At 40.9% G+C, this 142,852-nt stretch overlaps 4 protein-coding genes across 5 annotated transcripts; 2 read left to right on the top strand and 2 right to left on the bottom strand.

The window, feature by feature from the left end:
* Positions 1-5,302: 5,302 nt before the first annotated feature.
* ZDHHC20 (zinc finger DHHC-type palmitoyltransferase 20) lies at positions 5,303-76,308 on the top strand. Of its 2 annotated transcripts, none has more exons than XM_063305767.1 (13): positions 5,303-5,526; positions 18,125-18,151; positions 34,619-34,713; positions 43,722-43,842; positions 44,415-44,484; positions 52,364-52,396; positions 54,032-54,152; positions 64,816-64,948; positions 65,865-65,991; positions 67,871-67,960; positions 70,540-70,655; positions 70,858-70,935; positions 71,682-76,308. In XM_063305767.1, exons 1-12 carry the CDS (start codon positions 5,367-5,369, stop codon positions 70,893-70,895), a joined length of 1,131 nt encoding a protein of 376 aa, XP_063161837.1. In that variant the 5' UTR covers positions 5,303-5,366; the 3' UTR covers positions 70,896-70,935; positions 71,682-76,308. The 2 variants fall into 2 exon arrangements, with proteins under 2 accessions (XP_063161837.1, XP_063161838.1); XM_063305768.1 differs by having other exon boundaries at positions 71,686-76,308.
* Positions 76,309-77,072: 764 nt separating this feature from the next.
* Positions 77,073-78,326, bottom strand: MRPL57 (mitochondrial ribosomal protein L57). Its single transcript, XM_063304466.1, has 2 exons — positions 77,895-78,326; positions 77,073-77,498 (listed from the first exon to the last, which is right to left on the bottom strand). Exon 2 carries the CDS (start codon positions 77,494-77,496, stop codon positions 77,182-77,184), a length of 315 nt encoding a protein of 104 aa, XP_063160536.1. The 5' UTR covers positions 77,497-77,498; positions 77,895-78,326; the 3' UTR covers positions 77,073-77,181.
* Positions 78,327-81,770: 3,444 nt separating this feature from the next.
* SKA3 (spindle and kinetochore associated complex subunit 3) lies at positions 81,771-89,258 on the top strand. Its single transcript, XM_063305769.1, has 9 exons — positions 81,771-81,936; positions 82,313-82,377; positions 82,909-83,074; positions 84,278-84,620; positions 86,465-86,529; positions 87,059-87,234; positions 87,417-87,608; positions 87,755-87,876; positions 89,055-89,258. The coding sequence occupies exons 1-9, from the start codon at positions 81,834-81,836 to the stop codon at positions 89,068-89,070; spliced, it is 1,248 nt and encodes a 415-aa protein (XP_063161839.1). The 5' UTR covers positions 81,771-81,833; the 3' UTR covers positions 89,071-89,258.
* An 8,720-nt stretch (positions 89,259-97,978) lies between these two features.
* Positions 97,979-103,624, bottom strand: SAP18 (Sin3A associated protein 18). Its single transcript, XM_063305770.1, has 4 exons — positions 103,390-103,624; positions 101,517-101,626; positions 99,939-100,061; positions 97,979-98,468 (listed from the first exon to the last, which is right to left on the bottom strand). The coding sequence occupies exons 1-4, from the start codon at positions 103,459-103,461 to the stop codon at positions 98,312-98,314; spliced, it is 462 nt and encodes a 153-aa protein (XP_063161840.1). The 5' UTR covers positions 103,462-103,624; the 3' UTR covers positions 97,979-98,311.
* Between the last annotated feature and the right edge of the window lie 39,228 nt (positions 103,625-142,852).

Raw genomic sequence — 142,852 nt, forward strand, 5'->3', positions numbered from 1 at the left:
ATGAATAACAAGCAAGCAGCCGCCACCCTCTTTTACGTAAGACCTATTACAAAATGATGTGTACAGAAATATAATTGGATAAGACAAACTTTATTTATTTTATGTATGTATTTATAGCTCTTATATGGCCGCCCAATTCTAGAAAATGTAACTCAGGATGGCATACAAAGAAAGAAAAAAAGAAAGTCAAAACCAATGAATAAATATAAACCTAACATTAAAAAAGTAGACAATTAATGACAAACATGGATGAAATATACTATACTTCCAAAAAATGGGGGCTGTACTCATTCTGGCCCAAAAGACCCAGGGAGAAGATCCAGATCTTAACCACCTAAAGGCCTGGAGGGTGGAAGACAGACATACTGTATGTCAGAGGGAAGATTGATCCAAGCCTGAAGCCACCACTGAGAAGACATGCCTCTGAAGTCTCAAAGATGACACTATTTTCAAGGATTGGACTTGGAGTGTGCCTTCCTATTGGGGTGTATGGAACAAACAAGTCTTAAATAAATGTGTGGCTTAATTTGAAAATAAATAAGCTCCCACAAGAGGGAGCCCTATGTTTACTCTTCCTTTCCTTATTAATTCATATTTGCAAAGACTAAATAAAAAGTCCCTCCTTAGGGGGGAGATGGGCGGTGATAAAAATTTGACAAATAAATAAATAAAATTGACCACTTCTAAAATAGGAATGACAATCTGCTAAATTACTTTCACAATTCTAGCCCATAGGCATTGATCAAAGGGACATATAATATATACAGTTCAACATAATACAACATTGGTTTAAATAAACTGAAACTGAAATCCTAAATCCCTTTGCCTCTGATTCGATTGTTAAATAGGTTTATTTTTCTCTTTTCTGGCCCTTGTCTTTTTGGATCCCTGTATTGATAAACAAGTGGCACTCATCTCACATGCCAGTAAGGTAATGCTCAAGATCCTGCAAGGTAGACTTCAGCAGTTCATGGAGCGAGAATTGCCAGATGTCCAAGCTGGGTTTAGAAAAGGCAGAGGAACTAGGGACCAAATTGCCAATATCTGCTGGATAATGGAAAAAGCCAGGGAGTTTCAGAAAAACATCTATTTCTGTTTTACTGACTATTCTAAAGCCTTTGACTGTGTGGACCATAACAAACTGTGGCAAGTTCTTAGTGGTATGGGGATACCAAGTCATCTTGTCTGCCTCCTGAAGAATCTGTATAACAACCAAGTAGCAACAGTAAGAACAGACCACAGAACAACGGACTGGTTTAAGATTGGGAAAGGAGTACGGCAGGGCTGTATACTCTCACCCTACCTATTCAACTTGTACGCAGAACACATCATGCGACATGCTGGGCTTGAGGAATCCAAGGCTGGAGTTAAAATCTCTGGAAGAAACATTAACAATCTCAGATATGCAGATGATACCACTTGGATGGCTGAAAGCGAAGAGGAACTGAGGAGCCTTATGATGAAGGTGAAAGAAGAAAGTGCAAAAGCTGGCTTGCAGCTAAACCTCAAAAAAACCAAGATGATGGCAACCAGCTTGATTGATAACTGGCAAATAGAGGGAGAAAATGTAGAAGCAGTGAAAGACTTTGTATTCCTAGGTGTGAAGATTACTGCAGATGCTGACTGCAGTCAGGAAATCAGAAGATGCTTAATCCTTGGGAGAAGAGCAATGACCAATCTCAATAAAATAGTCAAGAGCAGAGACATCACACTGACAACAAAGGTCCGCATAGTTAAAGCAATGGTGTTCCCCGTAGTAACATATGGCTGCAAGAGCTGGACCATAAGGAAGGCTGAGAGAAGGAAGATCGATGCTTTGGAACTGTGGTGTTGGAGGAAAATTCTGAGAGTGCCTTGGACTGCAAGAAGATCAAACCAGTCCATCCTCCAGGAAATAAAGCCAGACTGCTCACTTGAGGGAATGATATTAAAGGCAAAACTGAAATACTTTGGCCACATAATGAGAAGACAGGACACCCTGGAGAAGATGCTGATGCTAGGGAGAGTGGAGGGCAAAAGGAAGAGGGGCTGACCAAGGGCAAGGTGGATGGATGATATTCTAGAAGGGACAGACCCGTCCCTGGGGGAGCTGGGGTTGTTGACGACCGACAGGAAGCTCTGGCCTGGGCTGGTCCATGAAATCACGAAGAGTCGGAAGCGACTAAACGAATAAACAACAAAAATTGATAAACAACCTTAACCAAAAGCAGTGAGGTTTTAGCACTCCTGTGAACATGCTTACAATGAGATTTTGCATATGTGTATGTTTTAGGATCCTTGAATGTTGCTGGTTCTTAGGTTGCTGGATCAGAAGCTGAAAAGATGCTCTGAAGTAGACATGGGCAATGATATTGTGTGTCCTTGGCTCGAGCATGTGTATTTTCTCAGGATCCTCTACCTACCAGGCAGGCCTAGAAAAAGACACAGCTTGTTGAAGGAGATGCCAACATATGCAATGTGCCCAGCCACAAAGCACAGCATGTCCCGACTTGTTCTTTCCAAGATGGAAGTGTTGACCATGATGATAGGGTCAAAACTTACTGAGAAAGTAGACTCTTGATACCGCTCTTAAAAATAGTATTTCAACGGTTCTAAACTTCCATTGATCCAGTCTGCCAAGACATCAGCCAGCTGATCAATACCAAGAAAATCTTGCTGCTGAACCATAACATTTCATAAGAGGAGCTTGTTTCATGCTTCAGTAATGGTACTGCAGGCGAGTATGCCAACAGAAAATAACAACAAATGAGTATTAATGGAAAGATGCCTGAGTTTCTAAGCTCAATAAAGAGTGACTATACTTGCATCCTTCTGAAATTCAGTTTTTACTTGCACTGAACAAATGTGTTGAGGACTTTAAAATTAATGGACCAAATTTATCCTGGCCAGATAAGCACAACAAGAAGTGAGAAATGGAGCAGGGTGCTAATCTGTAACAGTTTGGCACAGTTCTCCCGCAGAAATGCTGGTAAAATGGCTGGTAGATTCATCTGCATTAGAGGAATCCAGAGGGGAGTTGGCTGGGGAATTCTGGGAGTTGAAGTCCACACATCTTAAAGTTACTAAGGTTGAGATACTGTGCAAAAGAATGCTCTTGATACTGTATAATGGGACGCAGTTAAAAATGCAGTATTATGATTAATATTGGTTTGCCTTCCAAATAAAGTATTCAAGGCTTCGGAAGACTTTTTACTGATATAATTCAAAAGGTTAAACTGATTTATCTTAAAAAAAGATTTATCTTGGTGCCTTTTCTGAAAGCAGAGGGGTGGGGAACTGATGCAATACAAAACAGCACACACTTCATCATTTTAATGTGATACATTCAGTAATTTAAGTAATCCATTTAGTAGTTTAAACAGCCGTGGCTGCACTTGCTTGGACCACCACTTTGTCTCCAGTTCTAAGCTCTCCAAAATGGTTTGTTTTGTGTTTAAATTTTATAGGGTGCAGTTATCAGCCACAGTGAGACCCAACATTTATTTTGATACCAGGCCTAACACAGTGCAAACATAGCAGAGTTGTATGATTCATCATTCACTAATGTTGTTACTGGCTTTCCTCAGTAGATGCTTGTAGAACCATGTTCTACATCTTACAGTTGGGTTAATTATGAAGATGCAGATTAATTAATGTTTATAATACAGAGAAAGCCAGTTTGGTCTAGTGGCTAAGGCACCAGACTAGAAACAGGGAGACTGTGATTTCTAGTCCTGCCTTAGGCACAAAGCCAGCTGGGTCACCTTGGGCCAGTGAAATTCTCTGAGCCCTAGGAATGGCAAACCACTTCTGAAACCTTGCCAAGAAAACTGGAGGGACTTGTCCAGGCAGTCTCCAAGAATCAGACATGACTGAACGGATTAAAAAAAAATTCATAAAGATGAATTAAATGTTTCATGTGTTCTGAAACTGTAAGGATAACCCAATACAACCTAGCTTCTACCATAAGGCCCCTCTTCCACTTCCACATATGGCTGCTGACTGGTGTAGCAGTTGGAAAGCAGATGAGATGGCTGGACTAGGGCAGGGTGGGTGGCACTTACTCTGTACCTTCTGACCAAGCATGGCTGCAGAGCCACAAGGCAACACAGCCACAGAACCAGAGTGGGTTCCAAGCCAACCTTGTCCTGTAAGGTAGCTGCTTCACTCTCCCTAACAGTAGGGCTGGCTATGAACCCATCTGAGGAGCACCAGGCTTGAGAAAACGACTCTGAAGTGTTTAGCTGTCAGATCCACTCTGCTTTCATACAGGTAAACTGGCATAACCCTAACGCCTGCCAACTACACGAACACACCCACATAGTTTTCCTGGCAACTTCACAAGATTGTTATGGAGAACAGTAGGAGGAGGGAATGCTATTTATGCCATGTGGGGTTCATGGATGAAAGGCAGGATATAAAACAAATCAACAGGAAAGTGATGAATGGTCTCTGGGAGATTTTTTTCCGATTTCCCAAGAGAGTATAGAGCCCTAGAGGCGTCTCCCATCTGACCCAGATCTGATCCTGCTTAACTGCCAAAATGAACCGAGCCCAGCTAGGCGTTGCCACCCGCCGAGACCGCGCCCTTTTCCCACGTTCTCAAATCAAGGTAGACACCGAAGTGAACGTCTCGCGGTGTCGCAGAAATGCTCATCCCTGATTTCTTCCGGGATGTTCCTTCGAACGCCCTGCTTAGCCCAAAGCCCTACAATTCCCAAGGGAGCCACTCGGGATCAACTGTTGTTTAGCTGCCGGGATCACCCAAGTTCGACCTTCCACCCTGTCCATAACTTCTGTTCCTAACTAAACAAGATCGCCTAAGAACACCCTTTCTAGGAAGGCTCTAGAACCGTGCGCGGCGCTTTTCTCCAATCCTGCCCCATTGGCCGGGTGGAGGAAAGAAGAAAGGGACCCCGGCCACCCGGGATCCCACCCTTCGGCCAGTCCCCAAAGGGGTGGCGTCTGAGGACGTCTGAACTACCCTCCGCGACCAGCCAAGCTTCGCAGACGCGAGCGCGGCAGAGAAGCGGGAGAGGCCGCCTCTTCCTTCAGCCGCGCGGCCGCCGGCGAAGGAAGGCTGTTGGCGGCGACCGGGTGTACGTGGACGAGCGAGTTCATCCAGTCGTCGAGACCGAGGAGAGGCGGCCGAGGGGCGCCCTCCCGCACTCCTAGCAGCGGGGAGCGCGGCGTCCGCCCGCAGCTTCTCCCTCCAGCTCGCCGCGCTTCCTTCCCCAGCCTCAGGAGTCGCTGCGCCAGGCAGGCAGGCAGGCAGGCGGCGCCCAGACCCTGCCCCCTTAGCGTGCGGCGAGGAAGGGCGGGGGCCGGCGGGAGGTTTCGCCGCAGCGGCGAGCGGAGAAGCGGCGGCGAGAGCGGCTGCGGCACCGATGGCTCCTGCAGGCGGTAGCGGCGGCTCAGCGGCGGGGAAGATGGCGCCGTCGCACGTCCTCAAGTGCTGCCAGAGGGTGCTGGCGTGGGTGCCCGTGGCCTTCATCGCCCTGGTCGTGGCCTGGTCCTATTACGCCTACGTGGTGGAGCTCTGCGCGTGTGAGTAAGCCGGCGAGGTTTCGCTGCCGCCCTGCCCGGAGGCGGTGGAAGATGCCCCATAGCCGGGGACGGCGCACTTTCTCCGGGTGTCTTTAAATGGCAGGATCCGCAGGACGGGAGCGACGGTCTCCTTCCCCAGTTTACTTTGCCGGCTTGCCTGCTGCTTTGGCTTCCTCCTCCTTGCGGAAAAGTCCAGGGGTGATTCATCCTCAAAGGATTTGGGGGGACCTGTTGCCTGCCGCCTCCAATTTGGCAGGGGGCACCTCGTGCTTAGGCATTTGCGTTAAAATGAGAGAATTAGCAACCCGCCCTTGTTCTGTCAAACCCGGACAGAGTCTCCTTTGAATCCTTCATGTGGATCGGGGCTTGCCGTTTGAGGAATTGAAATGAGAAGAGGCAGGAAGGAAAAAAGGAGGAAAGAGGAGGAAGGCTTTCACTAAGTACAACAGAGTGTCTGTAAGGAAGAGCAAAATGCCTCCTATGTACACTTAACTAGAAGTACCTCTTCCTTGTCTAGTGGGGTTTATTCCGGGAAGTGTGCATAGGATTGCTGAGTGTTTGTTTTCTCTGAGTCTCGGGCATTACATCTTTTTAGGGTCTTTTTCACCCTGAGGTTTGGGTTGGGGACTGATAACTGAGGTGTGTTGTCAGTAAATGCTGCAGTTTATCTTTGGACTGTGCTAAAATCCTTGAGTGGTCACTAGTTTTTTGAAAGGGTGTACTCCATGTTTAATTTCTTGTATTCCTGGAGCAACTGTAACACCACAGTACCATTCAGAAATGAGAATGTAATGTAAAAGTCCATTCTGTAGTTGATTCTTTGTACCACTGTACAAATTAATTTTGAGTCTGCCACTCAGAGAAGATAATGTTTTGGCTAATGTAAAATGTACTTGCAAGTCCCTTTAACTAGACAAACTTTGAGCCCCAAAGGGTGGCTAGGAAGAGAAATACCTTAGTGTATCTGTAATGCTTTGCTGCATTTCTTTTGATGTTGCTCATTACAATTTAATTTAACACAGCACTGGTTCCTATTGTGTTGGTCTAGGAAGGGTCAGATAATTGATCCTTCAGTTGTAAAATGGTTTCAGGCCCATTCCAAATAAAATTTAAAATATGAAAGTAGTTTGAGTGAATATATGGTAGGTTTAATTTGTATGCCAAGGCAAATATAGGTGAGACCCCTAATTTCTACTTTTTATGAAGTAGTTAAAAGTGCCTGCTGAAGATCATAATTTTATGAAAGTTATAACACTTGCACACATATCTACTTGGGGAAAAATCCCACTGAGTTCAATAAATGCTAGTTTTAAGAAAGTGGATATGGATTGCAGACTTAGTTATCTACTTTGTCCATGTAACCAGAGCAATTCAAAAAAATGAAAGGATTCTAGTAGCTACAGTAGTGTCAGAACTTTGTTGAGTGTATTTCCCATTTTGGTCACTTTCCTTGAAGTCCTTAATCATACTTCAGTTTATCATAGCTAACCTGTAGCATGCTGTAACTCTACTCTTAACTGAAGGTGACATTGGACTATAGAATTTGTTTTTAAAAAAATCAAAGGTAGATTTTTTAAATTGATAGGTACTAAAGCTTACTGCTACCTAAGCAAAGCTGGAGCTCCTAGTGGTTTCAGTATAAATCTTGAAATAATATTATTCAAAGGCTTATCTCATTTTGAATACCATTAATGGTTTGTTTCTCTTAGCATCAGTTCTTGAGCTGTGCAAAGTTATTCTAACTTCAAATGCCGTCGCTCCACTTAGTTATCCAAAAGGGAAATTATTCTGAGCACAGAGAACAGATCTTGAATAATGCCTTTGTGACCGAGTTTCACATCCAAGCTGTACATGTGTATAATCTGTATCCTTTTGCTAAAAAACATTAGAAATAAATAAATAATGCTTTGGTACTGCAACGATACAGATGGCAGGTAGCGCTTGGGCATACAGCTTTCAACATATGTTGCTGGATCAAAATGTTGAAGCTGGAAGTAGGGGAGAATCTCCCTGTGTTCAACCTTGATGCATTGATGCTGGTGGTATTTTTGTTTGTTTGTTTTGTTTTGCAGAGTGTCTTCTTCATGCATTCAACGTGCTATGATTTTATAAACTGAACTGAGCTAGTATGCTCTGGGCTTTAAAGCATGAATATATCCATGAAGTCACCAAGACTCCGGCTTGAATGAAAGAGACTTTACCTTACATGATGATCAGCTAGATTAATTTACAATTGTAGCAATTTACATATATCAGGTAGCTTCCTAGAAAAATATAACGGGTTTTGACAAATATGTAAATTTGTACTAATATATGTGCTAATGTTTATAACACTTTCAGGAATCCCTTAGCAGAGTTCCTGAAGAATCACTTTAGGCACATTTTAAAGCACCGTCTGATTCTTAACAGAAATGCACAGAAACCAATAGCTTGGAATAACTTTCATAATCTTCTAATTACTTTCTTTTTCCTGATTTTTTTCATGCATAGAGATTCTGTATGCAACAAACTCTGAACAATTGCTATCTGGGCCACGTTCAGACCTAATGGTCTCAGACCAGATATGAGCTGACATGTTTCTCAGTTTCTCCAAACATTTTATGGCTTTTCCAAACAGTTTCCCAGGGTCATCTAGAATGGGAAAATGTAGATTAAAGTCTATGTAGAAATCAAAATATTAAAACAGGATCTGATTCTAGGTTTCATATTTAGTTGCTCAATATGATTAAATCTGACTTGTGATATATTACTTGTGCAAAACTTCGTTTTGCATCCTGAGAGCTAATCAGTTCCATAATAGGAATGATAGGTAATCCTTGCCCTCATCCAGGGGGTTTCTGGATTACATTTTGTGCTAAGAAAGACAACAGAAAGAGGGAGTGAACAGGTAAGAATAGCCCTGGATAAATGTGAATAACCAGTATTGCTCATACTTAAATTTTGTTGCAGTTAAGCAGAAGGAAGGAAAATACAGTGTAGTATAAAAGATATGAGTGGACATTAATAATATTTGAATTCAGCATTTCCATTGTGTTTACAAAAGCCTTCTCTAATCTAGTTTCTTCAAAATTTGCTAAGACAGCCCTCAAAATTCTCATGCTGGATGTCTACCTAGAAATCCTGGGAGTCATCATCTCAGCAAATTTGTAATGCCCCCGGTTATTGAAGGCTGTACCTTACATTGAGACTGTTTACTAGAGTAGTTTTAGATTTGGATTAGCTGCTTTTGGAAGGAGAATGAAAGTTACTTGGTCCACCCATTTATATTAAGGCTGAATCCTCAACATGAAAATAAACTCAGCTAACTAACTTGCATTAAGCACATCACATAACACGAACCGTTGTTGACAGGCTTCCATGCCCAGAAATTTATGGTTGATTTAAGACTGATAAAATTGAATTTTTTTTATCACCGGGCAGTCAGCCATATCTCAGGAAATTGATATACATATATTTTTCTCCCTCTCTCTCACTCTTTATTGACCAGACTTAGATAAACAGACTTGAGACAGTTAACAAAAAGGCTCTTTAACTATTACAGTGTTCATTAGTATCAGAGTACAAGCATGCTGAAATGAAAGAAAGTATAGGCTGTTCCCTTAGCTTCCCATTAAGGATGCAGGATTCTTTCCCCAGGCAGATACTCGGTTTGAGATTATTAAAATGGTAAAAACTCATTTTCATATCTTCTGAGACTTATGCATGATATTAAGCAATGTTATTGAAAAGAAAAATTCTGACCTTTAATAAAAGGGGAAACTTATCTTTATTTTGTTTTTTATTCTAATTTCCTGGCAGCCAGAAATCATTGCATGTGACATGAACCATGATGAGGTTCTCTCCAATTTATAATATGTACTTGACATTTTGATATGCTTGTGATGTATAAGAATCCAAGGCAAAGGTTGATTAATATGAATTCTTCGCAATAAGGGACAAAACAGGGACAGAGATATGTCCTTATTTTGCTGAAATTTAATAATGGCTTCTTTAGGCTGCATTCTTTTTGTAAGAAAATTACTCCTCTAGATAACTAAAGATCTACGGTACTTTTTGTGACTAATACTATATTTTGAACAGTAGCATGAATGTTATATAATATAGTAAGAATAGATACAGTATAGATTTTGCTAATGAAATAGGTAATTTTAGTAAGCAGGACATATGGGGATTGTCTATCAGCAACACCCACATCAGCCTGCCAGTCCCTTTCCTGGAATCTCCCTTTCACATCCCCTCTGAGTTTTAAAGTAGATGGGCTATTTGCCTCCCCATGAAAGAATTCCATTTAGCCTTCCCTCTCTCACACACACACACACACCACCACCACCACCACCACCACCACCTTTCCTTGAATAGGGAGAGGCCTCCCCTCCCCTGGAATTTGAAGAGGGAAGCACAGGAAATTTTGCTTGCTCAGGAATAATCTTTTATGTAATTGGCTCCAGTTTTCCTCTCTTTTTTTCCCCAGGGTTACCAGATCCAAGCAGTTTTGGGGTATTCAAGTGATTACAAACCAAACTCTCAAGTAATAAAAAAGAAGGATTTTATTTTAATACAAGCAACAAAGTAAGGATTTGAAAGAAGAGTTTAATCGCAACAAGTCACATGAGAATGAGATCTTCATTTTAATATTAGTGCTCAATAATTTGTAAGCAGTCTGAGCAAATAGAGAATTGGAGCAAATATAAAACGGAGCAAGCAGCACTTAAAATAACCCCCAGTCCCTTGACATGACTGCCTAACTAGACCTTGGGGTTGAATGTTCTGGCCCAGTAGTGCTAAGTCTGTTTTCCTCTGGTTCCTGTTTTTTACAAGCCTCCAGTCAACACTCATTCAGAACAAACTGACTCCTAACCTTTTCTTCCCCTAAATACCAACCTTCTGCTGTCCGTTAGAAAGATAGTCAGTGTGTTTAGAGAGTCTTTAAGGGACCTATGCCAGCCAGCACCCAATCCTTCTTAAACGACCCCTTAATCGACTACGTTAATAGTGTCAGTACCGTCATACAAACATGAGAAATTCTGATCTTTTAGAGTCTTTCCCCAGTTTAGCATAAGCATAGCACGTGCATGCCCTGGAACCCCTTTTTAATGCTGTGCCAACATGATTTGATTTGTTTGTTTATTTGTTTATTGGAACTATCCCCACCATAATCAGAGAGACTGTAAGTAATTCAGAATGCATCCTGCATAATACAGGTAAAATAAAAATAAAACGAGAGACCAAACCTTTCACATTACCTTTATCTTATCCTCATCTGGTACCTGAGGTAGCTTGAAGTTATCCTTAGATGTTCTGGTATAAAGTTAATGATTTCCCTTCAAGCACACAATGAGCCGTGGCAGGTTATTGTGATACAGTCTGACATTCATCAACCATTTGGTCACTAGCCCAGTCATATGACACCTGGTGGTTGGGATCAGCCCAGCATCTGTTGGCTGCTTTAAGCCCTCCAGTCCCTGTCCCCAGAGCCATTCTACTTTGGGCAGCTGAAGAATCATCTGTGAAAATATGTGTCCTCCCCAGTCCCAGCCCACATTAAAGAGAGTGGTGGATGGATTCCTGCCAAGTGGTCATGTTTGATGGGAGCCATACAAAACTGGAGAAACCCAGCAATCCCTTTTCCTAACATGTCCTGCACATGGTATATTAGGATGGGACCATTTGATGACAGCATAGCTGTGGCAGGATAGGGATTGGCAGTGGGGACAAGAAATGCTGTGCCAATTTAGGTTTCTGCTTTAACTTAGCTATGGGGGAAGGTCCTTAGACTTCTGGAGTAATAATGTTAGCTTGCAAGAACTTTGTCCCCAGATGAAGAGATCAGGCTACACCACCAATTAAATTAACTGGGTAAATAATTTCCTGGCAAGGGTAATTAAGATCACAGTCAAATATCCTTGTACTTTTTACTGAGTCCCATCCCAAATATTTATCATTTTATTACTGCAAAAGCACACTGTTAATGGAGCATTCTCAAGATTGGAAAGAGAACATATCAGTTCTGTTTATTGTAGACAAAATTATAATCAAAGTAGTGTATGAAAGAGGAAATCATAGTCTCTAGGGAATGGCAGCAAAGATTAGTGCAGAAGAAGGTTCATGATTGAGCACCTAAGAGGGTACAAAGGGAGCTGCTTGATTTTCTCTGAGAAGCAAATCAGGAAAGCTTACAGTGCCAGGGGAAGCATCACTGTAGATAGACTCTTGAATCAGCAGAGCTTCCTCTGGGCACGGCAGCTTCCCGGATGAAATGTGCTGGTTCATTTGGCTATGTCAAGAGCAGCAGATTCAGTATCTTGTGCAGTGTATGTACGGTAGCCGCCAAGAGAGCACCTTTATCTGCTAAAGAGACTCATGTTCTGCTAATGACCTCAGTTCAGGCTCATGCAATCCTAATTGTGCTAAGCCTGCCAGTAGGAAGATTAAAGATTGATCATTGTTTTAGCTGTTCATGCATGGTGAAATTCCATTTTTAGCACACGTGGGATACAGTTGATGGAAGTTAATGGCTTCTTGATGAATGTGGCTAGTGGTCAGTTAAAAGATATACAGTATTCAGGGAACTCTGAAACCCAGATACGGATTGCTTAGGTAAAGTAAAGGTTTCCCTTGACGTAAAGTCCAGTCGAATCCGACTCTAGGGGGCGGTGCTCATCTCCGTTTCTAAGCCTTGGAGCCGGCGTTGTCATAGACACTTCCGGGTCATGTGGCCAGCATGACGACTCGGAACGCCGTTACCTTCCCGCCGAAGCGGTACCTATTGATCTACTCACATTTGCATGTTTTCGAACTGCTAGGTGAGCAGGAGCTGGGATTAACAACGGGAGCTCATCCCGCCGCGCGGTTTCGAACCGCCGACCTTCCGATCGACAGCTCAGCGGTTTAACCCGCAGCGCCACCGCGTCCCTTAGAAGCCACATTATATTCCCCAAGAACCAAGAAAGGATTAGTATACTCAGTACAGTCCCTTATAGAATAGGGAACACTGGATTTACTTGAGATCTGGTATTAAGTCTAATATTCCCTTTACAGTATGATTTGGTAGTTATTCTTCTATTCTTTCTTTAGCAATATTTTGTAAGTTGTATATTTTCTTATAACACTGTGGTAGGGATGTGCACAAAAGAGAACAGTTGTTTGGTTTTGAACCCAAAACAAACCCTTTGTGTTCTGGAAGTTTTGACAAGTCATTCTGATCAGCTGTGATTCAGCAGAAACAAAACCTAGAATATTTCTGTTATTCTGGGTTTGGGCTAGAAAACTTACAGGAGCTCTGGAGGGATTTTACAGAACAAGTAGGACAAGATTGGGGCATATTGCCCCATCTCTCCCTTCCTCCCCTCCACTGCTCCCAGTTGTCATATATGGTCCTCCCAACTTCCCAATGGCTCCCCTCCCCTCCCCTCAGTGTCCTGGGCTTTTTCCCATTTTCTTTTTCACACACACCCAGACAAGCACACTCGAAACATTTCTTCTTGGAACAACTGCATTTCTGTCCATATCCAGAATTAAAGAAACCCGGTTTGCTATATATCCTGATCAGCAGTGTTTTGAAATGGAAAGCTTGTTTCTCCAAATGTTTCTAAAATATTATCTAGTATGGTGCTCAGATTGCATGTGGGAAAAGCTGTGGGAAGCTGTGTGGTCCTCCTTGTCTCAGCATAGTACTAGAAATTATTCCTGCATAGTTTGTAAACAAGCTCCAATTAGCAATTGTCTGCTCAAACAAGCTCATTCAAATTGGAATTGTAAGACAAGATAAAATTAGGTACAGACAAAAGAAACATAGTTTCCTTCTATGATGACATGGGGGGAATATATATTTACACACACACAAGTACACATATGCATATACACACATACATACAGGAAAAACAGAAGAATCTTAATATAATGAAAGAGGTGTGAAATTGACAGATTTCTCTGCAGTTTGGAATGCTTTTAATTATTCCTAGAAATAATCAGTGAGCCAGCCAATAGCTTGAATTCCCAAAATAAATTGTTATGCCTGTCAGAAATTATTAGTACTAACATAATCATCCGTGGAGTACAGATGATTCAGGGTAGGTAAAAAAGATGCCAAGGTTTTCACAACAGCATTGTTGTCTTCAATCCATGTTGGACTTGAAGGATCATAAAAGACTGGGCTCAATCTGCAGGAAAGTCTCCTTTGTAAATCCCACTGAAACTTATTAAACACTGTGTTATGGGCATTATTTCAAGAGTGAAGAGCCAAACAAAATGTTCTAGGCAAGGTGTAATAAACGTTTGGTTTTCCAGGTACTGCCAACTCCCAGGATCCATCACTATTGATTAGGTGGGTTGGAGCTGGTGGGAGATACATTTCAACCATATCTGGAGAGGGACCATTTCACCACCCTAGGGAGAGATTTAGTCCTACCTCCATGCAGGTAGATGCCAGATGGGGATGGTAGTGAAATTTTCTTTGTTGTGCAATGTCACTTGGCAGCTTTGCATCTCAAATAGTGTACATAGTATTTTGCGTTATAATTACTTAGTTACCTATTGGACCTGCTGCTACTGCAAAGATAAATGCCAATCATCTTAACTGCATTGCTGTTTTGAGAGCAAGTTAAAGCTCCGAATATGATTCTTCTCAGTCATTTGGTCTTGGGGGTGAGGTGGAGGATTGGGGATTAAAAGGAAAGTCCATGGTGAACTGTCGCTCCTGAATGTGCATTAAAGACAAATTTCTGCCATTCATATCTGTCATTTAAAGTCGCTTGCATTGCTCTTGTAAAATATGTCATTTGCATACTTTGGTATGGAAATGACAGAAATTGATGGAAATAACGTACGCGTACATTGAATTGTCCAGGTTCCTTCAGATACATCTGACTTAGTCCGTTATTTTGGAGAGATGTCTGACCACAGATGCTGTCAGTTGCACTCAAACTGGTAAATCAGAATACTGTTAAATCATGGCTTACTGTATTTAGGATCCCTGTTCCAGCAGATGACAGCATCTAGCTAATACTGTTTTTGGCTTAGAAATGTGTTTGTTTATTAAATGTATATCCTGCTGCAATCTAACAGACGCTTGGTGGCTTACAGCCAGGAAAAACAAACAAACAATAGTACAGACACAAAATACTAAAAAACTCAGTTAAGTAGCATCTGGCCCCAACACATACACACACACACACACACACCCTGGAAGAGTTCTAACTTCAGCTTCCTCCAGGAGAATCATATCAGAACTAATTGTGAGACCTTCAGGGTAGACCAGGTCAGGAAACAGACATCAAAAGAAATACTAGAACTCTACTTTATTGATGTTGGCTATGATAACAGAGTCTTGAAAGTCTGAGAGCGTTTCTCCTTCCTTCCCTCTTACATCAAAGAGAGTCAAGACAGGGCAGATTTGAATTTCGTTCATATGCCTTCTTGTTTTCCCAGGCTAAGTTTGTATTTTCCCAACTGTTGTTGTATATTTTCTTCAAAGCCATCTCTGTACTCCTTTACACTACTTGAACCTTCAGTGAGAGGCCGTATCATGGAAAAATAGCACTTGTGGGCTTGAGCCTCCCTGACCTCCCAAAAATGGGGAACAAGCAGCTGCTTTTCCTGGCATAATTGATTTGGTCAGTCCAGTTCTAGTGGAGAGATCAGGTCCTGCAAGTATCTTGTAGACAAACCATAAAGGGCTTTATAGGTGACAGTCATCATTTTAAATTGCACTCAGAAAATAAGGGGGAGACCATGCAGAGGCCCACATGACAAGCATAATAATGATCCCACTGACAATGGCCAGTGAACACCCAGGGTGTTGCATTATGTGAAGCTTCGTGATGTTCTTTAAATGCAGTCCCAGCACGTTGCAGAAGTCTAAATGGGTGGTGATGAGACCATGAGTCACCAGGAGGTTGCCTGGTTAGTACTTAGATGTGAGACCTTCGGATGATATGAGGACTGTATAGTAGATGGGGAAATGGGGGAAAAAACCCTAGGAAGAAAACAATGACAAGTCATTTCCATACCGTTGCAGGGAAACTACTCGAAGGTCTATGGAGTCATCAGTAATTGAGCTCAGTTTGAAGTGACTTTACTTTTAATGCAGATAGTTAGACGGATAACCATAAAAGAAGCATTTATAATGAAAAGATATTACAATAAGTCTTTTCAGCACATTTGAGGCCCAGCGAAGTTCAGGATAGCAGTTGATTAAAAGAAGGGAAAGGAGCAAAAATCTGTACATCACCTCATTAGCATATACTGTAGACCCTTTCCTTCTTTTTTAGTTCTTGTTACCTTTTAACGTTTTTATGATCTGATGTATGATTCCAGTTTAATTTGATTTAATTGATTTCAGTTATTCAAGTAATAATAACTGTGTTCAGAGACCTTCTGACTTCCTTAGCTATTGTGTAGTATGTTTTCTTATCAACAGAGACTTCACTTTCACACCCACACCCACACACACACACACATTTACACATACATATTTCATTTACATGTATATAATATGTGTTTATACATACATACACAATACCCAATAGATAACTTACTTCTCAAAACATATAAACATCACAGATATATATGTGCTGGAATGTGTCTCTGAAGGGGGAGGTGATGTGATGGACTTCAGTAACGCAGCTGGTTCTCAGGAAGGAGGGAGCACATTCCAAGGAAGGGAGTGAGATAAGAGAAAACACAGTCCAGAGATGGAACATGGGAAGACTAAGAGGTTCAGAATAGCCCCGCCCTAGAGCCTTCCCAGGCTATTTCTCCTTAGGTGAGGTAGAGTAGCTTTAGTCTGGCGAGATTCTGTCTATACGGTGTGAGCAAATAAAGAACTGAAGTTTGGCTGGATTGATTCTTGGTCAATCTTGAGCTGGCCCTGACAATATATTAACTTATATTTTATTCTTGCTTTCTGGACATGCACAATTATGTTCATAAATTTCACAATACATCAGTTCTAATGTAGTATCTTCCATTGTACTTTTAAAATGCCATTGTATTCTTTGAGGCTGAACTAAGATGATATCATTGTCTGCTGATGGAAACATTATTTAAGAGCTCCTATATCCAGTGGAGCTAAGCTACACTGAACTCAGGGATATTAACTTTTGAATAGCCTTGTGTGGGATTAAACTATCAAGCAACTAATGGAATGAGATTTATTTGAACTTCTTATTGAATATGTGTGTTAATTTCAAGGCTAAATATTAAAAATCTCAGTTAATGCTTCTATTATTCTCTTTATGTACCCAAATCTAAAGATGATTCTTTCCAGCACTATTCTATCTACTTCCATTCAGATAAATTTAAATGAAAGAAAATAAATGATTACAGGTAATACTTTTTTAAAGTACCCGTATATACTCATGGATAAGCCCATATGTGGATAAGCCAACTCTCAAATTTTTAACAAAATATCATGAAAAATTAGCCACCCACAGATAAGACAATTGTGAAAATCAAAACATATGAAAATTTCAAGTGTCAGCTTATCTGCCAGTGGTACGTTTTTCATGGTATCTTGGTTAAAAAATTGAGGGTTGGCTTATCCACAAATGGGCTTATCCAGGAGTATATATGGTAAATACCAGATTAAAATCCTATTATTGTATTATTTTTAGAAATATCCTTAATGATTCACTCAGGGATTCCCCACACAGCAAAAGAATAAAAGATACAGATGTCATTTTTCCCTAATAAAGTTTGGGTGCTTAATTTAACTCTGAACTTTTTTGGGAAAGACAGTGGGATGTCTGAAATCCATTTAAAATGTTAGGTTCTTCCGAATCTGAAAACCATAGTCTGTCTGGTGCAGGGGTTAAAGTGCATGCTGGGTCCAGGGAGTTGCAGCTTCAAGTCCATTCTCAGGCATGAAAATTTACTGGATGATTTTGGGCTGTCATTTTTCTCAGCCTAAGCTACCTCTCAGGGTTGTTGTATGGAAAAATTGGAGCAGGCAGTGCAGCTTACGCCACCTTGAACTCTTGCTGATAAGGTGGGATAGAAATCTTAACAATGTTTAAAATGAAATTATAACTGATTATTGCACACCAAGAAGGATGGAGTTGGGCACTGGCAGAAGCCTTGTTTTTTAAAAAAAATTTCAGTTTATTAAGCTGTGATGTGATCACTTAAATTGTGGTCCTGTGCCTGAATTTTTGTCTTGCTATTACATAATTTTCATCATCTCAGTTTCCTAATCCTCATCTTCTTGAAGGAAGCATGAAATAAATACAATTGAAGGAACTATTGATTCAGCACTATTGTTTGTCAGCAGCGTACATGCTACAGAAAGACAAATGGGGTATTGTTTGCCAGCGGCAGGCAAGCATAAAGCCGTTTCTTCATTTCCCCAGGCAAAAATGAGCACAACCTTTTAAATGTTTGATTATTACCTATGTAAATAAATAGGTTTTTTGAAGGGAAACATGGTTATTTATTGGATATATTTATTGATTTTTCTCCAAGGTTTTAGACTGGAGAATGGCAAAATGCATGTTCTCTTTAATTAATGTAATATGTTTAGATCAGGTTAATTGTGTTTTATTAATGTGTTTGATTTCTGAAAAATGGCAGGTGTATTCACTCTCATTTTGTTTTTCCCCAGTTACAATTACCTCAGCTGGAGAAAAAGGTATGATTCTTTCTTTGTAAAACATTTTATTTCAATCCATATGTAATCATAGTTGAGTTTTAAATCTTGCAAGATTATGTAGATTGCTTGAGTTTTCCAAAAAAAAAAATGTAATTGCAGCTTCAGGCCTTTCAGTGGTATCGCTGTGATGGCAGCCTTCAACTGCTGAAAAAGTGGGATCTTGGCAACAGAAAGACTGCTGACACTTGTCTAAAATCTAAAATCACTCAGTTTTCTGAAGCAACAGAAGCAGCATGAGTACAGTATACACTTCATCAAATCAAGGATCCACAAGAATTGTTGGGCTAAATAGCAAAAATAATTTATTCTAGCCAGAAAGTATCTCTAAAATATGCAGAGTACTTTGCATTTTCCATCCAATAAATAGTAGTGTGCCTCCAACCTAAATTAAGTAGGTTAGTTAATAGCACAAATTACAGTTTTCCAAATGTCTGAATTTGTTGCATGTTTCTTTCTGTAAACTAAATATTGCCACAACTTCCTTTGCGAGCTTCAGATCACAATTGTTTATATTAAAATACAGACTTCAAGGACGAGGAGACAATCTTACTCTTTCCCTCCAAAAATTCCACTCCAGAATGTTCTTTCCTGGCAATGCCTCTCCTTCTTAAAGAGCCTCTAAAGAGTGAAACAATGGGAGTTGGATTCTTTGTTTTCTCCTTTCAGTGGAAAGTGGTAAGGAAAAGCCAGTTACAGATGATGTTGAAAAATGGAGAAAGGCTGCAGAGAGAAGGAAACAGATGCTAAATTAGAGAAGAGCAGGAAATTAGACATTTCTTTCTGACATCTCTAATCATGTGAGTTTATCTGTTCAAAAAGCAAACTAGTCTGTTCTTTTAAAAAGCTACCTGCAGTGTTAGGAGCTTGTTGGCTGGAAGATTCTAGACGGAATATATTCTCAAGATCAAAGGTGATAGCTGCAACTACTAAAGTTCTTTAGCGTTGCTGCTGCCGATAACATCTGGAAAGATAGTGATGGAAGAAAAAAAAGGATGCATGAAAGAAGCAGCTCAAGCATTTAGAGCAAGAGAAACTAAAAACACCAAGCAGTAGAGAAGATGTCCACCTTAGCCCGCCAATCAGTTTTCTAATGTTCCAAGGAAGAATGAATAAAACTTTGCTGATATCATTCAGCACTACAAAACAGACATTCTCAAAAACATACTTCAGATTTTTTTCTGGCCACAGATTTAGCTGCTACAATGCAACCTTGTTCTTACCCCAAGGTTAAAGAAATTGAGTCCTTGGCTTGTTGGCAGGTAAGTTTCTCAAAGGGCACCTAGAGAAGAAATCCTTATTTAATCAGTTCTTAATGGGAGATGCATAGACTCCCCAATTGCTATGAAAGATAGTCTGAGTTGACAATCACAGAATCTGGAATAAAACTTAGAAAAGAGGATCTCTTACTCCCATAGTCTGTCATGGGAAAAGCATAAAAAATTGTAAATCCTAATTTCTTGAATAGTCTACATATATTATAGAACTCAAATACAGCAAATTAAGCTTTCCAATTAGTAGTCTAACAGGAGTATAAACCATATTAATGTACAACTTCAATAATGATATTTCATAATTATTCAAAATGGCCATTATGTCATTGGCATATAAAAATAATTTATATTCACTATCAAGTGCCACCACATGCTTAATATCTTGAGACTAATGAAAGAAGCTAAAGTTTCAAGAACTAAATTAAGGATTAAAGGAGACAACGGGCTTCCTTGGGGTGCCATGATATTGCTTGGCGGATCAAGAAAAAATCCATTTGTAATGACTCTAGCCACAGGGTGGAGATACCAATTAGTAATCCAGTGAACAAAAGATGATGGAAATCCATATCTTTTTATTACACACTTCCAAAATTCAGTCTGAACTGTATTAAAAGTCAGTGTTTTCAGTGTTCAACAAGGTTAGAAAAGCCTATTCTAATTTATCTGCCATGATGCCCAAAATATCAGTTGTCAAACGGATATTATCAAATGTCTGTCTACCTTTTATAAATAGAGTGAGGTGGGTAAATTATCAACAATATATTTGTCTGTAGTCTCATGGCTAGTGTTTCAATTAATATTTTAGCATTCATTTTAGACAACAGTCTATAACTTAGGTTTCTGGTGGGGTCTTTTTCAGGCGTTTTAATATTTCTATAATATAGGCCTCATAAAACAGTGGAGGTAATATAGAAAGATTGATTGATTGATTGTGAATCTGTAACAATATAGGTGCTAATATGTCTATAAAAGTTCTGTATCATTCGACTGGAAATCCATCAGGTCGAGGGCTTTCCCCAATTTCATTGATTGAATTGTCCCTATAACTTCTTGTAATGTCAATGCTGTGTTTCAAATCTTCCTGCGAGATGTCTTCCATTTCAATATTTTCCAAGAAATTAATAATTTGTTGCTCAGTTACTGATGTCTCCAATTTATATATCTGCGTATAAAAATAATGAAACTGGTAATTGATAGATTCAAGAAACGATCATTATTGGCGTTAAATTCCAGATATAAAATTGTGTTGTTTCAACCAGTGAGACAATAACTTTACAGCTTTATCTCCTGGTTCCCAATAGTTTTGATTAAAGTATTTCAAAGAATATTCAGATTGTTCTGAAAATGGTTGCCCCAATTTAATCTTAGCTGCTATAAATACTTGATACGATTCAACTGTGCGGTTTCTAGTGTAAGACAAAAGTAAGTCTTTAATAATCTTTTTCAGCTGTATAAGATTAAAATCTCAAAGTCTCTTTTTTGCTGAGGCTGTAGCAGTAATGGATCTCTAAGTAAATGCCTTAAACTCATCCCAAAGGATTAACATATTGGTAAAGCCCCTATTTATTTCAAAAAAAGATCATGATCTGTTCCAAAATAGATGTCTTAGGAGAACTATTTAGATGCTGTCTTGAATTAGAATGATATATACAGGCCACCTTTCCTTAAGCCCTAAGAGCAGAAAAATACAGCTGTTATGTCATGCTTCCATGCACGGGGCTTCACATGACTTCCAGCCAATCCCCAGGAGGGAATTTCTCTATTTTTACACAGTGTATCCTGTGTGGTGTTTTCAGTTACAGTGACCACCAGGAGGCACCGCATGACCAATTTCATCCTTTATTGGAACTCTTCAGATGAAGGTAGCTAGATTATTTTTTAAAATTATCCTGTTCTGGTGGATCAAACTGTCAATTTTTAAATAGAACAGACTGATTGATTGTTATAATCAAGCTGGTTGCCATAATCTTGGTTTTTTTGAGGTTTGGCTGCAAGCCAGCTTTTGCACTTCCTTCTTTCACCTTCATCATAAGGCTCCTCAGTTCCTCTTTGCTTTCAGCCATCAAAGTGGTATCATCTGCATATCTGAGATTTTCATGTTTCTTCCAGCGATTTTAACTCCAGCCTTGGATTCCTCAAGCCCAGCACGTCGCATGATCTGTTCTGCGTACAAGTTGAATAGGTAGGGTGAGAGTATACAGCCCTGCCGTACTCCTTTCCCAATCTTAAACCAGTCCGTTGTTCCGTGGTCTGTTCTTACTGTTGCTACTTGGTCATTATACAGATTCTTCAGGAGGCAGACAAGATGACTTGGTATCCTCATACCGCTAAGAACTTGCCAGTTTGTTATGGTCCACACAGTCAAAGGCTTTAGAATAGTCAATAAAACAGAAATCGATGTTTTTCTGAAACTCCCTGGCTTTTTCCATTATCCATTGGATATTGGCAATTTGGTCCCTAGTTCCTCTGCCTTTTCTAAACCCAGCTTGGACATCTGGCAATTCTCGCTCCATGAATTGCTGAAGTCTACCTTGCAGGATCTTGAGCATTACCTTACTGGCATGTGAAATGAGTGCCACTGTTTGATAGTTTGAACATTCTTTAGTGTTTCCCTTTTTTGGTATGGGGATGTAAGTTGATTTTTTCCAATCTGATGGCCATTCTTGTGTTTTCCAAATTTGCTGGCATATAGCATGCATTACCTTGACAGCATCATCTTGCAAGATTTTGAACAGTTCAGCTGGGATGCTGTCATCTCCGGCTGCCTTGTTATTAGCAATGCTTCTTAAGGCCCATTCAACCTCACTCTTCAGGATGTCTGGCTCTAGCTCACTGACCACACCGTCAAAGCTATCCCCGATATTGTTATCCTTCCTATACAGGTCTTCTGTATATTCTTACCACCGTTTTTGATCTCTTCTTCTTCTGTTAGGTCCTTGCCATCTTTGTTTTTGATCATACCCATTTTGGCCTGGGATTTACCTCCAATGTTTCTAATTTTCTGGAAGAGGTCTCTTGTCCTTCCTATTCTATTGCCTCCTTCCACTTCCGCGCATTGCTTGTTTAAAAATAATCTTCAGCAAAGGATTGTTACCTTGCCATGGTGCTGGAGCTTGAGCACCTCAGTGATGCCATGAGCTAAACTGTGAAGGGCCACCCAAGACGGAAAGGTCATGACAGAGAGTTCAGACTAAATGCGATCCCTGTGGAAGGTAGTGGCAACCCACCCCAGTATTCTTGCCGTGAAAACTAAATGGATCAGTACAACCAGAGATATATCGGTATACCTTTGGAAGATGAGACCCCCAGGTCAGAAGATGGTCAAAATGCTACTGGGGAGGAACAGAGGATGAGTTCAACTAGCCCCAGATGTGATGACGCAGCTAGCTCAAAGCCGAAAGGACGGCTAGCGGCCGACGGTGCTGGTGGTGAACAGCGAATCCGATGTTCTAAGGATCAACACACCATTGGAACCTGGAATGTAAGATCTATGAGCCAGGGCAAATTGGATGTGGTTATTGGTGAGATGTCAAGATTAAAGATAGACATTTTGGGCATCAGCGAACTGAAATGGACTGGAATGGGCCACTTCACATCAGATGACCACCAGATCTACTACTGTGGACAAGAGGACCACAGAAGAAATGGAGTAGCCTTCATAAGTAATAGTCAAGTGGCTAAAGCAGTGCTTGGATACAATCCAAAAAACGATAGAATGATCTCAATTCGAATTCAGGGCAAGCCATCTAACATCACAGTGATCCAAATATACGCCCCAACCACAGATGCTGAAGAAGCTGAAGTAGAGCAGTTCTATGAGGATCTGCAGCACCTACTGGACAACATGCCTAAAAGAGATGTTATTTTCATCATGGGAGACTGGAATGCTAAGGTGGGCAGTCAAATGACACCTGGAATTACAGGTAAGCATGGCCTGGGAGAACAAAATGAAGCAGGACATAGGCTGATAGAATTTTGCCAAGACAACTCACTGCATAACAAACACTCTCTTCCAACAACCTAAGAGACGGCTTTATACATGGACTTCACCAGATGGACAACACTGAAATCAGATTGACTACATCCTTTGCAGCCAAAGGTGGCGGACATCTATACAGTCGGTAAAAACAAGACCTGGAGCTGACTGTAGTTCAGATCACGAACTTCTTCTTGCACAATTTAGGATCAGACTAAAGAGATTTGGGAAGACCCACAGATCAGCTAGATATGAGCTCACTAATATCCCTCAGGAATATGCAGTGGAGGAGAAGAATCGATTTAAGGGACTGGACTTAGTAGATAGGGTCCCGGAAGAACTATGGACAGAAGTCTGCAACGTTGTTCAAGAGGTGGCAACAAAATACATCCCAAAGAAAGAGAAAACCAAGAAGGCAAAGTGGCTGTCTGCTGAGGCGCTAGAAGTAGCCCAAGAAAGAAGGAAAGCAAAAGGCAACAGTGATAGGGGGAGATATGCCCAATTAAGTGTTCTTGGTAGGGCCATAAAAATTAATCAGAGCAATAGTGGTATCAGCTATCTTTACTACCAAGAAAATAAAGTATTCATATGCTCTTATTCCACCTCAGTTTTAGATTTTATATTAAATATAATAGCTACCCCACATACTTTATCCAGTAATAGAGGTCTGTCTAATCCACCTTCTAAGCCTCAAAAACCTGTTCATTAGGTATTGGTTTCTTAGACCATAATATTATCTAGTTGTAATTTTATGTCTTTTTACAAATTTGTCCTTTTTTAAAATAGTTCATTTACATTTCAGCTGCTTAATAGTATAAACAAATATTTTTCAAGCTCTGCTTCCCAGAGTTAACAGATATCTCATGCTGTAGTAAGCTTAATAATCAGTTTTACATAAAGAGAAAACATTTAAATAATGAATATGAATATGAACTAAAAAAATTAAACATAATAAAAAAGTGATAAAAACAAAAATATCCTTCTTAGAGAAACAAAAGGAACTGTAATTTAAACCTCTAGTTTGGCTTAGATTATTGTCCCCCCACTGTTGCCCCCTCCAACCCTGGGAAGGCAGACATAAAAAGTAAGCTTCTATAAGGTTTTTGACTCCTTTGAAAAAGAGAAAGTCAAGGTCGTTACTTATCAAATAATTCTACAGCAGATTAATTTTAAACGTATTTAACTTTCTTGTTTCTGGCCATGTATCTTCCTCAAATAAATTAATTCTGCTCTGAATTTCCTCATTCACCTCAGAGTCAGTGCTGTGAGATGGGCAGCCATATAAATCAAATAAATACATTTTAAAAAAAAAGTAGTCTTAAGACAAATCCATTGTGCACTCCTAGTTTAGACCCTTTCTCTGGTTTGTTTGACATAATGTAAAAATGGGATCCCTTTCTTATTATCTCCTTAAAAGGCAGAATTTAAAAAGTCAGGGTTTGTTTAGGGCTTCAAATTTTGGGATTTTAGGAAAATAACATATTAAGGAACCCATTTTAAATGTTTTGCAAAACAGGCTGCAAAATTCTACTGATTTTACATTTAACTTTAAACTTTCCCAGAACATACGTGTCTGCATGAAATGTATCCTCTTTTACAAATCTATATTCTGATCTACCTAAAATCCTCACTGCTTAATTTTGGATCTTACTTTCCTTCTTTTTCTGAAATCTGATGCTGTTGTTGTTCAGTGTTCAGATATTGCCAATCATTGTGAATTTTATAATAATAAAGTAACTGTTCCAGCCTACTAAATCTGTAGTAGTGCTGCAAACAGACACACTTCCCTTTTAATTTATAATTCAGTTGAATTCAGCTATTTTGAAATGGTTGAGTTTAACAATAATTGCTCAACTGATGTTAAACTTGTTTTTTTTTAATTGCATTTGAATTCAAATACTTTGTCAGGTTCTTTCTCACAAATGTTTTAATTTAATGATTAAATTTGACTGACTCTTCAGGTCATTCATTCATTCATTCTCTCAGTCTACAGTATATGGCCACCCATCTCAAATTCATGACTCTGGGCAGCTAACAATATCTTTTTTAAAAAAATGGAATATTGTTAAAAACATCATTTGTACTCTCAAAACCAATATTTCAGCATGTGTTTCTATTCTAGTAATATTTATAGTTTCGTAAAACTCTGTGCATACTCAAGGTTGCCCTAGAAAATCTACTGGGTCCATAATGTCATTGGAGCAGATGGATCCTCCTAATGCTTCTGGGATTGCGCTGACGCCTAATTCTTTATCTTCTTAAACTTTTGTCCTTTATCAGCTTGGAAAGTAGGCCAACAGTTACTCATTTGGTATGAGAACATGACAGAAACATAAAATATTCAGTACTCCACAACAGTTTCCCTCCCTTCATCACTTAGTTACAAAAGTTCTTTTCTTTCACAATTCCTGAAGGTTATTTGTGGTTGTTTAGAAATAGAAAATCTTCAGTCACTGAAGCAGCAACTTCTAAAGCCAACTGAAGAAATTGGCATTCTGTTATCTTTTTAACGTAGCTTAAATAAACCTATTTAGAAAATGAGGTTGGATTACGAACCCTAAAGTACAAAAACCAGCAAGCTGCACATGGCAGCCTGGTAAATTAGCTGGGAGTTCTTGACAAGACAAAAGATTTTGCTTCTGCTTCCCAAACTTAAATTAGATAAATTCATGGAGGACAGAGCTATCAAACGTTATTCTTGACTCAGTGTTGCTTCTGGATTGGAGGCAGCCTCCTTCTAATACTAGTTGCAGGTGAACAGTAGCAAGAAAGGGATACATCTCCATATCCTGCTTGTGAGAAGCATCTGGTTGCCACTGTGAAAAAATGCTGGACTAAGATGGGCCTTAGCTGATCCAGCAGGTCTGTTTATACAGTATGTTCTGACATTCTGTCATACGCTGCCTACCTCTGAATAACGTTCAGACACTGGGTTGCAAAGCAGGCTCTGGTTTATTTCAGGATAGGTACAACGTTATTAGAAAAAGCTGAGAGTGACAGGAGCGCGCCGGTGCGGGGTTTAAATACCCCGCGCCGGTCAGCGCCCCCTCGCTCTCGGTCACGTCACCCCCCTTTGTCCCATGCGTTGCCCTGCCATTGGTTGAGGGTTTCTAGGATCGCCCATCCTCAGGTTTTCATTCTTCTGCTGATTGCTTTCAGCTGGGCGATCCCCGTGGTATTGCTGCTGATGGCTTGGGTGGCTCCGTGATCCGTTTATCTATTGTTTGTTAGCCGTTAGTCGTTGTGGGTTGATGGCTACTTAACTTGTACCCCTTCACCTATTTCCTTGTCATTGTCATGAGTGCCATTGCGCTGATTACTTTAGCTCAACGGCACTCATGACATACTGCCCCCTTTCCGAATAGTGTTCTCCCCCGGGTTTCTGGGTTTCCCCCATGGAGCTGTCAAAACGCCATTTTTTTTTTTTTTTTTTTTTTTTTTCAAAGTTCCCGCCGGAGTAGTTGTCGCCCCTCCCTTCGCTCCTCCCTCTACCACGTGCCTTCCCAGGGTGTGTCCATGGTGCGCATGCTCGGGTTCTGACCTGGCGTGCGCATGCTCCAACCACACCCTGTTTGTTTGGCTCAGTTCGGCGAGGCGAGAGGCGTGGCTGGTCGGGTGCTGCTCAGCTCCAGGTAGGGCCCTTTTTTGCTTATTTGGAGTGCGTCGCCTTTGTTGTGTCTCCTGGGCGTTGCCCCCAGGTTGCCCTGTTGACTTGCTTGCCACTCCCCCGCGGCCAGGGGGCGGGGGGAGGGTGCTGGCGATCGTTTGTCACCACCCCGTGGGCCCGGGGCGGGGGGAGTGAGTCCCGGGGGGGGGAAGGTCCACCCAAGTCGCGGGCTTGGGGGGGGCCCCTTCCCTTGGGGCACGGGAGGCGGGGGGAGGCCTGCGGGGGGGGGGGTTGGTTTTGCTGACCTTGATTGCGGTTTGTCGGGGTATGCCCGGTGGAATGCTCTGGTCAGGTCAGGCGCTTTAACGTTGTGCGCCGCCACCCATTCCGGGTGGGGGAAGTGTTTCCACCTGACCAGATAGTGTAGGGTTCCTCGTTGCTTGCGTGAGTCGAGGATGTCCCTTATCTCGAAGTGGTGTTGCCCGTCGATCATAAGCGGTGCGGGCTGAGGCGTGCTTGGGTGCCATCGGGAGGTGGTTGCCGGTTTTAGGAGGCTGGTGTGGAACACCGGGTGGAGCCTCCGGAGGTTGTGTGGCAGGTCCAGGCGTATTGCTACCGGGTTCACTATTTGCGTGACTCGGAACGGCCCGATGTACTTAGGCCCCAGTTTTTTCGAGGGTTGGGTTGACTTTAGGAACTTGGTGGAGAGATAGGCCATGTCCCCCGCCTGGAACGTCGGTTGTTGGCGCCGGTGCTTGTCGGCCTGCTCTTTGTAAGCAGCCTGTGCCTCCTTCAGCGCCGCCGTGATTACTGGCCATGCTTCCGCGATCTTCCGTCCCCAGTCGCTGGCGTCCACCTGGGGTTCCGGGGGTTGAGGTAGCTCCGGTATGGGGACGAAGTCGCGCCCCGAGACTACTTCGAACGGGGTTTTTCCCGTGCTCGTGTGGACGGCGTTGTTGTATGCGACTTCGGCGAACGGGAGCAGTTCAGCCCAGTCGTCCTGGTGGTAGTTCGTATAGGATCGTATAAATTGCTCTAAGGTGGCATTAAGAACCTCAGTGGCTCCGTCCGTCTGCGGATGCCAAGCCGTAGACAGGGCCTGTTGGGTCCCCGTCAGCTTCAAGAAGGCCCGCCAGAATTTGGAGGTGAACTGTGTGCCCCTGTCGGTCACCACACGTGCGGGACATCCGTGTAGCCTGTACACGTGGATGAGGAAGAGTTTGGCTAGTTGTTGTGAGGATGGGACTGACGTGCAGGGGATGAAGTGGGCCTGCTTTGAGAAGTAGTCCTTCACCACCCAAATGGCCGTTTTCTTCTGGCTGGGTGGGAGGTCCACTATAAAATCCATAGAGATTTCCTCCCATGGGCGGGAGGGTTCTGCCACCCGTTGCAATAGCCCCGCGGGTTTGCCTGGTGCCCGTTTGGCCCGAGCGCACGTTGGGCAGGACGCCACGTAGGTTTTTACGTCTCGCCTGAGCGCGGGCCACCAGAATTGCCGCCGTGTTAGGTGTAGGGTCTTGAGGAACCCAAAGTGTCCCGCTTGCTTGGCGTCGTGTGACCTATGCAAGATCGCCTGGCGTTGCGAGTCCGGGACGTAGATTCTGCCTTCCCCCCATGCTAGGTCTTGCGCCATCGTTACCTTGTCGGGGTTTGCCAGGAACCAGGGGTCGGTTTTGAGGGCGGCGGCGAGGTCCGTGCGCATTCCCCCTGGTAGTTGCGGTTGCCTTCTTTCCGTCGCCGGTTGTCCCGCCGTCGGCTGCGCCGTAGCGTCGAGCTGCCTCCGTGCGCCGCTTCGGGTGGTCACGGCCATCCCCAGTTGCGAGGCGGATAGGACCGTCCCAATGGTGTCTGGGGCGGGCTCTTCGTCTTGGGGCAGCCGGGAGAGGGCGTCGGCCAGGAAGTTCTTCTTGCCCGGCATGAACTTCAACTGGAAATCAAAGCGGCTGAAGAATTGTGCCCATCGGACCTGTTTTGGGCTAAGGCGTCTAGGCGTTCGTAGGGCCTCGAGGTTCCGGTGGTCCGTCCAGACCTCGAATGGTTGGGTGGCTCCCTCGAGTAGGTGACGCCATGTTTCTAGTGCCGATTTCACCGCAAAGGCTTCTTTCTCCCAGACGTGCCATCGCCTCTCTGTCTCGGAGAACTTCCTTGACAGGTAGGCGCATGGTTTCAGGAGCCCCGTGGAGTCTTTTTGTAGGAGGATGGCTCCCAGGGAGAAGTCTGAGGCGTCGGCTTGGACCACGAACGGCCGTTCTGGGTCCGGGTGCGCGAGGATTGGCTCCGTCGTGAACAGCGCTTTCAGCTTGTCGAATGCGGTCTGGCACGCGGGAGTCCAATTCAGCACTGTGCCTGGGTTCTTGGCGCGTCTGGTGTCCCCCACCCCTTTGGTTTTGAGGAGGTCCGTTAAGGGTAGGGCTATCTCAGCGAACCCCCGGGCGAAGGACCTGTAGAAATTCGCGAATCCCAGGAAGCTCTGTAGTTGCCGTCTGTTGCGGGGCCGCTCCCAGTTTAGTACCGCTTCGACTTTTGCGGGGTCCATCTCGATGCCGTCCCCGGAGATTCGATACCCCAAATAGTCTAGGCGGTCTTTGTGAAACTCGCACTTTGTGGGCTTTGCATAGAGCTGCGCCCTTCTGAGCTTGTCGAGGACTTGCCTGACTAAGGTTACGTGTTCCTCGTATGTTTTTGTGTAAATAAGGACGTCGTCGATGTAGACCAGGACCCCTTTAAACAGATGTTCATGCAGTACCTCATTGATGAGCTGCATGAACACCCCAGGGGCCCCCGCGAGTCCGAAGGGCAGTACCTTGTACTGGAAAGCGCCTAGGGGGCAGTTGAACGCCGTCTTCCATTCGTCCCCCTCCCTGATTCGGATGCGATAGTACGCCTCGCGCAGGTCCAATTTGGAAAAGACTTTGCCCGTGGACAGGTGGGCGAGCATGTCCTTCACCAGGGGTAAGGGGTATTTGTTGGACAGGGAAGCCGCGTTTAGGCCCCGGTAGTCGGTACAGAGCCGTAGGGTCCCGTCTTTCTTCTCCCGGAATAGGACGGGGGCTCCGACCGGTGAGCATGCTGGCTCTATAAATCCCCTGTCTAGGTTTTTATCGATGAACTCCCGGAGGGTTGCCATCTCCTTCGGGGTCATCGAATAGATCTTTGGTCTAGGTAGGGGGACGTCGGGCAGTAGGTCGATTCGGCAATCCGTCTTGCGGTGGGGGGGTAGTTGGTCTGCCTCTGCTTCTCCGAAGACCTCGGAGAAGTCGGCGTATTGTTCCGGTAGGTCTGCAGTGGTAGCGGCGTTGTCTTGTGTGGTCGCCTCCGCTCGTCCTACCGTGGGGTTGCTTTTGCCAGCTGGTACTGGTGCTCGATACTCGCCGTCGCCGAATGTGAAGGTGCGGGTCGCCCAGTTGATCCGCGGGTTGTTTTTCGCGAGCCATGGCATCCCCAGGACTGCAATGGGCCGTCCGATGGGCGTGACTACGAACGATGTGCGCTCGGTGTGAGTGCCCATTTGCAGGGTGACCGGCTCGGTTTGTAGCGTGGCTGGTTTCCCCCCCGCTGTGGAGCCGTCCAGCTGGTGGAATGCCAGCGGCGTGGGGAGGGGGAAGCAGCGGAGTTCGAGTTTGGCGACTAGGTCGGGGTGGATAAGGTTTTTTGAGCACCCCGAGTCCACTAGTGCCGCGGCCGTGGTGGCTCCGTTGCCGGCAGAGAGTTGAATTGCTGCCAATATTACGGAGCTTTTGTCGTTTCGTTGAGGTGGTTCGCGTTGCTGTCCCGCCGCCTGCCTCGCCACGCGTTTCAGGGCAAGCGGGGAGCATTTCCCGCCGGCTGGTCGGGGTCGGTATTGTCCTCTTCTCCCCAGTAAGCGTCCCAGCCCTCTTCCGGTGTCGCTGTGGCCACGGTCATTCGGCGGTGAGGGGGCGGCCCCGGGTTGGGTGGTTTGGGGCTAATTTTCGGGGCGGGCTTGGGCGCGCTGGTCGGCGGTCGGTTGGCGAAGCAGTCCGCCGTCTTGTGCCCTAATTTGCCACACCTCCCGCAGGGCTCCCGGTTGAACTTCTTTTTAGGGTATATGGGGCCGGCCATCCCCCCGTGTGGTGCGGGTACCTTTTTCCCGACGTAGTTTGTGTCTTCCGTGGTTGTCATAAGGAAGGTGCGGTGCGCGTGTTCGGCTTTCCCCGCGAGGTGGATCCACCCGTGTAACGTTTCTGGGTCGTCGCGGTAGAGGGCCCATTGGAGAACGTCGCGGTTGAGCCCCTTTTTGAAGATTTCCAGCAGGGTGGTCTCAGACCAGTCGCAGACCTTTCCCGCGAGGGCTTTGAACTCCAGGGCGTAGTCAGGGACCGTGCGTGCGCCCTGTTTAAGTCTCTGGAGTGCGCTTTTCGCCCGTACTTTGGCTAGGGGGTCTTCGAAATAGTTTTTCATCTCGTTGATGAAAGCAGGGAAGGTGGCGAGGGCGGGGGAGCTGGACTCGTACAGTTGGACGTACCAGTCCGCCGCCCTGTCTTGGAGTTTGATTGCCACGGCGCCGATCTTGTCGGCCTCGGAGTCATAGGAGTGTCCGTGCCTCCCCATGAACTCCCTAGCGTTGGTGACGAAAAACGAGAGTTTTGAGGGGGTCCCATCGAAGAAGATGGGGAAGTCCTTTGGGGCCCGGGCGTTTTGCGCGGCCCCGCCTCTCGCTTCCCGGGATGTGGTGTCGGCCGCCTGTGCCGTCTGCTGGCTTTCCGCTGGCTCGTGTGGGTTCGGTGCTTCGCTCGGGGTGTGGGCTTGTGCGGGGACGTCATTGGGTGGCGCGGGGGGCATAAGCGCCTGGAGCATGGTCCGGAGTTCCGTCAGCTGAGCCCGCATGGCCGCGAGTTCAGCTCGTGCCTCCTCGTCCACAGCCCGCACCGCCGCTGGGGCCGGTTCCGTTGGCGCGTCCTCGGGGGGGGGGGTTCATCGTCCCTCCGCCGCGGGTCCGCTTCCTCCTCCGTCTGATGGGTGTCTCCGTCGTCCTCCTCCGTGTCGAGCACCGTGGGGCTGTCGCTCCACGCCCGTTGCTGGGGTGCGATGTGGGGCGCGGGGTCCTCCGCTGGTTTCGGAAGTCGTGCTGCTCCCTCCCGCGGTCGGGTTGCCTCCGTCGCCATCTCCCCTTGGGGTTGGAGCTGAGGCTCGGGTCGGGTGGGGCGGGCGTCCATGGCTCCGGGAGTCCGCGGTGCCTCTGGCCTCGGTCGGTCCTCCTCTGTCTCTTGCCGCGCGGCTCGCCCTCCTTGCCCGCGCCGTTCCGGCCTCATCTTGCTGGTCTTCTCGCCGTCTACTCCTCCCGCGGCTCGTTGTCGTCCGGTGGGGCTCGGCGAGGCTGAGTTTATGACTCTCAGCTTTATGTCATACGCTGCCTACCTCTGAATAACGTTCAGACACTGGGTTGCAAAGCAGGCTCTGGTTTATTTCAGGATAGGTACAACGTTATTAGAAAAAGCTGAGAGTGACAGGAGCGCGCCGGTGCGGGGTTTAAATACCCCGCGCCGGTCAGCGCCCCCTCGCTCTCGGTCACGTCACCCCCCTTTGTCCCATGCGTTGCCCTGCCATTGGTTGAGGGTTTCTAGGATCGCCCATCCTCAGGTTTTCATTCTTCTGCTGATTGCTTTCAGCTGGGCGATCCCCGTGGTATTGCTGCTGATGGCTTGGGTGGCTCCGTGATCCGTTTATCTATTGTTTGTTAGCCGTTAGTCGTTGTGGGTTGATGGCTACTTAACTTGTACCCCTTCACCTATTTCCTTGTCATTGTCATGAGTGCCATTGCGCTGATTACTTTAGCTCAACGGCACTCATGACACATTCTTAAATTAAATTCTTAAATACAATTTCTTCCATGGCTTTACATGTCATCTGTGAATGCTGTACAAAGTTTACATATCGTTCAGAGTTTTTGAATATATCTTCCCTAATCTAAATTCAGCTGTGACTATTTGTTTGTGATTCCTTAGGAGCACAATTGCTACAAAACTTTATCAGCACAAAAAGTGTAAAATTTCCTCTACTAGTATACATGCCCTTGTAAATTACAGTCTTTTCTTTTAAAATGTTGCTCAATAATAGTTTAACCATTAAAAGGAATAACTAATATCTTTATGCTAACTATAGTAGCATTTTTATTAACTGTGTAATATTTACTTATTTTCATATAAATTGAATTCATATAAAATATTGCTTATTTTCATATAAATTGCACTTTGCTTATAGAAACATTTATTGAGATAAGGAACAAGCACACACTGATAGCACATGTATTTTGTTTCAGAATAATGAATTTCTGTTTGTATTTCCCTATTGCTGTCTGTATATGTACAAGAATTATGAGCAAGCTTATGAACCCTTTATTTAAAAAAATCACAGGTGATCTGTTCTAGCTAAGCCATTCACTTGCCAATTACTGGACATGTTTAGTTCACAGTCAAGTTTCCCTAGGACATCAATTTCTAAGGCAAAGAATATCTTTACTGTCTTGTTAGTAAAACAACTATTACAAGTTATTTAATTTATTTTATTTTTTATGGAGTTAGACCAAATCAACATATGTTAACACGTATACTGCAATTAAAATGCATGCATAAAGCTACAGTTGGAATTTTGCCATTGCCCTTGATACATCTAAATATTGGTCACTTTAAAAAATGTGATCATAAGGAGGTGGAATTTTTCTGGAATCAGGAGGCTCACTCCAAACCACTCTGTCTTGCTGGGATTAAGCCTTAGCCTGTTTGTCCCCATCCAGGCTCTAACAGCCTTCAGGACATGGGGACAAGGTCTCAACTGCATCTTCTGTTCAGCCCACAGTTGAGATATAAAGCTGAGTATTGGAGCACTGATACATAACTCCATGCAGATGTTAAATGCAGATGTTAAATAGGAAGTCCCATCAGGTGGAAACATTTAAGGGAGGGGGCCTGGAGCACGCCCACCCTATCTAACCTAGTAGGAAGGCAGATACCCTCAGGGAGAGGCAGTCCAGCAAGTATCCTGGCCCTGTGCCATGTAGGGCTTGAAAAGTGATAACCAACACCTTGAACTGCACCAGGAAAGCAACTGGAAGCCAGGGCAACTCCTGCAGCAGTGATGTTACTCAGGTGAACATTGCGCATGCTGCTGCATTTTGAACCAGCTGCAGCTTCTGGATGATCTTCAAGGGCAGCCCCATGTAGAGCACATTGCAGTAATCCATATGCCTGGGGCATCCATTTTTGGTTGAAATGGCCTCTAAGGTAGAACAACACCTGTAACTATGATTTCACACATAGTGCTAACCCTTGGTTTATAAGCAGACTTCAAATCCACTTCTGATTTTGGTTTACCAGCTATCTACATTATTTGACTTGAATTGGAACCAATCTGTTTTTTTGTTATGATGGGTTGTTGTTGTTGTTGTTATTGATTTATTGTTGAGTATTAGCCAGGGTCCTGTGCCATTTCCTATTCTAAAATTGTGTCTCCAAATTTATTTTGCTGATAGGGCAAAGAAAATGTTGCATTTTTCCCCTAAGCCATTTTTATTTTACAGTTTTTGCTCTTTTTAACAGTACTCACTGACTTTTTTTTGTATTTTATTTGTATTGCAGTTGTCTACCTTGTGATTTTTCATCTGTCGTTTGTTATGTTTGCGTGGTCCTATTGGAAGACTATTTTTACATCTCCTGCCTCCCCTTCCAATGAGGTAAATGTTATCATTGGCAAAGTCATGCAGTTCTTACTACTGAATTATTTTTGATACTAATGTTTGTTTTAAAATAAGATTTGTTAAGTTTTCTTTTTGTTTAGTTTTTCTGTTCCCATTTAATAAATTATATTGTAGTGCTGTGAATTAAAATCATAAAATTATTTTCTGAAATTACCATGTTGCTATAGCTTAATTTAGATTTCTTTAATTTGAACAATTGGTTATTTTAGGTGAGATTACCCAATAATACCATGTTCAGATAGATGGCCTTTATATTCTGTTTCATAATCTTAATATAAACCAATTCACAGTCTGCATTTTCATAATCATCCTTATTTTAACAATTATGCTCAATAATAAACCTCATTCTTATTTAGGAGTGCTATTAATTTTAAGATACCCAAACAATATCCAAATCCTGTAGAAATGTGCAGTGTCAGTATATCAAAGTCATTATCAATGCTCTGACCCATGTTCCATATTTATATGTTCCTGTACAGCTTCAGACAGGAGAAACATTTGTGCAAACTAGACATGCACTTAGATTCTCTGGACACAGCACAGTGGAACTCCTTTTGCTAATCTAAATTTAACATGGCCCTTCCTAAAAATAATTATTTTATCCATGTCCTATGGTAAACCAAAATGCAGCCTGAGACAGTTGTAACTCAGCAACTGTAGTGTTAATATTTTTGCTAAAACGTAAAGTCTCTTTAGAGTCAAAACATTACATGTGTTTTTTCTGTTGTAGGCCTGGATGTATTTATTTTCTTTTATTCTCAAAAGTTAGCCTGAAGTGCATTTTTACATTTTTTTTTTAAATAGAAAGGTAATAGAAGATTATTGTGTAGTGTTTTAAATTTTAAAAATAGGCAAACGTGTGTGAATAACCATTTTGCATTTGTTAGTTGCAGTACAGAAATGACATTTCTGATCCTCTAATTATGAACTCTTATACCAGCTTCCCAGCTCATTCTTACATAATCCTCCCTTCTGTAAGGAACTAATCAGGATAACTTGTAAAGGGTTGAAATTATTGTTCACACATATATGCTAAACTACAGCACGTGTTAGCAGTATTGTGAATTCAGCCATTTTGGTTTATTGATTAGCCAGTTATTTTTATATTGGTCGCATTTATGGATGATCTATGGCGGGAGCGGGATGGTGGCAGTGCATCCATCCTTGCTCTTGACCTCTCAGCGGCTTTCAATACCATTGACCGTGGTATCCTTTTGGGGCAGCTCAGGGAGTTGGGGGTGGGCAGCGTGGTTCTGCGCTGGTTCACCTTCTTCCTCCAGGGCCGGTCCCAATCGGTGGAGATAGGGAACGAGAGATCTGACCGTCGGGCCCTCTTTTGTGGGGTACTGTGGGATTCGGTTCTCTCTCTGCTCCTTTTTAATATCTACATGAAACCACTGGGTGAGATCATCTGTCACCACGGTGTGAGGTATCATCAATGTGCCGAAGGTACCCCATTATACATCTCTATCCAGGTGAAGTAAGTGATGCTGTGACCACCCTTTCTCGGTGCCTGGGGGCTGTGGGGGTCTGGATAGGGAACAACCGGCTTCAGCTGAACCCTGATAAGACAGAGTAGCTGTGGGTTAATGGCTCTTCCATATCTGGGACTTAGTTATCTTTAGTTCTGGATGGGGTTGCACTGCCCCAGACAGACCCGGTGCATAATCTGGGGGTCCTCCTGGACTCACAGCTCCTGCTTGGGAGTCGTTCTGCATGGGACCAGGTTACCTGAGGGACCGCCTCTTCCCCATCATATCAGCCCATCCCACCTGATCATGCAGAGAGGGCATGTTACAGTCCCCGTCTGTGAGAGAACTTTGTTTGGTGGGGTCCAGGAAGCGGGCCTTCTCTGCAGTAGCTCCCGCCCTCTGGAACATGCTGCCCCCGGAGGTGAGGTTAGCCCCATCGCTCCTGGCCTTCTGGAGGAGCCTGAAGACCTGGCTCTGCCGCCTCGCTTGGGGTAGAGAGGGGAATAGTTCCGCATGGGGATGGCTGGTATCTTAGATCACTCCTCCCACGTATGGGCTGTATCAGATTCTCTTGCCACTTGGATTTTATTCATATTCTTATTTTTACTCTTATGTTTATATTTATTTATTTGAGTAATGATATATTTATATATTGTATTTATATTGTATGTTCGCTGTTTTAATTGACTATTTTATTGTAAGCCGCCTAGAGTCGCCTGATGGGAGGAGATGGACAGGGACAAATGTAATAAATAAATAAATAAATTTATTCAGTAAACAACAGCTAAATAAATCTCATGAGTAGCATAAAAGATCTGGAACTGGAATTGATCAATAAACCATGGTTAAAAAACAATTGCTTAGTTCAATGTATGCCTCCAGTGTTTATCAAGGTCTGGGCTAGATGACGACTGAGATCCCTTCCAACTCTTATGTTTCTAAACATGTCCAAAATAAATAGGAGTGATCATTTGGAGGCCCGATATGGACTTGATGTTTTTCTGAGGAACTGAAGTCTGCAGTAAGCAGGATGATAATGCAAAGTGGGCAGGGCTGTGTCACATGCAGACAAGGCCAGGATTTCAGGGTGTTTTGGGAAGAAAGTAGTCTTTGTTTTGTTTGGTGACTGTGTTAAATCTCTGTTAGAGCATATACATAGTTTTGGCGTGATTTCCAACCCCAAACTGCAGGATATCACACTTTCAACTTTTGGCAGTTGTGCACCAGAATTCAGTGGGACAGTCAGGTGATTTCTAGAGGGAATGAACAACAGGAGCCACAGGTGGCCTATCCCTGATGAATTGTTGGAAGATAGATTGGCAACATTGAAATCTACCTCACATAGCCAAACTCAAGGTTAGGAGGCAACAAAAGATTATGCCTGTACTTATAGGGAAGAACCATACGTACTTGAGGACATTTCTTTCTATGTCAAAAGAGATTCCCACCATTTAGATTTTAATAGGCCCAGGTGAAAGAGTCGAACACTACCTTAATAACCACAAATCTTGGAAATGTGCTTTTAAGAAAAAGAAAAGAAACCTGTTATTCTCAGGAAGTAGAATTCTACAAATGCAGGGCAGCTCGTATAAAAATATGATAAATATCATTAAAAAACAAAGAAGTGTTTAAATAAAAGACACAATTAAAACAGCACAATATGGCAGGTTCCTGAGGACACAAAGGGCTATTGAAATAGTAGCAATATTGCAGCTTTCCCAAACTCTAGAAGTGGGGGCCCCATCCAGACCTCCTGGGGTAAAGAATTCCAGAACAAAAGGGCTGCCATGGAAAATGCCCACTTCAAAGCCCTGCCCTTCTGTCATCCTAATGAGAGAGAATCCAAACCATCACTTCCTGGATTGATTGCACTGGGCAGGCAGATTCTGTTTGGAGACAACGGTGCCATAGGTAATAAGGACCCAAGCAGACAAAGTGTTATCGATCAAAATCAGCACTTTGAATTGTATTTAGCATCTTATTAGACTCCACCTCTTTTTAATTTGTGGCTACATACTTTTAAAAACGTAGAATCAACAATAGAAATAAGAAGATCCTGAACCAGTTTCAGCCAGTTTATAAATAGCTAATACTAAATAGGCATTCATGCAGATGACAAGGTTTTAAGAGGTATGTACACAAGTTGTTTTGAAGCTGGCCATTTACTTAGATTGGAGCTACAATTTTGTTCAGTCACTTTTTATGAAGTGCACAGACCATGCTACCATCCTGTTGTATTGAAATGCTTTCCACATTATGGCATCTTGTCTTAAAATATAATTGTAGTGCTCAACTTGTCAGTGTGGATTGGCAAAGTGTTGAAGTTTTCCAGGACTTCAGTCTCATGCTTTTATTTAGTAGCTTCATTACTGCATCATTCCTGAAGTGTCTTCATCATCCAATTCTTGATCCCTGTGAGCAAGTGAGGCTTTAATTAGCGGGATTCTGTTTCCAGCCAACCAACACAAATGTTCATTATATAAATCTGAACAGTGCAGTTTCCATCTGTCTAGGCCACTGCACATTTTATGTGACAGTCACAATTGCTGAGTCCAGCAGAAGTGTAGATAATGTACTTAAAAATCTATTTATAAGTACTGGATAATGTCATTTACCTGGGAATAATGGGGGCTTGCAGTGGGAATGGCGGACTGAACAGCTGTGCCTGCGGGTTCAATGGGCGAAGCTGATAACATGGTAATTTTTTTCGGGCTCAGGCAGGTTTTCCTGAAAATATTCTCCAGATCAAGGAGAACACCTGGAATCATCCCATCTGTCCTCCAGATGGCTGCTTGCAGCCAGATTGCAAACAGCGTTTGCATTCAACTGGTGAGAGTCAGCTGCGAGGCGGGAACGTCATCATTTTCCAAGCCATACTGTAGCCTTAAAGGGACACTAAGACCAGCCACCACATTTCTAAATCAACAATGTGTTGTTGGTTTTTTTTGAAGTTTATATAACCCAAGAGAGGCTTTTTCTACAACAAGGAGAAGCTGGTTCTCTTGGTGTTTAATGTTATTTTTGGGATTACTTTTTAAAAAATATATTTTAAGTTTTGGATTTTGTTTTCCTTCCAAATATAAAGGAGGATTGAGAGTAAACAATTGTTTTCCTGTTATTATTTCTGAATTAAATTTCAAGATATTAGCATTTTCCTACATGAATCGGCTGATTTAAACCTTCAGCTTTCTGTTTTCATTTTCCCTTGAGAACTGTCTGCTATCTCACTCACTTTATGTAAACCCACTCCGGAACTCTTCCATATCTTCGAATTTTGCTGGTTAAGCTCCTAGGGAGCGCCATAATCTACTGCGTGAGACATGGAGGATTTCAAACATACTCTTTTTGACTTCCACCAAGATTTTAATAGATTTCTTCTGACTTCTATCAAGCTTTTATAAAAGCAAGATATCCAGGACATTGTATGTGAAATCTAAAATGTGCCATCAGGTTGGGGATGTGGTGGATGAAACTGAGGAATTTAAGAGTGATAGAAAGGTTTTTCTTGAGAGTGAGATTGGGTTTTTTATCGAGATGCTGGATGAAGATTGGATAGTGGAGTTGAAGAAATCTAAGGGAGAGAGTGAACTGCAAGCCATAAGTGAAACTGATCTTCTGGTGGTATGCCATGAAAAGAACCTGGAATCTTTGAAGGGGGCAGTTGGGCTGTTTGATTCTTTCAAGAGAAAAGCTCTGTGCACATTGTGGGGATCTGTAAATGCTCTGGTTTATTTTCAAGTGGGATAAGGGTTGAAGAATGTTCATCTGGTTTGCTTTAAGGATTTGATTCCCTTTTAAAGATATGGAATTACTGTTTTGAATTGGCTTTGTTTTTTGGGTTTATTAAGATCAGGATTATTAAAATTGTACTATTAATATAATAGCAGACAACTTATGTGCTTTTTAATTTGATTCTTATTATACACTGTAGTAGACAGAAATGTATAGAATAGTGGTTTGTTGTTTATTCATTCAGTCGCTTCCGACTCTTCGTGACTTCATGGACCAGCCCACGCCAGAACTTCCTGTCGGTCGTCAACACCCCCAGCTCCCCAGGGACGAGTCCGTCACCTCTAGAATATCATCCATCCACCTTGCCCTTGGTCGGACCCTCTTCCTTTTGCCCTCCACTCTTCCTACATCAGCATCTTCTCCAGGGTGTCCTGTCTTCTCATTGTGTGGCCAATGTATTTCAGTTTTGCCTTGAATATCATTCCCTCAAGTGAGCAGTCTGGCTTTATTTCCTGGAGGATGGACTGGTTTGATCTTCTGGCAGTCCAAGGCACTCTCAGAATTTTCCTCCAACACCACAGTTCAAAAGCATCGATCTTCCTTCTCTCAGCCTTCCTTGTGGTCCAGCTCTCGCAGCCATATGTTACTACGGGGAACACCATTGCTTTAACAATGCGGACCTTTGTTGTCAGTGTGATGTCTCTGCTCTTAACTATTTTATCGAGATTTGTCATTGCTCTTCTCCCAAGGATTAAGCGTCTTCTGATTTCCTGACTGCAGTCAGCATCTGCAGTAATCTTCGCACCTAGAAATACAAAGTCTTTCACTGCTTCTACATTTTCTCCCTCTATTTGCCAGTTATCGATCAAGCTGGTTGCCATAATCTTGGTTTTTTTGAGGTTTAGTTCCAAGCCAGCTTTTGCACTTTCTTCTTTCGCCTTCATCATAAGGCTCCTCAGTTCCTCTTCGCTTTCAGCTATCAAAGTGGTATCATCTGTATATCTGAGATTGTTAATGTTTCTTCCAGCGATTTTAACTCCAGCCTTGGATTCCTCAAGACCAGCACGTCGCATGATGTGTTCTGCGTACAAGTTGAATAGGTAGGGTGAGAGTATACAGCCCTGCCGTACTCCTTTCCCAATCTTAAACCAGTCCGTTGTTCTGTGGTCTGTTCTTACTGTTGCTACTTGGTTGTTATACAGATTCTTCAGGAGGCAGACAAGATGACTTGGTATCCCCATACCGCTAAGAACTTGCCACAATTTGTTATGGTCCACACAGTCAAAGGCTTTAGAATAGTCAATCAAACAGAAAGAGATGTTTTTCTGAAACTCCCTGGCTTTTTCCATTATCCAGCGGATATTGGCAATTTGGTCCCTAGTTCCTCTGCCTTTTCTAAACCCAGCTTGGACATCTGGCAATTCTCGCTCCATGAATTGCTGAAGTCTACCTTGCAGGACCTTGAGCATTACCTTACTGGCATGTGAAATGAGTGCCACTGTTCGATAGTTTGAACATTCTTTAGTGTTTCCCTTTTTTGGTATGGGGATGTAAGTTGATTTTTTCCAATCTGATGGCCATTCTTGTGTTTTCCAAATTTGCTGGCATATAGCATGCATTACCTTGACAGCATCATCTTGCAAGATTTTGAACAGTTGAGCTGGGATGCCATCGTCTCCTGCTGCCTTGTTATTAGCAATGCTTCTTAAGGCCCATTCAACCTCACTCTTCAGGATGTCTGGCTCTAGCTCACTGACCACACCATCAAAGCTATCCCCGATATTGTTATCCTTCCTATACAGATCTTCCGTATATTCTTGCCACCTTTTCTTGATCTCTTCTTCTTCTGTTAGGTCCTTGCCATCTTTGTTTTTGATCATACCCATTTTTGCCTGGAATTTACCTCCAATGTTTCTAATTTTCTGGAAGAGGTCTCTTGTCCTTCCTATTCTATTGTCTTCTTCCACTTCCGCACATTGCTTGTTTAAAAATAATTCCTTATCTCTTCTGGCTAACCTCTGGAATTTTGCATTTAATTGGGCATATCTCCCCCTATCACTGTTGCCTTTTGCTTTCCTTCTTTTTTGGGCTACTTCTAGTGTCTCAGCAGACAGCCATTTTGCCTTCTTGGTTTTCTCTTTCTTTGGGATGTTTTTTTTTGCCGCCTCCTGAACAACGTTGTGAACTTCTGTCCAGAGTTCTTCCGGGACCCTATCTACTAAGTCCAGTCCCTTAAATCGATTCTTCTCCTCCACTGCATATTCCTGAGGGATATTAGTGAGCTCATATCTAGCTGATCTGTGGGTCTTCCCTAATCTCTTTAGTCTGATCCTAAATTGTGCAAGAAGACGTTCGTGATCAGAACTACAGTCAGCTCCAGGTCTTGTTTTTACCGACTGTATAGATGACTGCCACCTTTGGCTGCAAAGGATGTAGTCAATCTGATTTCAGTGTTGTCCATCTGGTGAAGTCCATGTATAAAGCCATCTCTTAGGTTGTTGGAAGAGAGTGTTTGTTATGCAGAGTGAGTTGTCTTGGCAAAATTCTGTCAGCCTATGTCCTGCTTCATTTTGTTCTCCCAGGCCATGCTTACCTGTAATTCCAGGTGTCATTTGACTGCCCACCTTAGCATTCCAGTCTCCCGTGATGAAAATAACATCTCTTTTAGGCGTGTTGTCCAGTAGGTGCTGCAGATCCTCATAGAACTGCTCTACTTCAGCTTCTTCAGCATCTGTGGTTGGAGCGTATATTTGGATCACTGTGATGTTAGATAGCTTGCCCTGAATTCGAATTGAGATCATTCTATCGTTTTTTGGATTGTATCCAAGCACTGCTTTAGCCACTTGACTATTAATTATGAAGGCTACTCCATTTCTTCTGTGGTCCTCTTGTCCACAGTAGTAGATCTGGTGGTCATCTGATGTGAAGTGGCCCATTCCAGTCCATTTCAGTTCGCTGATGCCCAAAATGTCTATCTTTAATCTTGACATCTCACCAATAACCACATCCAATTTGCCCTGGCTCATAGATCTTACATTCCAGGTTCCAATGGCGTGTTGATCCTTAGAACATTGGATTCGCCGTTCACCACCGGCACCGTCGGCCGCTAGCCGTCCTTTCGGCTTTGAGCTAGTTGCGTCATCACGGCTGGGACTAGTTGAATAGTGGTAGGAAGGGAATAATTAAATAGGTTTTATCTTTTGGAGGGGAGAAATGTTTAGAAGGTTTATATGAACTTTTTTTTTCTTTATTTTAATATAAGGGGGAGGAGTAACTGTACTTAGTGATTTTTATTATGTGTTAAAGTGGAATGATTTATAGAAATAATGTGATGTTTTGGTTTAATATAGAGTAAGAGGTTGATTATGGAAATTTTTCTATATCCTTGCTGTTAAAAGTTGGAAGCCATATCTTTTTGTAAATTTGAAAAATTCTTCTCTTGGTTTTCCACACCTTTTTAGTTTTTTTTCTTTCTTTGTAGTTTTTGTTGTTCTGTAGTTTTCTTCCTTTGAAACTTAATAAAAATTTACTATAAAAAAATTACCTGGGAATAATGTGGAGAGGTAGGAGATAAGTTTTTACAGTACTAAAGAGATGAAAGGGGAAATAGATTTTGGGTTAGGATAATTTACATTACCTGTTTGGTGATACAAACTAGTCATGTCTTTGATTTTGATTTAATATTTCTTTAATAATGTATAAAAATTCTTTGTATATATATCACCTAAATATAATTAGTAGCTGGCATGAAAATAAACATGCTTTTGTCCTTTTCTTCAGTTTTGCTTATCAAAAACTGATAAGGAGCAATATGAAAAAGAAGAGAGGCCAGAATCTCAACAGGAAATTCTAAGAAGAGCTGCTAAAGATCTGCCCATCTATACTACAACAGCATCAAGAGGTAAGCCATTTAGGGACAGCATCAGCATTGGCTTCACTTGACCTGCACCAAATGTCTTATCTTTATTTCTACATCAATACACAGATTTTCTAAAATAAAACAGTCATTTTTTTCTGAAGTCTGTATCGTGCAAATAGTGCTAAAATGTTACTTAGCTAGGCTGAGTTGCAGAAGCCCCTTCACTAACAGCATATATCGTATTTACCATGTCAACAGGGTACTGGAGATACCCACTGTTTCCAAAGCTATTTCTGGTATTTTATAACAACTGAAAAGGGACAGTAGTATCCCCCTATTGAAGATAGTTTATCTTAAATAAATATATAATAGTTTCCTCTCCCTCTGAAAGTTTTGCATGGTTAGGTCAGTATTTGTTTGTTTGTTTATAAATAAATAAATAATAGGCTGTTGGAGAATTCTCACATTACTACATACACATTCATCTTTAAGATAGAACTGCCCTATTTATATTTTGAATTCTTATAGATTCTTTTTTGAGAAGTAGGAAAGCTCCAAACTCCTAATTTTAAAGCTTTGCTTTTCACATCTTGACTTTGAAATCTTCAATATAGCTATTAGATACTGCGATAGATGCCAGCTAATCAAACCTGATCGATGTCATCACTGTTCTGCCTGTGACCTGTAAGTATATACCGATTCTAGGTGGGATTGATGAGTCTGTGTTTTCAAGCACATCTTCAGGCCTCAAGTCACAGAGCTCCTTTTCCACATACAGGTAGTCCTCGCTTAGGGACCACTCATTCAGCAACCATTTGAAGTTGTGATAGTGCTGTACAAGTGGTACTTACAACTAGTCCTCAAAATTCCAGCCATTGCAGCAGCACCACAGACACGTGATCACAATTTGGGTACTTGGCAACCAGCTCACACGTTGGTTGCAGCAGCGTCCTGGGGTCACATGATCGCCATTTGCAACCTTCCCTGTCAGCTTCCCACAAGCAAGGTCAACAGGGGAGCCGGCAGGGAAGGCTGCAAGCCGCTCTGGTAAGTCCCCCTCCCTTCGTCTGCACCACACATGCCCTACTTCCCTGGGCCCCCCTGCAGTTGCACACATGTACACACCCCACACCCTCCTTCCTGGCCCTCCCTGCACTCATAGGCACCCCGTACTGTCCTTCCCAGGCATCCCTGGGCTTGCAGGCACCCCATGCCCTCCTTCTTGGGCTTCCCTGCGCTTGCACGCACCCTGCACCCTCCTTCCGGGCCTCCTTGTGCTCACCCCACACCCTCCTTTCCGGGTCTCCCCAGCACCCCCTCCCCAACTCACACGTGACCTGCGCCAGGCCTCCCAGGAGCTCCCCCACCCCCCTCGTCACCCCCATGCTCCTTACCTGGGACTTTCTGCTTCCCACTTAACAGCCCACGCATCTTAGGATACAACAACAACCACAACTGCCTGGATTGCCATCATTAAGCAATGCAGTCACATGACATTGCACTTTACAACTGTATTGCTTAGTGACAGCAATCCTGGTCCCAGTTGTCGTCGTTACTTGAGGACTACCTGTATAAGATGTTTCTTCATAATAATCTTTTGCAAATGGGAAAAAGTATCAAAATTCATTTAGTTAATTTGTTACATTTATATGAGAGAGATTGACAGGCACGGATTCACACAGTGACCTTCCATGGCTGAGAATGGGCTTGAACCTGGCTGTCCCCCATCCTAGTTATATTGTTCCTGAGTTTGTACAAACTATATTATCAGAACTAAGAATAATGTATAACCATGAGCCATTCTCTTTCCTATGAAGAAGTATATAATGGTTGTGATTTTATTGTAAATTGTGTCTTTAAAAAAATGTTCAAGTGAAGGAAAGTCATTACAGAGAGTAAGGGAGGAAGAGAAGAAAACAATCAAATTAATCTATGTATTCTGTGTTCCATGATAACATGTATGTATGTATAGTATATGTGTGTCTATGTGTATATATGAAATACCTAGAGCACTTCAATAAGTCTTATTTGGTTAAGTACCCACTTATTGGTAATTTGTATGGCCTGGATTCAGACATCAATCAAACAAATCTTTATTACGGGCATAGACCAGCATAAGGAGGGTGGGGTAGAAGCTAGAAGATATAAAAAATCTATTAAAACAGCAAGTATATATAAAAAACAAGAGTCTAAAAGAATCTAAAAGGTGGGGTAAGAGTATTAGATGAGTGTAGGGGAGCATGAAGGTTAGTAGGTGAAAGACTATCAAATTATAGAGCATACTAATGTGGAACTAGATGCTCATTAAGTCTAGTTTATGGCACAGGTCATCATCTGACGAATTTTAAGCACTGCTGCGCAGAATCTAGCAACATTATATGTTGTAGCAGGGTTGGTATCTGAAAGCAGCAGGGAGGTGTAGAATTGTCCTGTGCACCCTGGGTATTTATGTAGTAATGGTGAGATGAAGCTAGTATCAATGTCTCTGTAGTACAGGCACTGGAGAAGCACATGGTTTGTTGTTTCTGTGTGTCCAGAGTCACAAGGGCACGGTCTCTCTGGGTAAGGAATCTTCCTGTATCAGCCTTCAAGGATAGCTGAGGGGAGGGCGTGACATTGTGCCAGAGTAAATGCCTCCCAGTGTTTAGTTACGTGTGTCATAGGGGAGGCTGAGTACCAGTTGGATTCACTGGCAATACCATGATCATGAAAGTGGCTTTCCCAGGGTGAGGCTCATCCATCACACATATCAATTTAAACCAATAATTATGACTTATTAAACTAGCATATGAATAAGTACAGCCTCTACAGTGTTTATGAATCATGATAAACCATTTTTTCTAGAATTCTGGAAATTCTGTTTGAAATATTTCATCTTAGGAACTAACCAGCGTATTGGTGCACACTGCTCAGTGACATTCATTTGGGTCTTTCTGTGAGCAGAACAGATAAACTTCATTCAAGAATCTCAATGTTGGTTTATCATGCTTTCCATGCTAAGATGCCTTGCTTATCATTCCCAAACAAGCAAGCATTGGGAGCCATGGTTACTCAAAACTGCAATCAAATTATGTTTACATTGGTAATGTTGTGCAGTGACTGCAAATAAAAATCACAGTCTGGTGTGTGTCAGTGTTGCCATGGCATAGAAACATTGATTGCTCAGATACTCATGAATTTTCCTGATGGTCCTTTCAGAGAAATCTTTTAAAAACCCAGAGGGCTCAGACAGATTGATATCTCCAATCCACATTATTATGCTATACTACTACTGGATTTGTACTTTTTGCAGTGAAAACAGAGGTGGATGTGATTCATAATGTCCCTGAGGGGTTCTCATGTACAAATAATGCAGGCTCAAAACAGTCAGCTTTAAAATTTTGTACACAAGAAACAGCTGGCCACAGACTTATTCCTCCCTTTCCTATTGCTCCCCCAAATGAGAAAGGGTACAAATCTTTTTGTACCCCATGTTTTCCAGATAATCCCTGTTCCAGGTCCATCATGTGCAAGTGAGACAGAGATTAAATGTGCCCCGTATGATGAATAGGAAATTCATTGAATCTGTCCATTTCTTTCATTATGCTCTTCTTTCAATTACTTCCTTTCCCATCTTGCTTTTGGAAGTGTCTACACAGGAACCCTCTTCACTCTGATAGGAGCAAAGCAAAGGCTGGGGCAATTTGCCCATTTCATTTAGCCTTCCTCCTTTTGTTCCCCATTTCTATCCCATGGAGCTCAAACATCCTACTGCAAGTGGACCTGATTCTTGATGGCCCCACTTTATTCATTTCCCTGAGGGCAGCATCTTCACTGTGTTCTGTCCCTGAGCTTTCTCTTCCCCTCTTTCATTTCCACCCCCACCACCCAAAAAGCTTAAAGATGGCAGTTTTGGGAAAGTCTTTTTTCTTCCTTTTTGTATTTTCCCAGGGATGTCTTTGGGCCCCTTGTGGGTGCATTGCCAAGTCTCTGAAAGCACTGTATTGGGAACATACATACATACATACCCATCACACTATTCCCTTTCAAGGTAAGCAGTGGTATGCGAAGTACAAAAAGGAAGTAAGAAATAGTAAGCCAAAGAAATTAAAAGCATGAGGTAAGAAAAGGAAATGTAACTAAATCTAACACCATCCGCCTCTCCATACCTTTCTGTTCTTCCAAACTATTCTATCTCCCATATCCATAATCAGTTTAATCATTGATTGCCTTTTGTGCTTCAGTATTCTCACCTTGAGAATCTCATCAACTCCATCCAGTCACAACCTTCTTCGCCTTCGTCTTTCATTCAGTCCATTCACTCACCCTTCATAAAATTGTTCTGCAGTTTAATCCTTATTCTTTCCATATTACTAACCACCTTAGCATTCTATGTACTAGTCACTCTCCTTTGTAGCCAATTCACATCATTCATTCTTGTTTCTTTCTCTTGTTTTACTACACGTACTTAAGTACATGATTCTTACTGCATTCGACTTAATTTTATGTTTTCCTGCATACCCAACTCTCACTCCTATATGACAGAGTAGGCAGAAACATGCTTTTATGTATAGCCATGTTAACTTCTTTCAACAAATATTCCCATAACAGACCATATCATGCCTACTGCCTGTCTACCAGCATATGCATGCCTTTAAATTTCTCCATCTGTTTTCCCAACTTTAGTAAACATGCTACCAAAGTACACAAATTCATATGCTTAATCTGGGTTTTGCCATTTATGTGTAACTTGCAATCATTCACTCTGCTATCCTTGTCAAACACAATGACATTAGTCGTTGATACATTAATTTTCAAACCAGTATTTCTCAGAGCATCATACAAACTGTGTAGCATTCACTGCAAATCACTAGGTTCCCAGCCAACAACATTTTATCATCTTCATAAAAAATACATAGATCTCTTATGTCCCCAACCAACACATCTTTGACATCGTCACAAAGATTCCTTATATATTTATCCAGAAATACATTAAACAACAAAGGGGACATCACACATCCTTGTCTTACTCCCTGCTCAGTGTTGAATCATTTGCTAAGCATTCTATTTATTCTCACACATGCTTTACCTCTATAACATATCACTCCTACTACATTCAGCAACCAACTTTCAAAACATTCCATAATTCAAGTATATTCACTTTATCATATGAGAGCCAATTTGGTCTAGTGGTTAAGGTTCTAAGCTAGAAACCAGGAGTCTGTGAGTTCTAGTCTCACCTTAGGCATGAAAGCTGGCTCGGTGACCTTGGGCCAGTCACTCCCCCTCAGCCCAACTCAGTGCAATGTAGCCTCCTCATGGTGCACCCCGGGCAACGTGACTTGTCTCAGCTAAATAATCTACACATCTGGCTGCTGGACCTCACAAGGATTTCCAAGCAAGAAAAAGCAGCATGAACACCAAACTGCTATGCCAAATGATTAAAAAAAAACTTTATCATATGCTTTTCTAAATCAACAGTCAATAAACTTACTTTCTCATATTCATACATTTCTTAGCTGCTGAAAAACAAAAAGCTGGTCTGCATACTCCCTTCCTGCCATAAAGCTGCAATGCCTCAGATTTTGTTCCTTGTCAACTCTCATAGCCATTCAATCAAAATTCTTCCAAGCACCTTCCTATGCACACTTAACAAACAGCTCCCTATTTAGTTTTTGCATTCATTGCTGCTTACCTTTTTCTTTACATGGGGAAACAATACAATACAAACTTTATTGGACTCCATATACAAATAAATCATTTGGATTACTTCTGGAAGCAGTGGACAAGTCCATTGTATCCAACTGTTGTGCACTATACTTCCTTCTGCAGATAGTTTAGCAGATTAAGCCATGGACCCTGGGCCTCCCTACTGCTGTCTGCTACCTCCTCCTTTTCTCTGCTGGTCACCCAACCCATTCTTAGTAGGTGACCCTCTACCCCATGCACTGACTTTCTCACTGACAGCCTCCCAAGCCATGTTTAATAGGCCACTTATGGGCCTTCTCCTGCCACTACCCATCATTGCACCTCCTGTTCTCCCTCCCTGCTCATTGATAACATAGAACATTGTTTCAGTTCCACTCTGTGACACACACAAATATAATTCCCATGCAACTGTCTAAAATACTCCTTCCAGCATTTCTTCCTTTCTGTTTAATGCACAAAGCATTTCATCACTTTTGTTTTTAATTCCATTCACTCTATTGGAAGCTCCTTGTTTAAGCCTCTTCATCTACTTCCAAAACAGTTTTTTCAATCTCCATCAGAACTGTTCTGTGTTTTCTCTAATTCTTTTAAACTTAACTGTTCTCCACAACCATCTTTTTCTCTCTAAACCCATTATATAGTGTATTTTTACAATATGCATTTTCCCCATCCACAGTCTCTTTCAGTTGTTCATTCCACATAGCATCCTTTTTCATATTCCCATTAATATAATGTACTTATTTGGTACTCTCTAAAATAACCCTTTTCACTTGGTTCCAAAAAACATCCTTTTTTCTTAGTTCTACTTTCCATTCATTCTGTTGGGAGGTTATCTGTCTTATAAAACGTTCTTATACTGGACTCGTACTTATGCAGTCATTCTACTTTCATATTTCTTTCACTTCTTTTGTTTTCTTCCATGTCCATTTTTTCCCAAGATTTGCTCTTGACATTACCAAATAATGATCTGTCCCACATTCTGAACCCTTTATTTCCTTTGTAATCTTCACTAATTCTCTCATTCTTTATGAGAGCATCATAAGCTATCAGATCAATCAAGCTTTTAGTTTTATATTCATTGTTTCACTATGCAGATGCATTATAGACTTACGTTTAAACACTTATCTTTCCTTATGTTCATTCACTGGAATGTAACATCAGCTATCAGCAGCCTATGAATTCCTACTTTCATGCACATCCACAACAATCTAGATGGCACCAATTCATACTTTCTGACATACATTTTAGCACTTTCGTTCATAATTACATCTTCAAATCCCTGCATGTATTTATCAACTCCACTACACAAAATTAGACAACCTTCATTCAGTTCTATTTCAGTGTATCCATTTCTCTTAGTTTCACAGACACACCAATTTTCATTTCATACAATTTCATTCCATTAGCTAATCCATGTTCTATATCATCTACTCCTTTTACATCTCAAGAGGTAATATTTCATTTGCTATGGTTGTCACAAGGTAGCCCATAGATACTCTTCACCACCCATCATGACTTTAGTCATTTGAAGCTTTCACATAATATTTTTAGTAATATAGGAAAGCATAGACTATGTTACCAGTCTTAGTCATAGCCCAGTGCCACATGCAGCATTCCCTGCTGATCCTAAGGGGAAAAAAAACATCAGTTTTGGTACATTTTGGGTAGTATGCTACAAGCACAACCAAAACTCATGTTACTCCAAGCTGCTCATGCTATTCTGTGCAAGCTACCTTGTAAAGTCAATCTACTGTTGCTGTATCCTGCCAGCTCAAGAATGCAATATACTGACACACACTCAGGATGCACATATTGGGAACATGGAGGTAAAAAAAAATACAGAAAGGAAAAATTAAATAACCACTCAGTCCCACATCTCAAAGTAAATTATGTACCCATGGGTGTGCTGTGCTTTATTTTATTTTTTAAGTTAAAGATAAGCCAGTTACATCCCATATAATGTATGCTTTTGAGTTTGTGACAGAAGTAAGGTAGGAGGTCTACTTCATTCTCTTCACTACTCTGCTTCCCTGGAATGTACAGCCCATAGTACTCCTTCCCACAACCTTTTGAATTCCTGTGTCAGCATTACAGCCATCAGCTGAACAACCTGTGATAGAACATGCATTCAACATATCATTAATGCTGTTGTGCTACAATAATCTGCTTTAGACTATGCTACATACTATAAATATTGGATTGGGAAAGAAGGATGCGGTCTGTAGAAGCTGTGTGTGATGCTCTGAGGTAGCCATTTTCAAAGGTGATTTAACATTTTAATTTGAATGAATGCTAAGGGTTGTAAACATCAGATGCATGAAAAAAGTCCTTCCGCCGACTTGAAAATGAAGGGTACCAGTAGAAAAGTTGTAAGCATGTGGAAGAAGGGCAAGGTTAAGCAGGGAGGGAGCTGCTTACCACGCTTTCCTCATGCCATTTTTCTGTGCCAAACGCCTCTTTATTGTTCTTCCATATGCAGGGGAATATACACACATGCATGCACCCCTCTGTCCATTTCTTCTTCCAGTTGTAAAATGGATTGAGTGAAAAGCATTAAGCTCTAAGGATTAAGCATGCCTCTCCCTTCTTTCTGAAGCTATATCAGATTTTCTTGACTGCGTTGCACTGTGAAAGAACGGATATGGGAGAACTTCGGGGGTCTGCTTTGTAATACTTCGTTTGGCGCTGACTGCTAGAAACAAACTGGGGGGCAAAGGTGGAGTGATCAGTGGGTTTCCAAGATGTTACAATGCTTGAATAGGCTTTGAAAGATTGAGATTAGATATATTTATCGGGGGGGGGGGAAGCATACTAAGTTTCTTTTACAGTATCTCCTTTGCAGTGATTCAAATGTCATCCTTTTTTTTTTTTTTAGATGTGTACTGAAAATGGATCATCATTGTCCTTGGTATGGTTTCTTTATTCTTTTATTCTCGTTTTTGGTTTCATACCAAAACAAATAACTAAACTCTTTATTATTGGGTATGCACAAAATGAGTTAAGAGTAGGAATAACTAGGAATAATTAGGAAAAATTTAGAGAGTGACCTACTAACAAAGTCTAAATTTAAGTTAGGTTGATTTTTTATTTTCTTAAAATAAAAACCTTAGGTTATTTTCTCACTAGCAAGAAACAGCACATTCTAGAAGCATCCAACTATAATTGTGTGGAGATAACAGTAATGAAGGCAGGCTTTGTAACACTTCAAGGATAGCTGGGTAATGCCCTGATGATACTCTAAATTACTAGTTTGTGATGGTCTTAAACAGTCATGATTCATTAAATTAATGGAAGCTTTACCATTAACATGGATAAGAGCAAGGCTAAACGGTAGCATTGTTAGCAATATTTGATAAATACATAAAATATATTACTGTTCTGTTCTGAGTTCTTATTGAATGACTAGAACAGAGATGGGAATCCTGAAGCCCCAAGGCCATCTTTGGCCTTAGACCCCTCTTTTGTGACATCCCCAACAACTATCACAGTAGTCCTCGGTTTATGAGGGCAGTTGGAACCGGAATTGCTGTCACTAAGCGACGCAGTCATAAAGTGAAATATTACATGACCACACCACTTAGCAACAGCAGTTACGGCAGTCCCACTTGTCATCGTTAAGTGAGGACCATGTGGGTTGTTAAGCAAGGATCTCACGTGATCGTGACTTCGATTTCCTGCCAGCTTCCCCATTGACTTTGCTTGTGGGAAGCCGGCAGGGAACGTCGGAAGTCACGATCACGTGACTGCGGATCGCTGCAATGGCTGAAACTCTGAGGACTGGTCATAACTAACACTCATTCAGTGCCATCGTAAGTTTGAACGGTCACTGAATGAGTGGTCATTAAACAAGGACCAATTGTGTGAGTATATGCATATGCCTGTACATGTAGGCATTTTTATTCCAAATGCTATGCATAGCAGGTGACAGTAACTTTATTTTTATTTATTTATTTATCTAATTTATATAGCTGCCCATTTCACTTTTACAAGCGACTCTGGGCAGCTTACAACAAGTTAAAACAATAAATACCTGAAAAACACTATAATTATGAACAATTAAAAACATCAAAACTATTTAAAAAATGAGCTAAAATAAAAAAGGCAAAGGGATGTTAATAGTAACGGAGCCACCTCACTATCTCACCCGTCCTCTGCTTGACTTGCTTGACTTAAAGGACAACAATTTCACTTCAGGTTTTTAAGTTACTGAAACATTTGCCCTGTTTGAAAGCATTGGAGGTCAGAATGTATGGCATGGCTCATGAGTTGGCTATGCTGATGGCTGTTTGTGGTTTATCTCAGTGGCCAATTATGTATTTACTGTTACGCTGTTGTTGATGTTGTGTTTTTAATCGCTGTTAGCCGCCCAGAGTCATTATGATGAGATGGGCAGCCATATAAATTGAAATAAATAAATAAAGTGTACTGTAATGCAAACTTTATGCTCAGCCTAATTCTGGAGCAGGCATAAGACTCCTCTCTGGACAATACCAGATTCTCTGCCCAACCTGATTTTTATTTTTATTTCTCTTTCCTTTTCTAGGGTGAATAACTGTGTGGGATTTTCCAACTACAAGTTTTTTCTCCTCTTTTTATTTTATTCCCTCCTGTATTGTCTATTTGTTGCTGCTACAGTCCTGCAATATTTCATAAAGTTTTGGACAGTAAGTTCTTTAAAATTAGAAATTTTGAACATTAAAAAAAGTTTCTGTGCAAGATTCAGGAGCACTGTGCTTTCATGCTTCACATTATACATAACTGTCACCAGTTTGAGGTGAAGCAGTAAAAAATACTAAATCGTTATATTTTATTTATTAATACATGGTTTTAGGTTCACTGCAGCCGGATTTGCTATTTTGTGGATCACACCTTTTATGTTGGCTTTTCATGCATGTTTTAAGAGAGCACATTATATTTGTATGACATTTATATCAACATTGCCCTCTTCTAATTTCAAAATCGATCTGATATTCTAATCCTCATTCTGGTTGAATAGCATGACCTGGCTCCCTAAATCAGATTAATTTTAATGTGCTACATGTTGCTTCAAGCCTATGAAATTGCGATGTTGTGGTTTTGGAAAAGAATTGGCTAACATTCATAGACTGTGAGGGATGTTACTAGATTGTGAACAATTTATATAGTAAATAAGTATAATGTGAAACATTTGATAATGAAAAATAACTTGTGCCTGCATTTTTGCATTAGAAAAATATATTTTTTACCCAGTTAAGCCATGAGGGATGATTTATTCTTACCTTGCACACACCTATAACACCTTTCCATGATTCAGGCAGGTATAGACATTTCTAGATGTTCCTTTTCTCTTCTTGGCATGTCATGGTAGATGCACAATTAGTAATGAAGACTTTGTATTGAGTCATAGCTGAGAAATTATTGGACAATAGGATTCTTAATTTTGAAATTTGAAATGTTTGATTTTGAAATTTGTTTTGAATTTGTTTTTAAGATCTTGATGCATTCCAAACTTTGCAACAGTAATTCCCCAATTTACATATAATGGAAAACGAATTAACCAAACCCTTCCTGGATATCACAGCATGCCCCACCAAAATAAAAAGTGGTATGTGCTAAGATAATCTTAGCTTATCAATGTCTTGGCTTATTAAGGCATAATATGTATGCTTGAATTGGGAGAGATGTTAGTTGAGGATGAGATTCCTGACTGAACCAGCAGTCAACCTGGAGGATACATTTTCAAGTCAAGCGTTCTGTCTCTGACACTGCAGTTACATTTTGATATTACTAAATATCCAGGGAAAGGGGTTTTCTTCCCCCCCTCCCCCCCTCCCCCCTCCCCCTCCCCCTTCCTTCCTTCCTTCCTTCCTTCCTTCCTTCCTTCCTTCCTTCCTTCCTTCCTAATGGGATTTAGCTTAGATATATGTATTAATTTTCTGTAGAAGATTTTTGTTTTATGAATAGGGAGTTAGTCCTGAGGAAAATATAGTAGCTATTGTTTTCTGCACCTCTGAGCATATGCTGTATCTGAGGTTTGCTTAATTAATCTAGGAAACCTTGTAAGTTAAGTGGAGCACATAACATGTAAATATCGTCTCATGTAACTCTTATTCTTTTACACAGATGTGCATCAGGTACAACATAGCACTCCATTTTTTTAATGACTGCACAGACAACCTATAGGCCATATGTATCCAAAGCATCCATTTGTAGCCCTCCGATTTCCCCCTGGAGTAGAAAGAGCTGGAATCCTTTGTTTTTTCTCCTATTTTTCAGATATTTGGAGAGGTTGAAGGGCCCAAATGGGTGCTTAAGCTTTATAGAGGTTTAAAGACCTAATTTTGCCTCTTAACCCCTCTAAGAAATTATCAGGCCAATAATTCTTGGTTTTGGAGATAATAAAGACTAAAATAAGCACTTTAAAATTGCAGTCTTAGCACTTGGTAGCACTGTGGATTATCTAGAAAGCTAAACAGTTTTGGCACTTAGACAAGACTGGAAAGTTAAACAAAATTCCAGAAGAGGCAGTGGTAAATGACTTTTATATCATACCAAGAAAACTGTACATTTGTTTCCATGTACAGGTAGTACTCACTTAACGGCGGTATTTGGGACCAGAATTTCCATTGCTAAGCATCGGTTATAAAGCACAACGTCATGTGAACTTAGCAACGGCAATCCCTGCAATCCCCATTGCCGATGTTAAGCGAGGATCATGGGTGATTAAGCAAGGACCCCCTCGCAACTTCCTGCTGGCTTCCAACAAGCAAAGTCAATGGGGAAGCTGGCAGGAAGTCACAAGTCCCAGGTGGCTCACGAGCAGGCTGGCAGGTGGGAAAGTGGCTGCTCCGGTGCGAGCATGGCCAGGCTGGGGGTGGCTGCTGCTGGGTGAGGTGAGGGAGGGTGCTGTACAAGGCTGCAGCTGGCTGAGGGAGGGTGCACTGGCAGGAGGCACAGTACCAGTGGGTCCAGGGATGGCTGCTGCCAGGTAGGGGAGGGTGCATAGTGGGCTGCTGTGGGCACACACACTATGGAATATGAGATCCCAGGGCTCCTCAGGAGAAAAAGTGGGAATGCAAGCAACTTACAGGAGCATCTTGCTACCTTCCTTGCTGGCTTCCCCATTGACTTTGCTTGTGGCAATACGGCAGGAAAGGTCACAAATGGTGATCACATGACCACAGGACACTGATACTGTTGTAAGTGCGAGCCAATTGCCAAGCGCCCAGGTCACAATCACGTGATCACAGGGGTGCTGGGGCAGCCGAAATTTCAAGGACCAGTCCTAAGTACCACTCGTTCAGTGCTGTTGTAACTTCAAACAGTCACTAAACAAGTGGTTGTTAACCGTGTAGCCACTGGTGGTTGTGTGGTTGTGTAACCTGTAGTCACTAGAAGTCAGGCTCAACTTGAGGATCACTTTACTTTTAAGTCTCTCCAAAGCTTAAGGCACCTATTTCTTGTCTTTCAGAGCTCCAGCCCCGCTCCCCCAAAACAGCAAACACCTCCATTCTGTCCACCCAGATGATGTCATGACATCAGGCACACCCCCTGCAGCTTCTAGATAGGACATAGAGATAAAGCATAGTCCTCTTAACCAAAACACTGTAACATCCTTGGGTTATGAACTGGCTTGAGAGTTCTTTAGGTACACTACCAACTTAAGTATTAATTACAATATATTACTGAAGAATTATTTTCTGTTTAAAAAAATTACACTGACTATTACATTTGAAAAACTTTAGGGATCCTATTACACTTTTTAATAATTTGATTATTAACTGGAACCAAATGCTAATAGAAGTGTGTTTTCCATTGTTTACTGAAGATTGTGCATAGACTGATAATGCTGACTGGTGGTAGAACGTTGTTGTTCTATTTGTCTGTATTTAAAACAAAGTCTCAAGAATTTTGGTTTGCTTTTGTTTCATACACATTTGTGGTACCTTTTGTTTGCTAAGATTTATATTTATTGGTGGGTTCAGCGACCCACCTACAGGGCCGTGCAGAGGAATTTGCTGAGCATCTGCAGGACAAAATCGCTCGGATCCGCTCCAAGTTGGACTCCAGGCATGAGGCGTGGTCTGGAGAGATACCAGGGGAACAGGCTTACCCAGTTATCTGGGAGCAGTTTGATCCTGTTGGACCTGAGGAAGTGGACAGGATCCTATGGACAGTAAATGCCACCACATGCCATCTAGACCCATGTCCCTCCTGGCTAGTAAAAGCAGGCCGGGAGGTCACATGTGGTTGGGTCCATGCGATGGTTAATACATCCTTGGGAGAGGGGGTGTTCCCGGCAGCCTTTAAAGAGGCGTTGGTACACCCCCTCCTCAAGAAGCCACCGCTGGACCCTACTGTTCTGGGCAATTTTCGTCCAGTCTCCCATCTCTCTTTTTTGGGGAAGGTGATTGAGAAAGTGGTGGCTTTGCAGCTCCAGAGGGTCCTGGAGGGAACGGATTATCTAGACCCCTTTCAGTCAGGTTTCAGACCCGGTTATGGGACAGAAACGGCATTGGTCGCACTTATGGATGATCTCTGGTGGGAGCAGGATGGAGGCAGTGCATCCATCCTCGCTCTGCTTGATCTCTCAGCGGCTTTCGATACAATCGACCATGGTATCCTTTTGGGGCGGCTCAGGGAGTTGGGGGTGGGAGGCGTAGTCTTACGCTGGTTCACCTCCTTCCTCCAGGGCCAATCCCAGTTGGTGTTGATAGGGGAGGAGAGATCGGCCCCGCGGCCCCTTCTTTGTGGGGTGCCACAGGGATCAGTACTCTCCCCTCTCCTTTTTAACATCTACATGAAACTGCTGGGTGAGATCATCCATCACCATGGGATGAGGTATCATCAGTAGGCTGATGATACTCAATTGTATATCTCCATCCCGGGTGAAATAAGTGATGCCGTGACCACCCTCTCCGAGTGTCTGGGGGCTGTGGGGGCCTGGATGGGGAACAACAGGCTTCAACTGAACCCTGGTAAGACCGAGTGGCTGTGAGTTAATGGTTCTTCTGTATCCGGGACATTAACATCTCTGGTTCTGGATGGGGTTGCACTGCCCCAGACAGACCCGGTGCGTAATTTGGGGGTCCTCCTGGACTCACGGCTCCTGCTCGAAGAGCAAGTGGCAGCTGTGGCCAGGAGAGCCTTTGTGCAGCTACGTGCTGTACACCAGTTACGCCCCTTCCTGGACCAGGAGGCCCTTCGAACAGTCACTCATGCCCTTGTTATCTCTCAGATAGACTATTGCAATGCGCTCTACATGGGGCTATCCTTGAAAAGTATCCAGAAGCTTCAGCTGGTCCAGAATGCAGTTGCGCGAGCTGTTTTTGGTGCCCCCAGAAGGGCACATGTAACACCACTGCTGCGCGAGGTGCATTGGGTACCAGTTTGCTTTCCGGTCCAATTCAAGGTGTTGGTTATCACCTTTAAAGCCCTACGTGGCATGGGACCAGGTTACCTGAGGGACCGCCTCTTCCCCATTACATCAACCCATCCCACCCGATCATGCAGAAAGGGCATGCTACGGACCCTGTCTGTAAAAGAATTTCATCTGGCGGGGTCCAGGAAGCGGGCCTTCTCTGCAGTAGCTCCCGCCCTGTGGAACATGCTGCCCCCGGAGGTGAGATTGGCCCCATCGCTCCTGGCCTTTCGGCGGAGTCTGGACCTGGTTCTGCTGCCTCGCTTGGGGTGGAGAGGGGAATAGAGTTACATGGGGATGGTTGTTATAGACCACTCCTCCCACACTTGGACTGTTTTAGATCTTTCATTGCTTGGATTTTTATTCTTTATTTTTATTTCTATTTATAGTATTTTTATTGTATTTTATTATTCTGATGGTTTTAATCATTTGTTGTGAAACCGCCCAGAGGCCTCTGACGGGAGGAGATGGGCGGGGATAAATTAGATAGATAGATAGATAGATAGATAGATAGATAGATAGATAGATAGATAGATAGATAGATAATGAGTAAGAACCTTCATAAAGCATAAAGATTATTCAATCAACAAATTGTTTCTAAAGTTAGTTTTACATCAGCTGAATCTATTCCTTTTTCATTTCAGCTGTATTTAAATTATGCAAATCAGCCAAAGTCAAGCACTTTTAAATATTTTTAACACATGGCTTTTCTTCGTAATTGAAGTTTTAAAAAATTAGAATACTTATTCAGCTCTGGCTGGCATGTCCTGCTTTTGGTAGCTGTTGAAGCAGAAGTAACAAATTTTTGATGAAAGTGATACAGCTCATTAAATTGTGGGCAAGCTGCTGTTTTTTCTTACTCTAACTGTAGGGAAGATTCCAAAAAAAACCCTTTAGTTTATTCATCTGCAGCATAAATGAGCCTGACTAGTTTTAAAAGAAGTAGGAAGTTAAAACTGGAATAATCAGGACCTAAGCTGACATGTTGTACTAGCCTTATCAGGGTTTATTTATTTTATTTATTTAAAACGTTTGTATAGCCACCCATCTTAAACTCTGGGTGGCTTACAGCCAATGAAACAATATAAAACCACCAAGAATAAACTAAAAACAGAAAAACCTGGTGCCGCAACCACACTTCCCTGATGCCGCTCACATTCTCATCTTACCCTGACCTTGTCCTGTCCCAGTGCCTGGGAAAAGAGCCAGATCTTGGCTCTCCAGAAGGATAGAAGGGGAGGGGCTTGTGGTTTCTCAGGGGCAGGGTGTTCCGTAGGGCAGGGACTGCAAAGGAAAAGGCACATTTCTGAGGACCCACAAGATGGCAATTTTAAGGGAAGGGACCTGGAAAATGCCTACCTTTTCCACTCTGGTGGAATCAGATACCCTCAGAGAGAGGCAGTCCTATAGATAACCTGTTTTGTTTGTTTTGGGCTTAGTTTATTAATTAAGGCTAAGCTGTAACGTGGTTTGTTTTTATTGAGTTGCATGCAACCAGCCTTTGTATTTCATAAACTATGAATTATTATTTACCATGATGTATTATTTTGTGGTTTAATCCAAACCACCGTAAACCATAGTTTAGCATCATAGGTGAACCATGTCGGTATTTTAGCCAAACGGCTCTGTATGCGTGTATGGGATCTGTAGTCTCTGTAGATCTGTAGGTACTTGTTATTCTGTAGGTTTCTTTGCATAAGCCCTAGGTGGTTACCCACGTGTGTGTGTGACTTCTTTCCATGATTTGTTCTTCCAAGAGATACTCCTAATTCCCTCTGTTTGTCAAATAAGTACATTTCAGCTTACTTACGTTTTGCCAAAACTGTAGTTAGAAATTGTGAATCTTAATGGTTGTTGAAAATAGGGTGAGAAATCTGTAGATATCCCGATACACTTGGACTGCCTGCTTCCATTAGTCCAAGGCAACAGGCCCAATGATCCGAGCATGACAGAGCTTACCATTAAACAGAATCTGGAGAGCTGTAGGGATCCTCAGATGCCCAAGATCTGCGCTTTTCTAGATCCACTGTGTAGGTTTTAGGCTAAGGTTTTTTTATGTAGCATTCTGCAGCAAAATTGCTCATTATGTCCCCTTTAACATTTCACATTAAGTATCAAATATTTAATTGTGTATTACCTTATTAACTTAAGAGGACTATCTTTTAAAAAAACAAATTATCCTGAACTTTGGTTGTTGCCTGAAGGATTGTTTGCCTGGTAAATTTAACCCTTTTGTGACACCTAAACAGGGTTTCTTTTCTTCTCTTTGCCTTGTCTCCATCTCGTTTTGCTGCTTTTATTCTCTTTCGTTCCCTCCCAAGGTAATTATCCCATTATCTTCCTTTTTTTTCTTCTGTTTCTTCAGAAGGAGAGAAGATTGAAGGGGAGGGGGGAGAGAGAGAGAGAGAGAATGTATGTGTATGCACACATCTGTATAGGAAATCCAATTCATTTTCTAAACCTTGTCACTCAGTTATTAATTCATGTTATTGTGGAGTCCTTGGTGCTCTCTCAGTTGGTTGTTTGCTTGCAGACATTTCATTACCTGACTGGGTAACATCATCAGTGCTGGTGAGTGGGGGGTTTGCTCCCTGTTTATATACAGTAGCTTGCCCTGCCAGTGTTGGTGGAGGAGTGGTTTTCTCCTTGGTAGTTCCTTGATTAGAGTATTGTTTTCTGCTTGATTGTTTGTCTGGTGTTAATCCCTACTTATCTGGGGGTTGGCTGCTGGAGGGGATATGTTCTTTTTTGTTTCCTTTCTAGGTTTTTTATTGTCTCTTTTGAATGGTGTGTAAATGTGGTTTATCTCTATGTGTCTGTTGATGGCTGATTTGTTTGAATGCCAAGCTTCCATGAATTCCCTAGAGTTTGGGGGTTTAGCTTGGTCTAGGATGCTCACAGTTTCCTGGTTGAAACTATGGTTGAGTCTGTCCATGTGTTGTGAGATTAAGGAGTTTTCATCGTGACTTGTGACTGCTTCATGGATGCTCTCTGCTAGTCTTCTGCCTGTTCATGCCTGTTCATGTTATTAATTTTTTCTCATGGCTTTTTGTTGGAATATTGCTTCCAGCACATGTGCATACACTTAAAAAGGCTGCCATAGGTACATATATATCATATAAGCAGGGAGGAATTTCCAGGATTGATTTCAACTGGAGTTGGCAACCTAAGGTTACAAGGTGGGAAAGCTGGACAGGGCATGTATGTTTTGTCTCTGTTAATACTTTTTTTCCTAACTTTTCTTCCGGGAGGTTGGTGGGGGAGTGCAGGGTCCATTTGGATTAAGGGGTCAGAGAAATCAGATAATAAATCAGACTGTCAAAATGCTTTCCTTTGTAGTTGGATAACAAATTTTAGTTTGACAAATGTAAATAGTAATTACCAGGAGGTTTCTTGGTTGTATTTCTGTTGTAGAGATGGCTTCAGATAATGAAAATTAGAGAGAGCAATGAATAGATCTCTTAATTTTAATGGTGTGCTTTGACTGTACACCATTAAAATCAGTGACTCATTATGCAAACACAGGTTCATCTTCACATATTCATACAGTGAATGTAGACTACTGGCCTCTTGACATTGAATACTGCACGCTTTACACCTTGTGCACGCAAAGACCATCAATTTTCTAACAGCATTTTTACTGTTTCTGAACACTAGTCTTAAGGGGTTATAGCTGTTTAATAAATTGTCTTTATTTGCACAAAGCTTTGCCGCAGGAAATCTGCTGAGAATTGTCCAAAGGTAAAATGCAATTTAAGCTGAAGTCTGTTCTAGTATGTTCTTTTGTACATTTATTTCTGATAGTGGGTCACAAGATTATTGCAGTTTTTCTAGCCCTTTATAATTAGCAACATGTATTATATTTAATGCCTGAGGGAGAAATTGGTTCTCTTAAGAGTAGCACATAAAGACAGAAAATTAAATGGATGTTAATACTATCTACATCTTATTAATAAAGAAGCAATTTCAGTTCCCCTTCTATTTTACCTATCATTGTTTAAAAGGAATATGCTGTTCAATACTTATATGAAGCTCTTAACTGTTTAATAGGGTATTTAGTAATTTGAGCATATAAAAATTGTGCTACATTAGTAAAACACTGAACTTTTTTCTCAACACATGAATCTTCAGTATATGGAAAATATTTTTAAAATCTATGAAGAGTTTCCTGTTCCTTTTACCTGCTTACAGTGTAGTCTGTGTTATGATATGAAGCTGTTTTGAAATGTATGAGATTAAAAATATTTAATCTTGTTTAAATAGTTTAAACCTTCAGAATGTTTGCCACAAGCCTCTGCAGATAAGTGAGATGATTCTGAATAGGCCACTGCTGTATCTTCAGAGGATGTGGTCCAGAGTCCAGACCATCTCAGGATGGTTTCCTCACACCTGCAGCTTGATTCCCTTCCCCTTCTCCCTGCACACAAAGAAGAATAATCAGTATAAAGAGAATAAAGGAAGGTCACTGCTTCCTTTGAACTTGAAAGTGCCTGCGTGGTGAGGAAACTATGCTAGAAATTGGTTCTTGCTCTCCCAGCCTAGATTATGCCTTCCCTGAACCATCAGTATCAGATTCCTTGAGCTGTCAGTTCACTGCTGAAAAAATCTGTACTGGACGAAACTCATGCTTTCTGAGCTCACAATATTTGGGGAAGAAGGGCAGCAGGCCAAGGAATAGTAGTCTTTTGTTCCCCTTCTTACATAATGCTTTGTGGACTCCCTCTTTTAGGAACTGTTATTCTTGTGTAGGCTGAAAATGGAAAAGGTTGGATTACTTCCCACACTGATAGTCAGAAATATACATTTTTGGATTTTAAACTTTTGTATATCCCTTAAAGTGGCTATCCAGATCACCCAACAATAAAACATTAACACATTTTCTTTTAAAATGTGTAGTAAGGCAGTAAATAAAAATTATAATCTCACGCATACATGTCCCAGTTAAAAGAAGAACAAAGTGGAATACTTCCTCCATTTAGTTTAATTTTAATTAGTTTATAGATCAATCCTTCTCTGATTCCCTCTCAAGATTATACTGGGAGAAGGGAGAAAAATGCTGCAGTTTTGCTTTTCCGCACCTCATACACAACCATACCGGCCATTTTCTTAATACCAGCTTAATCTTCAAATTGATTTCAATAGAAGGTGTTAATCTACTCCATCTGAAAGCTGCCCGTAGACATGGTTTGGAATGTGTTGGGGATTGGAAATACTGAATACTGTGGGTTCTGCAGATCCAAATGCAATGTGAGGTTGCCTCTTTGCTCTGCTCTCCACCACTGCTGAAATACCAACCACAGATGTTTCCATAGTGGCTGCAGGTTGAATCTGAAGGTCAACCTTCTCTTCTATAGATAGAAGTTCTCTTCTCCCTTAGAGGAGTAAATCCTGGGAAGTCATCCCAGCAGTCAGGATTCCTGTCTTAAAATCTTATATTTTCAGGAAGTTTCCCTAGATTTCTTAAATGTGCCATTCACAGATATACTTTTTATCATTCTTTTCTTCCTTAGCTAAAACATTGCTTAAATCTTCCTTACTTCATCTAGCACAACTATTTCCTTGCCAATCTTTAGTTATTCCATCTTGCGAGCTTTTCAGCTCTTCTATCCTTCCTCAGTGTCAAATATAACAAGCTAATTGAACAATATTTGTTTTCCTCCTAATTAGTTAATTCTTTAATATTTGACTGCCTAGCAACCAGTTGTTAACAACCTTTCCTCTTCTATGCTTTTGGCCATTAATTGTGGAAGTTACAAGGATACAGAAACACACTGTGTGCTACCAAATTCACATATAAGCGTTGGTTGCTGTACATGGATTCATATTATTATCTATTTTAATTTGGAATGACACCTTAATAAGAATGTAGCCGTTGAACAGAAATTGATGAAAATGCATTAATACAGTTCTTTTCTTTTTCTTCTCAGAACGAACTACCAGACACCCGTGCAAAATTCCATGTTCTTTTCCTTTTCTTTGTGGCTGCCATGTTCTTCATCAGCATACTATCATTGTTTAGTTACCACTGCTGGCTAGTTGGTAAAAACAGATCAACAATAGGTTAGTAAATTACAAGGATTCTTATTATTATTTCTGTTACTCTTCAGTTCCTCTCCCATCCTTTGTCCAAGTAGCTCAAGGTTCTCCAACTCATTCTCACAGTAACTCTGTGAGCTGTGTTTAGGTTGAGAATTGTATCTGGCCCAAAATCACACTGGAAGTTTAATATCTGATCATGTTTGCACATAACAAGGCCTGAGTAAGTGTTTGTAGGCTTATAATCTTCTGTCAGCAAAGGTCAGATTCTTGTTTGTCTTCTCATCAAACTAAAGCTAATATAGCTAAGCAAATGAATAAAGGAAAGGAGCATCATGATAATAGGAGTTATTTCTAGCTACACTAACTTTTGGGAAGTGGAAAGAAAATACCATTTCCCCACATAGCTATTGATGCCAGAATCAGCTTGTTATATACTATACACTCATCAAGTGTTTCAAGGATTTCTGGACATGTTGAGTTTACCATGCATGCTTCTAGATTACACAAAAGGGAAATTACAGTAAAGTAGCTTATTCGATATAGAGAAAGTAATCTTAATAATTGCAAAGGGTTTGGAAAGAATACTCTGTTCATTTTTTTAATTGTTGACCAAGATAAATATTGTACGGTCTTGTTTAGCCAGACAAATGATAGCGTTCTAAAGTAATAATTTTTTCTTTTGTCTTTCTGAGTTTTTATAATTGTCTGATCAAAGGAAATAAAATTAATGTTGTAGATTTGTATCTCAAACAGTTTTTATCAAATGCAGTTTGAGAGATTAACCTGCTTTGCAGCCTTGCAAGTAACAACATTGACTTGAGAGATGAATTAATTTATTACCTAAGAAATGTTTTATTCTGTTACTGTTAATGTTCTGTTATGGAAGATTTTCTCTTTCCTAAATTAATTTGTTTTCCTTTCTTTATGTGTGGTGTAGAAGCTTTCCGGGCACCGATGTTTCGAAATGGGCCTGACAAAAATGGCTTCTCTCTTGGATGTCAAAAAAACTTAAGAGAGGTTTTTGGAGATGAAAAAAAATACTGGTTGCTCCCCATTTTTACAAGGTATTGTCATTTATATATTTCAGTGATAAATTCTAAATTTTGGGTGTATAGTTCAGAAGTACACAAACCTTTAAACCATATTGATCTTACAGCACTATAAATTAACAGACTTATCAGGAGGGTCAAGCAGAATGCATTCAAGAAAATCTTTTGTCCATAGTCCTTTGTTATTATTTGTAGACGCCATCAGGCAAATCCTGTTGTCATAATGCTGCCCTCCCAACTGCAAAAATATAGGCTTGCTTGTCAGCATACATGAAGCATCAGCTACATCTCCAACTCATCTTCATCTCTCACCACATAAGCATTTGTCTATGTTATTAAAGCTACACTGCTTGCATCCAGGATCAAAAAGATTTGGGATTCTTCTTATCAAATAAACTTCTGAATTTTGTTGCATGTAGACTTATAGGAAGACAGATTTGGGATCCTTGCTTAGTAATATCCTTGCTATTCAAATTTTAGCTGCCTTTATTCTTTTCAAGCCCATCATCCAAAGTGAATATCTCTTTTCTCCTTCGTACTCCCAAGATTTTTTTTTTTTGGGCCTAGCAAAAAGGTCTCTGTGTCCTCCTGTAATCTGGTAATGGAAGAGTTGATTCTTGGACTGATAAGTGTTCAAGCAACTATTGTATAAATATCCCATAGCTACAGATTTCCCCTGTTTCCTCTCCGGTGCACAGTAGGCTAGGAGGAAAAGTCCCCGTACTAAAGTATACATAGATATATTGGTTCTAAATGGGAAATAGTCATTTAGAACTAATACCTTCTATCACTACAACTATCGCCTTAATCAGTCTTGCTAAAGAGAATACTGTGAGAGTCAAGCTTAGGAAAAGCTGTTTCAGTTCAGGCAGCTTCCAAAGGCCTGACAGGTTTCTTCCAAGGGGGACATTGCTCCTTTCAGAGGAATTGCCAATCAAGCAAAAGAAGATGCTAAAGGAAATCTTTATCAACTCAGTATCATAAAGAATTTCTCATACACTTGTTCTATCTGAAATTTTACTAAAACAAATATAGAGCAGGGTGGGGTGGAGAGAGAGACTCAATTCAATAGTCAAGTATCAGTATTTTGTGCAATTGTTTCTTAGAAATTCAGCAGTTCTTTGTTCACTTACTAAAGTCTACTAGGCCTGCAGATTTCATCAACTCATGTTAAAAATTAAAAAGCTATTTTCGATATGAATTTTCAATGGAAGAATCTTTGCTAATTTGCGTGGAAGAACATTGCAATTATAAATAACCCTATAGTAGTAGAGGTCATCAGCAGTCCAATTAGCCAATTATAATTTCTTTTGATTGATTATGTGCCATCAAGTCGTTTTCAACTCCTCGTGACCACATAGATAGATTTTCTTTATGAACAATTTCTTTAGCAATATCTAAAAGCCTTTATTTTAAGATTAAAAGTTGTGAATAGTTGGCTCAGAATTGTTCGGTTCAGAAACTTAGGCAATGAAAAGCTTAGTGTACTCTGGAATTAAATAGACTGCATGGAATGTACTGATGGAACTGCAAGAACATACTATTCAAACATTCCTGAGCTGAAAAGCAGTGTTGCCTAAAATTAGACTTTCTAACAAGTTTCAACTTACGAAACTCATTTTTTCAAGCAGAGATGCAATCTTTTCACAAATTATTAATGTCAAATAATTGTGAATGTTCTCTGAAAGCTACATGTAACTACAATAAGCTCTTTCTTGGCACAGTGCTTGGTGCTGCCTTAGGGATGATGTGTTGTGTGTTCATGGCCTATGTACCATTCTTCCACTTAATGTAATATTTTGTTTTAAAAGTTCACCCTGTGTATATGTTTGTGTTGCATGTATTCAGCAAGCTGATGAAATATTTGCTCTGTCATATTCATTGTATTGTGCAGCTTAGGAGATGGTTGCAACTTTCCAACCCGTCTGGTGATGATGGATCCTGAGCAGCTCACTGTCTCAAGCCAGAATGAAACCACTAAAAGGTGTGTGGGGGTGCTTTCTATGGAGGCACACAGAAGTCTGCTATTACCCATTCCCATGTCCAGGGGAAAGTTTTTATCTCATCAGCAGATAATCAGAGATAAGAATTCACTTCCCAGATATTTTTAAAATAGTTCCCTCATTGTCAGTAAAGACTGTTTTATTGACTTGTTATCTCATGGACATTTTCAAAAAGGGGATCGTTGCTGGGGAGAGAATGTTGGGGGAGCTTTCCTTTTGCCAGCACAAAACATTGCCATCCCTGTACAACAGTCAGGCTTTAAAATAACTTAAAAGTTCTCAGCCAATAGTTTTAAACCTAACTGCAGTGAGTGTGTATGAGAAAGTGAATGCATAGTGTAACATACATGAAGGAAAGTGTTTGTGGGGCTTCATGGGGTATCCTCACCCATGCTTGCCATGGGGCTCTCAACTTGCCTGCCCAGTGTCAGCCCTTTCTCTGAAATGGTATGTTGGATGGACTATGAAGTTTCTTTTTCTAGAGCAGAGAGATTCTGATGTGGAAATCCCATTCCCTTTAGATGCAGGGCTAGCAAGGATTCTGGTGTGGGTTCCTGTGGGAGGAGATCACTCTCTTCCCCAGTTTCTAAATGACAAACCAGTAAGATCGATCATAGAAATAAAACCTGAGGAGGGCACTTGTCTGTGGAAGATGCTTGATTGTCATCCCTTGTCAAGATCTGCCTCTAGGAAGACCAGGACTTGAGTAGTGGAAATTGATGTTGGAAACTTCCTTTCTTTCTAGCCCATCTGTAGAAGGATTGCCACATCAACTTTTATATGTGAGCGGTGAAAACCCTTTATTTCAGTTCTTCCAGGGGTGTCTGGTCATAGGTGCAGATCTCCAAAGCTGCAGCCTGACTAGGTGCCCGTGACTGGATAATGAAAAGTAGCTAGATCTTTAGGATGGAATATTACCTGCTGAAGTCAGTATAGAAGCTTGAAAATTGTCATTCCATTGAGAGGCCAGCAATTCAAGAACTCTGCAGCATTGATCACACCTCCTTGGGGCATCGTGGCAGATTGCTGAGGGTATGCATTGTTATGGTTTGGTGGCTCTACCCCTCTTGCCCTCGTGTGCCGGAGGTCCTCAGAGGAATCTCTCACTGGCCTTTGGATGTGCAAAAGATTCCCAAGAAGGAACTGAAAAAGCAAAGAAAAGGAAAAGGAGGTTTAAATAAAAGTAAAAATGAGCAGAAATCTGTGATTGAAGAGATCTTGGCTTTGAAGATCGAAGTAGGAGCTCATGAAGTTATGCATGCTCTCCAAAGTCAGGAGGCCTTCAAGGTAGCTGTCTACCCCAACAAGAACCAACATCAGAATCCTTTCTATCCCTGCCTCAACTATAAGAAAATAGGATTATCCTCCACCCCAATCTAACTGCACCATTTCAGCAGTAAAGGGAGAAACTGCTGTTGGTCCCCCACTTTCCCAAAATGCAGGGAGCTGAGGTTTGCTGGTGCTGTTTATCATTGGCCAGGCTAGTGCTACAGAACAGGCTCTTTCGAAGGGTCAGAAGTGGCACACATACCCCATTGCTAGCTTTCTGCAAGATATTAAAAAGAGAACTATTCCAGAGCAATGTGTAATGGTATGTGGGAATGACCTTGGGAGACTGGGGGGAAAAGCCACAGCCAGGGGAATGGTTGGACAAGAAGCAGCTTAGCCCGCAAAAGGAATGTGGGTGTGGCAAACTTCTCAGAAGGGACCTTCCCTGGTTTCTTGGGTTGTAAAGGCAAGGGGGAGAAACGTACTTTCAGACTTGCAAGATCCTGTTAACGTAACCGTACAATAAAGTAGAATTAGTCTATCTGGTTGTGCTTCCTGTCTGGACTACCACGCTAGGCTGACACTGTGTGGGATATATCAATTAAGTTTGTTCTATTATTTGCATTTTTTTTAGCTTTATTTTTACCTTTACCATAGTTGTATATTAAATTTCTTGCTGATTCTGGCAGATTAAATAAATAAATGGGGGATGTATATTGGAAACTCATATTCAGTTAAATTATTTAACTGAATATGAGAAAAACCTTTGGACTATTTATCCTTGACTCTGTAATTCATTGTTATCCTGTGAAGTTTGCTGAGCCTTAGACTGGATTCTTGCCACCTGTTTTTGATGTGCAAGTGGAGAAATTTGCCCAGTTAGAAATAAAAGGTTTCTAGCTCTCCTTCTTCAACATTTGAAAGTAGCATTTAAGCCACTGAGTCCAACATTCAAATTACTGTAAAGCATCCATGACAGGTAGCCTTTGTTTGAACAGCTTTAGCAAAAAATTGCATTTTCAGTTGAATTTGGGGACACCACTTAAAGCATTTGTTGTGTTGAGCTATTTCAACTGCTTTTGTTTGACTTGTTCATTGCAAACAGCTGAAAGTCTGTACATTTTGACAATCAACCTGATTTGCAGTGGGGGTTGAATAATTTTGATTACAACTGTATATAAATAGATAGAAGCAATAGAATGTAATTCTAAACGTATTTCATTTCATGAAGAATTTTAAGAGTTAGTTCTTGTGGGAGTCCATTCTCTCTAACGGAAATTATATTTTTCAGCTCTTCTACTAGTCAGCCATTTCCTACTAGGCCACTCAGTGAATCTCAGAATCGATTGCTTGCCGGTGAAAATCAGTGGGTGGAGGTCAGTTCAGAAGATGAAATTGTTAAATCAGGTATGCATAATTATGACAGCTCGTTACAGGGCAGAATTTCAGAATTCCTATTGAAGACAAAGTCTGGAGAGGATTTTGATTTTAGACATGGAGAAAACCTGTCTTGTATATGCAAAGAAAACACAACTAAGTAGTAATTGTTTCCTCCACTGTTTCTGATGTGTAAAACCTCTACAATGGACTCTTGTCTTTTCTTTTTCAGGTGTAAAAAAACATATTATAGTTTCATTGGAGAGCTGATCTTATTTCAGTGTCCATTCCTTTCAGAGAAGGGGAAATGGTAAGAAAATTTATGCTCAGAAACAGAAACAGTCAATAACAAGTTTTCGGTTCCAAAACCTTTTATGTAAAGAGGAGAGAAAGCATGGGCCACACTATAGGCTGACCTTGAGTAGCACTTAGTAATCAAACATTCTCTCTCTTATTTTGCATATTTTTATTTCTTTATGTTGGCTTATTTTTAAAACCACAAGCCACAAGATTACCATATTGAGCATTGATTTAATTTAAGCTGCTCCCAGATTAAGCAGTTGTTTTTAATTCTGTATTTCAAAAGAAATGGGTATAAGTGTATGAAATAAGCACAAATGCTACTATAAATCCAAATTTGTCTAGAATACAGAAAAGGGATTCCAGTATTGATACTAAACATCCCATGGTAGAACTTTTCCCAAAACAGTAAACAGATTTCAGCAAGTTGCAGGGTAAATCCAAAGGACAGGTAAAGGACTGAAGAGAAGATGGAAGATTTGCAAAGCACTGACAGAGTAGAAACTTCTTCTGTATGGAAAAAAATAATTTGTAATACAGTTGCTATTTGGCAAGAGAAAGCTGATTTAGGAAAGCAAGTGGCAGCCCAGGTTTCACATGGGCTTCAGTATCTTTTCTTGAAAGTTTTCCTTATACTCAATAATTCATAGCAGAGAAATAAATCAGGTTTTGGTGCAGAATTGCAATTTAGCCATGTCTTTTTCTTATCTTTACTGATCTTTATCCAATACAATACTTATACAATCTGTTTTCCAGATAGATTCCTACAATACATTTGTGCTTGGATATTAATTTTTTAAGGAAGACACCGATAAATCAATGGAACGGTTCCAGCATGTTAACAAGATATGGAAAATGAGATCCTTGATGGTATCCAGTGGATGCTTATAGGCACTTTCAGTGCAGAAAGTCTGATGCCTTAAGATTCTTGATGTGCATTTTTGCAACACGGACATAAGCTGTTACAAGGGCCAAATTCTAAAATGCCCTGCAAGGGTCCACAAGACTCAGAAGTGCAGAAACTATGCATTCCAGCTGCACTGTGGTAGAAGGGACTGATTCTGCAAACTTCATGTGTGAGGCAATGCCATGCTGATGTCATGTAGAAATTACTTCCATAACAATCCTATAGGAGAAAAGTGGGATGGGAAAGAGTAGTAAATATACTTTACCGTAGCATTTCACCATTAACACTCCACAGTACAATTAAATGTGGCTCAAACATCATCCGGTGGACTACTGGCATTATGGGGTTTTTTTTGTTTTCTCCATTACCATTGAGATAATCGGTAGTAGCGGTAGGTGTTGTGAAGCAGCCAACCCAAAACTATGACTTTTTAACTTTCTCTAATTACTGGAGTTCTTTTCTCTCAATATTGCAATACAGTATTGGAGAGGCAAGGTTTCTTCTTAGCCCACTAGCAATTTGATACACTAGTCCAGAGAATTGGTTTCCTGAGCTATTTTGGCATTCTTTTTAAGAGATCCAGTATTTTAATTCCTTGGAAATGTGGCTAGTTAAGGCCACATCAGGAATGTAATTCAATAAAGTGATGTTCTCCCCTCCCTCTTAGAATATTTAGTAATAGTGAATATTATTTCTAAGCATTTCTGGTTGGTAACCCCAATACAGTATACATATCCTTTGTGAAGTCTGCTGGTTACTCAGACCATGAACAGAAATCATTCCTTCCTTTTTTCCTTGCTTCCTTTAGTAGAAAAGAAGCAGGTATGAAAGCATTGTTGTGCGATTGGATTTCACAACTATCCGTACTAGGAACATTTACTGAATGAAGTAGGGAAGGAACTGGGGAAGGGGGACCTTGTTCACAGCCACCTGCTTCCATCATTCAGAATCCCCCTCCTTTTCTAACCATCTCTCTGATCCAATCCTGTCCTTTAACAATAAATAGTGATGTATAATTTCTGTACAGCAGTAAATGCTTACCTTGATCTGTTTATTAAGGGAGGGTAGCAAGACACTGGATGCTCGACTCTGACAAGAATTGTATGCATGCGCTTCCTTTCCCACAAATCATCAGCCCTCCAGGCAATGGTCTGATTATCACTATCCTTAACAGTGTTTCTCAACCTTGGCAGATTTAAGATATGTGGAGTTCAACTCTCACAATTCTGGGAGTTGAAGTCCACATATTAAAGTTACTAAGGTTAAGAAATATTGCCTTCGAAGATTCTGAAGAGGTTATAATATCTCTCTGTAGTTGTATAGGGTTTCCTGTCCTGATACATACTTTTAAATCTCTTATCTTCAGTTGTATCTCAACTGCTCTACATTTCTTATTTCAACCCATAAAACAAAATTTGTATTTTGTTGTGAGTGATGTATTTAAAAAAGCTGATTTTGAGTATCTTAAACAACAGGAGATAGAATAAAATTCAAAACATGTATTGATTTGGCTCTTCCAGATTAATTTCTAATTTCCAGATCTAATTCTAAATGAAAATAAATAAAATACACTGTGGAGTCCTTGTGACTCAATGCTGAATCCTATCTTTACATTGCCAGTTCGGTGGTTAGGCTCAAGGCTCCCACTGCTAACAGATTGTCCTCTTGGTCAGGTAATGTGGTTCAGTGCTATGAACTGAAGGGAAAAATTTTATGTAATATGAGAACAGTTTACAGGTAGTTTGTCTAGATATGGGGGGATGAAATAAAAGGGAGTCAGACTGTTAGAGCACAGTACAAATTCCACAAGTCCAGCTAAAAGCTACAGCAAATAAATTATCCCTTAAATTATGTGGTACATAGGAAAGATTAACTATTGCAAGCCAATTGTAATGGTATGTGGGAATGACTTTGGGAGACATGGGGAAGAGTCACAGCTAGGGGAATGGTCAGACAAGAGGCAGCTTAGCTCGCAGAAGTAATGTGGGCATGGGAAACAGAAGGGGTCCTCCCTAGTTTCTTGAACCTTAAAGGTGACGGGGGAGAAATATACTTTCAGACTTGCAAGACTGATGTCAGCCTTGTGAGGTTTCATGCTTCCTGTCTGGACCACCTGCACAGTTGACATCAATCTTGCAAGTCTGAAAGTATATTTCTCCCCCATCACCTTTACGGTCCAAGAAACTAGGGAGGGTCCCTTCTGAGACTTTGCCATGCCCGCATTGCTTCTCCTGGGTAAGCTACCTGTCATGAGCACTGATGGTGAGCAGGAGGGGGCCCCTATCCAGGGGGGAAAATGCATGTGTAGTACTGAGGAGTTAAGCAGCCATTCAGAGAGACACAGATCAGACCTGCCTTGACTTTTGGGGATTATCTGTCTGGTTTTTCCCACGCTTCTTCAGTTTGTTAGGATTTTCTGTCTAATGTAGCAGTAATAAAACACTAGAGACCTATTCCTTGTCTCAGCGTGGTTTCCTGACTGTTAGGACATTACCTCTTGTACTGTTCTCCTGGCTGTGGCTCTTCCCTCTGTCTCCCAAGGTCATTCCCACATACTGTTACACCAATAGACTTGTCACTAAATCGACTACAGCAAATTTTTTCTTAAAAGATCAATAAAAATCCAGAGCGTATCTGTAAAAATGAATGGATAACAGGGTTCTTTTTATAAAGTATACATAGAAATAAAGGCCCTTTTGCACTTACTTCACTGTTTGGTATCTATAGATTTCTAGTAATAATGGAGGTAAATTTAAAATTAAATTGGCAATATTTAGTATTTTAGATTATTTTGCAATCATTAAGCCACTGAGAAAATTCCATCAATAACTAGTAAAAGCATCTATATGTTGGGTCAGAAAGGAAGGTGTTTATAGTACTAAACCGTAATTAATAGGTAGGATATCTTATTAATTTCAAGAAATTATACCAAAGAGTATAATGTGTCATGCTGATTGTATTGGAAAATTTATGTATAGATTTTATTTCAGTGCTTTATCAAAGCATTTTGCTAATGAACATGTAATGGTATAATTAGAAACATTTTATGTACATTCATATCTGGGAATTATAGCTTGCATATTGTAAGCATAGATTCTTGGTTGCCTTAGGAAGTCCCTTCCCAGTTATTGTTAAGTTTTTGTTCTATAAACTTATGACTTGATCTACTGGCTGCTATTATAAATTAGATTTTATGCTGCAGTTTTAAATAAGACAAGTATTTTCTAGTAATTATGATTTCTTATTCCAAGGAATTGTAATTAATAGAAAAGGCTTAAAACAGCACTTGATTAAACAGATCTCTAGCATCCTGTGTTGGAGAAATGTCCTAGCAATTGTTATTTTTGTAATTTTCTATTAGTGAATCAACAAGGTCCAAGCAATGTAAATGACATTATTTACAATACATAATTTAGTTTAGATCATAGCTACCAAAAATGCATCTTACACATCTGTGTTATAAAAGCAAGTTTTCAGTTAGTCTTAATATCCAGTGTGTATTTTCCAGATTATACTTGAAAATTTTAAGTAACAGAAAGAACCTGTCCATGTTTACAAAACAAATTTCTGAAGATGTCTTTTGGAAGATTGTACAGTGATGAATGACTCATAATCTGATCATATGTTAAAATAGCATCTTCTGTTTCTTGGTACCAAAGAACTAATAAACTGTATCAAACAACATACATTCTATTGCAATCCTGATGACTCCCAGAACTCTGGAATTACACCAGGAAAGCTGGAGGAAGTGGTTTAAGGATTGTGGTCTTTTACCTCAATCCTAAATATATTTGCCTGGAAGTTCTACTTATTTAGTGAACATGACTTAACTATATGGCTTAGGACTGCACATTATAGGGTATTACAGAACTGCTATCCACTGTGTCTTGTTTTTCCCCATTATAAATTAATGGCCCTAAGAATGGCATTCATAGTTTGGCTAAGGTTACCACAATGTGTGTATACGCCAGTGGGTACATCAGATATATTGCACTGTTTTTATGACAAAGGCGTATGCAAGTATTTTACTTAAATATAGATCTCTCTGTTGTAGTAGGCTTGCAAGTATTCAAAGCTAAAATGGTATGAGGATACTTAGAGGATACATAATGTGACTGATGCATCTGTTCTTTATGTTGCAGATAGTATTCCTATGCACAGAAAAAGCATATTGCCACTAATAATTTAGTAAGATGACTTTTTAAATGGGCTTTTATAAATAAACTATACAAGACAGATCACTTTGCCTGAAATTTTCCTATTTTTAACTGCACCTTGTAATATCTTCATGTATATTTTCCACCAGTGTAATAATTTTCAATCATGTTTGACTATTTTGTATATCGAAGTACAGATTATGTCTTAATTATAACTGTTTTAAAAAAAAGCATAATCTTTAAGCCCTTGCCAAACTGGTGATACATTAATGTATTATGACATAATGAATGCATAAGAAAATAAATACCTTGGAAACAGGCTTTCTGCTATATTTCTATTTCAGTTACTCATTTTGCATTGCCATAAATGAGTGGGGGCATAAATAAGAGGATAGGCAATAAGATGCATTTAGCCTGTTGAAACGGAAGATCCGTCTCAGCCATTTTTATGCACTGCCTGGGAATCCTTAAGATCAAATCTCTTCCACTTCTTAATTCAATTAAGACAACACTCATTAACTGATGATTAAAACCTTGAATTATTTGGTGTCTTTTCCATTACTAACACATTTCAGTCTTCAAGGGCAGCCTAACATACCATAAATTAAAGCCTTCCAAATGGGATGTTAACTGAGCCTATACAATGAGCAACTATCCATCCTTGCTTGAGCCTACCACTAAGAACTCTTTCAATCAGGTGACAACCCTAAATCAAAAAGCACTTCCAAGCTGCAAGCTCGATTTTGGAAACCTATATAAAATGCATAAAGTAGGAATTGGCAGTCTTTGTAGGGAACATATTAAAGTTTTTGTGTTTTTTGCCTCTGAATGCAAAGGTAGGTATGTGGCTTAGGACATTTTATTTTCCAGAGGGTGGAGGGATAAGAAATAAAAGAAGGGCTTTTTGGGGTTTCTAAAAAAAAAAATCAAATAGGTGTGTTAATGCATCACTAATATGTAAACATTTTTCTCAAGAAAAAAGAGCTCAGATCCTTTTTATACCACTACTACTAAACTCTGGAAGAAAAAGAGCATGCGTAATTTAGTGGAAAACCTTATGTACTTACGAAATCAACAACTGACTGAAAATTGAATAATACATTTATTTATAGGTGTTGTGACATTATCTTATTGTCACCAGAAGCAAGCCCACTGAATTCATAAAACCTATTAGAATGGCAAAGTATACACATCAGGAATCTGTCCATCTCTTGGTCACATTAAGGTGATTCAGATGTTCTGAAGCATACTTGTGTTCAGGAAACTTTGCTCTCTCTTCACTTATTCTTTGCTGCCATAATGCAAGTACATTTTCCTCATCGTGGCGATATTCCTGCTCTTTTGTCATATATGGACAACTCAGCCAATACTCATTTTCAGCTTCAATTTCCAGTCTCTTAATCATATTCCCCTTCATTAAAGAAGTAACTAATCTTGGCCGTCTGTGTTTACCAATCCATTGTTTCCCAGGAATTCTGTTTCGAAACAGTGCTCGAGTCAGAAACATGCCTTTAAAAAGAAACGAGAAATGTTAACTATTTGAAATATTAAGCATATAAACGTTCTAAGTCAATGTTCTTTGCTGTTAGCAAATAACATTAATTTTTTATTTATGCAATTTATCTCTGCCTCAATCTGGAGAGAGACCAGGTCATTTACAGAAATTAAGAACATAATACAAAATCCCCTAATGAAGTAATATATTAGATTAATATAGGTATCAGTGGCTCCACAGCTAATCTCCAAAGATCTTTTGGAAAAATCAGGTTTTTGCCAGATTCTGGAAAGGCCACGAGTGTAAAGCCCTCCTTGTCTCTGGGGACAGGCTGTTTCACAAGGGGAGCTCCCATAGAGAGCACCTACTGATGAGCCCACTCCTGCTCCCCACCATCCTTATATATTAACCAAGGATTTGGGTCTTTTGTCTCTGCAAAACCAGGGTTTGGGAATAGTTTTATAACAGATCATTTCTGTTTGCAAGTTTTTCTGGTTCTTTCCATCTTACAGAAGTAGCTTTTGCATATCCTTTGAAGCTAAATCTCTAGATTTAAAAAGGAGTTTACTGGGAAACAAGGAAGGGCAATAATGGAATGCACAGAATTCAAAATAAAATCAATAGTGTAAGCCTAGCTAAACTAGTTATTATCAATGTGATGCTGTGGTTAAGGTCTTGGTCTAGGAATGGAGTGTTTCAGATTCAATTTTACTCTCTCAGTGGATGACTTTGGGCCAATCACACTCAGAGCCCAACCTACATCACAGGGTTGTTGCTGGGATAAAAATGAATAGTTATGTAGAGTGAATTACAGAAATCTAAATCAATGACAAGGGCATGAGTGACCATCTGTAAAAGTATCCTGTTCCAGGTATGACTCATGTAGGAATCAACAGCCTTTTTGCAGAAATTTACCAAAGGCACTAGTTGTCAAAAAGCTGAGAAAACATGCACATTTTGCTACATAAAATACTATCTAATCAGCTTTATTTCCAAATCTGAAGTACTATCAGCAGTTTCTAATTCTTTTAATCATTTTTATAATTTTCATGGACTTCTGAAAAGTGAAGTTTTGCCTGTGTAAAGACAAGCTTCCCAACTCCTTCACTTCTTTGTTTAATTTACATAGCCATCTGTCACATGATTCGGGGTGGCATACATCATCAGTAAACAATAATTAAGTCCACAACAAACAATAACAGCAAAACATGAAAATGAAAACACAAGGGCATAAAGTGTTCAAAAAATTCAACCAATGGGATCACGCTAGTCCCTGACCCAAATGCCAGGGAAAGGCAGTCTAGATTAGGGTCAACCAAATCTCAAAATGCCATTCCAAAGAGCAGGACTGACAACAGAGAAGGCAGATCTCCTGGGTCCCACCAGATGACATTGCCTCCAGACTCCAGTGGGGTCTGGAGCATGCTCCCCATCAGATCTTCAGAGATGTGGACTTGTTCTGTGTATTTTTAAATGTAGACAACTTTCTCTTATATCTTAACTGTTTTATATATCATTTAAAAAACAAATGAAATATTTTCAATCTTGTTCAAGAGAGTAAAAAAAAAGGTGGGGGGAGAAACCCAGAAGCCCACTTTTTCAGTTTTTTATGAACCTGTGTTTATCAATACCCCATCTAAATTTATAGTAGAGCTTGTGGAAAGGTCAAATGTCCTTCATGCAATGAAGAGTTACAGGAATGACTCCTTAAAAAAGTAAATCTCCACACCATAGATTCTAAATGGAATACTGGTGTGAAAGATAAAAAGTAAAGGTAAAGGTTTCCCTTGACGTAAAGTCCAGTCGTGTCCGACTCTAGGGGGCGGTGCTCATCTCCGTTTCAAAGCCTTGGAGCCAGCGTTGTCCATAGGACACTTCCGGGTCATGTGGCCAGCATGACTCACGGAACGCCGTTACCTTCCCGCCGAAGCGGTACCAATTAATCTACTCACATTTGCATGTTTTCGAACTGCTTGGTGTGCAGAAGCTGGGACGAGCAACGGGAGCTCACCCCGCCGCGCGGTTTCGAACCGCCGACCTTCTGGATTAATATTTTGCAATTTGCGTTGGAATAAAAGCCATCACTGGAGTTAAAGCCCCTCCCCTGCAGTGGGGAAACCCAAAACATAAAATCAGGGTATATAAAACACTCACAGCTTAGTCCAGTGTTTCTCAACCCTGGCAATTTGAAGATGTACGGATTTCAATTTCGAGAATTCCCTAACCAGCATGCTGACTGGGGAATTCTGGGAGTTGAAGTTCACACATCTTCAAGTTGCCAAGGTTGAGAAACACTGCCTTAGTCACCTCACAACTGGATTTTGCATTAGGCACTACACAGGGCTGACGTTGAAGACCACCTGAAACATTACACGGGAAACGACTACCCACTCTCGCAGCCCAATGGCCGGGCGCGACCTCAGTGACGATGCAACCAGCAGTGATTCTTATTACTGACACATAGCATCGCCCTCGTGGACGAGAAAGTGGGCCGCCCCACGTTCCCCTGCTGCCTCACGGATACTGCCCGCCCTTCCCAACTCACCGGGCCCCGAAGCGTCCTTTCCACTATAAGCTATCCAGGTCGAGCCAAATAGATCCCCAAAGGCGGCCGTGCTGAACGTCGAACCCCAAATCTCGCCTCTCGCGAGAGCGCTGAATCACGGGGCTGCAGCAAGAAGGCGGGCAGAGGCGGACTGACCAATCGGCGCCTGCCGTCCCGGGAAATTCAAAGCGCCGTGAGGGAAAGCAGCCGTTGTTCAAAGGGGTTCGTCTGAGGCGAAAGAACGGGGCTTGCTGTGGTCGCAGTCTTGGGGAGATACGAGGGCGTGTTTCTACCACATTTCTGCGGCTTCAGCGAATGATCGCAGGTATTCAGGGAAGGCTTAGAGTGTCTCTGTCTTGAGGTGGGGCGGCGTGGCTTTTCCGGAGATCGGGCAGGTTCCCGAAAACTGTCTCCTACGTCCTTGCTCATACATCCCCCTTGCCTTCTGAAGGAAAAATTGAGTGTTTAGGTAGACCTGAGTATTGAAGGGTATCACGAATTAATTGTCAGTGATATAAGATAAATGCTTTCTCCCCCAGAATAGATACAGTACTTGTGCAGGTGCTAAAAATTGGGATGTTGATTTTTTATTTATATTTCAAATTTTGTCACCGCCCATCTCACTCACAGAGCGACTCCGGGCGGTTTACAATAAAAACAAGAATAAATACTAGTTTAAAAAACTGTAAAACCATTCTTAAATAATATTGTCCAAGGAGTAAATGTTTAAAAGTTCTTAATTTCCAGGAGCATCTTCAAGGTGCTAACCTGACGTTGTACCAATGACAACAAATGGAGACAGGCTATGTCTGGAGGTGTGCACAGCACCATTTCATTCTCCTTTGCAAGCATCATGTTTGTTTGTTTTTATTTAATTAATTGATTCAGTTTAGACACCAAGTGACTCTGGGCGGTCCACAAATAATGACATAAATACTCATGCCAACTAATACCAAAATGAAATTGAGACACAATGTACAGACAAAAACAAAAACAACAGACACACTAGAAAGGGGCCTCACCCGTCTCACCCCAGTGCCTGGGAGAACAACCTGGTCTTGAAGGCTTTATGGAACACCAACAGGGAGGGGTGGAAAAAGCACATGGATTTCAGGGGGATCTCATTCCAGAGGGCAGGTACCATGACAGAGAAGGCACATTTCCTGTGTTCTTATAGATGACATTGTTTAATCAAAGGAATCCAGAGCGCTCCAACTCTGCCAGCATATACTGGCCAGGCAGAAACCATGGGAAATTGGCAATCCATCAAATATCCTAACCTGATGCCATGTATGGCTATATAGGCAATAACCAGCACCTTGAATTGCACCCAGAAGCAGACTGGCAACCAAGGCATCTCACAGAGCATACTGAGGCATGCGCATCACTGCCTGTGCCACTGTATTCTGGACCAGCTAAAGCTCCTGGGTGGTTTTCAAGGGTAGCCCCATGTTGAGAGTATCACAGTAGTCAAGCCTAATAATGATGCTTTGTGGGAGAGCCCTTTAATTTCTTCTGAATACATAGTGGTTTGTCTAGGGCTTGGGAGTAAAGCAGCATTTCCACAATAGAAGCACAATATAGAGAGAAAGCCCCTAGACCTGGATAACAAATGTATGTACTACCAGATCAACTGTTCCCTTTTAAATAAATCTAAATGCATGGAAAGGCTGTTCTGTTTTTAAGCTGTAACATTTTTAGAAATCTTTTAATGTGTTTGTTTAACATAATTTGAAGAATTGAAAACTGTTTCATATTATTTCTGAAATTCATCTTAGAAGCAAGCTGTTAACTTTTCTTCAGTATGGATGTGACAGGAGCATTTTTCAACAAACTGCGAACTTTATCAGTCACTTTGGAGAAGCAGGCTGAGCAATTTAAGCAAATTTTTCTTGGAGAAGATGGAGGTGAGAATGCAGTAAATAATTGCTTTGCTTCAGGAGGCTTATGCTAAACCAAAACCAAGCAAGCTGCATTTTGGCTTAAATAACAGTATGTAAATCCAGACACAGTGTCATTCTGCATTTGGGATATTAACTAGAATATTGTTGAGTTTCTGCTTCAAAGTAATTATTTAAAAGAAAAGAATTATACATTTAATTTGCATTTATTGGTACATTTGTGAACCTCATGCTGATGTCCATAGGGTTCCCAACCAATGACCTTGCTAATTTCTAATCTGGCTGGAACATCTCATCTTTTAAATAACACACATTGTCCATGTATTGTTCATTATTTTATAAAGATCTTGGTTGTGATTATTTTTCTTCAAATATTTTGAAGAATTTGAAGATGATTCTCCAATGAGATATCTACATGAACTGTACTCTGAAGTCAGAACACTAAAGGTATATATGACCTGCTTCTCTTCATTCTCTCCACCCTCAAATTTCTCTCCTAGAACTTCATTGGTTTTATATTAAATGCGTTAAGTTCTGATTCACTGGAAGATCAGTACATGTGAATGTTGGTTTCTGTGTGTTAGGTTGTATCCAGTGATAGTGCTTCGTATCCCCCAAGACAGAAAAACTGATTTCTGCTATACCATGTCTCCAGAAACCCTCCATGGTAAATCTGTAGTATTTCTAGAGAACCCACAAACCTTGAGATCTCCTCTTAGGAATGATAGCCCCATTCTTTAAAAACACAAGTGGTTTTTGGTAGCATGAAGCTATAACTGGACATGCTTTTTAAAGTAAACTGTGTTTTTATTAAAATGAAGAATATGGGAAGGAAATGTTGTTGCTGCTTCTATGTTATAAAGAAACAGCTTTTGTGCTGAACCTGACATATAACTTGCTAATATATATTGGCTGCTAATGTTTACTACTCTATATTGATCAGTTCTGACTCAGAATCAAATTAAAAACAAACCATAGGGTGATGCTGATAATATTCTTCATACGAGTTCTTCAGAAAGAGATGCCACATATGACTTCATAAAGGCCAGTAAAGTTCTGATGAAAAGAAATGCAACCGACCTTGGAAAAATAAGAGACCTGTTTCAGAAATATGGTTACAAGCCACTTATTCACAATAATGAAGGTAATTTTTTCCCTAAATCTAGAAAATTTGGCATCTTTTGAATATACGCTACAGTTTATTTCTGTGTGCATTACTAATCTAAAGAACATATAAAGTAAAATAATTTGTATATATTTTTAAAATGAATAAACACTTCAGCTTGGAAAATCCCTAATATGCTTCACCTTCTATAGCACTTGAGTGTCATTCTTCTGGTTTTAGCATTCCTGGTAGATTTGGCATTCCTTAAGTCAAAAGTTTAAAAATTTCTATAATGATATGCATACCTACTGAAAACTGTATGCTTCAATTTATTTTAAATCTTTTGCTAGTTTTCCTAACATATAATTTACAGGTCTAAGTTGCATAAATAAAGCTCATGCCTATCTATCTGTGGCTTCTAATGATTCCTATTGTGTTTCTTTCAGTGACATTTGAGAATGCATGTGCATTCTGGTGTAAAACTCATAATTATTTAAACTAATTCTGACTAGCAAGGTTTCCCATCTCCTCACTGCATCTATGAGGTGGGGAATATGATGGGGCATTTGCAGTAGTAGTATTAGGGCTTTTTTTATTATGCTCTTATAACTAAGCACAGGACAGACATGGAATAAAAACCACTGATATAATAATATATACCGTCAGTTACATCATAATAAACAAGGAACCTCTAGACTAAAAGGTTTATGACTTACATTATATTGTGAATACATTCAGAGTAACAAAATAAGGGTGTGTTTATCTGTTTAAAAGTGACTTCATAGGGCCCCATGAAAAAGAATAATCTGTGTTTTAAAATTTAAGTGATCCTCCTAAACTCCTTGAATGTTTATTTCCATTCTATATCTTATGGTATCAAAGTTAAATATATATATTGCCAAAACAATATGCTTTGGTTTTTAGAGTAGTGTGATGTATGAATTATTCATCTCTTATTCTTATATACAAATCAGGTTGCTATTACTTGTTCAAAAAAGCATGGTTAAAATGCTTGATTTACTGGTGAAACCTTGTTTTAGGGTTAGCAAACCTTGGTTACAGAGGACACAATGGTAGTGACAGAAGGGCAAGATTTATACAGAAAAAGAAAGCACACAAATTTGTGATGTATTCTTGATCTTTACTGTAATTATGAAAAAGGGACACTACATCTGTAGTCATCTGATCCTTATAGTATGCCTTATCACCACATTCAATAAGACAATTCTCTTCTTCTTAAAGCAATAAAGGATGATGCTGAAATCAACCCTGGGTCTACTATATCTGATCCAATAGAGCCAAAACAACCTGATTTTCCTGGAAAATCATCTGTATCTCATAGTCCCCTGCAAATTCCTCAACTTTCAGATTTTGGGCTTTCAAAATATGCCCTTCCAAGTTCTTCAGACACAGTACACATTCCACATACCCAGGAGGAAGAGATGAAAGTGGATGAATCTGAGTATTTATCACCCAAAGTAGAGCACTTCCATATCCATGGGCGTGATCTGTCTGTGAATGATGAAACCACAAATTTAATGGAAGACCAAACAATCTTCTTACTTAATAATGCAAGAAAAAATAAGTAAGTGGCATCCCTGGATATCATTAGAAAAGTATAAGGATTCTCGTTTTTCTGTCTTTTTGTATCTTTCATGTCTGAAGTGATCAGGCTAGTATTTTTCAATGTTATCCTCCTACATGCATAAATACATTTATCATTTCTATGCTGCTCCATCTCTGAAGATTCCAAGCAGCTTTCAAGTAGTAACATAATATTAAAATATAAAGAGTCAGTAACATAAACAAAAAGGCTGTGATGTTTCTCCATGCAGGGATCATGCATCAGAATCTTCAAACATCTCCAAATGCCTTTCTGAGGAACTATGTTGTCCTGGAACTTCAAAACTGTAATAGGGAGGGGATGACCTGTGAGGCAGAACATCGCTGAAAAGGCTAAGCACAGAGCCCCTATAGGTGGCACACCCTCAAGTTTGGGACCCTCCCTACTAGATCTCTCAGGGTGGGCAAATTCAACCCAGGGAAGGCAATCTCATATACTGTATGTACAAGCCCTAAGCCATGTTGGGCTTAATAACTAGCAATCAGTGCAGTTCCCAAAAGGGTAGTGTTACATTGGTGAACCTAGGTACTTCCAGAACAACTTGTGCCCTGCATGCTGAATCACCTTAAACTTCCAAATTGTTTTCAAGGGCAGTCCCACATCGATCAGTTGCAGTAATCCAGCCATGAGGTGACAAAAACAAAGCTCTCACGACGAGAGCAAAGCTTTCTGTACCAGAAATAACCATAATGTTGCAAAGGGCCTCTTGGCTAGATCCTCCAGCTTCTAACCTGCTGTTCAAACAGCTCTGAGCCCAGAAAAATCACTAGCTTGCAAGCCAAGACCATGCAGGAGAGCACAAACCCATTGAGAATCAAAGATGGGCTGTCTCCAGATATAGTTGGGAAAGGATTGATATATTTGCTACAACCATTTCAGGAGCAGACATCAATTCTGGTTGAACTCCACCTCTCTGACTCTTGGTCACACTGGCTGAAGCTGATAGCTCATAATGGCTAAAACTGGGAGTTCGGCATCAGGAGAACTCTTGTATTCTCCAGGGCTCCCTCCAACTATGCTGCTGAATGTCAGTGGCACTCTGCTGAAAACTAGTGTGATGCAGTTTCCCACCATTCTGATATGGGAAATGTACAATAGTGTAGTGTAATTCATAAAATAACCAGTACAAAATAAAAAGAGGGGAATTAGAAAATTCTTGTGCTGGTTGTGTGTGATGTGCCCCTTACAGTGGGCATTATCTATCTGGTCCAGCCCTCAACCATCACCACCCCAGAATTGGTGGCTGTACACCACAAAAGAGGTTACCCTATCCTGCCCTCAGTAACTGTCATCAAAACTATATACAACTTTATAAAGTACAAGAGGATCACAATCTATAATTCAATTTAAAGTAGACATCAAAAGAATGGGTAGAAAAGTAGACTAAAATTTTATTTCAAGATATATGTATTAGGTTTAATAAAGTAGTGAATAAGGAATTAAGTCAGTAATGACATAACATTTATTCTCATCATGCTATTCCGTTGGGGATAAGCAACATTATGCAAAGCACAGAAAAGGAATAAGAAATAATAAGCCGAAGAAAGACATGAAGGGAAAGGAAATATACTTAAATTTAGTTTACACTAAGACCACTGAATATCCTTTCCATATCTTTCTGTCCTTACAACCATCAATCAGCTTTATTCTTCCAATAATTATGGGGAAATATATATTTGCAAAAATGTATGTAATTCATATCAGCAGACTTAGCAAATAGAAGAGTTGTATTCTGTCATGTTTGAAATTAGTTGTACTTTCATTTAAGTAATAATATTTTTCTCTTTTGCTAATAACTTGACCAGATCAGCAGTGGCAATAGTATCAAATAAGAACATGGCAGCACTCAGGCAACCAAACAAAGTATGTGGTAAGTCTTGTGTGTGTAAAATAACTTGTGGGATATCATGTATGCCTAAGAGAAGTCACCTTAGTGCAGAATTCTGGGGAGTTGAAGTCCACGCATCTTCAAGTTGCCAAGCCTGAGAAACACTGCCTTAGTGTATTCTACATAACATTTCGGATATAACGAAGAACCCCTTGTCTGAGGGAAATTCCTGCAGAATTTCTAGACTTGCTTCTGCTGAGCCCCCAGATCAAAGCCCAGATTCACCTCCTGCAGCACTGCAGCATTATTAGTAGTATTCAGGGACACTTCCCTCCTCCACCCCGCAAATATCTACAAACAGATTCTGGATCAGAGAGGAATAAGGGCACAGTTGGGGTCTGCAAAAATGGCAGGGGTCCACCACACACATTAAACTGCCCCCTGCTCTCTTATCCTTCTGAATAGGCTCCCTGTCCCAGTTTTCATGGAAGTTTATTTCTTAGACCAGCCCTTTGAGCCATTTTTGCATAATTTAACATGTTTTCAGTGTGAATCAATCAAATGTTTTCAGACTATGATTGTATGGCTTCACCTGCTGCACCTGAGTTCTGCACACCTGGTGTGAAAATTCCCCAAAGAAAGACCACTGTTTTATCAGAATCTCCAGAAGGAAATTATTTGGATGTTCCTAAACACACAACAGAAATACCTCTACTTGACATAAAATCTCTGCGAATACAACCTACAGTAAGCATTGAGCATCATACTGGTAAATTTTAGGACTCTCTTAATAAAATGTCTGTCTCATATTTAATCCATAGTTTGCCTCAAGAATGACATTATCTCAGTGATTGTTTGATTTAGTTGCTTGATACTTTCTGAAAAATATAAAATATCAGAATTTCAGCACTAATTCTTTCTAATTCTAGGATGTAAATACCACTAAGATACTGCCAGATAGTGATCTTATAAAAGGCGATGTTCTACCTGTCCTGTGCTCAGACAAATATCTGGAATGTATTGAAGAACCTTCTCCTCCAGCAATATCAGAATTTGAGAACCTCTTTAGTTCACCATTACCACCGCCTGAAATAACTGTGATTCCAAAGGAGCTTCTGCAGGTTTGACATGCAAAATTAATTTGCACTAAAGTTAGCATTATATCAGCAAAATTTATTTCTCACTTATGAAAGGTTAAAATTGGAAACGAAGTTAAAAATTGGAAACATCCTTTTTTCACCCTCTCTTCTTGTTTAAATTTATTTAGATTTTATCCAAGTACAATCCAAATATAGAAATACCCAGATCAGCTGAGAAAGGAACCAAAGAAGGAAGTGCTTCACAGTTTGAAAAAGAGCAATTTCTTTGTACTGATAACAAAGAAAACAGGTAAGAGTGAACAAAAAGTAGCTTTCCTTCGTATTTTGTGACCACTAAGACTTTCAGTATATACTTTGATACAGTATCTAGTCTGTCCTGCTTCACACGAGAACATAAGAGGCATTGTAAACAAGTTAACACAAGTGCTATTTTTATTGCACGACAGCCAAGAATAGTGTATTCTATTTTTAATGAGCTATCTTACTGAATATTTTGTCTTTTACCTGCCTACAATCCATCACAGCACTTAGTATCATTTTTCTAAAACAAGCCATTTACACACTTTCCTGCCACTAATCATTATTGTCATGAAATCCTTTTTATGGCTTATGATCTATTCCCAATATTATTTGAGAGTTGAATAAAGGTGATACTATTATTTCCTGAGGAGAGGGTCCTATTATGAAGGGATCAAAACACTCAAGTACCTTTCCCATATGTTTTGGACTACAATTTTCAGCCCCCTGCCATTTTACCCGGAGGTAAGGATTATGAAAGAAGAAAAGGTAGAAGGAAGGAATACAATGGGCAGTTCTCACAATAGAGAATGTAAACGCTTGAGTCCTCAAAGGATCTGAGTATTAATTTGTTTATAAATCTTTTGACACTCAAGGTAAAGAGTAAGGAAGCCAAGTATGGACTGAAAAGAGCTCCAGAGGGATCTCTCCAATCTGGGGAAATGGGCCTCCAAATAACAAATACAGAATAATGTAAGCAAATGTGAAGTTATGCCCTTTGGGCAAAAAAAAAAATCTAAACTTCCCATTATGACTGGTAGTATAGGGTTCCCATAGGCATTTGGTTGGCTAATGCAAGAATAAAATATTGGATTAGACAAGCCTTTGATATGATCATGGCTGTGCTTATAAATTAATATGCAGTATGTGGGTAAGTGGGTAAGATTGGGTAAGAAGTGGGAGTGAATGAAGCCAATTAAAAACCTAGCTCTCAGATTTCGAGGAAGAAATGAATGAAAAGTTGTGAAAAATAACTATAATGCCTTTCGATTTCCCATCAAAACTAAGTCTGGAAGTGGAATCTTAACATATTTTAAAATCAGAGTGATATCTCCCTAATTGAGAATCTTATAAAATAAACGTTTGTATCTATTGAAACATGTATATTAATAGCTGAAGATAATAAAACAAGACTGCAATGTGAATGATACTTCATCATTACATTTGCAGAAAATACTCTGGATGAAATGAAGACAAAATCTGCGTTTTTTTCTTCTGACTACCAAGCTAAAGAGGTTTCAGGCAACTTAATAGGAATAAAAAACTACTTTGTAAAATATAAATGTAACTGTTTAATTTCAAACTATTAAAACTTTTTTTTTACTCTTCTGTTAAAATTATTAAAATGAAATAAAGAACATAAATATAACTACATATTTTTATGCTGTCAGATGATCAAATTATTCTACTTAATCATGTTGTCTTTTTATGTTACAAAAATACTGATTTATAATGCCTTTGGGTATTGTATTATGCATTTATAATACTGTAGCTGATTTATAATAGTTGGATTTAGTTATATCATATTTGCTAGGAAGGCTATGAAGAAACTGCTAACAGTCCTTAAAGTAGTAAAATTATTATTATATTAACAGAAAATAGAAAAAGTCTAAGGAAAATTCACAAGTTCTGGGTAAGTGCTGTCAAAAAATTAATAAATGAGGTTGTGTGAATAATACTTAACAAGAGAATGTTGGAACAGTAATCAATCAAAGAAATATTTGTGGTCATAAACCAAAATTCTGTATAAAACAAAAGAAAAGAACAAAACTAAAATATTAAAGAAGATATGAGAAGATAAAGAAAGAAAATATAAAAGAAGAAAAGAATCTATCAGAACTTAATTATATCTGGAGTGTCCTTCCTGATCATGACCGAACAATATTTTGCTACCTTTTTTGAGGTTTCCAAGGATTTATTAGCTAATAGGAAAAATGTATTCTCTTCCATAGAACAGCTGGAGCAGTTTACAAGGTGGGATGATATTAATTCAGAATGCCATGCATGGTAGAAGGGATAGCTCAGCAGAACATGTGCTGTTGATTCAAAGGTACCCTCAGAATCTGGTCCTGGAAGGGAAAGTTACCATGCCTCCCTTCTAGAGCCCTCAATGGTAATGCAGTAAGCCTAATGAGAGTATGTGCTCTTCTGTAAGTAACAGAAAGAATATTAGATACACCTTCTCCTTGGTTAGCAACAGCAATCTGTTCCTTAAATTGGAAGAGAAATGGTCACTAAGCGAACACATAACAGAGAGAGACTACGAAGATCACTGGTTGCTGCCATCTCATTCAAATAAAGTTCTGTTGTAAAGCTACACAAATGTTACTCTGGTGTGCATTGTCAGGTGCAGAAATTTGGTCATAAGTGCACACATTGGACAGAAAATGATTTCCATTTGTTACCATTGTATTTGCAAATGGTTGCTAACCAAGGCTAAACTGAGGAATGGCTCTACATACTTAGAAAGAAAAGGCTATTACAGCAGTGAGGAATGTTGTTTCTGTTCTTCTGCAAGTTTAGATCGACTCCTTGTAAAGCTCTCTCAGACTCTAAGGTTAGCGAGGATTGAGCTGAGAATCCACAACAGGCCAGTTCTGAAGCCATTCTTTTTCTCCATAAAGAGTCAAACGTGTTAACAAGGATTAACTGGACGATGATGGCTCAAGATATAAAAGGCTATAAGGGATACAAAGTAGAACTATAAGATCAAAAGGATTCTTAAATGAAAAATGTATAAAGCAATTGGAAAAATTATGAAGGGAAAGAATGTGAAAGGTACTAGATATACATTTTTAGAAAAATCTAATAAACTTTGGATTGTCTAAAAATTATAACTCAGAAAAACTGATTACATGGTTGGAAAAATAGGTGCCTCGATTTGTTTCCAAATACTATATTTTTTAAAGTTTAGCCTAATCCAAACTTAAAAGGACAGTGGTTAATAAGCAGTATCTTAGAAACAAACATGATCGCCTTTCTGAAATGAGACAAGTACCAAGGCTGTGTATTTATCTCTTGAACAGTCTAGTCAGAGTTGAGTAAAGTACTTGGAACACAAATGGGAAAGCTTGTATTTTTAAGATTCAGAATCTTTAAGAATGGGTGATATTTAGAATACAGTATGCAGTCTCATCATCTATTATGATTATAGTCTTAAGCATGTTTTATTGCTAAGAAACATAACAATGTATTTTGTTTTGAGTTTGTAGTTCTAAATAAACCAGGTTGGGTATATGTGTACTGTAATTCAGATACTATAATATAGTATCTAGATGGCTTCAAGATTCAAGGTATATTTGTTTGGAATTTCCAGTTTACTGTACAGAAGTGATTGGCAGGTAAAGACTCCTAAATTCTCAATTGCAAGGAAATATCTCAAATTAAAAGTGGAAAATGTCTGTTATATAATAATGTGTCTATCCATTAGCAAACAAAAAACAGTATTTCAGAGCTTTGCAGGAAGTCTTACCCTGAAGATTAATATTGTAATAATCAACTTGTGTATTCCAGTTAGAGAATAGCATCGTTTTAAGGTGTAGAGAAGACATTTCAATTAGGTGGGGAGCTATTATTGATTGGTAGGTTGATCTCAGACCACTTCCCTTGGAAGTAGGTCCTCCCAGAAATGCCTATGTGAATTCAGACCTTCTAATCTATCCTCACCAGCATAGATTGCCCTTTTACTTAACCACTAACTTCACAGCTACTTAAATCCTAAAATCCTCTGGCAATTAGCCAACCATGGGTACAACTTGATCCAAAAGGATCCCAATGTTCTTCATGGATAAGACATCCTGAGATTCTACATTATTAAGATGTGATCATCAAGAATCAGCAGCTCTCTGCACCACCTAAGCCACAACTTTTTACCTTATAATTCCTTGCCATTTTCATTATCTTTTGACCTTCTCATATGTAGCAACCCACAACTGTTGTTTACTGAGAGGATTCGAGTGAAGTACTTTCCATTATTTTTAAATGAAACTCTAATTAATAATGTTGCATCCAAATCAGCTTCATTATCATAAAAGCATTAGGGAATTCAATGGGGTCAGCATAATCTAGATCAGCGGTTCTCAAACTTTTTCGTCTCAGGACCCCTTTACATTATTAAAAATGATTGAGGACCCCAAAGAGCTTTGTTTTATGTGGGTTTTATCTATGAATATTTACTGTGTTAGAAATTAAAACTGGGAAATTTTAAAATATTGATTTGACTTTTCGGACTTCCTGAAAGGGTCTCAGAGACCCTCAAGGGTCTCCACACTTTGAGAACTGCTGATCTAGATGGCATAGTTTCCTTGTTGCGAAAACACAAAGAAGGGTTGCTATTTAACCCTTAACCTGTATTGATTCATTGAAATGATTATTTACTTCAACAGGTGGCAGCATCTAACCAACCTTGGCTAATTTCCAAATCTGAACAAGTAGACCTCCAGGGTGTTCCAGGGTTGTTGATTAAACTGGGGAGCCAAAAAACCACCCTGGAAAAAAATTGGCAAATAACTTCCATATTATTGTCAAAAAAAAAATGCTCATGGAGATTATATTCCAACTAGGCAGAAGTGCTGGGAGTTTGAAAATAATGACCTCCTGTATATAATAGCCTTCCTGTCATTATTTTTGTACTGAATTTGAAGGATTGAATATTTTCCTGCACGCTGGATTTGCCCGTGTGAATCTTTAGCTTTCTGTTCACTTTCTCTAGGACCTGCTTGTTAGCACTTTCTCTTGCCAATTTCATTTGGAAGCTTTTTATTAATTCATTAACTCCTATCTGTGCAAGTCAAGTATCTAGGGGGCACCATAATCTACTGCCTGAAACATGGAGGATTTCAAGATTTTTTTTCAGAGCTTTGTTGTGAGCTTAAGCAGACTTTTAAAGAGACTCTCTCAGAGTGCCCTCAAACTATTCTGCAGAATATATGGGACATTGGAGAAGGTACTATTTCTAAAAGGTATCATCTGGCTGCAGATGTTATGGAGGAAGATGGAGATTTTGGCAAAGATGGAGATGTTTCTATTGACAGTGAGATCGAAGTAATGCCAGGCGAAGACTACATTTTGGTGCTGAAGGGGTTAAAGTGACAGTCTGCGCTGCAGACTACTAAGAAAGTTGTTTTTCTGGGGCATGGTTATGGCTTTCTGAGGGATTGTTATGGAAGAGAAGAGAATTCTGAGTTTTTAAGGGGGGGCAGTTGGGCTGTTTGATCTCTGTATGGAAAATGCCTTGTATGTAAAATGGAGATATGTAAATGTCTTGATATATTTTGAGGTGGGGTAGGGGTAAAAATTTAAGAATGCTTAATCAGATTGACAAAGAGGTGTTTTTTTATGATTTCATGTCTTTTTAATGATTTGGATTAAGATTTACTGGTTTATTTTTAAGGTTTGTTTTTTAAGATTTATAAGGTATCTATAAGGTATAATAATAATTGCTTGGTTTTAGGTTTAATAGGGTTAAGATTGATGCAGTATTATTAATTATAAAAGTAGACAATTTATGTTTTTATAATTTGATTTTTATTATAGTAGGCAGAAATATGTAGTGTTAGGAAGGAAATAATTGAATCAAGGTTGTGTTTATGAGACAAGCTGGTTTAGATATTTATACTTTTTTTTCTTTAATATAAGGGGAAGGAGCAATTATTTAGTGCTTTCTTTGTGTGCTGATGGATTGATTTATAGAAATAATGTGATCTTGGTTTGATATAGAGTAAGGGATTATGGAAATTGCTGTATATTCTTGTTGAAAGTCAGAAGTCACTTCTTTATGTAATCTTTACAATTCTTTTTCTTGTGTTTCTCACTTTTTTAGTTTTTTTTCTTTTTGTAGCTTTTTTCTTTTTTGTAGTTTTTATCTTTGCTTTAAACTTATTAAAATTCTTATTTTAAAAAATGAAAATAATGGCCTCCCAGTACACTCTTGCTTTTTCTCAATTTGGAGACAAGGAGACTGGCAGAGATAGTGGGGGGGAAGGTTCTTTATTATGTTTTACCCCTCTGAGTTCAGTGTTTTATCTGACCTCAAGGTGAAAATCTTAATCAAACCAGTGTTTCTGGGACACCTCTCAGAAACCAAGGATTATAGCAGCCTTGATATGGGACAACTAGGAGTTTTTAAAAAGTTGAAAACCTGAGTAAAGCACTTTAGCACTTTAATGCTGCAGATAAAGATCAGTAGAATATTTTAAAATTCTAGACCTACACTTAATTCTTACCAAGGAAAATATAAACATTAAGTGCTCCTAATCATTTGCCTTTGTTGTTTATTCGTTTAGTCGCTTCCGACTCTTCGTGACTTCATGGACCAGCCCACGCCAGAGCTTCCTGTCGGTTGTCAACACCCCCAGCTCCCCCAGGGACGGGTCCGTCACCTCTAGAATATCATCCATCCATCTTGCCCTTGGTCGGCCCCTCTTCCTTTTGCCCTCCACTCTCCCTAGCATCAGCATCTTCTCCAGGGTGTCCTGTCTTCTCATTATGTGGCCAAAGTATTTCAGTTTTGCCTTTAATACCATTCCCTCAAGTGAGCAGTCTGGCTTTATTTCCTGGAGGATGGACTGGTTTGATCTTCTGGCAGTCCAAGGCACTCTCAGAATTTTCCTCCAACACCACAGTTCAAAAGCATCGATCTTCCTTCTCTCAGCCTTCCTTATGGTCCAGCTCTCGCAGCCATATGTTACTACGGGGAACACCATTGCTTTAACTATGCGGATCTTTGTTGTCAGTGTGATGTCTCTGCTCTTAACTATTTTATCGATATTTGTCATTGCTCTTCTCCCAAGGATTAACCGTCTTCTGATTTCCTGACTGCAGTCAGCATCTGCAGTAATCTTTGCACCTAGAAATACGAAGTCTTTCACTGCTTCTACATTTTCTCCCTCTATTTGCCGGTTATCAATCAAGCTGGTTGCCATCATCTTGGTTTTTTTGAGGTTTAGCTGCAAGCCAGCTTTTGCACTTTCTTCTTTCACCTTCATCATAAGGCTCCTCAGTTCCTCTTCGCTTTCAGCCATCAAAGTGGTATCATCTGCATATCTGAGATTGTTCATGTTTCTTCCAGCGATTTTAACTCCAGCCTTGGATTCCTCAAGCCCAGCATGTCGCATGATGTGTTCTGTGTACAAGCTGAATAGGTAGGGTGAGAGTATACAGCCCTGCCGTACTCCTTTCCCAATCTTAAACCAGTCCGTTGTTCCGTGGTCTGTTCTTACTGTTGCTACTTGGTTGTTACACAGAATCTTCAGGAGGCAGACAAGATGACTTGGTATCCCCATACCACTAAGAACTTGCCACAATTTGTTATGGTCCACACAGTCAAAGGCTTTAGAATAGTCAATAAAACAGAAAGAGATGTTTTTCTGAAACTCCCTGGCTTTTTCCATTATCCAGCAGATATTGGCAATTTGGTCCCTAGTTCCTCTGCCTTTTCTAAACCCAGCTTGTGCATCTGGCAATTCTCGCTCCATGAGTTGCTGAAGTCTACCTTGCAGGACCTTGAGCATTACCTTACTGGCATGTGAAATGAGTGCCACTGTTTGATAGTTTGAACATTCTTTAGTGTTTCCCTTTTTTGGTATGGGGATATAAGTTGATTTTTTCCAATCAGATGGCCATTCTTGTGTTTTCCAAATTTGCTGGCATATAGCATGCATTACGTTGACAGCATCATCTTGCAAGGTTTTGAACAGTTGAGCTGGGATGCCGTCGTCTCCGGCTGCCTTGTTATTAGCAATGCTTAAGGCCCATTCGACCTCACTCTTCAGGATGTCTGGCCCTAGCTCACTGACCACACCGTCAAAGCTATCCCCGATATTGTTATCCTTCCTATACAGGTCTTCCATATATTCTTGCCACCTTTTCTTGATCTCTTCTTCTTCTGTTAGGTCCTTGCCATCTTTGTTTTTGATCATACCCATTTTTGCCTGGAATTTACCTCCGATGTTTCTAATTTTCTGGAAGAGGTCTCTTGTCCTTCCTATTCTATTGTCTTCTTCCACTTCCACGCATTGCTTGTTTAAAAATAATTCCTTATCTCTTCTGGCTAACCTCTGGAATTTTGCATTTAATTGGGCATATCTCCCCCTATCACTGTTGCCTTTTGCTTTCCTTCTTTCTTGGGCTACTTCTAGTGTCTCAGCAGACAGCCATTTTGCCTTCTTGGTTTTCTCTTTCTTTGGGATGTATTTTGTTGCCGCCTCTTGAACAATGTTGCGGACTTCTGTCCATAGTTCTTCTGGGACCCTATCTACTAAGTCCAGTCCCTTAAATCTGTTCACCTCCACTGCATATTCCTTAGGAATATTAGTGAGCCAGAAAATAGCTTTACCAGTATTTATCAATTCTAGAAAACATGTTAGAAATTAAAGTAGAAGTCATTAATACTTCTGTGAAGCTGACAGTCTATTAGAGGAAAATAGTTTTTGTGATTAGACATTTAAGTTTGAATTGTTAGTAGAGTAAGATTACTGTCAAAATAACTCCTTCCTGTGTCAGCTTCTCAGCTCATTTTAACTCTCCCCCTCCTCCCCCCAGTAAGAAACTGTGTTCTATGATGAGAACAGATATAGACCATAGAACTAAATGTTCTGTTGAGAAATTGAAAATGGCTTCAACATTTTAGGAACAAATCTTCAGTATAGTCACATTTTCAGACTCCCTCATCTATTTTCTAGACAGAAGGGCAAAATGCAACAGTGAGGATTAACATCACATTCTAATGCAGAGACTCTAATGTGATTGGCAAGAGATATTGTTGTAATATGTGACGTTCCAGACATGCAGACTGTACTTATGGCTGATAACTAGGGAATCTGGGAAATAGCAGAAATATCCAGATCACCACAGTAATTGAGTCCATCCACTTATTTGCTATTCATCCTTCTCTTTCACCTTTCCCAGTATTAAGAGCTAGGTCTTCACATATGTCTAAAATATAACTTGAACCTGTTATTTTATGACTTGATAAATTATTAAATATCCACTATATCATGAGAGGAAGGATAGTCCAGTCCTCTCCACAAAATATTTTAATTGAATCAGCAGATAATTTCACATTCTATTACTACCAGCAGGATCAGAACTTTGCTTGGTAACCCTCTGCTAGCAGACTACAATTCTGAACTCAGGTGTTTTTCGGTGTCCGTATCTGTTTTGTATCTAGGAAAGTGATTTTCTTCTCACATGTTTTGTGACTGTTCAAGAGACAATGACAGCCATGAAATGATAACTGGATACCCATTGCTAAGGTTGAAGTGCAAGAAAACAGATCATGAATACAAAAAGTATAGTTCCAGGCTAAATACAGCTTGGCAGAGGGCTAGATGTGGCTCATCTCTCTCTCAGCATTCTTTCCTTTTACCAAACAACATGCTTTCTACCCATTCTCCACTTTCTCCTTCCTCTCTCTCCTTTGCCAGGTAAATCTACCTGTGCCCCCATCCTTCATCTACCTCCCCACATTTACTTCCACTATTTCTCCTTTTCTCTGTACTTCCCTTCCTCCCAATCCTTCCCACAGCTTTTCTCTCCTTAGGCAACCGTTTCCTTTTAGTACTGCAGAACTGTCAATGGTGCCTGTTTATTCGCCTATTAAAAAGGCTGCAGATTTTCTCTTCCAGAAGAAAAAAAAAAGGTTTTTTTTTAGTAAGGGAATTATGACACCAGTTGCTTCCTCTGACCAAAAAAAAAAAGTCTTTACAATAGAAAGTCCCTTCTCCCCCTTGTTTCAAAAAAGAAGAGCCTTACTTCTTCCTTCTCCAAGGCAAGATTGAAATCAGTCTGCCAGCACTTAGAATTTGGCACTGAATGCTACAACCCCATCTATAGGTAAACCAACTGTGGTTATGTTTTTCTCTTTAGCACAGTAATGCAGAGGTGGGGTGTGACGCTTTGCATGCCTGCCATGGGGTCTGGTGCATTCATGGTAGAAGAAGGTAAACAACAGTAGACAGAAAAATCCATGTCATATGGGATATGGCACCTGAACTGATAGAAGTAATACACCCTTGTAGTAGTCCATATTTTTTGGTGTGTATCTACTTACTACAGCATTCTTGAGGCAAGAATGAGCACCATGTACATTCTCGTTTATTTTACAATAAAACTGTATTTATGAAATACATCAATTCCTTTAATCACATATTTTAAGTTAGGCTTAATGATATATTTGTTCCATAACAAGTTTAAAAAAAATACGGAGAACTGCTGTGTTGCTCGGGCCAACTTTATAAAAACCGGACAGTTAATAGCTTGAGGGCACTCCTTGTACAATAACATCATTTCAACTAACTTCGATACTTCCTAGGGTTACTAAGTGTTCTAATATTCTGACTTTACATTTGGGGAAAGAATCAGTAAGATAATGCAGAAACTAATCAGTGATAGTCTGCAGATGGCAGTCAGTGACATGAGGCAAAGTATCAGTAGGGTCTCATACGACCAGAAGGAGGTGGTGCCCGATTTGGGGGAGTAATTGCTATGTCGAGGTAATCCCCTATCTGGAACTTCTGGGACTGCAGAGTCATGGAATCATCCGTGCCCTTTCTTCCTGACATTGTACTGCCAATTTCTTTCACCCTGTAGAAAGAAGTAAAGGGGACATTATTTTCCTCCAGGAAATCAAGTTATTCAAAACCAAAATAGAAAATACAGTTTGAACAGAATAACATAGCTCAACATGAGATGTTCTACCTCATCTAGCTTAGTACCATCTATTCTGATTGACATGATGTAATGATTGCCTATTCTAAACACCATCAGACTCATAAGCAGGATCACAAAGATATCTGATTTATTAAAGAATAGTATGCAGGGTCACAAAGAAAGCTGAGAATGGAAAAAGCACGCCAAATGCAAACTAAAAAACCCTCGGTGCAAATGAGATCCCCCCCCCCTGTAGAATCTTCCCAGGCTCACAATCCCAGGTGCTCCTAACGGCTTCTGATGGTCCGCGGGAAAAGTCCTTGAGCAGAGCACATAACCCAAACACATTCCATTGAAATGAACATAGACACAAAGCTTGGCACAAGGTTTCACAGCAGCTCCCTCCCAACAGAAACGCGCGTCAGCACCATGGCATGTGAAACGTTACGATGTACAGTGCACATTGAAACAGTGAACATGACACATGAGCTCTCCAAAGCTTCAAACCGAGACCCTGGGCATAGAGATAATATGCCGGATAATTGGAGTTACTATATATCCCTGTGTGTGTGTTCTTCCAGGTGATTTTTCTTTGCATGTTATATATAACAACTAATATTAACATACTTTCCCATTTAGATGTGAGTGTGGTCTTATTGATCTCAGCAGCTTTTCAACCACAATCCTAGACTTCACTTCATATATTATCGTCACCTAACCTTTTTAGTATCAGTTAAGCGTATCTGTAATGTTTCAATACAGACTTGAATTCATGGTCCATTGGAAGTACAAAGACTAGGAAGCATGCACAAGAAATGCATATTATTTTAAAGTTAATGCTTTAAATTTAGAGAAAATGTCTAGCATATGTACAAAAAGAATGACAGCTTGAATGTGCACTTGAGAAAATATATTATAAACAATTGCTCAACTTATGCTAAGCTGTCCTACAACTAAGCAATTGCATTGGAGGGACAGATGTTCTCTAATTTAGGTGTACAAAAATCCTATTCATATTTAGCCATCTGATATTTGCAACTTAAAACATTCATCTCTGGCTGCCAAATTTTAAGCTCTTTCAAATTTCTTTAGAGAGGAATTGTTATTTTTCCCAGGATCAAATCACCTTCTCCATATGCAATCAGCTGCTTTCTCCTGAAATAATTTGCAGCTATAGTTCAGAGATAGGTACTTATTTAGCACCTGCCTGACTTTACAAATATATTTCACAGGATAAGGAAAGGGATACAATTAACCACTGTAAAAAGATTCTAATCTATGAACACTAACTTCAGGTTGCAGCATTATATTGAATTTTTGTTCCCTACTATGTGCTACAATTTTAAAACCTTGCTACTAACAACACTGTAGACTTTCTGTTACTGTATATATCAATTGTATTACCTGTACCCAGGCCTTTTAAGATCTGTATAAACTATTGCAAAGTTGAAATGTGTCCCCTTCTTCCTTGCTTCTGGATAGACTTCCTTCACTAAACTGGTCAGCTCTTTTAAAGTTGCATCCATCCTGGAGGGAAAAAAAAAATTCCAGGCCAATTTAATAAGTATGGATCCTTACTTTATGGTATTAATTCTAAGAACTTAAGGATCCACAGAACTGAAAAGTCTTGTATCAAGAAGTGTATTTCCCATTAAACATTTCACAAATATTTAATTTCTTTCAGCAGTAAACATCTTTTTCAAAATTAGCTTCCTCTGAACTCCCAAATTATGCAAGTATCAGAACACAAGGATATTTTGTATTTTCTCTTGCCATTATGCCTTATTTTAATTAGCACTTAGCTCTTCTTGCAGAGCATTCATGTAGAAATTCACACATATACCCATCATGCTATTGTCTTTCACCAGTAGTAAGCAAAGGAAATTAAAGGCAGGGAATAACGTAAATAAATTTAGCTTCCATCAGCACCATACTCTATAACCCTCCATATTTTTCTGTCTTTGCAAACCATCCTTGCTTCCATCATGTCCATACACCATTACCTTGGAGCCCTCAAACTTCTCACCTATTCTGGTTTGAAAGTCTCAGCTCCATTCAAGCACAACATTCTTGGTCTTCCCCTTCCTTTCAAGTTACTGATCTTTCATATATTTGTTTTGCAAGTTGGTCCTTGTTCATTCTATAAGAGGAAGCTACCTCAAAGTACTTCTGTATGAAACTCACTTTTGAATTCAATTCACATTCATTCAATCTGAGTCTCCTCCTCGTTTTACTACACACACTTCTAAAGTACCCCATTCTATTATATTCAATTACTTTTTATGTTTCTCCTGACATATCTGGGTCACTTCCAAGTAACCAAGTGGTCAGAAACCCATTCATATTTTTGTGTCTTTTGACAAACATTTAATTCTGCCACATACTAACCACTGCCTTTCTACCAATGCTTGCATAACATAATTTTTCCATGCATTTATAACCATTCAAACAGAATATACAAATCATCTGTTTGCTCTAGTAGCCACTTATAGCCTGCAATCATACAGTCTTTTTCTGAGACCAAGACAGCCTTGGTCTTTCAGAGATTAATTTTCAGATTCCTTTGTTATTTAGGAATATACAATTAAATATGTATAACCTTGTTTTCTGTCTTTTGAAGCCAAACCAAGGTATCTATCAACCACTAGATTTATAAAATAATCAGCAAGAGACAAGTCTACAAACAAATTACTTCTTTCTTTGGTAAACATCGCAACATACACATCTTTTCTATACACATTTCTCCATCTTTCTTACTAGAATGTAATTTCCACTACTACAAATTGTGTCCATTAATATGAAAGACATAAAATGGCATAACTTTCTCGATTTTTATGCCTTTCATCTATCAGAACTGTTATCCATTAAAAAAGGGAGCAACCTTCTCTGCTATCATAGCATAAATGATACCATTCATGTGTTTTCAATGCAGTTTTGAGATACAGGCAAACAGTTCCTATACAGGCAAAAACTACCACTTACCACGTGTAGATCTGAAGTTCACTGGAAGGTACATTTCCACGGGCAAACTCATCCATCCGGTGATGACGCCCATTGTTGGTGGTGAAGACCCTCAGCAAGAGGGGACAAGTCTGCAAAGCAAACAGCCTGTCTTAATTGTATTTATACCTTTTGTCACTGATTTTGTTACTTTATGTCAATTTTTATTGAATTTCTCTCCCTTGATTAAGGTTGCCTTACAAAAAATATAAATGAACTGTAGCTAAATAAATCTTTATCCAGCTTTTTGAGACTTAAGGTGTTTTAAAATTCTAGTTAAGAATTTTCTATGGAGAAGCAGAAAAAGAGAATATGCGTAACACAGAAATCCTATTCTCCTGAAGGGAGAATTTCCAAAGCCTGTTAACAACCAATGGACAAAGAGGAGGGAATTCATTTGTGATTTTTTTTTCTCCCCCCCCACCCTCAAGTTTTCTCTCCAAGTTACCAACTTCACAGCTAGCATACTTTTCCAGCCTGTTTGGGATGTGCAGAAGCTTAGAAGATTTTATTTTAAAATCAACTGCCTTCCTTAAACAACACTTCTGACATCTCCATAAACAACTCAGATTTGGCTCAAAACAACTTTATGCCTTTCTACTAAGATGATCTCCAACCACAAATTACCTTTTCTGATTTCATGAGTCCATGTAATATTTACGATTCTTAAACTACTTTTTGACAGAAGTCTTTGCTGATTAATACAGTATCCAAGCCTAGCGAACCTAAATCAGCTTAACAAGATGTTGAATTTGCATATGGAAATAGATGGCTTATTATGTCACTTATCTCTACAGCTCGTTAAGTAAAAATACCAGTACTTCTAAGTTGAAATATTTATTTATCTATCTAATTTTTATCACCGCCCATCTCCCCCACACGGGGGACCCTGGGCAGTTCACAATAAAAACAATTTAAAATTTCAATAAAATCATAAATACAACCAATAATCAGTCAGCATAAAATGCAATAAAGTCCAAGCCACAGCGGATCTAATTCAAACCATAAGGGAATAAAACTGGTCCCCACAGAACTAGGGAATCAACCAGCCCCAAGAATGGCTCTTCCCCTCCCTATTCCAGGCAAGGCAACAAAACCAGGTCTTCTTAGCTAAAATCTTTAGAATGTTTTGTTAGATGGTGCATAGGTCTTTCTCATACTCTTATTTGCCAAAAAAAAGCAAGATTACAAACTTTTCTAGACTTACCAAGCCTAATGATGCTTATTATGCATTAAGCCTATAATTAAGCAAGGTCTTGTCTGATTGACATTTCGATGGGAAACTAACAGGATACCCCAAGTATGCAGGTTAGATTGAGAAATGAAAGAAGGCATCTGCAAATCATTCTCGTATTTTTGCCAAGAAAATTACATGGCCATTCCCAAAAACTCATCAGGAGTACAGCTTGAATGAGACTTTACCTCCAAGGCTGCGTATGATAAGCCACAGGCACACTAATGGCAGCAGAGTGAGAGACTGCCTAGGTTGATAGGTAAACAAGCATCATTTAATTGCCATGTTTACACAACCCAAAAAGCCACAAATCAGCCAATCACATTTTAAACCTGGTACAAGGTACAAAACCCAGCCCATGTAGTTAATGTAAGCTTCAGTTTACACCCGACGGCTTTCACACTTAAACTGAGGAGCAGAGATGAAACTGCATGAAGTTTCTACCCCACTTTGCAAGACTGCCTTCCCCTCCGACTGATCGTTTTTTTTTTAAATCTGAGGATGAATGAGGCTTGCTTGTCTGGCACACGCCACTGCAACATGAATGTAGCGCCAGCAACGGGGGCGAAGCGACAAGCCAGCCGACCCCGCTTCTCGCCGCTGCCTTCAACTCCTTTGTACCTTCTCGCGGTCGATCGGCTTTTCGGGCTCCTTCTTAATCTCCTCCTGAGTAACGCGAGACTCCACCGCCATCGGGACGGCTCTTCGTCTGAACCTCCCGTCGAAACAAAAGCTAAGAAGACCGACCGCGCAACAGCTTCTCAGCACCAACACCACCTTCCAACCACAGACCGACAAGCTCACCCGGAAGCGACTTTTCAAGCTCCGCCGAAACAAGATGGCGGCGCCCACCAAAGTCGGACTTCTCTGCTGGGCACCCCCGCGAAGAAACTCTCGCGAGACTTAAGTGTGCCCGAAAAGGGAAAGAGGCTCTGGAAAGACGGGTTCCTTCTAAGTGGCCAATAGGGGTCGGGCTGCTGGAGACTTGAATTTTAAGGCGGGGAGGAAAGGGATGCATTACGTCAGTGTTTCTCAACTTGGGCAACTTGAAGATGTGTGGACTTCAACTCCCAGCATGCTGGCTGGGGAATTCGGGGACTTGCCCAGGCTGAGAAACACTGCAATAGTTGATGGGTGTTGAAATTGTTTAGCGGGTTCTGTTTTCCCACATATTAAACACCTTGGAGTCCTGTTGGACTCCTGGTGATTACCTGGACATGCAGTTTTCTTGGCAACATACAGAAGTGGCTTGCCACTGCATCCTTCAGAGATTTTTTTCACTTCCCAATCTAGTCTACAGGCATAGGATTTCCTGATAATCTAATCTGGTCTGACCCTGCTTAGTTTTTGAATATTGTCTAAAATGGCCTTTCTCACAGACAGAGAGGCTTAATATCCATCCATGTTTGCAGGTTCAGGGCTCTTGCCTTAGCATCCAAACTCTGGCCAGTATGAGGACTGGTTGTAAGTCGGGTTTTTCAGCACCACTGTAAGTCTGAACTGTCATTAAACGAATGGTTGTTAAGTGAAGACTACCTGTATAAGGTATAGTTTATAGCTGTGTGTCGGCTGAATTCACCCTGAGGTGGTTTATTCACTAAGCCATGCTTAATCAAACTGGCCTGATGTGTTGTATGTATTCAGTCTTCAATATTCCTCTGTTTAGTTTTTTTTAAGAAATCACTGTAAACAGAGAAATATGGTATGATTATCTCAGTACACAATTTATTTTTAGTAGGCAGGAATCATGACTAAAGTTTGTTAAAGGGATTCATATAGTATTTTCTTAATGTAAGGTATCTGTGCATATATCTGTTGTTATGGTCAGTTTTATAGGTGTCACACTCAGCATTGGTCATTAACCACTAACCAACAGTCAAGAAGCCAGCTTTGGATGCAGTGGCCTAGTGACTAACAGGCCTGTGTGCTGCAGTGGCAGTCCCATAACTGTGTGAGGCTTTCCTCAAATTTCCATGAATTTTCCTCATAATGACTAGGTACACAATCAAGCCAATAGACTCTGCTTAAGCACATTTTATCTTAGCATAAATGTGTAAAGCATAAACCAAGTCTATTTTAAAAAGAAATTGGAGCTTAGCTCCTGAAGACTTTATGGGTAGGTCCATGGTATTTTATGGGCAACACAACTGATTTGCCATTACCTTCTGTTGGGATTTCTTTTTTAAATTTTATTTTCCACTCTTGCCTGCCATCTTGGTAGCTTCTAGAGCAGTGTTTCTCAACCTCGGCAGCTTAAGCTGTGGTGGACTTCAACTTCCAGAATTCCCCAGCTTATTCTAAACGTTGTTCTGATCATAGATCATACTGGCTTATGGGAATTAAAATCCCAAAATCTGGAGAATTCTAGGTTGCTTTTCCAACTGTGTATTGACCTCACAAGAACTATTGTAAACTAAGTTTCACAAAACAACTTGTGGATGCAGAATAATCTTAGTGGATACTCCATGTAGATCATATACAGTAGATAGAATACTATTGTTGATCTTTTGAAATCTCGTGAATATTAGCTAGATGGCACCCAAGTATGTTTTCATGCTTAGAATCTAGAGAACTGAAAACTGAATCAAGTCAAAAGCTTTTATTTTGCTACTTTAACCATTTATTCCAGAAAACCATTCTACATCTTAGAAAGCAACAGAGCCCTTCACATGGAATTGGCAAAAGCAGTCAGAATTCAGTGGCATTTTACAGATAGGCCACCAATTCAACTACTGTAACTTCCTAAGCTCATTGGCTCCCAGAGACCAGAGCAAGATGTAATGCTGGTCAATTGAGATAATCAACTATTTTATCGACAGTGGTGTTTCTCAACCTTGGCAAGTTTAAGATGTATGGACTTCAACTCCCAGAATTCCCCAGCCACCATGCTGGGACTAGAAGTCCACACATCTTAAAGTTGCCAAGTTTGAAAAACACTGATCTACAGGACTGGCATGATTAAGAACTCCTTTTGTGCACAAAACAGGGAATATGCACAGATGGGACATCTATTCAAACAAAGCTTTGTGCAGTGTATTGGAGGAGGAGAATGGCAGTTACTATCATTTCAGAGGTACTGTAGGTGGTTTTTGGCAGACTTTTAAACTGAATGCCTAACAGGTCAAATAAGTTAATTCTTTCTCTTTTTTTAGCAGACAGTCCCCCCCTCAAGGCATCTGAACTGAGAGCATCTGAATTTGTTCTGTCATATCGCTATCACATACATAGATCATTAATATTGAGGGTCTGAGTTATTATTTTATTCCGGTTAGTCTAAGAATAGATTGTCAGAAATATTTGGAGAATTTAAGAATGCACTGTGCTCAAAGTAAAGAAACAGAGGGGTCACTTGTTTTGAATAGTAAATGTATGTTTAAAGGGGGTGGAGTAGTGTGGACAGGAAATTAATTCCTCATAGGGAATGAATCATTTGCATTCTTGGCAGTCAAGTTCAGATTTACAAGAATGTTCAGCTTGATAAACTTCCTTTCAAATGTTTTAACTCAGAGTGCAAAGATGGCAGGAAAGATACACAAAAAAGATACATGGATGGACCCTTCCTAACAGGACATAACTGTCAAGGAGGTAATTCATATATAATGTATAAATTCTCTTGCCCCAAACAGGTCACACATTCATCTGTAGTCAGATAATATGAACTTGTGTCCTGTTGCAGCTGGTTTTGCACAGCAGAAGTTGTACAAGACTAAAAATTAAGTTACATTTTGCTCCTGACTGCATTGGCCCCCAAGCGTGGTTTGTAATATGGAAAAACCAGCTAACTGCCGGTGAGTGAGGAGTACAACGTATACTTGTAAAAATGTGTCTCTTGCATTTGTATTACAGATTCAATGTAGTCAATCCAGACTGTAAACACATCTAGAGGTTTTTCCTTTCAAGTTCCTACCCACTTACCTGGTTAGTATCCACATGGAAGTGAGTCTTTTTGATTGCTGCCACATTTTGTGGAATTGCTTACTGTATGACACTAATCCAACACGTTTTTTAGGTATACAGTATGGTGAACCCTTGGCTTTTCTCTGGTTTTTGTTGGTTTGATTCACTTGTTCGCCTAACTGGTGCTCAACTTTCTGATTGATTGGTGTTTTAAATATATTATATTTATGTTTTGTGTGGTTTTACAGGGGGTTAGAGGTGGTTATACATTTCATTCTGTTTTTAATTTTCTTGAGCACTTTCTAAGTAAAAAAGCTCTGTAGCAGTGTTAAAATATTTTATAATAATAAAAATACCAAGGTGTATGCTTAACAAAGTTAATCATACACCTTGGTATTTTTACTACTTAATAAGTTTCCTTCAGATGTAAGGTAGAAAATAGGTTTAATAATTTATCAATATATATTAACATTAATGATAAAATTATAATTAGAAATTATAAATAATTAGAAACGATGCACCCTAGGGCAAAAAGAAAAAAAATGATTTCATATAAACACAGATAAAACAGGGCATAGCACTCCAGGAAAGAAAATCTTGAGTCATAGTTCAGTGAAAATACCAAATCATATGATGGCAACTATAAAAGATGGCAAACTGTATGTTAGAGATGATGATGGAAGACATCAGATATTAAACTGTTAGTTCTATAGTACTTTTATATAAACACATGCTGTGGCTGCATTTAAATATAATGTTCAGCTCTGGTCATACCATCTTATGAAGCCAGGTAAGATGCAAAAAGAAGTAGCCAAAATAATCAAGGAGTTGCAGTATCTCCTCTCTGACAAAAGGTATTTGGTTAAAAAAAATAAAATACTAATAAGAGAAAGTATGATAGAGGCTTATAAATTCAAGTAGTATTGAGAAAGTGGAGGAAGACCTCTTCTCATTATACCAGAATCATTTTTCTATGGTTATTTGGGGACAAAGGAATGTATCTTTGTAAATGTACCATTTATATCTATTGGCATGCTGGCTAGGAACTATGGAAATTCAGGTCCAGAACATTTGGAGGGCATTAGATTGGAGAAAGTTACTAAAACATATGGGCTTCTGCAACTGAATGTACTTCTGGCTTCTGAACCATTATTTGAGAATAAGAATAGAGATCTGGAATATTAAAAGGTTAGCTATGCCTTACCCTAGAACAGAAATAAGGAATTTATCACCCAAGCTTTTGATGTGAATGAATGGGTGTTTTTTTTTCCTTCGACCATAGTTGTTGACAACTGGTAGCACAATTTCCTACCATTTTGAGGTGTAATAACATTACAAAATACTGTAGCATAAGCCTTAAAATAGGCTTCATATAGCTGGAAGACAAACCCCAAACTCCCTCAAAAATTGGCCATCCCCTGCTTCTTAAAGCATGTTAAACATGGTTCCAGCTACCAAATGTTTGCCTGCTCCTGGCCTCAAATTCCTTTAAATTCTGAAGTTTTAACTTATTTGATTTCTATTTTCATAGTAGCTGTGATCTACTCAACTCAGTTATCTGGAATTGCGTAATACACTGACCATAAGCAGAGCATGGGTTGGGTTCACATAATAAAATAGGCTAAATAAGCCAATGTGTCAGATACATCGGTGATCATCTACCAGATTGACTCATGGTACAAAATAGAGACAACCGGGTAACCTGGTGTTCTACTTTCCATCTCTATTCTGCCTTTGAGTCAGTTTTTGACTCCTGGCAAATGCCTGGACCAGTCCCTGTAGTTTTTTGGCAAGGTTTTTCAAAAGTGGTTTGCCACTGCCTCCTTCCTACAGCTGAGAGAGAGTGACTGGCCCAAGATCACCCAACTGGCTTCATGCCTAGTAAGGTGGGACTAGAACTCAGGGTCTCCCAATTTGTAGCCTGATGCCTTAACCACTACACCAAACTGGCTCCATAGAAGAGTTAAGGCTGGAATAACTAAAGGCTACTGCCTTTGAGACTGTCCGTACTAACTACACACAGTAATGTTTCCACTGGGTCTGGAAGGAAGGAAGGAAGGAAGGAAGGAAGGAAGGAAGGAAGGAAGGAAGGAAGGAAGGAAGGAAGGAAGGAAATTTTTTATTGTTATTCATATCTCTCTCTGCTTTTGCTTGCCTTTTGTCCCATTTTGCTGATTAACTTTTTTACGTTTGCTGATGTTTAATAAACAAACATCAAGCTACATTTTTTGCTAGCTGAACTGAGCGACATATATGCTTCCTCTGACGTGAATATAGGGATTGACTGGGAGTGTGCTGGGTGCAAACTAAACTGGAAATTATCTACCGTAATTTTCTAACACAACGTTCACATTCTAGTTTTCCCAAGCAAGCAAATGATTTGGTAGTTAAGAAAGTATTTGCATTTGTCCAGCTTTGCATAGTGCAGATGGGAAACTCCTTTTAATCAAGTCAGGCTTCGTGCATGCTTCAATTTCACGTTTCTGGCCGTTTTGCCGAACTGATATTCTAGCCAAGGCACTAGCCCAACTCGGTGCAATGCAGACTCGCCTCCTCGTGGTGCACCCCAAGCAACGTGACTTGTCACAGCTAAATAGCCTACACATCTGGCTGCCGGACCTCACAAGGATTTCCCAGCAAGAAAAGCAGCATGAACACCAAAACTACTACGCCATATGATTAAAAAAAAAACAAGAATATTAAAAGGTAGAAACTACATGGGTACATAAAATCATCCGGGCTAAACTGCTAAGCTGGTTTAAGATTGGGCAAGGAATACGGCAGGGCTGTATACTCTCACCCTACCTATTCAACTTGTATGCAGAACACATCATGCAACAAGCTGGGCTTGAGGAATCCAAGGGTGGAGTTAAAATCTCTGGAAGAAACATTAACAATCTCAGATATGCAGATGATACCACTTTGATAGCTGAAAGTGAAGAGGAACTGAGGAGCCTTATGATGAAGGTGAAAGAAGAAAGTGCAAAAGCTGGCTTGCAGCTAAACCTCAAAAAAACCAAGATGATGGCAACCAGCTTGATTGATAACTGGCAAATAGAGGGAGAAAATGTAGAAGCAGTGAAAGACTTTGTATTCCTAGGTGCAAAGATTACTGCAGATGCTGACTGCAGTCAGGAAATCAGAAGACGCTTCATCCTTGGGAGAAGAGCAATGACCAATCTCGATAAAATAGTTAAGAGCAGAGACATCACACTGACAACAAAGGTCTTCATTGTTAAAGCAATGGTGTTCCCCGTAGTAACGTATGGCTGCGAGAGCTGGACCATAAGGAAGGCTGAGAGAAGGAAGATAGATGCTTTTGAACTGTGGTGTTGGAGGAAAATTCTGAGAGTGCCTTGGACTGCAAGAAGATCAAACCAGTCCATCCTCCAGGAAATAAAGCCAGACTGCTCACTTGAGGGAATGATATTAAAGGCAAAACTGAAATACTTTGGCCACATAATGAGAAGACAGGACACCCTGGAGAAGATGCTGATGCTAGGGAGAGTGGAGGGCAAAAGGAAGAGGGGCCGACCAAGGGCAAGATGGACGGATGATATTCTAGAGGTGACGGACTCGTCCCTGGGGGAGCTGGGGGTGTTGACGACCGACAGGAAGCTCTGGCGTGGGCTGGTCCATGAAGTCACGAAGAGTTGGAAGCGACTAAACAAATAAACAACAACAAGCTGCTTCAGATATCTGCCTTGCAGTGGAAAGGCAACAGCCCAAGTGGTGAACAACGTAGCCAAGACCACCTCCTGCAAGATCTCAGATGGCATTTCTTGACATTGGTCCAACTCACTGATGATAAATGGTCTAGGGATTATTTGTTGGGAAAATGTAAGCAAAATAAGTAAGGAGAACTTGGTAGTGTTGTATACAAATAATTATTTACAGTATGGAAAACTGGTAGGGAAAACCTTTCATTGATAATTTCTGGGGTCATCCAATGAAGCTGAATGTAGGAGATAGAAACCGATAAAAGGGCAATGGCTCATCTCTCACCCACTGAGAATTCTGTACCACAAGGCCTGGTAATGGCCGATGGGACATCCGTGGGGTCAAGGATATGCAGTTGCAACTGCCATTTTGATTTTTTGACACACACAAACACAGACACCAGCAGTTGCCCTGATACTTTGAATTGTTTTATTAGAATTTATTAAACAATTTAAGGGAGGAGAAGGCGATGAAGAGCTATTAGTTATGGTGCTTAGATGTTACCTGCATGAACAGAGATAGTATGTCAGTCAATACTTGTGACTGGGAAATGCAAATTGGAAGAACTGTTGCATTTGTATCCTGGTTGTGAAGTTCCCATAAACTTCTCACAGTGAGAATAAAATGCTAGATCATTGATAGAGCACAGTGGTTTTTCCTGTAACACAACTGAACTAAGAGATTATTTTTAAGTCTTAATGAGTGATGCTTCAGTGCTATTAGCATGGCTCTAGCTATAGCTGGCCACTCTTCTAGTAACAACAAGCTGCTGCAACCAGCAAATGAAAAACGTAGGCACACATTGTATTGTGAGCGGCCCAGAATTATTTGCTGAAGATGGGTGGCCATGTCAATGTCCTAAATCAAATAAATAAATAAATAAATAAATAAATGAGTCTGAGCACACAGTACTGTCTGCAAAATAGTCATTGTAAACCCTGTTGTCTTGCCTGACACTCAAAGAGAGACCTCGCTATTCAACTGTCAATATTAAGCAAGATCATTTTTATTATACAGATAGTACATGTTCCTGTTTCTGTTGCAATCCGTGGATGAGGGGCTAATGCTTAAGATCTGAAGTTATGAGAGCAGCTCTGAGACAGCTTCCTTGTCGGGCACAGCCCTGGCCGTTCAGGACAAGCCTCTTCAGGAACGGAGGTCATTCAGCCAGCATCCTGTCTCACCAGGCACCAACTCAGGAGTTTCTGTTGCAGTGGAACCATGAGATTTTACTTTTCTCTCCAGTTCTTGCTACACTCGCTTGTTTCTTGATGAGAAGCTAATTCAAACAAGTAAATCAAATCCTCCAGGGGTGTCCACAGGAAATGGGTCAAAAAAGTCAAAATGGAGGCCACAGCCATGCGATGGTTGTGCCCCACCCCTTTTAAAAGTGCAATCCAATTAAACGAGCAGGGCTTCAATCGCTTAGTTGTGGCCTCCATTTTGACTTTTCTGATCCCCTCCCTGCAGAGCCCTCAATTTGTTCTTGAAGAAGACAGAGTTAAAACAGATTCAATCGTTCTGCCATTTTTTACTGTCTGTTAGCATTTTGATTTCTTCACTGAGCAGCTCTTGGACTTTTTTTATTTGAAATACATTCAGATAAGACCTTTTTATTCTTCTTAGCAGCCTTTGTCTAATCCTGTTTCTTCTGAGTTTTAGCTTTCCTGACACTGCCTCTACCCATTCTGGGCTATCCATTTGTACTCTTTCTTGGTGACCTGTTCAACTTTCACCCCCACCCCCCGTTTCCTTCTTCGGTTTTGCAGCCTTTTGTTGTATCCTTCAATAGCTCTTTTGTAATAATGAGAGTCATCCCACCCTGTCTTAGTTATAACTATTCAATCATACTAACCTTCCTGTTCTAAGGGTTCAAGCTCACCTTGTTTATTTCCCCTACCCTGAATATTAGTATATGGACACCGAAGGCAATGAAATTCAGTGTTCTTCCTGGTTTTTTTCACTGAGTGGTTTATGAGGCCTTAGTATGTTTTTCTCTCCCTTACTCCTGCCATGTACCAGCCTTTGTCTGAAGTTCTCACATCTGGGTTTCCTCCTCCAATTCCTGTAGAACTTTGTTTAAAGTGCTCCTGATCAAGTCCTTTGCCCAAACACATTTTTTCCTCATCTTTGGAGGAGCAACCTATCTCATGCCAGTAGTTAATCATCCAGGTACTGCATGGTCTCAGAAACCAAGCATCTTTCACTGACACCATTTCCATAGCAGTATTATTTTCTCCTTCCACTCCTCTTCCATGGACAAGAATGATGGTTGAGAACATCATCTAAGCCCTCAGGTTCTTCATTCCTGGAGTTTCAGAACCCAGTATGCATACATGAAGCTGCTGTGGCAGTACCATTAGTCTGCACATGAATGAGGTGAAAGGGTTCAGTTAGTAGGTTTCCTGAATCTTGGCAGCTATTCTACTACATACTTTATCCACACTCCCAGAAGCCTGTTTTTGTTCTTTTTCTTAGCAAATTGCTATTCAGGGGTACATTTGTTCTCTTCTTAGGTTAGCTGAATGCATACTGTCAGAAAACTTAGCTGTTCCTCTTTGTTCACTGTGTGGTTTACCTTATATTCCTCATATAGTCTCTAAGCAGCCTCCACTTTCTCAGCAGAAAGCAATTACTCAGTCACCCATAATAAGCCTTCAGCAGCTTTCAGGACACACCCAGTCCAATTAACATCTATTCAGGAGATGACCTTTTAACCCATATAGTTAAGCATACAGTCTCACAGTTTTGCAGGTCAAAGTCCTCTCTTACTTCTGTTGAACTCTGCTGCCAAATTTCTGCTATCTCTCCCTTTTTATTGTTCAGTGACCTGAGCAGACATCTTGTTATGCAGATTAGGACTAGCAGACCTGGGCTGCAAATATCCAGGTGATCCTTAGATGACAAACACAGTCAATAGTTTCTCTATCTCTCTGATGCCATTTAATGGAATGTAAGTGCCTATCCATGCTACTACTAATGTATCTATCTGTTCTGACCAACTAGACTGAATTACGAAGAGGTATTAACAGGTTTTATTTATTACAAATTAAAGTGCAACTGCAATGGCTGAAGTGTGTGAGCAGGAATTCAATCAGTGTGGCTGGAGTCAAGGACTGGCGTTATTTGAGACCAGACAGGGAGCCAGGCCGGACTGACAGACCGAGTCACCAGTGGCAGGATGGTTGAAACAGCTGGACTGGAACTGGCTTGCACAGTGGCAAGGCAATGGCAAGACTGAACTGGTTGGCTGGAATCACCAACAGCAAGGCAGGAATATAACCAGACTGGAGGACTGAACTCACTCAGCAGCCAGGCAAGGAGCAGAGACAAATCAGATGGTCGGCAACAAGCAGCTCCAGAGACAGCAGCAGCGCAATGACAGCCAGCAACTCCAGAGGCAGTAGCTGTGCAGCAGCACAGCAGGAGATGAAGTTGCTCTACCCAGCTGAGGAGAACTGATCCAGGACCAGCAGCAGCAAAGCAGGAAGAAGGAGGCACGGCTGAGAGAGATTCCGGGGAAAGCGGTGGCTCAGCGGCAAGGTAAGGAGCAAGAGGTGTGGCAGAGACAGGATTCTGAGGAGAAAAATCGTCACAGAAGGTAGGGAGGTCGGCTGAGGTGGCTGATCTGGGAGCGCAGCTGGGAGAAGAGAATGGTTGTCACCGACAACCTGTTCTCTGTGTGGGCGCCTTTTAAGCGTTTGACTTTCCCCCCATTTTCGGAGGGGAGCCAATCGCCTCTTGAGCTCTCTTTGCCACTCTCCACTGTCGAGTGCTGATTGGCTGCTGAATCTCTTCATCAGAGACTCCACCAGTTAGCAGCTCTGAAGGCTCTTTGGTTTTCGCCCCCTCACCGTTATCTGGTTCTCCTCCTCCACTACGTCTTCAGAGTCCTCAGACTCCATCTTTACACTATCAGCTTTTTCCTTTCTTTATCCTAATGCAGATCGCAAGCTTTGCAGGAGAAACTTTGTGATTTATATAGTATATCTAACTCATGGCTAGGGCTAGATCAATTGCCAGTTTGGTCTAGTGGTTAAGGTTCTGGGCTAGAAACCAGGAGTCTGTGAGTTCTAGTCCCGCCTTAGGCATGAAAGCCAACTGGGTGACCTTGGGCCCATCACTCTCTCAGCCCAACTGGGTGCAATGTAGACTCGCCTCCTCGTGGTCCACCCTGGGCAACGTGACTTGTCATGGCTAAATAGTCTACACATCTGGCTGCTGGACCTCACAAGGATTTCCCAGCAAGAAAAAACAGCATGAACACCAAACTGCTATGCCATATGATTAAAAAAAAAATTTGCATTCCTGACTAAGGCCAGACCAATGTACCAAGCAGAGGACTGGATTTATGTTGGACCAGAATGATCAAGATATACAATTCCATACAGCCACAAAGCAAACTATGACTTTGGGTTAGCATAGTGCACAAATCCAATAATTAACCTCTTCTTTCCAACTCTTACTTTTTCTAAAGCATTGGGGGAGGGCAGTGATATGGCAATTACATACTTTTTCCCAGTATTATGCACCCAGGGATAGATGAGGAATGATTCTCCAATTCTTCTGAGCAAGCCGTGTCTTTTGACCATTATTGTTTTTAGGATACATTTCCCATTCTGGCAATAGATTGCCTGTAAAATCTAAACTGAGCTGTTTTTAGGCTGTTCAAGGGAGGGTATTTCTTTTTCTTTTTGACACTGCACAAGTGAAAGCCAGTGAAATGTTTTAATTAGAGAGCAAGCACAGCCGGTTGCTTTCCGCTGTATGACGCACATAAAAACCTATCTGCTCTGATGTGCACAGAACAGAAGGTCTAACTGAAAGCTGCTGTTCCCTTCCCTTCAGCTTTAAGCATTTTATATGCCCATCATCATCCACAAAAATGTATGTTGAAATACATATTTTGCCCAAATAAAATCTAAGGTATTGAAAGTATGAAGAAATTCTGAAAGTTTTAGCATTTCCTAATTAAGTATGCTCCTGGTGCATTGGACTACAATTCTGATCAACCTAAATAAAATGATAGGCATAGTGGTTGGGGATGATGGAGTTCCAGTTTAATAATGCAGGAGGGCCCCAGGTCAGGGAAGGTTGTTTTAAAAGATGAAGTTAGAGAACAAAGTGAGAAAAAATAGATTGGCCTAACAGAAAATAATAATTTATGTATATGAACTACAAAGTGTGAGAAAAACAAGATTGATGGTGAAGAAATAATAGTTCTGAATAATTATCCCTCCTTATAATGTAGCTTTCTCTAGTTTGGTATCATCTAGAAGAACTGGAATTGCAACTTGCAGAATTCCCAACACATTATCCATGCTGGTTGGGGAGTTTTGGAGTTGAAGGCCCAAAACATTAGGTGGAAGAGGGCAGGTTATCATAATACTGTGTGACATCAGTTTACTTGATCTCATGTTAAAATTGTTCTAGTAACTTCCCACTACTCTGTTGACTACCATTAGCAATATGGTAGAGCCAGTTTGGTGTAGTGGTTAAGGCATCAGGCTAGAAACCAGGAGACTGTGAGTTCTAGTCCCACCATAGGCACAAAGCCAGCTGGGTGACCTTGGGCCAGTCACTTTCTCTCTGCCCTAGGAGAAACCAGGGAGGGTCCCTTCTGAGCCTCTTGCCCCACCCACTATCCAGCTGCGGGCTATTCTGTCTCTTATCTGACCATTCCCTAGGCAGCATCTCTTTGCCCTGCCTCCCTAGGTCTTTCCCACATACCATTACAGTAGGTGAGAGAAGACTGGTTATGGGAGTATTGTACTCTATGGCACAGCTTACATTTCACACTAAGCCATGCTTTGTGTAACCACAATTTATTGAATAAACCATAATTGGCTGAGTTCATATAAAATACTAAGCCATAAACAGCCAAACCACATCTATGTGTGAATTCAGTCTATGATAATTAAAATAGACTGTATGTTATGCTCTAAACTACAGAAGTATATTCTACATACCACTTCACAAGGTCATTTAAGTGTTATACAACTTAGTTTTAATCTTCTGTGTTATTCAAAAGGTTGACAAAAACCTAGGAGGATAAGATGGGTAAAAAGAGTCAAGAAAAATTTATTCCGTCCCATACAAAATCAGATTAGGGGCAGCTGTATCTCCTCAATCTTTATTTTTAGTTATTCACTGTGAGAAGAGTGAATTCCTTATATACAGTAAAGAAGAATTCAGATACAATCTGTCATGTTTCCAAATAAAATGTTCAAGTTGCAGTGATGGGAAAGATCTTTCCATGACACCTAGAAAGCTTCTTCCAGACAGAATATCCAAAATAAACAATAGGTCAGCCTTCCCCAACCTGATTCCCTGAAGATATGTTGAGACTCCAACTCTGCAGTTCTCAGGGGCCATGCTGTCTGGGTAATTCTGGGACATGTAATCATAACACAACTGGAGAGCAGCTGCTGGGGAAAAATTGGGCTAGCAGAAAGACAGTCTAACCTAGCGTAAGATTCTTTCCTTTATTTATTTATTTATTTATCAAATTTGTCACCGCCCATCTCCTCCGACCGGAGGGACTCTGGGCGGTTTACAGCACAGAATAAATATACAATAAAAACTCCAATAAAAACACAGTAAAATTCCAATAAAATCCCATTAAAAACCAAAACAATTTCTTAACTACCCCAGCTCATAAAATCCAGATGGCTATGATCTCTTCAACCATCATGTAGGAGGGGCACTTCAAGGCACCAGCCAACCCCAAGTATGTCGATTCTCCTCCCTGCCCCAAGCCTGGTGGCAGAGCCAGGTCTTCAACTTCCTCCGGAACGCTAAAAGCTATGGGGCTAATCTTACCTCCGGGGGCAAGATATTCCAAAGGGCAGGCGCTACTGCCGAGAAGGCCCACCTCCTGGACCCCGCCAGATGGAATTCTCTTATTGACGGGGTCCGCAGCATGCCCTCTCTGCATGAATGGGTGGGATGGGCTGATGATACGGGGAAGAGGCGGTCCCTCAGGTAACCCGGTCCCATGCCATGTAGGGCTTTAAAGGTGATAACCAACACCTTGAACTGGACCCGGAAGCAAACTGGTATCCAATGCAGCTCACGTAGCAAAGGTGTTATGTGCACCCTTCTAGAGGCACCAAAAATAGCCCGCGCAGCCGCATTCTGGACCAGCTGAAGCTTCCGGATAATCTTCAAGGGTAGCACCATATAGAGCGCATTGCAGTAGTCTATATGGGAGATAACAAGGGCATGAGTGACCGTCCGAAGGGCTTCCCGATCCAGGAAAGGGCGCAACTGGTGCACAACACGAAGCTGTGCAAAGGCCCTTCCAGCCACGGCTGCCACCTGCTCTTCCAGCAGGAGCCGTGAGTCCATGAGGACCCCCAGGTTACCCACCGGGTCTGTCTGGGGCAGTGCAACCCCATCCAGAACTAAAGATGACAAAGTCCCGGATACGGAGGAACCCTTAACCCACAGCCACTCCGACTTACCAGGGTTCAGCCGAAGCCTGTTGTTCCCCATCCAGACCCCTACAGCCCCCAGGCATCGAGAGAGGGTAGTCACAGCATCACTTACCTCACCTGGGATGGAGATATACAATTGAGTATCATCGGCATACTGATGATACCTCATCCCATGGTGATGGATGATCTCGCCCAGCGGTTTCATGTAGATGTTAAATAGGAGAGGAGAGAGGACCGAGCCCTGTGGCACCCCACAAAGGAGAGGTTGAGGGTCGGATCTCTCCCCCCCTATCACCACTGACTGGGACCGGCCCTGGAGGAAGGAGGTGAACCAGCGCAAAACTACGCCGCCCACCCCCAATTCCCTGAGCCGACCCAAAAGGATACCATGGTCGATGGTATTGAAAGCATATCCCTAATAATTGTTTACAGGTTTATAGCCAAAGTTTTATTTTTTATTCTGCTTTTACTTTTGGAAACCAGTTATTATTTTGCCCACTTTAGTGGACAGGATAGGTGGCAACTCAGATACTCCAGGTCTAACCCAGATCTCATGAGTCATAAGAACCCACTCAACATCAGATTATAGTACACCCAGCAGAAACGGAAATAGAAAATGGCTAAAAATGGAAAATAAAGCCATGACGACTGCTGAGCTTTTCAGATTAACAAGCAAATACCCTTAAAATAAGCTAAAAACAGTGCCTGGTGTGGGCAGAAAGTTCAGCATGAAGATGCAAATCAATGAAAAAGCCCTTCAGAAACCTAGGAAGCAAGCAATAGCAAGATGAGAATATCATGTAAGTCCAAATGTCCCTGAAGCACTTCAGAATTAAAATATGTGCTGCTTGTTTTCACTGTGGATTCTTTTCAACATATACAGTACAGTATGTATGTGTGTCCAATTTTTTAAAAAACAAAAACTCTGTAAACGAGTAAGAGTTTTGCAGGGAACCATACCAGTGGAGTCTCTAGCACTATTCTCAGCTGCTTTGCAGCACAATCCTGCACGCATCTATTCAGAGGTAAGCCCTGCTGATTTATTATGATTAAGTGCCATCAAGTTGTTTTCGACTCCTAGCAGCCACACAGATAGATTTTCTCCATGACAATCTATCGCTAACCTGGTCTTTCAAGTCTCCCAATGGTGCACTCATCACCTGTGTGACAGCATCCACCTTGCTGCTGGTCGTCCTCTTCTTCTCTTTCCTTCCATCTTTCCCAGCATCAGAGCCTTTTCCAGAGAGCTGAGTCTTCACATCATGTGTCTGAAGTAGAATAATTTGAGCCTAGTCATTTGTGCCTTGGGTGAGAACTCTGGGTTGATTTGTTTGATGATCCATCGGTTTGTTTTCATGGCTGTCCACGGTATTTTCAGGAGTCTTCTCCAACACCTAAGTTCAAAGGCATCAATACTCTTCCTATCTTGCCTCTTCAAAATCCAAAGCCCCACTAAGTTCAGTGGAATGTCTAGGTAAAAGTGGAGTTTGTAGTCTTCATGCCATTTCTTCCTCCAAGAGACCTTGTGGTGAATCCTTACCTGGGAAGAGCACTCCCACCATCAGGGCTGCTGCTGGCATATAAGACACCCTTGTGTAAAATTCCACTTAGCACCTGTCCCCCCACCAATTTTTTAATGTTCAAAATTTATTAAATATAATTACCTAACAAAAATTATGCAAGGACCTGCTGAATCACGTGTATCACTGATCACGGATCATCACTGATTTTGGTGGCCGAGGGTGCATGTGCAGAGTTGGTGAGCCTGTGTTTTTATTGTAACTTCTTCTCTATTTATTTGCAACTGGTGCCCTCCCTCATGTAATGCCCTTGTGCAACGCCCAATTAGTACACTGGGTTGTGGCAGCTTTGCACAATCTAAATATAGCCATAGCTCCATTTTTACAGTCCAAACAGCATGGTTTTTAGTATGTGATTCCTAAAGACAATAAAGGGTAAATAAATTAACTCTCTGCTAGATTTAAAGTATGTACTTTGTCTCCAAATAAACTCACCAACACCTTTTCTGTCCCCTGAAAATTAACAGAAATTACTCTGAAGCAATTCTCCTGGTCATATTCTGTCTCATAGCTGATCTGGGTCTACATACCAGTATATTGAGCATGAAGTCTCCTTCTCCTCCTCTTTCTTCTTTAAAAAAAAAGCCTTTCTCATAGTACATTTTTGAAGTAGCCTTAACTAGTAAACAAGATGCCAATCTCTGAACTAGTTTAGAGGTCATTCTGAAATCTTACATTCTTTCCGTGAACTCCGGATTAGATGACAATAATGAAATACCTGTGGCTGATTTATGGTTGACATTCCCAGGATTCCTTGTCTGTTTAGAACAGTTCCTTTGACTTCTTTTGTTGACTTTAACATTGTTGGCCTCAATTCCCCAGGCATCATTATCATTCTTATTATTAGGCTGCAAAGCTTTTGATAATAAATGCTTTAGGTGTGGTTGTGGGTCAACAGTATACATTTTCAGTTTTGAGTAAAGTAGGTGGCTGGGGATCCTAAAAGAATATGAGAAGGCACACATAGGTGATATTGTGAATAGCTTGTAGGATTAGTATTCTTGCTAAAATACAAACCGTATTGCTTGACCTTCAGCAAGTATCTTTTCCTCAAGTTGATGTCTCATTATCATTGTAGCAGGAAATACACACACTTCTCAGTTTGATGCCTTCCAAATGTGGAACTACATCTCCCACAATCCCTGGCTGTAGGGGTTGGAAACACATCTAGAGGGCACCAGGCTTGGAAAAGATGGTAACTTCTAATCTAGAAATTTTGGCAAGCATGGTTGTCTGGCATGCTAAGAATGTAAATTGGGTGGATCTCTAATGACAAGTTATATAATCACTTTTCCACAAATCCTACTCGCAATTCAAAGTTGAAAAATGGGGTTGCTCGTTGCATAGTCTTTGAAACCAGGTACAGGGTAATGTCAAGCCACTGCCTTAATCACAGGTCCATTCTCCATGGATCCATACAATTCTGAGTCACAGCACTTCAGTACGATGACTTGTGAGTCCCCGCCCATCTCCTCCCATCAGGGGACTCTGGGCAGTTTACAATAATCAATTAAAACAATAACCACACAATAAAATATATAAATATAAATTGGCTATTTGCATCTCAAAGTATCATTTCATTGCTTAACTAATATACTTATACCACAGTAAAGCTAATATTATTAGCAAGTATGTAATAATAATAGTAATAATACAGTGATAACACATATTATTAGTATAATTAATCAGAAATTGGGCCTACAGAAGACTTCAGTGTAACTCTGGACAGAGTTTAATAATTAACCATTATATCATGTAGTGCTAAAGTAGCATAGGGACAAATAAAGACCCTTCTCTATTATCTCTAAATGGACAAGTCACTTAAAAGGAAACCAAGGTCATAAATTAGTATACATGTCAAGATACTCTAGGATGGGGAAGTGACCAGTCAGCATTTTAAAAGACCCTACAGGGGACAATCCAACAAACATTGCTGAACAAACATTTCTCTTTACCTGTTGGCCTCCTCTATTCATTAGGTGCAAAACTGTTATTCCACAACAGTACTAAGACCTGTAATCTCTTGCTTTTGATCTGATCCAAACAGAGTGCTGGAATGCAAAATTAGTCAATGTGAACTGTTAAAAATAAACTACATAATTTTAGCTATACACATCCACTTCCCCATTTAACAGTCTAAGGGCAGTATTATACTTGTTCCCAGAGGTATTTTCGATTCACATATGTAACATTATTTTTAGGTGTCCTTTATAAGCCAAACTTATTGGGACAGCACCATTGAGCAATAATCTAATTTAAGCAATCACACTGCCATGCTTCATAGGACAAGTGTTACAATAATTTAAAAAACGAGGCTCTGCTGCGTTGCTTGCATCATTTCAATCTTACTTAAAGTTGACTGGTATTTGATGATTACAGAATGGACTGCTTCACCCCATTCTTTTAGCCCTGCAAGTTTCTGAAGAACCTGAGGATTTTCTTCTCTCATCCTAGCTAGAGTTTCCTTTCCAACTTCTCACCTCAATAAATGATTCTCAAGGATACCACTGAAAGCTTTACACAAATTCTTATCAAATAACTGGCAGCACAACTGAAGTACCAAGTGTTGTTTCTGAAGATATTTTCTTATGGAGCACAAACATTTCTAAGAAAAACACTGCAAAAACTGACAAAAAAAATATTTTTTTAAAAAAAATGAGATTGATGGCAAGGAGATATCAGATATATGTATGTCGGATAGAGGATTCATAATGAGGTCTGATCAAAACTCTGTATGTCATAGAATTATAGAGTTTGAAGGGACAAGGGGTGAACATTTTTTATTTTTACTCAGGGGGTATATTAGTAATGCTGTGGAAGGGACAGAATTTTAAAATCATTGGGGAAGATTTAATTTGATGCATAGCTTGTATTATTACTATTACTGTTACTGTTACTGTTACTATTACTATTATTATTATTATTATTATTATTATTATTATATATTATAGCACAAATGACCAGGGTCAAATTATCCTACTTCAGACACATTACGCAAAGGCCCAGCTCCCTGGAAAAGGCTCTAATGCTGGGAAAAGTAGAAGAAAAGAGAGCAGCCAGCACCAAGATAGATAGACTCAGTTACAGTGGCATTGAGTACATCACTGGGAGACTTGAAAGAACAAGTTAAGAACAGATCGTCAAGGAGAAAATCTATGTGGTCACTAGGAGTCAAAAACAACTTGATAGCACATAATAAAATAGCTTATGAGTACCATTTGTTGTATATTATGGTGGCGCTGCGGGTTAAACCGCTGAGCTGTCGATCGGAAGGTCGGCGGTTCGAAACCGCGCGGCGGGGTGAGCTCCCGTTGCTCGTCCCAGCTCCTGCACACCAAGCAGTTCGAAAACATGCAAATGTGAGTAGATTAATTGGTACCGCTTCGGCGGGAAGGTAACGGCGTTCCGTGAGTCATGGACAACGGCGTTGTCCTATGGACAACGCCGGCTCCAAGGCTTTGAAACAGAGATGAGCACCGCCCCCTAGAGTCGGACACGACTGGACTTTACGTCAAGGGAAACCTTTACCTTTACCTTTAGTCAGTCTTGACTCCTAGTGACTACCTCAACATGTCCCTGTAGTTTTCTTGGCAAGATTTCAGAAGTGGTTTGCCATTGTCTCCTTCCTAGGGCTGAGAGAGTGTGACTGGCCCAAAGTCACCCAACTGCTTCATGTCTAAATCAGACTAGAATAATAATAATAATAATAATAATAATAATAATAATAATAATAATAATATTATTTTATATGCCTCCGGACTCCCAGCAGGAATAATTGTCTCCTGATTTCTAGCTTCTAACCACTCCTCCAAACTGGCTGTCAACTTCTACCATATCTTGGTGTAAATGTCCAGTTGACCTCCAGTCTTTGTTGTCATCTAGTGATCCACCAAATATTTGCATTCAGATACGGTAGCCCCAGTTACACTACATGTTCTTTTGCCCCCAAATCTTGGAAAACTGTACTCTATTGTTTCGTGGCTTTCTGGTTAATTTCAGCAGCCCAGTCTTGAGGCTCTGGGAGTCATGAAACATGGTTGGAGGGCTGCAGGCTGGTGATGGATTGCTTCCTTCCAAGTTTATTTCAACTCCTTGCTACTGCAGGATCCACAGTTCAGAACATAGTTAGAACATTTCCCAACAGATGGCTGTTCAGCTTCTGCTCAAATACTTGAAGGAAAGAAGAAGCCACAACCTCCTCAAACAGTCTGTTCCATTGACATTTTCACCCACTGGTTTTAGTAGTCCCTCTAAATAAAAAATTACGATTTACTTTATCTTCAGCATAATAACCTCTCAGATATTTGAAAACTGCTATTGCATCTTCCTCTGGTCTTTATACCTTGACTGAACACAGCCAACTCTTCCAATTGTTCCTCACCAAACCTAGTTTCTGAATCCTCACCCTCCTGGTTATTCTTCTATAGAAGGACACCCCAAGAATTGGCTATAGTTCGCCAAGTGTAGTTTTAATAATATGGAAGAAAGCATAATTATTTCATCCTACAACCTGAACTAATGCCACCTGAGTTTACATTAACTTTTTAAACCTCCATACAGAACTAGCTGCTAGTTCATATTCAGTATGTGATCCACCAGAACATTCAGTTCAGGGATTTGCTTGCTGGCCTTCCCTGTTTCTGATGTAAATAGCTGGGGCTTTGGATGGGGACATCTCTGCCCTTGAACCAAACGTAGTTCTCAAGACTGCCTTTTCATCTGCAGGATTTCAGGAAAGGGTAGTGGACACTCTTACCTTTCTCCAGGTGGAATCTCCTTCTGGACTAGAGGTTTCCTCCCCTGATTTAGATCTTGTTCACACGTACAGTTTGCAAGCCAAGTCATCTACCTCATCTTATATTTGTGTCTGCTTTGGGGGGGGGAGAAACAGGGTTTGTACCTAAATATAAGACTTCCTCTTGAATTTCATCTTGCTGCCTTTGTCTGCTCCAGCTTGTCAAGCTCCTTCTGAATCTCAAAACTGGCAAATAAGCCAAGCAAAAATGTGTGCAAACCTAGCCAGTATAGTTAATTTATGATTCTGTGTATTTTGCAAGTCCAGGTAATTGGGTTAATTCAGTAAACCAGAGTTCTTACTGTGATACAGTTAACCATGTGTTGAGTTTTATGTGGACAGTCTCTGTCTTCTCCAATGCTTGCCACCCTTCTAGCTTTGTGTTATTTGCACACCTGTTTAGCAACCCCTTATATTTATTGATTAAGTATAAAAATGAGCCAAGAACAGAATCCTACAGTGGTCCCCTTGAGACCTTCCTCTAGGTTGATGCTGAGCTATTTGTAAGCATTCCTATGTTCACATATCATGCTAAAGTTATTGTTTGCTTAGTAATGAGTAAGCCACAGTTGGCTGATTTCATGCAGTATACTAAGCCAATACCAAAACACATAATGGCTTGACACAATCTGAGTTTTCCCAGTGGTAGATCATTCAATGAACCATTGTTAAGAGAACAATAGGTTAGCACAATGTGTGAATTCAATCTCTATCTCTGCTTAACCACCTGCTAGTCCATCTAATAGTGGCAGAGTTAATTAAGCCACAAACAGAGCATGGAGGAAATCTGCCTTTCCTTTCAACTTCTTTTCCAGTGTATGCTGCCTTTGAATTACTTTATCATGGTTAATATTGAGAGAAGTATTCTCTGTGGCTGTATTAACTGAACCATGGTTTACTCGGTTAATTCAATTTTCTGCATTGACAAACACCTCCAGCACTTGGAGTAGGGTTATACAGTAATAAGTTGCAGTAACATGTGCTTAGCTACTTTGTGGTTTAATGCATTATGTAAAGAAAGCCTAGGATTTTAAATTAATTGAAAGTCTTTAGATTTTCTTTCTAATCTAATCTAAAGTCCTTACTTCCACTTTATTTTGGAATAGCAATATTCCCTGGCAATAGAGCCAGTTTGGCCTAGTGGTTAAGGCAACAGGCTAAAAACCAGGAGACTGTGAGTTTTAGTCCCACCTTAGGCATGAAAGCCGGCTGGGTAACCTTGGGCCAGTCACACTCTCTCAGCCCAACTCACCTCACAGGGTTGTTGTTGTGGGAAAATAGGAGGAGGAAGGAGTATTAGGTATGTTCCCCACCTTGAGTTATTTGTAAAAATAATAAAGGTGGGATAGAAAATAAATAATAAATACCAATCTCCTCCCTTATTGCATATCACTTTCATCTCAACCACCACTATGAGTTAACATGTTAAACAGTTAAAAAAACAGACATTTGGGAGACTGAACTATCCATCTGAGATCAATAGACAAATCAGTTGTGCCAGATGCATCCCCAGGGAGGATATATCAAAAGACAGGCTACAAAAATTGAACAAGAAGAACACCACTTGTTGTCAATTTACAACTCACAGCTCAAACCACTCAAAACATTATTAATAAGCTGCCGCCCATACGACATTCTCAGGCACTGAGTGGCAGGCCCAGATTTGAATACTGACAAGCACCCGACCTGAAGCAGTTTCTCACAAGCAACAAGAAATCACAGGACAATGATGTTAACACGGGAAGCAGATCCCACAATAAATCCAGATGTTTACTTTGCCCCCACATTTACACCAATAGCACCATCAGAGGCCCAACAAATACATACACAAAATTAGAGATGCTTTTACATGTTCTTCCACTAATGTGATATATGCCAACATCTATCAGCAATGCCCTCTGAACTCTATGGAGGACAAATGGGACAAACTTTGTGCAACTCTCCTCCTAGAAAGTCATTAATGAGTGTACCAGTTTTCAAGTAGTACTTTCCTTAGTTCCCACCAGAACTTCAAGGTCTGAAAAATCTGTAATGCTTGATACCCATTTTTTTGATGGCAAGTCAGTTGACCTGTTGGTAGTGTGATCAGAGGTGTATTTTGGGAATATTGGGTGGTACAAGTACCCTTCATCATCTGATTACTAGAAAATTCTACTGCAGCTATTTCTTCCTTAGTATTTGCCTCTTCTTGAGTTTCTTAGATAGTCGTATCTCTCCTTGCTACTTCTGAAACCTTCCGTCTAGAATTCTGACAAGGGAGAACAGAGCAAAGTGCCAATATTTTATCTGGGGAAGAAGGGATATTTTTGCATTATTTCACTTGGACACTATTCTGAGATAATTAAACCTCTATTTTGTTTGGGGAAGAGGAGGGGGTATATTTGCACGACACCTCTTCAACAATATCCTGAAATGTCTTTTTGTTTTAAGATGCAGCAACCCACTTTTCCTCATTGTGATGTCCAAATATAATGAGGGATGTTGAACTGGGTTTTTGTTGTATATTTACCAGTTTCTCTTTTGGTCAGTTTTAGTCACTCCCCCCACACCCCATGAAGTAAGAGGCCTGTTGCCCAGTAGCTTACTTTCAATTCTCCTGCTCTGCAAGACTTGGACAGCTGCATAATCATGGCACAATCTTCCTCTCTCGTCTCTGGAATATTTCTATTGTGGTGGGTTAATTCAAACAGTGACTTGGACTAGGCATGATAGGGATTGTCAGTGGGGACCACAAATTTTATGTGGGGATTGTTTTGTGCTGACTCAAAGATAAGTGGCTAGTAGGCAGGGGTATCTGCACAATGCACATAAAAAACAGGCAGAGCTCTGATCCCATTGTTGCAGCCACCATCTTGAGGTTTTTGACCACATCCGGTGGACACCTCTGCTAGTACAATGTGTAAAATCTGGCATCAGAAATGATACATTCTAGATCTCCAGAATGTTCTTCCCTACCCCATCCCCCTGATCATGCTGAACCTCCTCCAGCCCATGTTATTCTAGGAATAGTTCAGTGATTTCTGAAACTCAATTCCATTTACCTGAAGCAAGTCAGAGGCGTCCCTGACATGGTGCTCTGGACAAGTTTACTTCTGGTTTGGAGAATTTAGTTCCAGAAAATCCTGAACAACCCTCCAAATGGCATGGTTCTGAAGAGGTGTTGCATGGTCCAAAAGTGGAATGTTTTGTTCCCAAATAACTAAATTGTCCACATCTCTAGTCACTAAAATTTTAACTCAATAGTGGGGAAAGATCATTACCCATACCTTCAGTCTGTTAATGAGCATGCTCCCGTGGCATACCTAACTCAGTCTGGCACCAGAATTAACTGATCCAGCAGCAGATGACCCAAGAAACTGAAGACAGTTCCAGAAAGATCAAGAGCAGCCATTTTGGTTTGTATTCTGGCCATCTTGACAGCTTCCTGCTGTATTTATTTACTTAAGTCGATAAGTATTTTTTTTTTACTTTTTTAATGTTTTCAGTTGATACCTATTTACCTAAGTAGATAAGTTGATAAGTAGTTAAGTTTGATAACCAAACTTAAAAGCAAGACATTAAAAACAAGTAAATAGGAATTACAGCAAACAAGCAAAATTAATAGTTGAAATCAACAGTTAAAAACTTGTACAAAAAGATGCGTTTTAAGGCCTTTTTAAAAAGCTAATAAACAGACCTCTCAACTCTGCGGCAAGTGTATTCCAAAGAGCTGGGACAATAGCAGAGAAGGATCAATCTTGAGTCACCACCACACAAACTCACAGCAACTGTTGGTGAACATCTCAGTATGCTTGGAGGTTCCTATAGAAAGAGGCATCTTCTCCATCCATAGCCCAGATCTACGTTGTGTAGAGCTTTAAAGGTAGTGATCAAGAAATAAACTGGGAGCCTGTGCAGTGCTTGAAGAGCAAGTGTCATATAGTACAAAGCCTGACTGCCAATCCTGTATCAGCTGAAGTTTGTGGACCAGACACAAACACAATTCCACATAAAGTACGTTACTGTGGTTGTGCCTGAGGGTTACCAGCATACAGCCAGTATTAAGGACATTCTCCTCCAGAAAAGGATGCCATTAGCATATCAACCTAAGTTGGTAATAAGTCTTCCTGGCCATTGCCCCAGTCTGGGAAACAAAGAGATTTGGGCTCAGAAGCACTCGCAACTGCATATCTGCTCCTGTTGGGAGAGGAACAGACAGGTCTACTTTCTCTTTGAATTATTCCCCCTCAGAATGAACACCTCTGTCTTGTCTGGATTCAGTGTCAATGTATTATTACTTATTGACTGCAGTCAGGAATTCATGAGATGTGACATCTTTCCAGAGTGACACCGATCTGAGTGTAATCAACACAGTGAGAGTACTTAGTTCCAAATCTCCTGATGAGCTCCCCCAGGGTTTTCATTAAAAGCTAGAATGCAGCTCCAAGTATACCATATAACAGTTCAGGAAACACCATCTGAACTCTGCCTAAGAGATAGGAATGGAACCACTGCATGCCACCTTTTTGAGTGATTTAAGGAGTCACTTTTGGTGAGATGGGCACAATAAAGAAAGAAGGAAGGAAGGAAGGAAGGAAGGAAGGAAGGAAAGAAAGAAGGAAGGGAAGGAAGGAAGGAAGGAAGGAAGGAAGGAAGGAAGGAAGGAAAGAAAGAAAGAAAGAAAAAGAAAGAAAAAGAAAGAAAGAAAGAAAGGAAAGAAAGAAGATAGAGATAAAGGTACAGGTAGAGATAGAGATCAATCCAGAGGGGTACCATGGTTTGATGCCACTGAAAGGTGCAGAGAGGTTAAGAAAAACCAACAGAATCACATTTGCTCTATTGGTCCCCAAAGAAAGATCATCCATTAGGCTGACCAACATAATCTCAACTCTGTCACCTGCCCTGAAGCCGCAATGAAAAGGGTCAAGATAATTTTTCTCCAGGACTGCCTGAAGTTGAGAAACAATTGTTCTCTCAATCATATTACCCAACCACAGAAAGTTTGAGAATGGCCTATAGTTGTCCATCTCTGAAGGGACAGAACAGAATTCTTAAGAAGAGTCATGGAGGCATACTGCCCTCCCTCAGAAAGGCATTTATTATATTAACAAAGGCATTTCTAAATCCTCCCAGGTCAAAGTTCCTAGTAAAGTTGGACAAGGATTCAAAGAAAAAGCAGTGGATAATACTGCTCCAAGCAACCCGTCTACATCCTAAGGTATCACAAAGTGAAATTGAACCGGTCTAACAATACAAGAGGACTGACTAGACACCTTCATAGTAGTCTGTACTGTACATCAAAGCTGGTATCCAGATTGGCCTGAACATGAGAGATATAATCTGAGAAGCACTAATTAATAGAACTCCTAGAGGAGTAGGTGTGGATGTAACTCAGCCCTCTCATAGCTCAAAACAACTCAACAGGCAGATGCAATACATGCAACCCCTCCCCCCAAAACCAAAAGCCCACCAATATATTGCCACACCATTGGCTTTCAAATGGGCTCTGGCTATGCCCTAACAATATGAGTTAGTGTTCTTCCATTGGTGCTTTAGCTGTCTATTTTGCTGTTTCTGCTCCATTGTTCACCTGTATACCTCAGAAGCATCTTTGAAAGAGATCAGAGAGAACCCTTTGGAGCAATTGTGTTGACCACCCTAGCAAGCTCTTTGTTCCAGGTACCAAGCAGGCCATTAACAGAATCACTGGTGCAGCCATCCTAAACCCTTCCATAGCCTCTTGGAATCCAGCTGGACCCAATAATTTTTTCAGATAGGTCATCTTAATAAGTCCTCAAAAGTTAGGTGGAGCCACTAAATCAACTTGAACAAGATGGTGCTCTGTCCATAATACAGGTAGTCCTCACTTACTGAGCACTCATTCAGTGACTGTTTGAAGTTATGATGGTACTGAAAAAGGAGACTTACGACTGGTCTTCGAAGTTGCGGCTGTCACAGCATCCCCCTGGTCATTTGATCGTGATTTGGGCGCTTGGCAACTGGCACACATTTATAATGGTCGCAGCATCCCGTGGTCACATGATCACGATTCAGGCGCTTGGCAACCAGCACAGATTTACAAGTCACGGTGTCCCGCGGTCACATGATCACCATTTATAACCTTCATAGCTGGCTTCCGACAAGCAAAGTCAATTGGGAAGCCAGTAGGAAGTTACAAGTTGCGGACATAGGACATCCTGCTTAATGATCCACAGTGTTTCACTTAACAACTGCAGCCAGAACTGATGAACTGATGTCATAAGTCGGGTGCTCTCACATGACTTTTCATTTTATGACCGTGTCACTTAGTGATAGAGTTGCCAGTCCCAATTTTAGTCAGTAAGTGAGGACTACCTGTAATTGGGAAATTTGAGGTGTCCCCAACCATGGAATACCTCCCTGATCAGAACAAAATACCAAGTTAAGCATGTGACTTGCATTGTGTCGTGGCCTTGGTGATCAGTTAGGATAGGCTCATAGATGGCATGGTTGCTATGCTCTGAGCCATTCCTGAGAAACCAGTCCCAAAATTGAAATCTGCCAGCACCAAAAACCCAGGAGTCTTCCATACCGAAACCAGTTCTGTTAATCTATCATGTGCCAAAGCTGAGATACACACTCACACTCAGTATGAACCACTTCCCTCACAAGTATTGTCAAGCTCTTGGCAGCCAACTTCAACCAAAAGCAAGATTTTCCCAGTTTCCTTTAACAATATTTATTAAAGGGCAATGGAACAACACTACAAATATCTCAGCAGCTGTATTGCTTTCACCTTAGAACCCAGTTTACTGCTCAGTTTGCTAAGGCAGAGACTCAGAAGGGGGGCATTGTTTTGGGTTTTACCAAAGGCCTCTCTGTGTCCTGGCAAGGACACTGTTTTTTAGACCCTGGTGATCAAGAAATGGGAGGTGTCACCCCTTCAAGGTAGATCAGACTAGGAATCTAATGTCATGTAGGTCAGTATTACAGTACTTTTATTGTAAAGCTATAGTAAAAGAATCTTGCAAGTCTGAATGCGCTTCCCCCTTCCCTCCTTTTATCTTTGTGAGAACTAGGGAGGGGCTTGTCTGAGACGTTTACTCAGGTTACATTCCTGCCTTGGACTCAGTCCTCTTTTATCTGACCGTTGTCTTGGTAGCGGCTCTTCCTCCTGTCCTCAAGGCCATTCCTTCTTCCCTCTACAGGAGGTGCCAAAGTTTTCCCAACCAACCTTTGAATCTCTCTCAGGCCCTGAACTTACCATTGCAGGTATCCTGGTAAGGGGAAGATTGTTCTGATGAACCACAGCCACACCTCTCCCCCACCTGCTTTCCCTGTCTAGTTCTCCTACAGAGTACCCCGCCAGGAGAAACTGGGTCCATATCAGCCAGCCCACCTGCTTCCCCAGCCAGTTCTCTGTCATTCAAGACAAATTAGCTTCCTTGTGTATAATCTCTATTTTGTTTTGGACCAACCTGCCACTACAGGGGGCAAGATCACGTTCTTGGAAGGGCTGGAACTGCTGTCCAAGGCTTGAGAGCTAAACAGGCCAGAGCAAGGGAGAAATGTTTGTTCAATTTGTTCAATTTATATAGCCACCCATCTCACATACATGACTCTGGGAGGCTTATACACACACACACACACACAGTAACCACAAAAACATAACCACAAAAACATTAAAGCAGTAGAAACTATTATTCTATTCTCCCTTCCCTTGTAATGGCCTGCCAGGCTGCTAACACTAAAACTTCTACTCCCAATCACTAGAAACATAAAAATCATGGACCTATAGAGTCAGAATAAGCACATGGATCCTCTAGTCCAGCCCTCTGCAATGTGCAGGAAAACAAGTTGCCCATCTTCAAGAGAGGGCTTTCCAGTCTCTTCTTAAAAACCTCTGGAGATGGAGAACCCACAGCTTCTGGAGGCACACCCCAGGTTCCATAGGCACAGCTCCTGCCTCCGCCCCTGCACATGGGGCAGAAGTGGCAGGGAGCAAAGGCTGAAATGTTCATTGTGCTGTTGCAATTAAAACTCTACTCCTGTGGTATCTGCATGATGATTTGCACTCAAGTATGTCAGAAGCTGAGCTTTTTTCACTGTTGTGGCATTGTGGTCAGTTGGGGATGACTCTGCTTCCCCCCCCACATAATAACTGGCCAGATATCTAAAGGGATATTATGTGTGTGTGTGTGTGTGTGTACATGCGCACACACACACAGACACACAAAGGAATTCATTGGCTCAGCATCAAAGCAGGAAGACTGTTAGGAATCCTTATCTTATCAGCCACCAGCAGCCTTGGGAATATCCCCTGAAGTACTCAGTGCTCTACCTTTCACCAGTTATTTTTTTAAAAGACTTTGATGACTGAGGTTCAATAATCCACCATAGATGTCCCATTTCGTCTACACCCTGAATGTTGTAATAGCCCCATTCTGTATCTCTGTTAAGACTTTATCAAGGCCAACCAAACTAGATGAGGCTCCTAAGAAAGCTCCCTCAGCCCCCCTACAAAAGAAAATTGACCCCAAGCAAGAAAGAAAAGATTAGGAGATTTTAAAAGCTTACATGTTTTTGTAGTCTTTGAGTTTTGGCCTAATAAAAGTTTTGTCCTAATATGGATCTGGAACTTTTATTAAGGAATAGGCTACCCTTGGACAGAGTGGTATTTATTTTTAAGTGCAGCAGTTTGACTGTTGATCTGCAACCGTGGAAGCTGATTCTGAATTCAGTGGGGTTTATTTCAGAATAAATAATACTTCTGGATATGATTGAGAGCGGAGCAAATGATACGGAAGCTTTGCACGTACAGTATAAAGTTCCATGTTCAGTCCATTTTCAAATAAAAAGAATCACAGCTCCTTCATGAGAATTGACCTGTTGAGCTAGCTAGACCAGCTCATTAACTCCATCCCTGATTCACACCTTGCACAGAGTTTGCTGAACTAGGCAGTACTTTGCTGCAAAAGCCAAAATTAAAGTAGTTCATACAGACTGCTAAGCCATAAACCATAATTTGAAAACCACAATGGTTACGTTCACCAAAGCAGTTCAAAACTAAACCGCATTCCCGGTTAGCAACATGCATGAACCAGTCACTAGAGTCTGGTTTCACCCATCACACGGGCTTTCTTTACCATTATTTACCAAATAAACTAATACCCCATTGACACACTAAGCCATAAACCATGCTTTATAAACCCAGCGGTCGGTTTTGCACAATACTTTACTTTAGCTGTAGGTGAATCAGTCCTAGGCATCATCTAGAAAACTATGATTTATGTACTCCCGTTGATTTTAATGGAGCACGGCTTTACGTCCCAGAATAAAACCCCAATGCGCTATAACCTAATACTTTGTAGCTGTCGGACAATGGCGGGGGCAGATTCAAAGAGCCCCCATCGGGCTGACCCAGCGAACCTCCTCGCGCGAAAGCTCCTTCCTACTTCAGGACAGAGCCCTGGGAAGAGGCGGGAGCAGAAGTTTCAAGCTGGCTCCGCCCAGCCGGTGTTTGACGAGCAGAGACCCGCGATCCTGCCACTCCCCCCCCCCCGCTCTGGTATGCGAAGGGAGGGAGATGGAATGACGCCGAGTCTGGATCACGTGGGGCCGATGGAATGCTAACAATGTAGCGAATGTCCCAACTGTGTCCCGCGGCCGCCGCATTCGCAGCCCGAGAGGGGGAAAGAGAAGAATGGAGAAAGAGCCGCGCGCCGGGGGCGGACGCCGCCGCCACAGGAGGGGAATCGCGGAAGCTGCCCCCTGACTTTCCATTGGGCATTAAGGGAAGGAAGGGGGGTGAGTACGGGAAACCCCGTTCCTGTTAGTGCAAGAAGGGTAGGGCTGCGGAGGGGTGGGGCCAGGGCTTCCCCGCGGGGGGGTCAGGCTGGCCCCCCTCTCTCTTCGCTTGCTCCTCTGCAGCTTTCTGCCGCCCTTCTTTTGAGAGCAAGGTGGGAACCGTTCTGGAAAGGGGGGCAGTTGTCCCTGGGAGCTTCTGCGGCGCTGGCCGTGCTGCAAAGATTATTCTCATTACTCCAGGCAGGCAGGAGAGTCGGGGAGCCGGCGAAGGGCTACGGTGCCTTCTTGGAAGTTGGAAGAGGTTCAGGAAACCAAAGTTGGTACCATGCCGCGGAGGAGGGGAGCCCTGGCCGAGCAGCGGAAGGCGGAGTGGCGGGGTAGCGGGCAGGAACGGCCAGGGGGCAGGATACTGTATGCTTGGAGGGAAGGACTTCGGGGGTAAGGAGGAAGAGGGGCTGGATCGGCCAGCGTTCTTCAGTTGGCGGGACCAGCCAGGCATTAGAGGCCCCTGGGCCAAACCCACCCATTCGCATCGAGGCTGAAGTCCGCTCAGCCCCGCCGCCGATCTGGACGCGAAAAATCGCCGAGCGGTTTGGAAGGTGGGTCTTCGGCCGCTGAATTGGCTGGCCTCGTTAGGCGAAGGTTGGACCCCTTTTCTCTCGCAGGCCCGGTGGGAAAAGTAGTTGCCGACCAGAAAGCCCTTTTGCCTCGACCCTGTTTTGTGGCCAAGGGAAAGTGAAATGGTTTGCCTGCCTTTTTCGTTTCCAAGACACGTGTCCTACCTCGATTAGGCTGAAATGGCCGGGGGGGGGCATCCTCTGGCAATGCAGACGCCTTGGGAAGCGCTGCAAGCAGCCCCATCGCGGGTAGGAGCATTTGGCTGTCAGGGACCACATTGGTTCAATGATCACTGAGCGTTGTCCTGGACGGGTGTGCCGCGGACAAACGAGCGCTACATGTGAATGAACTTGCACGGTTAGTGGGGTGACAAGTGGCGGGACCTGTGGAACGTTTGAACGGGCAATCTTGGTCAAAGCCTCTTGGAGGTCAAAGCCTCCTACAGCGGACCTGTCCAAGCCCAATGTAGTGCTGGTGCTTCAGTGCTTTCGGTGCATAACATGGCGGAATCTGATCAGTCTGGGGAGGTTTATTTCGGATTTAAAATGCGGAGCACAAGGATGCGATTTTACGATTTTATTTCTGTCGTGGAAGGTGTGCCAGGAACGCGGCCAGAGGCGGAGCTCCGCCGGCCGATCCTATGCAGCCTATCTGAAATCGGGGAAGGGGGGGGCGTTCTTTTCGCTCTCTCTTTCTATACAAAAGAAACAGATTCCAAAGGATGATGCAAAAGGCTCGCGGTGTTCCAGCTCCTGCGGACAGGAGTGGCCAAGGGACCTTCGGCTCATCCATCCTCCAAAGAAGCCCGGCGCCTCCGGGGCTGCATCTGCTCCGGGCGTTTTGCGCCCTTCCAGAAGGGGCCTTTCCAGGGCGAGCTTGGAGGGTCGAGACCGAGGGGCTTGGGTGCCTGTCCGTTCCCGAGCCCGCCCTGGGCCGGAGCGGGCGCTCCCTTTGACCGCACTGGAGGCCTCTCGGGGCTCCCACCGGAAGAGCCGCAGCCAACGCCGAATAAACTTTCCAGCCTTAGTAAATCAGGCCCGCGCTCCGCGGAGAAAAGCTGAGCTGCGCCTTGATTCCGCCCCGTCCTCAACTTTCCGTCGGGGGAGCCGCAACCGCCCCCCTCCCCCTCCTTTCCTGGGGCTTGGCTTGGCTTCTGCGGTCGACCCGAGTTAGCGTGAGGAATAGTTAGGACCATCCCGGTTGCTTTTCTGGTCCGGCACCTCTGCATAGAGGGCCACCGCCCCTTCCTGCTATTTCCTGGGTAGTACTCTGGCAGAAGTTTGAGAAAGATGGGGGGAGGGGGGAATTGGGCCAGGATAATGAATTTACTTTTTCATTTATTGGCTCTGTTGTGTCTGTATGTTTCATAGCATCTTAGTATTGAAAGGGACCTTGGAGGTCTTCCAGTCCAACCCCCTGCCCTGGGCATGAATCCTCCATACCAGCCAGGCAAATGGCTGTCCAACCTTTCTTTTAAAGCCTCCAGCCACCACTCCAGGAGACAGGCTGTTCCCCTGCTTAATAGCTCCATAGTTTTTCCTTACTTCTAGTTTGGATCTCGAAATAAAGCTCCCATCCGCTGGTTCTTGTGCTGTCCTCAGGTGCTGTGGAGAATAAGTCTGCACCCTCTGCCCTGTGACAGTCCTTCATGCATTGGAAGACTGCTATCAGGTCTCCCCTCAGCCTTCTCTTTTTTAGGCTAAACATACCAAGTTCCTTTCGCTGTTTGTTCTTCATGGGATGTAGTCACCAAACGCCTCAGCATCTTTGTCTCTTCTTTCCAGTTTCTCAGGGTCCTTCTTGTATTATGGCAACCAGAACTGAACACAGCATTCCAGGTGTGTTCTGACCAGTGCAGCATAGAATGAAACTCTTTGATTTCGGCATCATACCTCTATCAATGTAGCCCTAGATTGCACTGGCTATTTGGGCAGATGTAGGAGAACCTTAGGTTTCTCACCATTCAGCTGCATCTTGTTGGGTAGGGCCCAGTGTTGGAGTCCCTCAAGATCCTTTTGAACCTTGAGCCTGATTTTGGTGGTGTTAGCAGCCCCACCAAACTTGGTGACATCTGCAGATTTGATGAGCGTCCCTTTGCCTGATTCCTTTATGAAGAGCACTGGGCCCAGGAGAGAACCCCATACATACATACCTCTCCCCATGTTTGATTCCCGTGGAAGCTTCTACATGTGATGCTAAATCTGTTGTTTTCCGTATGAAAGTAAAATCTATATTATTGTCAGAAATGTGACCACCTTCTACTCCCCTGCCGAAGTTAGTGGGGAAGAGAAATTCTTTTTCAGAGTTTGAGAGGTAGCAGCAGTGATTTCAAAGGAAAGTTAAAGGAGACCCAATTGGACAGAAATCTGGGATGGGGCTGGTAGAAGCTAATGGAGAACTTTGATAAGAGAGGAAGCTAATTTTGATTTTTATAAATATTGATTTCCCATTCTTTGAGGATAAAAGATTTTCTAGTTTCAGATATTTGATCAATGATTTTAACTCTGGGTGGAGTTAATTTTCTCTTGAGAATGATAGCTTTCCTGGTAGCTTGTACTGAGAGCAGATCAAATTTTTCAACTACTTACTAAAAAATCTGCAAATCTCTTAAGTTATGGGCTTCGCTAGTTAACAGTTTTATTTCATCACACCCAGTGAAGTATCTGATGACTCTCTCCTACGACAACTAATGTCACAAAAATGTTTTTGGCCGCAAAATGAGTTTCCTTTTGTTGTCTACTGCATTAAGCTAATTCTAATTCCAGAAATGAAAGTTCAGCATTGACAGTAATTGTCCCATGAAAACACAAGCTTCTACATGCTTACCAACTACCCAGAGTTGGTTGGAGTTGGGTGGCATCAAAATTGAATAAATAATAATAAATACCTGAAAAATAAGTCTTGTTAAATTAAATGCGACTCACTTAACAGTGTATCAGCATCGGACTGTACCATGTTGATTTTAATGGATACAACTGTAGAAAACTGAAGTGTAAAACAGAGGTTGGGCCAACAAAACTAGTATATCTTGATTTTTTTTAAAAAATGATTGCTATATGGCTTAGGAAACAGTGCCAGGCAATAGATGTTCATGAGGAAATATTCATAGATTGATGTATTTCTGCAGTAAGGGACTTCACCTGAAATTTGTGTAGACTTGTCTGTGCTGCGTGTTACGTCCTTTTTATGTAGACTTGTCTGTGCTGCGTGTTAACCTCTTCTTGCATATCTTACTCTTCCGAGTGATGCTTCCAAGAAAGGGGTGTGTTTTCTATCTGCACACACGTTATGCTGGACCAAGGGAGATGTCTTTAGGGCAGTCTTTCTCAACCTTGGCATTGTTAAGATGTGTGGACTTCAACTTCCAGAATTCCCCAGCCAGCATGGCAGGCTGGGGAATTCTGGGAGTTGAAGTCCACACCAGCTGCCAAGGTTGAGAAACCCTGCTTTAGGGACACGTGGGAATGGTTTGCACCCAAGATATTGTAGTAGTCTGTCTGTATTGAGGTCATACTGGGACAACTGGGCTCTTACTTTGCTTTTTTCTTCCCAGGTTCCAAGAGAATTGTGCAATGTTCTACCCACTCCATATGTCAAGCACACAAGTGAATGTAATATAGCAGCAGTTAGGGTGTCATTAAACTGATTTGGCAAATTTGCAGATGCAAATTGCACAATTGTGTAGTGCAGGATGTGTGGGGGGCATGGTGAGAAACATCAGCCCGAGAGAGTGAAGTCATGGGACTATGCACTGAGTTTCCTGTTTTAAAAGAGAGAATTTAAGTAAACAGGTAACAGAGGCCCTATATGCTCTTTGCAGAGTATATCACTGTACTGAATCATTAAATTTCTGACTGCATAGTATGTTTTTCTGTGGCAAATTGCATTGGGAATATTTCAGTTTCCCAGTTTCCAGTGGAATAGAGCCATGGGCATTAAAATAGTCCTCCTGGAATTCCATCTGCAGTCAATGCAAAACAAATTACCTTATTATTACTTGTGTGTGATCTCATTAATATGATTAAGAAATTAATGAAGACAAATTCCGTCTGTGGAACAGTTCCAGAAATAATGTTAACAATCATTATTGCTGTAACTGGCTTTAAGCTATAGAGAAACCTATTATAAATTAGTTCTGTGGAACTGACACATTTTTTAAGCTAGGTCATAATTTATACCTGAAGTAACGTAGAGCATATTTTCTTTACTGAATACATAAGAGCTAGTTCTCATTATAAACAGAAGTTGTATAGCCCACTTTGATCTTCCTTGGGAATCTACTAGCAGTACATTTTGTGCAGAAGTCCTTTTGGGGAGAAACCCTCTCCATCCAAGTGAGGACTGACTTATTCTTGGAGATTTGAATTCAGCAGGAGCCCTTGTTAGAAGATGTGTTCCTGAGCATATACAAAGCTCTAAAGAATACTGAGTAATTACATAGCAGCAGGTCTCATTTAAGAAAAAAAAACATAATATAGTTGTCTTGGATGCTGAGTATAGGCTTAGCTGGTGGTAGCAAACTTTGATTATATTTGAAATAAAATGTAGATATATTGAGAAGAATATAGGAAAATTCTACCATAATTTAGCATAGACTTAATGTTTTTCATGCTCAAAAGCCAAGTTTAGCTCATTGTACTTCAACGTAAAAGATGTTGGATAACAGAGCTATGATGCTTTAGTCAGTTATTACTGGCTACTGGGGCTGGATTGACCCTCCATCTGAATGTGTGATGCAGTCATATCATGAATGAATCTTTATTGCATCCAAAGGCCAGAGATGAATCATACAATCTCCAAAATAAGATCTAATGTAATTTTTCGTCAAATTACAATCTGACGGCCCTGCTAGGTAGTGGTTAGTGATAATGCTAAGTTAAGTAAAATCTCAGTCAAGGTAAAGTCTTCAAATTGAGCTTCTCCATGTGCTTTCCTTGACAACAGCATGGATATGGTGTTGCCTTCTTCCAGGATGTCTTGTTGACTTCCCATACTATCCTACAAACCTAGTATTTCCTGTGGTCTCCGATCCAAATACTCTAACTAGGTCTGACTCTGCTTAGCTTTTTGATATTAGCCAATTTGCTGCCACTCTGTTGGGTTTAGCTTCCTTTACACTATGCTGATGAGGATCCTGTTCCTAAAATTATAGATAACCTCATGTTGGGTTCCCCAAACAATCCCTTTGTATTTCCTGGTTGCAAGTACTGATGGAGTGCTTTAAGGGGTCTTGGTGAAAGAAGACACATAGGATGAGTTTATGCCTTATGCTAAGTCATGGTTTTGTTAACCAAATTGACTGGCCAAACCCAGCCAATTTTGGCTTATTCAACAAACTAGGGTTAAAATAAACCTGCATTAGTATGATGTGTGATCCCAGACATAGCAGCTAAGCCTAAGCCTAGCCCCTAATCATAACCTGATTATCTGCCTTTTGAAAGATTTTCAGTAATATTGCTTACTTGATGTCCTGAAGTGTTGAACTTCCCATGCACGTAGGCCCTTAGCGAGCACTTGTGAATGGGTACAACTGTTCACTATGCTTCATTTCCAGTTGTGGCCCAGGGTATTTATTTCCTTTCCTGCCACTACTTTTTCATTTTGTGTTTTATTTTGCTTTGCTAGTACTGCTAATATTGTATAAATAGATTGCCCTCTAGGCAATTTGGACACCAACACCTACCAGTGCCACTCAGTATGACCAGTGGCAAGGGACTATGGAAGTTAAATTCAAAACATCTGGAGAGCAGGAAGATGTCTCCCTCTGCTGAAGGCTCTAAGCGTGTAAGGTCAATCACATAGGACACACAGCTCTGCCTAATTTCCACTCTTTAGCATCTGCTGAAGAGTAATTGCCTTAAGTAATTGCCTTTCCTGCAACATACAGGGCAAGATTCCCTTCCTCTGGTGGAAATTGTGATAAGGCACTTTATGGAATTCGTTTAATGTCAGATATGGCTTTCTATAATCTACTGAAAGAATCCTTAGTAAATTACAGTAAATTGAGGGTTTGCCACATACAAGTTGTTCATTGGCCCCTAGATAATATTGTAATTGCCAGATTTGGTGCAAAAGGCTTTGAGGATTCAAGATAAACAATGAAGAAAATGTCTGTATCATATTGGCAAGTCTGCCTCTTTTCTAATGTTTGTTGAGTGATGTAACTGGGATATGGTTAAACATACTGCCTGTTTAATGTACGTATTTCTTTGATAACTTCTTAGGTCACAGAGGCACAAATAACTTTTCGGGAAGTCCAAGCAATTCTAAAATACCAAAACCATACTGATCTTCTATGAATGCCATAGTGATTGAGTCCAGTGTTGGCAATGGACAGGCTAAACTATGGTTTATGGAATTTACTTAATTTTTTTAGAATCCCAAGTTTGGATGCAAAGAGCTCAGCTAAGTAAAAAGTAATGGGATGGGAAAGCTTCAACCCATGAGCCTTTCATTGTATATACAAATCTTTATCTGAGTCAACAATAGATCAGGGATTCTAACATGCACTATCTAGGAGATCTGCCAGAGAAAGACCTGGTCAGAGATTACAAATAAACGCTCCCATTTTTCAGATAGAGGACATTGAGGCCAAGCAGTACATAATTCATACAGGGCTGGCTACCATGTCAGAAACTTTTTAAAAACTTGGTTTTATTTAGTAATGCTAAAACCATTGGGAGCCAAGAATTCTTGTTAATGTACAGTAAATCCTAAACTACGTCTACCTAGACCTGATGAGAAGGTCATATTCCCAAATATTCCTCTTAATCTGTTTTTAAGTGAATTAAAACGTAGTGATATTAGATCTCAGAGCTTCAATGTACTTTACTTATTTGCCTCAGATATTATGTCTCAGCAGATAAGAACATTTGATGACCCTTGTCTGGGCTGAGAAGCTACGTCTAGTTGGGCCTTGTTACATGGGTGGGAGACTCCTAGTGAATTCCAGGAGGGCTTTGGACTAGTTGAAAATACATCGTAGAAGAAGGGAATGACAAAAGATCTTTGTATTGTTGCCAAGAAAACTACATGGACTTACAGGAGTCAAGTCTGAGTTGAAGGAGTCTTTGATTTTTTTTAACTAGGTATTATAGCTTATTTCCGTTGATTGCAGTACATAGTTTTAATACATTTTAACTGGTGATTTGGAAGAGGAATAAGTGCCCCAAAGAATTTAAAATTTACAATCAATTATTGCAAAATACGTAAATGTGTATAGCTTATCTTCATATTCTTCCAGTGTACATGTGATCCTTGCAGTTATTTATAGAGGAAAAGGGGCTTTCCATTTTTCAAAAAATATGAGTTGTAGGAACTGGAATGAAAATATGCCTTCTTTCCAAAGCAGTGACAGAAATGACTGTGGTTTTTTCCCATTCTGCATCATCGATAGAGAGGAAAAATGCTTAAATGCTTAATTTCATTTTGCATATTCCTTGCCAGGGCTTCAAGGAACATCAATAATATTCCTAAGCTGCCTGGTACTGCATTAAGTGAAGTCGGCTGCAGGAAAGTCTCTTCTATCCCACTGATTATGATGAATGTATAATAATGAACTTGCTAGTCTTGAAAGGGCTGCAAGATTCTGTTTTGATTTTAGTTAAAGGTAGGATTTCTGTGTACACTGGCTCAGGAATTTAATACCAGACTCCTAACCCTGCATTTGGCTCTGGAAAGATCTCCTGTATGAGTGCTGGTGCATGGGAATTGTATGAGAGCATCAAAATGCCGAAGATACTGTAGGTTGTGGCTTTGGAGCTACATTGATTTGATCCTAGAAGAAAGAAGATACCCAGGCCAGGGAGACACAGGGCTTGAAATTAGGATAACCTGATTAATCTACTTTTTCATGAATGCTTGGGTGGGTGGGGTCCAAAGCTCTTCAACCCCTTTTAGCTAGTGCATCAGCCTTGCTTTCTTTAAAATGTCATCATCTTGTGGTTTGTGACCGCCTGGTATGTGTGTATGTCTTTGGTCCAGCATGCTTCTTGTAGGCTTCTTTATTCCAGTTCCTGCCTTTGTGGTCTGGTCACTGTGTGCTTCATCATTCAGCATTAATTCCTTTTGGGTGATCCCATTTTTTACAGGACCAATGGTCAGTCTGCTTTGTCCCACTGTACATGTTTCTGAGCTGTTATGACTCAACTATTGTACTATGTTGTGGGGTGGAGGAAAGCAAATTTCCTGGTTATCTTGTGTGTAGCAATTTATCTCATCGTGCTTTTATCCTCACCACATTCCATTCCCCATAACTTGCTTTTGAGCAA

Source organism: Candoia aspera, chromosome 5, assembly GCF_035149785.1.
Source record: "Candoia aspera isolate rCanAsp1 chromosome 5, rCanAsp1.hap2, whole genome shotgun sequence".
NCBI lineage: Eukaryota > Metazoa > Chordata > Lepidosauria > Squamata > Boidae > Candoia > Candoia aspera.

Bases quoted from the DNA above. Each gene is read 5' to 3' on its own strand.
- SKA3 (XM_063305769.1), top strand. From the start codon at position 81,834: ATGGATGTGACAGGAGCATTTTTCAACAAACTGCGAACTTTATCAGTC. The intron at 82,378-82,908 runs GTATATATGACC...AACAAACCATAG, and splicing joins CTGAAGTCAGAACACTAAAG to GGTGATGCTGATAATATTCT. The intron at 84,621-86,464 runs GTAAGTGGCATC...TAACTTGACCAG, and splicing joins AATAATGCAAGAAAAAATAA to ATCAGCAGTGGCAATAGTAT.
- SAP18 (XM_063305770.1), bottom strand. From the start codon at position 103,461: ATGGCGGTGGAGTCTCGCGTTACTCAGGAGGAGATTAAGAAGGAGCCC. The intron at 101,627-103,389 runs GTACAAAGGAGT...TTTGCTTTGCAG, and splicing joins AGCCGATCGACCGCGAGAAG to ACTTGTCCCCTCTTGCTGAG. The intron at 98,469-99,938 runs GTAATACAATTG...TTCTTTCTACAG, and splicing joins CTTAAAAGGCCTGGGTACAG to GGTGAAAGAAATTGGCAGTA.
- ZDHHC20 (XM_063305767.1), top strand. From the start codon at position 5,367: ATGGCTCCTGCAGGCGGTAGCGGCGGCTCAGCGGCGGGGAAGATGGCG. The intron at 52,397-54,031 runs GTATGGTTTCTT...TTCCTTTTCTAG, and splicing joins ATGGATCATCATTGTCCTTG to GGTGAATAACTGTGTGGGAT. The intron at 64,949-65,864 runs GTTAGTAAATTA...TGTGTGGTGTAG, and splicing joins TAAAAACAGATCAACAATAG to AAGCTTTCCGGGCACCGATG.
- MRPL57 (XM_063304466.1), bottom strand. From the start codon at position 77,496: ATGTTTCTGACTCGAGCACTGTTTCGAAACAGAATTCCTGGGAAACAA.